Raw genomic sequence first — 144,179 nt, forward strand, 5'->3', positions numbered from 1 at the left:
ATTTTAACTAGTGGATTTCATTAATACAATTTGTGGTGAGAATTTGGTTGGTAACGATTCAATTGCATATCAAAACATAGGAAAAAACACGTTATGACACTATATTTAAAAATTACGAAAAAGTTATGTCTTAATTAAAAAGAACGTAAATTAAAATCATGACATGTCTAAATTTATTATCAACATTTAAAACTTAAAACTTAGTTAAATGATAACATATAAGAATATATATATATATATATATATATATATATATATATATATATATATATATATAGGGGAAGGTTCATTTGAGAAGAAATTTAATGTGAGAAGAAAAAGAAGAAAGGGCATATTAGTAAAATACTATTTCATTTATAACTCATATCATTAATTTTTAACTCTTTAATTAATTAGTCAACTAATCATTAATTATCCTACATATAATTTACAAAACCTACACATATCAAAATTATCCTACATATACCCTACACAGTCGAAATTTATCCTACACACCTCGAAATATATCATACACAACTCGTAATTTATTCTACACTTTAAATTGAGTTGTTTTTTAATTTGGAAAAATTATATATTTTGAAAAGGAGTTACAAATTTAATTTAGTTAGTTATTAAAGGGGAAGAATACAAATTAATGATTTTTGTAAGTTTACCAATATACCATTATATTAAAATTAAATGCAAATATTAAATAAAGTAAAATAAAACATTCTAATTGGTTGAAGCTTCTTTTTTCTTCTTACAAAAAATTTATTCTTATTTGAACCCTCCACTATATATATATATATATATATATATAGGGAGAGGATCATGAGAAAACTAGATATAAATAAGAAAACTAGAAAACTAACTAAAATCCACTAAAAAGGAGAGGGAGGGAGACTTTTAATGAAGGAGGGGGGACTTTTAATGAAGGAGGGGTAAAATTGGAACAAAAAATATATAAATTTTCAAACATTTCCCATTTCTCCATACGTTATCATTTTAAAACAAAAATGGCACCATAAGATCACAAATTTTCTTATCTTTCATTCAAGTATATTCGAGCATATTTTTTATGACATAAAAAAAGATTTATGGTGTCGTCTTGTTTTCTCCACTATTATTATAGTAGTGCACATGTGCAATGTAACACGTACTACAATTGCATTACATGCTTAAAATTAGCTTTTTGAGTCTAGTTTAGCTTTTAGGGTTAGTTTTTTTGGAGGTTTAGGATTAGGATTAGGTTTTTGGGTGTGGGGGGAGGGGGGGTTTAGGTTTTTTTTTTGGGGGTGGGGGGGGGGTTTAGGTTTTTTTTTTTCGGGTTTATGTTTAGGGTTTAGTTTTAGGTTTTTGGGGGGTGGGGGGTGGGGGGGTTTAGGTTTTTGGGGGGTGGGGGTGGGGGGTTTAGGTTTTTGGGGGGTGGGGGAGGGGGGTTTAGGTTTTTTTTTGGGGGGGGGGTGGGGGGTTTAGGTTTTTTTTCGGGTTTATGTTTAGGGTTTAGTTTTAGGTTTTTGGGGGGTGGGGGGGGTTTAGGTTTTTAGGGGGTGAGGGTGGGGGGTGGGGGGTTAGGCTTTTGGTGGGAGGGTGAATTTAGGTTTTGGGGGGGTGGGGGTGGGGGGGGGGTTTAGGTTTTTGGGGGGTGTCGGTGGGTGGTGGGTTAAGTGGTTTAGGCTTTCCGTATTAGTGCACATGTGCAGTACAACAAAAAAAATTTTTTTTTTTTTTTTTTTTTTAAAATTTTTTTCCATACATATAAAGTAGCGATTTTTTATTAAAAAATTGTAAAAAAAAAAAAAAAATTTTTGGTATTTTTTTTGGTTTTTTTTAGGTTTTTTTAGTTAGTTTTTTGGTTTTCTCATTTAAACTAGTTTTCTCATGATCCATCCCCATATATATATATATGTAAAATGGTATAGATCTAAGAAGAATAATACAAAATACATCAGAAATAGTGACAAAACAGATGACAAAATCTTTATTACTTTAACCAACATAGAAAGATCCCTACCAAACCCTAGATCCCAAGATTATGAGATCTTAAACAAATCAAAGTACAGGTTCAACAAATTATAGAAATCTGTTGAATCTCAACAAAGTACAAACAAAAAATAAAGGATACAGAAACTGAGATCAACACGATCTCTAATACAGACACGATCTCAACACAGAGATCTAACAACAAACAAGATGAATTGGTACAGAGAGAAAATACAGAGAAACCCTAAGAAATATCTCAACAACTGAGATGAACTTTCTCTCTCACCCAATATAGCTGGGAACAACATAACTTCCAACAAACCCCTTGATATTCATGATCCATACGCATTAGCCCCTGAATGTTACACTTTAGCCCTTGGGCCCATAACAACTTAGTAACAGCCTGAAACAGCCCAACAAACTTAGCCCAAAAATATCAACATAAAGATAAAACCGGACCATAAAGATACTGGGCCACACCAATATGACAACATGTTTAAAGTATGAATTATGAACTGTAATATTTCAACATCCCCCCTTAATTCATACGGCAAACATATCAAACATCCCCAACTTTTCACACAACACATTGTGTTTAGCAATACTTAAGACTTTAGTAAAAATGTCTGCTAACTGAACATCAGTAGCAATTTTTTGTGGGTCAATAATGCCACTTGCAATTTTTTCTCTTAAAAAATGCAAGTCTAACTCGAAGTGTTTAGTTCTTTCATGGAAAACAGGATTTAATGAAATGAAAATAGCATATTTACTATCACAAAACATTTTAATAGGCAAAGTACACTCAACTTTCAATTCCAACAAAACATTCTTAATCCACATTACCTCGCATGTGGCTGAGCACATTGCCCTGTACTCAGCCTCAGTTGTAGATCTCGAAACAACTCCTTGTTTCTTGCTTTTCCATGACACTATCTCCAAGAAACACTCCAAACCCAGTAACGGATTTTCTAGTCATAGTACATTTTGCCCAATCTGAATCAACAAAACCTATCAAATCAAAATTACCCGTTTTCCTAAACATAACACCTCTACCAGGACATTGCTTCAAGTATCTCAATAACCTTAAAGCAATATCTAGATGTGACTGACATGGTTTGTGCATATATTGACTCAAAAACTGAACAACATAACTTATATCTGTGCGAGTTAAAGACAAATATATTAACTTCCCAATTAACTTTTGAAATCCATTCACATTTTCCAAAGAATTTTTATCTTTTTCAGTTTTACTTGTACAACAACATGAGACTGCTCAATTGGTGTCCCAACAGGTTTGCATCCAAGATACCCAAACTCATTTAAAAGTTCAAGACAATATTTCCTTAAAACCTCTATACCAAGAAAATATTTAAGCAAACCTAAATCTTTTATCAGAAAACTTTCACTTAAACACTTTTTAACTATTGTGATTTCAGTGGAACTATTTCCAGTAATCACAATATCATCAACATACACCAATAAAATAACCAATACATCATTTTTACTTAAAACAAATAAAGAATGATCACATAAACTTTGAACAAAGCCCATACCAAGTAACACAGAAGTCAGTTTCTCATTCCATTTTCTGGGAGCTTGTTTAAGTCCATAAAGGGACTTAACAAGCTTACACACTTTATATTTATCATTATTAAAATACCCTAAAGGTAAGGACATATATACATCTTCAGATAATGACCCATACAAGAAAGCATTGTTTATATCAAGTTGATATAAAGGCCAACCATTATTCACAGCAAGTTTCAAAACTATTCTTACAGTAACCATCTTTACAACAGGAGAAAATGTTTCTCCAAAATCAATTCCCTCTCTTTGGTTAAAGCCCTTTGCTACTAACCTAGCCTTATATCTCTCAACTTTCCCATTAGCTTTGTATTTTATTTTATAGATCCACTTACAACCTATGGGTTTTCTACCTTTAGGTAGATCAACAACAACCCATGTGTTATTCCTATAAAGAGCCTCCATTTCATTGTTCATGGCTTCTATCCGGCTAGGATCTTTAATAGCTTCATTATAAGAACTAGGTTCAACAGACTTATTTAGAGATGAAATTAAACACAGATTATCCACAGACAAATTAGCATAGTTAACAACTTTTTCAATTCCATACTTCACTTTTCCTTCTACAACATATTCATTGAATCTCTGTGGAAAAGACACTTTTCTAGAAGATCTCCTAACATATTGTCCCTCAGGTGGGTTGGTCTCATCATATGATCCTACAGTGTCCTCTGCCTCGCCATTGTTACCCAAACTACTACCTAACTGTTCACTCTCATGTTGAATATTATCAACACTTGGTGCAGTGGCAGATGTAGAGGGTGACACTGGTTGCTGATCATCACTGCAGTGATCTTGAGCACCAGTTGTACCCTCTTCATCATTGGGAACTGTAGGAACTTCAGATGTTATTGTTTCAGTAAAATCAAAAAAGTTTATCTGATTTAACTCAGTTTTATTAGATAATTCCTATTTTTTATCTAAGTTAGATTTAAAAGGATACACACTTTCATAAAATTTTACATCTCTAGAAAAGAACACTTTTCTATTATCCAAACATAGCAATTTGTATCCTTTTTTAACATTTGAGTAACCAATGAGAACACACTTATCAGCATGATAAGCTAACTTATCAGATTCAGACAAGACTGTACTAAAACAAAGACATCCAAAGTTCCTTAGATGAACTAATGAGGGTTTGAAACCATAAACAACTTCATAAGGACTCCTACCATTTAATACAGAAGAGGGTAACCTGTTGATTAAGTAAACAGCAGTTAAAACACAATCAGACCAATACTTAAGAGGCAAGTTGCTCTGAGACATTAAAGCTCTAGCTGTGTTTAAAAGATGTCTATGTTTTCTTTCCACAACACCATTCTGTTGTGGTGTATAAGAACATGATGTTTGATGTAAAATCCCTTTGTTTTTACAAAATAAGCTCATTTGATTGTTCACAAACTCAGTTCCATTATCACTTCTTATAACTTTTATTTTTTCTCAAATTGAGTTAACATCAGTTCATAAAAGTTACACAAGTTATAAAATACTTCAGTCTTACTTGTTAACAAGTAACACCAAACAGTTCTAGAAAAATCATCCACTATAGTTAGAAAATATTTGAACCCCTCATAACTAGTAACTTTATATGGCCCCCATAAATCAAGATGAATTAAATCACCAACAAACTTTGTTTTATGTTCACTAAGAGGAAAAGGTACTCTTACTTGTTTGGCCCTATGACAAACATCACAAGGCCCATGTTCGACACTTTTAACATCAAAGTTATCTTTTAACACAGCTAGTACTTGATCAGATGGATGACCTAACCTACTATGCCATAAACTTGCCTTAACAAAACTATTAAAACAAACATTCACAGAATTACCATTTTTACCAACAAAATACAGACCACTATCCTGACTACCAGTCACCAGGATTTTCCTTGACTTGAAATCCTGTAACACACAACTATCCTCATTAAAAACAACTTCAATATTATTATCTTTAGATAACATATGAATATGTAATAGATTGACATGATACACTGGGACATGAAACACATCTTTTAGGACAATATTATTCATTAATTTGATATTACCAATTTTTAAGACTTTAACATTAGTACCATTTGGATGACCAACTTTAATATCAAATTCAGAAACATCAACTGTATTAAACATGTCTTTATCATCATTTACCATGTGTTGACTTGCCCCAGAGTCAACAATCCAACTAAATACACCTCCAAAGAATAAATGTCACACCCCCAAAATCCACCTGCGGAGTATCACCGCTTGGGAGCGTGACTGACCAGGACCAAGCCACCAATCATATAGAACAATATATATAGTAAAAGTAATTGCCATTAAACCAAACCAAATCCATATGAAAGGTGTTCCAAAACAATAGTAAGTTATCGTTGTTTAGGGGAAGCGTATAATTAAAACCCATCACAATAAAGTATCAAATGTCGTAAGTGTTTAACAAGACAATCACGATCCAAGCCCACAACGACCAGCTCCTCCCTGTGCAAGCTCCATGTATCTAACGACCTGCAAGGCATGTAACAGAGGATCAACAACTAGTTGAGCGAGTTCACAGGAAGTAAATGCGTAATAGTAAGTTCGTTTGTAACATGTGGCTCTACTGGGCCGATAGTGCGTTCTATTGGTGGGGGCTTCCCATGTTGTATAACCACTAGACTATTCGTAACCATAAGTGTTCTTCACAACCGAGAACAGTAGTACGTACAAGTTTTACGTAGGTATTACGTAAGTATCCTTCACAACCGAGGATAGTAGTAAGTATAAGTATACGTAGATTGTAAGTATGTGTCCTGCACAACCGAGGACAGTGAGTAGCATGAGTATGTGTCCTGCACAACCGAGGACAGTGAGTAGCATAAGTATGTGTCCTGCACAACCGAGGACAGTGAATAGCATAAGTATGTGACCTGCACAACCGAGGACAGTGAATAGCATAAGTATGTGTCCTGCACAACCGAGGACAGTGAATAGCATAAGCATGTGTCCTGCACAACCGAGGACAATGGTATGGTAGTCTAGTATTAGTGTCAGTACGAATCTATTCAACCTTATTCCTTCAATCCCATTCCCAAGCCCTGGGAATCCCATGCCTTAGTAAGAGTGTGAACTCACCTTGGTTTGCTCGGTATGCTATGTTGTGTGTTCACAAGTAATCAGTCGAGTCCTATTGTACGCACGTGTAATCAATCAGTTCATGTTCGTAATGATACGCAGGTAATCTATGTCACAGGGCGTTTGACAGTTAACATCTTGTATCACATAAACAGCTACTCACTTTTATGAAGCTTAATCTTTACATTCAGGGTTTTTCTCAGTTGTTTTAACTCAGTTATTCATCAACAGTCTTAGTAATTGAAATCGTGTTACAACATTGCTCAGCATTACCGAACTAGCATGCATAGGAGGGTTTACATACGTAACAGTGTTATCACATCAACAGTGCTAACATACTAACAGACAACGAAACTCGGCTAGGTTAACAAGCATGTGAGTTATCATTTTAGGTATCACTTAATCTATAAAAGTCGGATTATGCACATTATGTATAAAAGTCGAACATTAAATATCATCTCTATAAAACAGATTGGGCTATGCATATAACAACATTCACCAAGTCGGACCTTGAATCATATCACCCAAAAGAACTCGGACCAATGTAGGCTTTAAAAGTCGGATAGGCTTCAAGCCTTATGAAACTCGGACAAGAAGTGGGGGTTTCCCTTCATAAGAAGTCGGACAAGGTGGGGGGGGCTGCCCTAGTTAAAAGCTCGGACTAGAGGGGCAAGGGTAACAAAGTCGGACTAGTATATGCATGTTTTAAAAGTCGGACACCCCCTTACATACAAAGAAACTCGGACCATGCAATGCTCACAAAAGAATTCGGACTCCAAGTCATAAGTTTGAAAGCTCGGACCCTCTATCTTTTACAAAAGTCGGACCACAAATCTTGTTTAAGAAACTCGGATCCTTTTGTTTAAATGAAAGTCGGATCCTTTTTCATATCAAAACTCGGATGGAATATGATAACAAAGCTCTGATCCTTATATACACATAAAGTTCGGACTAACACATTCCCAAAGCTCAGACTACAAGCAATCACGATTGTATCAGTTACGTTCTCTATAATCAGTTACGTTCTTGGGTTCTAACCCTAATTTCATACGTATTACGGCAGAAACATAACAAATCATCAAATGCTTATCAACAACAATCGTCACAAGGATAATCTATCAAGTATGCAACTAATCATCATCATAATCACAATTATCCAGAATCAAATCAAAATCACAGAATATAATATGAGGAACTATGGTTTTTGTGAACACATAATCAAGAATCAAGAATTTATAATAATCAAGCAATCAATTAGGGTTTTCCTGAACACATAATCAATAAACAATTACCTTGAATGATTCTAGAGAAATGAATCAAAGTGATGAATGTCTTGTGCTAATGATTTGGTGATGATTGCCAGAGAATGTGAACTACGTGCTTTGGTTTCTTGTGAAAATGATTAGTGTACAAGAGATTAGGGTTAAGAATCTCTAGGATTTCACTAATTACCCTCTAACTCCCTAAGTATCATATTTTACACATGCACCCCATCTCATAACAATTTCATAGTTTCACCACCAAGTTCATATATTTACCAAGTCTTTCACAATTAACAACCAATCATGCACAATCTCACAATACGATTCATTGCATCAAAACGTATACAATTCCAAGCAATCAATTGTGCAAGTAAACAACTAAATAATAAATGAACGTGCAATAAATGCGAAATAGAAATCTTGGAAATTCGAGTTGTCACAATAAAGAACTAGAACAACTAACACAATTATTAACAATACAAGACTCACCTCCTACACTTGTTGACTCCACACCAGATTTTTCACCAACTAAACTTAATAACTTTGCTATCTGCTCAGGTGTAAAAGGTAACCCAGAAGTAGAATTACTAGCAGAAGATCCAACAACAACATTTGATTTATTAGTTTTACCAGATATAGTGTTAGGGCTTTTCTTAAAACCTGGGGGGATAACTAATTATCTCAAAGCATCTATCAACAGTATGACCAATCATATTACAGTGGGTGCATTTCAAATTTGGATTAGGTCCTCTTTGGTTAGATACCTTTTTCTTTGACTCAAAAGACGGGTTAGGCTTTGACACAAAAGATGTCACACCCCCAAATTCCACCTGCGGAGTATCATCCGCTTGAGGGCGTGACTGACCAGGATCCAGCCACCAATTATACTGAATAATGGAATTAGTAACCAAAGTAATACTTACTAACCATACGATTAGCAATTAACATGTTCAAAGCTTAAAGTTTTAAGTTCAAATAGTAGTAAGTAGCGGAAGCATAAGTAAAACAGTTTTAAACAAGGTTCATAGTTCATGTTTATTTAACACCCAACACAGGGGTAGACGAACACTACACGTCCCCAAGCAGCAAGCTCCTCCGTCACTGGTTACCTGCAAAGCATGCAGTAAGGTGTCAACAATAATGTTGAGCGAGTTCACTAGTTGTCCAGTCTTAATTACCAAAAACTTGTTTCACCAGTTAATTTATCCGTTTATACATGCCATGGGGAGCTACCCCAAAAGTTAGCGACTAAACTGTTTTTCCAATACCGAACACTAGGTAACCGTTGCGTTTCCGCAGGATGCCCCGATGTCAATGTTCTATCATCATTGACGGATGCCTGAGTACATTAGTTCACGCCTGATCCCATACGCGGGCACGGTGTGAGGCTGGTAAAACCTAAATAGCGCTATCAACTAATAACCCGTTCGCCTGGCCCCGGCGACTAATCGGTATTATGTAGTAGGGACTTGAGTGATAGAGTTTCGTTTAGTGCCGTTTGTTGCAATCCGTATAAACAGTGATTAACTAAAGGTTCCCAATAACAAGGGAAGAAAAGTAAGTTGTATCCCCCATAAGGGGATAGTGTTGTTTTTAGTTCCGTTTCCCAAACCACCGGGAACGCATGCTTTAGGTTGTGAACTCACCTTAGGTTGCTCGGTAGATTAATTATCCGGTAAATCACGTTGGTCACCACGTCCTAGCATGGTTACCAAATATAGGTCAAGTTGGGGTACAAGTAATCACGTATATCATACACGTATTAAACACATAGCATGCATACAAACATACATTGGGTTATTGGGCCGGCCCTAATATTTGCATAGTCAGTAACACATAGTCCAGTCAAACAGGTAACCCAATTAAACACATTGTGGCCCAATAACCAAAATAGGCAGCCCATTCGAGACAAGGCGGTCTCGACTTGATAACAATAATCATAATAAACTGCCTAGTCGAGACAAAGCGGTCTCGACTCGAGAACGCACAGTCTCGAGTCGCAACCAGGAGGTTTCGTGTTATCATGTTTTGGTCTCGAGTGGTGCTGGTCAGGAGTCGCAACCTCAGAGGTCCCGAGTCCAGTCTCGAGTCGAGATCATGAAGTCTCAACTCGAGACCTTGCCAGTCTCGAGTCCCTGAAGTCCGTCTCGAGTCGTCAAGGGATGGTCTTGAGTCGCAACCAAGGGTCTCGACTCGAGACCACAGTTACGTGCACATAAACCTTCTAGAACCTGTCACATGTACTAACCAATAGAATTTTGTTTTCATGAAATTTGGTACTAACCAATAGCATTACCAAAAACATGTTTTGTTGTCTGATTTTCCAAATATTCAGATCAAACATAGCATATTCAAATATTTTTCATGATCTTCAAGTAGTTCATCATGCATATTCAAACAAATCAACTAACATTTAATCCTTGGTTCATAACACAACTTCATAACATGAGATTTATGAGCAGAATCATGTGACATATAAGACAATCATTAAACACCATATTTGCCCTATTTTATCATTATAAATCGGATGGTAATAATCATCAAACGTTGATTCATACACACACATGTTCATCCTTCACAACCAAGCATTTATGAGCAAAATAGCTAAGATAGAAGGATCACTATAACACTTAACATAATCCGAATGGTTCTAATCCTCTTTTTACCAAACCGTTCATATATAAATCATGAAGAAACATGGTTAATCAAGTAAAACATGCTACTCATATCATCAAGAAGGGACCTTATCTAATCATCATACATAAACAACAACTTTTAAATATCCAACCAAAGGAGATACTAACCGGCTAGGCTCAAGGTGTGATAATATGATGAATAAGCTTCCAAGTAAGATCCGAAGCTTGAACCGGAAGTCCTTGCTATTACCGGTTTTGATCCGAGAGAGAAAGGAGAGTGGAGGTGATGCTTTAGGGTTTAAGGTTTTCTAGAGAGAGAGAGAGAGGGAGGATGAAGAGAGAGAGAGAGAGTGAAAGAATGATTGTTGATCAAGAGGGATAAGTTGGTTTAGAGCAAGGGTTTTATAACCCGTTTGAGGGCCATGCACCCTATGGGTTTTTCAAGTGGGTTGCGGCCCCAACCGGCCCACTTGTTCACTGTTCACTCGAGACCGGGCGGTCTCGAGTCGGGTCCTTGGGGTCTCGGCTCACTAGCAATATTCACACATTTAAAGAGTTTTGCTTGAGGACAAGCAAAAGTTCAAGTGTAGGGGTATTTGATGTGTGTAAAATGCAACATATAAATCACATCAATTAAGGCATAAAACTAACCCTTTTTAAGTACTAATGTTGGAAAAAGAGTGTTTTTGTCTTCCTTTTGTATTTTCAGGATGAAATGAGCTCAAAATCACAAAAGAAGCAAAAAGACAACTAATTCTACCATAAATACAAGAAAAGGAACAAAAGTAGACTGCCCGGACCCTCAACGGCACCTCCCAAAGCAAAGGAGAAGAAACAGAGTCTGAACACGCCCCGTGTCCAACGAACACGGGGGCGTGCCCAGGAAGCAGCAGAAAAGACAAACCAGTAGAAGCTTCCATTGCCCACCACGGGGCCGTGTCCAGCGGGCACGGGGGCGTGGTGAAAGTACAGCAGGCGCATTAATTGTAATTCGCAATTACAATTAATGAAGTGAGAGAATGTCAGACGGACACGGGGCCGTGTCCAGCGGACACGGGGCCGTGTCCAGCCTTCTGTTCAGCCTATAAATAGAGGAGCTTGGCTTCATTTTCTCTCATCCCTTGGCACACCACCTCTCTCACACCTCATCCACCACCCACCACCACCATAACACCATCATCCACCACCATCATCCATTGTCCATCGTAGAGTGTGTGAGTCGTCTCGGGATCCAAGATTGATCGTAAGAGTTCTTGACAATCAAGGCCATGTTTGCCTAAGTCTCTTACATCACTTGGTGAAGACAAGTGTTTAGTATAATACTTTTTATTTTTAATCTTTTGCACTTTTTATTTGGTTTTGTATTAATGACTTTAATAACTAGTTACTTATGTTGAAGGTGATCTTTCCTTATCGTTTGTCCGTGGTGTCTTGGCATTATTTTACTGTCTATATAAAATAAAAGATTTTCACCATTCATATCTCCACGGTCTATATGGAGGTATGTTGGCTACCTGGTCGGGGGTTAAGGGAATGGTTTGGTAAGGGTCTTGCCCTTGTTCAGCGTTTAGAGGTCCTGCTTGGGACCTGGGTCAAATTTAGTAGGATCTCCTTCAATGCCCATAGGTATTGGATGGCGGGGATCCAAACTCTTTGACCCCCTCATAAGTTAACTACTATTAATACTATAACCCGGCTATTTAGGACTGTATCCCTGCTGACTCAGACTACTTAGCCGAGGGTAACGTCACCGCCAAAAGCGGGGCCTACCACAATTTGCATTAATAACTTAATTCATTATCTTTCAATAATCCGACCCTTTAGGATTGTATCCTTGCTGACTCAAACTACTGGGTTGAGGGTAACGTCGCCTTCAAAAGAGGGGCCTACTACAATAACTAAGATAATCTCTTAAACAAGTGCAAAAGTGCAAAAATAATCAAAGGTTATACTAATACACATGTCGGATCCAAGTGATTCATCTTGTCTATCTGTTTTTATTTTATTTTTATTTTTCAGCATTTAGTTAGTTTTTATTTTCTTAGTTTAAAAACATTTCTCTAACCTTTTTGATTTGATTAGACGTTGAGGATAAACCGGTATTAAAAGCTCTTGTGTCCTTGGACGACCTCGGTATCTTACCAACACTATACTACGTCCACGATGGGTGCACTTGCCCATATGTGTGTTTAGTGTTAGTGAATATCGTGTTTTATAAATTTAAAACTTGGCTAAAAGTGTAAAAAGGGGCTTAAATACTCATCAAAATAATATTACACTACACACGCATCAGCCTTTGTTACCTTGAACGATGAGGGGTTTGCCAGAACGACGAGGAATACGAACTGCTTTCTCTTGACAGAGGATCTCAGCGCGATGTTTGGATAACCAATCCATACCGATGACGACGTCGAAGCTTCCAAGCTTGACAGGGAAAAGGTCGATACTAAACGTCTGACCAGACAATTCTAGTTTGCAGTCGTGGATCATGTGAGAGGCCTCGATGTTTCTACCATTAGCTAACTCGACGATATGCTTAGAACTTAATAACGCAGGTGGGTGCTTAAGCTTCTTACTAATACGTAGGGATACATAACTAGCATCGGCTCCGGAATCAAATAACACAGAAACATAATGATCATCAAGTAGGAACTTACCCGCCACGACGTTGGGGTCGTTCCGTGCTTCTCCAGCTCCAATCACAAAAGCTCTTCCTCTTGCACCATTCCCCGCATTGTTGTTTTGTTCATGGTTCCCAGCTCCCTGGTTGTTGTTGCGATTCTGATTCAGTTCAGGGCAATCCTTTCGCATGTGCCCTGTTGCCCCACATTTAAAACATCCGCGGTTGTTTCCCTGCTGCTGTTGGGGTTGTTGCTGATTATGCCTTGCTGGGAACTGACTTCTACAATCCTTGGCTTCATGCCCCATCTTGTTGCATCGCTGGCACTGACCTTTGTTACATGCCCCATTGTGGTGCCTGTTACACTTGTTGCACTTAGGGTAGCTTCCCCGGTAGCCACCCTGTTGCTGAGGGCCTTTGTTGTTTTCAGTTTTCCTTTGCTAGGCTGGGGCCTGAGTAGAGTTAGCATCCTTGCCCTGATTTCCATCCCACTTTCGTTTGCCATCACTAGAAGTTCCTTCCGCAACACCGATCCTTTTGGGCAACTTGCCCTCTTCCACAGCCTGGTTGGTGAGTTTGTGGGCAAGACGAACCACGGGCTGTATGGTAGTGAGGTTGGCCGAGGTCACATGGCTCCGGATTTCTGGGACTAAGCCTTTGATGTACAATTCGATCCTTCGATACATGGGTCGGGACATGTTTGGGCAAAGTGCAGCATAGTCGTTGGACAGCTTGGTGTAGGTCTCAATCTCTGACCCAACCATCTTGAGACCATAGTACTCGTCCTCGAGTTTGTGGATGTCATCCCTGTGACAATACTCTTCCTTGATCATATCCTTGAAATCTTCCCATGCAGTAGCATTAGCAGTCTCCAAACCAAGCATTTGAATTTGCGCCTTCCACCACGAAAGCGTGCTTCCCTCAAGGGTACCAGTAGCAAACTTCACCCAATTAGCAGGGGGACATTCGCAGACAGCAAAGACAGCTTCCACCTTCTCGATCCAGTGAAGAAGCCCTATGGCACCCTCAGTGCCATTGAAAGGAAGAGGCTTGCAATCCATGAAGGTCTTGAAAGTACAAGCACGTGGTTGCACAGGTGCATGCTGACCTATTTAGATCCTACCGCCACATCGTCTTTTCACCTCTGAACCCATTTCGCTTCACTCTTCACAACAGGTCAGCATGCACCTGTGCAACCACGTGTTTGTACTTTCAAGACCTTCATGGTTTCTTGTGAAAATGATTAGTGTACAAGAGATTAGGGTTAAGAATCTCTAGGATTTCACTAATTACCCTCTAACTCCCTAAGTATCATATTTTACACATGCACCCCATCTCATAACAATTTCATAGTTTCACCACCAAGTTCATATATTTACCAAGTCTTTCACAATTAACAACCAATCATGCACAATCTCACAATACGATTCATTGCATCAAAACGTATACAATTCCAAGCAATCAATTGTGCAAGTAAACAACTAAATAATAAATGAACGTGCAATAAATGCGAAATAGAAATCTTGGAAATTCGAGTTGTCACAATAAAGAACTAGAACAACTAACACATTTATTAACAATACAAGACTCACCTCCTACACTTGTTGACTCCACACCAGATTTTTCACCAACTAAACTTAATAACTTTGCTATCTGCTCAGGTGTAAAAGGTAACCCAGAAGTAGAATTACTAGCAGAAGATCCAACAACAACATTTGATTTATTAGTTTTACCAGATATAGTGTTAGGGCTTTTCTTAAAACCTGGGGGATAACTAATTATCTCAAAGCATCTATCAACAGTATGACCAATCATATTACAGTGGGTGCATTTCAAATTTGGATTAGGTCCTCTTTGGTTAGATACCTTTTTCTTTGACTCAAAAGACGGGTTAGGCTTTGACACAAAAGATGTCACACCCCCAAATTCCACCTGCGGAGTATCATCCGCTTGAGGGCGTGACTGACCAGGATCCAGCCACCAATTATACTGAATAATGGAATTAGTAACCAAAGTAATACTTACTAACCATACGATTAGCAATTAACATGTTCAAAGCTTAAAGTTTTAAGTTCAAATAGTAGTAAGTAGCGGAAGCATAAGTAAAACAGTTTTAAACAAGGTTCATAGTTCATGTTTATTTAACACCCAACACAGGGGTAGACGAACACTACACGTCCCCAAGCAGCAAGCTCCTCCGTCACTGGTTACCTGCAAAGCATGCAGTAAGGTGTCAACAATAATGTTGAGCGAGTTCACTAGTTGTCCAGTCTTAATTACCAAAAACTTGTTTCGCCAGTTAATTTATCCGTTTATACATGCCATGGGGAGCTACCCCAAAAGTTAGCGACTAAACTGTTTTTCCAATACCGAACACTAGGTAACCGTTGCGTTTCCGCAGGATGCCCCGATGTCAATGTTCTATCATCATTGACGGATGCCTGAGTACATTAGTTCACGCCCGATCCCATACGCGGGCACGGTGTGAGGCTGGTAAAACCTAAATAGCGCTATCAACTAATAACCCGTTCGCCTGGCCCCGGCGACTAATCGGTATTATGTAGTAGGGACTTGAGTGATAGAGTTTCGTTTAGTGCCGTTTGTTGCAATCCGTATAAACAGTGATTAACTAAAGGTTCCCAATAACAAGGGAAGAAAAGTAAGTTGTATCCCCCATAAGGGGATAGTGTTGTTTTTAGTTCCGTTTCCCAAACCACCGGGAACGCATGCTTTAGGTTGTGAACTCACCTTAGGTTGCTCGGTAGATTAATTATCCGGTAAATCACGTTGGTCACCACGTCCTAGCATGGTTACCAAATATAGGTCAAGTTGGGGTACAAGTAATCACGTATATCATACACGTATTAAACACATAGCATGCATACAAACATACATTGGGTTATTGGGCCGGCCCTAATATTTGCATAGTCAGTAACACATAGTCCAGTCAAACAGGTAACCCAATTAAACACATTGTGGCCCAATAACCAAAATAGGCAGCCCATTCGAGACAAGGCGGTCTCGACTTGAGAACAATAATCATAATAAACTGCCTAGTCGAGACAAAGCGGTCTCGACTCGAGAACGCACAGTCTCGAGTCGCAACCAGGAGGTTTCGTGTTATCATGTTTTGGTCTCAAGTGGTGCTGGTCAGGAGTCGCAACCTCAGAGGTCCCGAGTCCAGTCTCGAGTCGAGATCATGAAGTCTCAACTCGAGACCTTGCCAGTCTCGAGTCCCTGAAGTCCGTCTCGAGTCGTCAAGGGATGGTCTTGAGTCGCAACCAAGGGTCTCGACTCGAGACCACAGTTACGTGCACATAAACCTTCTAGAACCTGTCACATGTACTAACCAATAGAATTCTGTTTTCATGAAATTTGGTACTAACCAATAGCATTTCCAAAAACATGTTTTGTTGTCTGATTTTCCAAATATTCAGATCAAACATAGCATATTCAAATATTTTTCATGATCTTCAAGTAGTTCATCATGCATATTCAAACAAATCAACTAACATTTAATCCTTGGTTCATAACACAACTTCATAACATGAGATTTATGAGCAGAATCATGTGACATATAAGACAATCATTAAACACCATATTTGCCCTATTTTATCATTATAAATCGGATGGTAATAATCATCAAACGTTGATTCATACACACACATGTTCATCCTTCACAACCAAGCATTTATGAGCAAAATAGCTAAGATAGAAGGATCACTATAACACTTAACATAATCCGAATGGTTCTAATCCTCTTTTTACCAAACCGTTCATATATAAATCATGAAGAAACATGGTTAATCAAGTAAAACATGCTACTCATATCATCAAGAAGGGACCTTATCTAATCATCATACATAAACAACAACTTTTAAATATCCAACCAAAGGAGATACTAACCGGCTAGGCTCAAGGTGTGATAATATGATGAATAAGCTTCCAAGTAAGATCCGAAGCTTGAACCGGAAGTCCTTGCTATTACCGGTTTTGATCCGAGAGAGAAAGGAGAGTGGAGGTGATGCTTTAGGGTTTAAGGTTTTCTAGAGAGAGAGAGAGGGAGGATGAAGAGAGAGAGAGAGAGAGAGAGTGAAAGAATGATTGTTGATCAAGAGGGATAAGTTGGTTTAGAGCAAGGGTTTTATAACCCGTTTGAGGGCCATGCACCCTATGGGTTTTTCAAGTGGGTTGCGGCCCCAACCGGCCCACTTGTTCACTGTTCACTCGAGACCGGGCGGTCTCGAGTCGGGTCCTTGGGGTCTCGGCTCATTAGCAATATTCACACATATATATAATATACATACATACAACACATAATAACCAATAACCCGTAGTTTCATTTAATAATGTATATACACGAAATGATATATATATATATATGATAGTGCTCGGGGAAATTCCAGAGTGTCACATTATCCCCAAGTTTTAAGAACTTTCGTCCCGAAAGTTAAGGCAGTCACTGTCAAGCTAGTATACATGAGAATGTTTCAACGGGGTGTCACATCATCCCCCCGTTAGTTTGGAATTTCGTCCCGAAATTCGGTCATAGCTTCAGTGCTGGGGTTTTCATTTGGGAACAACTGGGGATACTTGTGCTTCATCTGGTCTTCCCGCTCCCAGGTAAACTCTGGGCCACGTCGCGTGTTCCAACGGACTCGTACAAGAGGTATCTGGCTACGTTTGAGGGTTTTGATCTCTCGACCCGTGATCTCAATCGGTTCCTCAGTAAAGTGTAGCTGTTCGTCAATAGTGAGTTCCTTGAAAGGAATTACGAGTGTTTCATCTGACAGACACTTCTTCAGATTAGATATGTGAAAGACGTTGTGCACCGCACTCAGTTCTTCAGGCAGATTCAATCTATAAGCCACCTTACCGATTTTCTCGGCAATTTCGAATGGTCCGATATATCGCGGATTAAGCTTGCCCCGTTTACCAAAGCGTACCACACCCTTCCAGGGTGAGACTTTAAGTAGAACCCGGTCACCGACCTGGAATTCTAGTGGTTTCCTGCGCTTATCAGCGTAGTCTTTCTGACGGTCACGAGCTGCCGCCATGCGTTGTCTGATCTGGGCAATCTTTTCCGTTGTATCTACCACCATCTCTGGGCCCGTGATTTGACTATCACCAATTTCCGCCCAGCAGAGAGGTGATCGGCATTTACGACCGTACAATGCCTCAAAAGGTGCTGCCTGAATGCTAGTGTGGTAGCTGTTATTGTAGGAGAATTCCACTAGCGGTAGATGCTTCTCCCAATTCTTGCCAAAATCGATCACACATGCTCTAAGCATGTCTTCTAGGGTTTGGATGGTGCGTTCGGACTGTCCATCCGTTTGCGGGTGATAAGCGGTGCTCATGTCCAAACGTGAGCCAAAGGATTTGTGCATAGCTTGCCACAATTCCGAAGTAAAACGAGCGTCTCGGTCGGAAATAATTGAGGTTGGCACCCCGTGCCTCGAAACTACTTCCTTTAAGTAAACTTCCGCCAAGGTAGAAAACTTGTCTGTCTCCTTAATAGCCAAAAAGTGTGCGGACTTGGTCAATCGATCTACTATTACCCAAATAGTGTCATTTCCGCGTTGAGACCTAGGTAGCCCTGTAACAAAATCCATGGAAATTTGCTCCCATTTCCAGTTTGGGATTTCTGGTTGTTGGAGTAGGCCTGCTGGTTTCTGGTACTCTGTCTTGACTCTTGCGCAAGTCAAACATTTGCTGACATATGTTGCTATGTGGGCTTTCATACCAGGCCACCAATATGTAGTCCTTAAGTCATGGTACATCTTGTCCGAGCCAGGATGTACTGAGTAACGGGACTTATGGGCTTCGTCCATCACGAGTTCACGTAAATCTCCATAGAGTGGAACCCAAATGCGCCCTGTTACATAGTAAGCGCCATCTTCCTTCTGTTCTAATCGCTGTCTCGATCCTCGCAGGGACTCAGCCCTGATGTTTTCCGGTTTCAATGCTTCGACTTGAGCGTTTCGGATCTGAGTAGGGAGGTTAGACTGGATGGTAAGTTGCAATGCTCGCACGCGCTTTGGTATAGTGTCCTTTCGGCTGAGGGCGTCTGCCACGACATTGGCCTTGCCCGGATGGTACTTTATGGCGCATTCGTAGTCATTCAAGAGTTCGACCCATCGACGTTGTCGCATGTTTAATTCCTTTTGCCTAAAGATATGCTCGAGACTCCTGTGATCGGTGTAAATAGTGCACTTGGTACCGTACAGGTAGTGTCTCCATATCTTGAGAGCAAAAATCACTGCTCCCAGTTCCAAGTCATGCGTAGTGTAGTTTCTTTCATGCGTCTTAAGTTGTCGAGAAGCGTAGGCAATAACTTTCTCGCGTTGCATCAACACGCAACCGAGCCCATTGATAGACGCATCGCAGTAAACCACAAAGTCGTCAGTGCCTTCAGGCAACGAGAGAATAGGAGCACTACAGAGGTTATCCTTTAGCCTTTGAAAGGCCGACTCCTGAGCTTCATTCCACTTGTAAGCAATGCCTTTCTGAGTGAGAGTCGTGAGGGGTTGAGCAATCTTTGAGAATCCTTTGATGAATCTGCGGTAGTATCCTGCTAATCCCAAGAACTGGCGAACTTCGGTTGGCGTCTTGGGCGTAGGCCAATTCTTTATCGAGTCGATCTTAGCGGGGTCGACATGAATCCCGTCCTTATTGACCACATGCCCAAGGAAATGGACCTCTCGAAGCCAAAAGTCACACTTCGAGAATTTGGCGTACAATTGCTCATTGCGTAAGAGTTCGAGGATAAGGCGTAGGTGTCGTTCATGCTCTTCTTGACTTTTCGAGTAGATCAGGATGTCGTCGATAAACACAATCACGAATTTGTCGAGGTAAGGCTTACACACTCGGTTCATGAGATCCATAAAAACCGCAGGCGCGTTAGTCATTCCGAAAGGCATGACGAAGAACTCGTAATCACCGTAACGAGTTCTGAACGCAGTCTTGGAGATGTCTTCATTACGAACTCTCAGCTGATGATAGCCTGATCGCAGGTCAATCTTAGAATAGTAGCTCGATCCTTGCAACTGATCGAACAGGTCGTCGATGCGCGGGAGAGGGTAACGATTCTTGATGGTAACCTTGTTCAGCTCACGATAGTCGATGCACATTCGGAATGTGCCATCCTTCTTCTTAACAAAGAGTACTGGTGCTCCCCAGGGTGATGAACTAGGACGGATAAATCCTTTATCCAATAGTTCCTGTAATTGCGTAGAGAGTTCCTTCAGTTCTGCAGGGGCTAGTCGATAAGGCGCACGAGCTATAGGTGCTGCTCCGAGAGCTAGCTCGATTTGGAATTCGACCTGACGGTGGGGAGGGAGTCCAGGTAGTTCCTCAGGAAATACCTCGGGGTAGTCACGTACTACAGGAAAATCTTCAATCCTCTTTTCCTTTTCGTGGGTGTCGGTGACAAGTGCTAGGATAGCGGTGTGCCCTTTTTGTAAACACTTCTGGGCTTTTAGAAGCGAGATAATGCCTGTGACTTCTCCGCCTTTGATGTGTGTAAAATGCAACATATAAATCACATCAATTAAGGCATAAAACTAACCCTTTTTAAGTACTAATGTTGGAAAAAAGAGTGTTTTTGTCTTCCTTTTGTATTTTCAGGATGAAATGAGCTCAAAATCACAAAAGAAGCAAAAAGACAACTAATTCTACCATAAATACAAGAAAAGGAACAAAAGTAGACTGTCCGGACCCTCAACGGCACTTCCCAAAGCAAAGGAGAAGAAACAGAGTCTGAACACGCCCCGTGTCCAGCGAACACGGGGGCGTGCCCAGGAAGCAGCAGAAAAGACAAACCAGTAGAAGCTTCCATTGCCCACCACGGGGCCGTGTCCAGCGGGCACGGGGGCGTGGTGAAAGTACAGCAGGCGCATTAATTGTATTTCGCAATTACAATTAATGAAGTGAGAGAATGTCATACGGACACGGGGCCGTGTCCAGCGGACACGGGGCCGTGTCCAGCCTTCTGTTCAGCCTATAAATAGAGGAGCTTGGCTTCATTTTCTCTCATCCCTTGGCACACCACCTCTCTCACACCTCATCCACCACCCACCACCACCATAACACCATCATCCACCACCATCATCCATTGTCCATCGTAGAGTGTGTGAGTCGTCTCGGGATCCAAGATTGATCGTAAGAGTTCTTGACAATCAAGGCCATGTTTGCCTAAGTCTCTTACATCACTTGGTGAAGACAAGTGTTTAGTATAATACTTTTTATTTTTAATCTTTTGCACTTTTTATTTGGTTTTGTATTAATGACTTTAATAACTAGTTACTTATGTTGAAGGTGATCTTTCCTTATCGTTTGTCCGTGGTGTCTTGGCATTATTTTACTGTCTATATAAAATAAAAGATTTTCACCATTCATATCTCCACGGTCTATATGGAGGTATGTTGGCTACCTGGTCGGGGGTTAAGGGAACGGTTTGGTAAGGGTCTTGCCCTTGTTCAGCGTTTAGAGGTCCTGCTTGGGACCTGGGTCAAATTTAGTAGGATCTCCTTCAATGCCCATAGGTATTGGATGGCGGGGATCCAAACTCTTTGACCCCCTCATAAGTTAACTACTATTAATACTATAACCCGGCTATTTAGGACTGTATCCCTGCTGACTCAGACTACTTAGCCGAGGGTAACGTCACCGCCAAAAGCGGGGCCTACCACAATTTGCATTAATAACTTAATTCATTATCTTTCAATAATCCGACCCTTTAGGATTGTATCCTTGCTGACTCAAACTACTGGGTTGAGGGTAACGTCGCCTTCAAAAGAGGGGCCTACTACAATAACTAAGATAATCTCTTAAACAAGTGCAAAAGTGCAAAAATAATCAAAGGTTATACTAATACACATGTCAGATCCAAGTGATTCATCTTGTCTATCTGTTTTTATTTTATTTTTATTTTTCAGCATTTAGTTAGTTTTTATTTTCTTAGTTTAAAAACATTTCTCTAACCTTTTTGATTTGATTAGACGTTGAGGATAAACCGGTATTAAAAGCTCTTGTGTCCTTGGACGACCTCGGTATCTTACCAACACTATACTACGTCCACGATGGGTGCACTTGCCCATATGTGTGTTTAGTGTTAGTGAATATCGTGTTTTATAAATTTAAAACTTGGCTAAAAGTGTAAAAAGGGGCTTAAATACTCATCAAAATAATATTACACTACACACGCATCAAGTTTTTGGCGCCGCTGCCGGGGATACAAGGATTTTAAGAAAGCTTAAAATCGACGGCCTAATCAGTTTTTCAAAACCTTTTTAAAACGCGCGCATTTTTCTGCATTTTAGTTTAGTTTTGCATTTACAGTAGCCTGAACACGGGACCGTGCTCACTGAACACGCCCCCGTGCTGCATATTTTTAAAGTAGATACCCAGATACAGAGTCTGAACACGGGGCCGTGCTCACTGAACACGCCCCCGTGCTCAACGTGACCAGTAAATTTAATTAAAACGCCCAGATACAGACCCTGAACACGGGGCCGTGTTCACCCAACACGGGGCCGTGTCCAGCTTCTGTTTCCGTCTTATTTTTGTTTTCTGGTCCCGAGACTCAGTTGTGGTCTGTTAAGTGATTCTTATGGATCAATACTCAAGAGGTTACAACTACACCTATGATGAGGATGATTATAGGGGTAATTATTGCACTAATTGTCGTAACGCACGCTCGGTTCAATATAATAACTCATATCAACCATCAAATTCATACAACCATTATGAGGAGCCCAGGTACGAGCCATCAACTTCATACACATCCTATGAAGACCAAAGGTATGAACCTACTCCCTCATACTCATATTTTGATGAACCAAGGTATGAGCCTTCATACTCATACTTTGAAGATTCAACATATGAGCCACCACCTTCATACTCTTATTATAAGGAACCATGGCGTGAACAACCCACCTCATATGAGTACTATGAAGAACAAAGTTTCGACCCTTATCCATCATATACTTATAATGAAGAACAATGGTGTGAACCATCTACTTCATATGAGAATCATGAGGAACCAAGGATCGAACAACCGGATTCAAGCTTTGAGGATCCAAATTCTTTTTCTCTCACCGAAGTAACTAATAGGATATTGGAAAAACTTAAAACTATCGAACGTTATATAAAAGAATCTCGCGCAAGGGAAGAGGAATCCCGCGCAAGAGAAGAGCTAAAAAATGATAATAACGTAGAGATAGTTGAAAGTATAAAAATGGAAGAACAAGAAAGTGAAAAACCGACACATGAGTTAAACAACGAAAAAGGTGAGTCCAATAATGTTAAAATTCAAGAAGAGTCTAATTTTGAAGAAATTAATCTCTTGTCACCTACTTTCGAAAATCATTGTTTAATAACCCCTCATGCCAAGTTTTTAAAAGAGTTAAACACTAGTGCTAAAATCAAAGACTTAGTAAGTGTTAAGTTAACTAATGATCAAACCTCGCTAATAAAAGAAGATCCTTTTGAAATTAACATCACACCGGTTCCATGTTTCTTTAAAAATTCATTTATTAGCAATATCACCATCGATAAAGATCTTTGTGTTAACATAATGCCTAACTACATTTTTGAAAAATTAAGTGTTAGTGATTTTACTCCACTTCAAATACCCATTTTTCTATCCAATCGGAAAGTAATGAAATCAATCGGTGTAGTTGAAGATGTTTTGGTTCAAACAAATCAAATGGTAATCCCAACCGACTTCGTCATCCTAGATGACGCCCCCTTAGTCTTGGGAAAACCTTTAGTACAAACTCATAGAGCTTTGAAAAACCGGAAATTCAACAATCTACCTCTTCAATTAGGGGCATTCAAAAGGAGCATAGATCTTGAGCGTTCAATGAAATATCCTTTTGGCAACAATGACCCCCTAATTGAAGATGAAGCTGAACCACCCGATACAACCAACGAAGAGGACCACTTTGTCGAAGAAGAGATAGCCATAGAACAAACCTTTAAGGTTCTTAATCTAGATGAGCCACAAAATAAGGTGTCTTCTAAAGACCCACCCACTGAGCTCAAAGAACTTCCTAAAGGTTTGGAATATGCTTTTCTAGGCAAAGAAGGTAGTTTACCCGTAATTATTTCATCTAAATTAAGTAATATAGAAAAAGAGAAATTAGTTAACCTACTTAAAAAACACAAAAACGCGATCGCTTGGAAGCTTGTAGATATTAAAGGAATAAGCCCTTCCATGTGCACGCACAAAATTTTAATGAATGATGACTACAAAACGGTAATTCAACCACAACGAAGAGTGAACCCCAATGTTCAAGAAGTGGTTAAGAATGAAGTCATCAAACTACTCGACGCCGGACTAATCTACCCTATCTCCGATAGCCCGTGGGTAAGTCCCGTTCAAGTAGTCCCAAAGAAAGGAGGTATGACGGTAATAACTAACGAGAAAAATGAATTAATACCAACGAGAACCGTCACAGGATGGAGAGTCTGTATAGATTATAGGCGATTAAATGAAGCGACAAGGAAAGACCACTTTCCTTTGCCCTTCATTGATCAAATGTTAGAAAGATTATCCGGTCATAAATTTTATTGTTTCTTAGATGGTTTTTCAGGTTACTTTCAAATACCGATAGCACCAGAAGACCAAGAGAAAACAACTTTCACATGTCCCTACGGAACTTTCGCATATCGACGCATGCCATTCGGTCTATGTAATGCGCCTGCAACATTCCAACGTTGTATGGTCGCCATTTTCCATGATATGATCGAAAAGACAATGGAAGTCTTCATGGATGACTTTTCCATCTTTGGAGACTCATATGACCAATGCCTCGATAATCTTGAACGAATGCTATCCCGATGTGAGGAAACTAACCTCGCCCTTAATTGGGAAAAATGCCATTTCATGGTAACAGAGGGAATAGTACTCGGTCACAAAATCTCAAGCGAAGGAATGGAAGTTGATCGAGCAAAAATAGAGACTATTTCTCGATTACCTCCTCCATCCTCCGTGCGAGCAATCAGAAGTTTCCTAGGACATGCCGGATTTTATAGAAGGTTTATCAAAGACTTTTCAAAAATTTCAAAACCTCTAACAAAATTACTTGAAAAAGATGCACCCTTCATCTTTGACAAAGAATGCAATCAAGCATTTCTAACCCTCAAGGAAATGCTAGTCAATGCACCCATCATGATAGCGCCAGATTGGAAATTTCCTTTCGAAATCATGTGTGATGCAAGTGACTTTGCTGTTGGAGCAGTCTTGGGACAAAGAAAAGAAAAGCATTTCCACCCAATTTATTATGCTAGTAAAACTCTTAATGACGCACAAGAAAATTATACAACTACAGAAAAAGAATTACTAGCGGTGGTATTTGCTTTTGATAAATTTCGTTCTTATCTTGTTCTTTCTAAAACAGTAGTCTATACAGACCATGCAGCCATCAGGTACCTCTTCAAGAAGCAAGACGCAAAACCCCGTTTGATCAGATGGATTCTACTCCTCCAAGAATTCGACATCGAAATCAAGGACAAAAGAGGAGCAGAAAACACTGCTGCAGATCATCTCTCGCGCTTAGAAGACCCAGCTTTGGAGACAACCAGAGACGAGCAAATCAACGAGAAATTTCCCACGGAATCCTTGGAAATGATGGAAAGTAGACAAGAACCATGGTATGCCGACTACGCTAATTTCTTAGCTAGCGGTATAGTCACCAAAGGATGGCCACATCATCAAAGAAAGAAATTCTTTGCTGATGTAAAGCATTACTTTTGGGAAGACCCCTATCTTTTCAAAATGTGTGCCGACCAGCTCATCCGAAGGTGTGTCCATGGTAATGAAGCACGAAGAATTCTCCGTCATTGTCATGAAGGTCCATACGGAGGACATCATGGTGCCACAAGTACCGCACGAAAGGTATTTGATTCGGGATTTTACTGGCCGACCATTTACAAGGATGCACAAAACCTTGTGAAGACATGTGATGCCTGCCAGAGATCAGGTAATATTTCTTCCAAAAACGAAATGCCTCAAAATGGCATTCTCGTCTGTGAAATCTTTGATGTGTGGGGACTCGATTTCATGGGACCTTTCCCACCTTCAAAGGGAAACAAATATATACTTGTGGCAGTCGATTACTTGTCTAAATGGGCGGAGGCCGAGGCTCTTCCAACAAATGATGGAAGAGTAGTGGTAAAATTTCTGAAAAAACTGTTTTCTCGCTTCGGGACACCAAAGGCTTTAATAAGTGATAGAGGTACCCATTTTTGCAATCATCAACTCGAAAAAATATTAACAAGGTATGGGGTCTATCACCGGGTCTCAACAGCATATCACCCTCAAACAAATGGGCAAGCCGAAGTGACTAATCGAGGTTTAAAACGAATACTTGAAAAAACCGTAGGAATAAATAAAAAAGAATGGGCCGACAAATTAGACGACGCTTTATGGGCTTTTCGAACTGCTTATAAAACTACTATAGGCACAACCCCATATAAACTCGTCTATGGAAAAAGTTGTCACTTGCCAGTAGAAATAGCTCACAAGGCCTACTGGGCAATAAAAAACGTAAACTTAGATTTAGAAATTGCCGGTAAAAATCGATTTTGTCAAATAAATGAATTAGACGAGCTAAGGAATTATGCATATTCTAACTCCGAAATTTATAAAGAAAGAATGAAAAATTTACATGATAAATATATTAAATCTAATGAATTTCGGGTTGGAGATCAAGTTCTATTGTTTAATTCACGACTTCGATTATTTCCTGGTAAGCTAAAATCTAGGTGGTCAGGACCTTTTTCTGTCACCCATGTTTTTCCACACGGTGCAGTAGAGATTAAAACTCGAAATGGGACACCATTTAAAGTCAATGGCCAACGGCTGAAACTCTACCGAGGATCCATTGAGGATGAGGAAGAGGAGATCTCACTTCAAACGGTTAACGAATAAACTCATACCCGACATGTTTCAGGTAAGTGTACGTTTAAAAACCGGTAAATCTTCTAGCCATTTTTCGGAAATAAGGGGCATGCACACGAGCACATATAAAAAAAAATTTCAAAAACTTTGCCCGGCACGGGGCCGTGTCCGCTGGACACGGGGCCGTGTCGAGGCGACTGTCGGGATAAAACCCTCTTTTCCTATCAGTTACACCATTCCACACGCCCCGTTTAGCCGAAAACTCTCTGGTTTGAGGCGATTTTCTGCAGTTTTTCAACGTCACCACCGAATCTAACAACGTCAAGGTATGATTCTATCCTCCTTAGTAGTTAGATTAGTTACTTGCATGTAGTTAAAACATCAAAAATTGGGGAAAAATCTAGGGTTCTTCATGTTCATCCGGATCGAAACTCAAAATTTTTGATGAAATTTGTTAGTAGTAGTTTAGAGTAGAGTAATAGAAAGTAAATAGACAAGTATTGTTGACAGATTCGTTCGATTTCCAACTAAAACCCCAAACCCTTGTTCTTGAACCGAAAAACACGAAATTGAAAGGGTAAACGGTTTGTTTTGGGAAAAATGACACTTAGGGTTTCATTTTCGGGGGAAACCGCTACTATTGGGCTAAAAATTTTCAGGTTTTCGAAACCGGGACGAAAAATGGAATTTTTGGGTTACAGACGCCTGGACACGGGGCCGTGTCCGCTGAACACGGGGCCGTGTCCAGCCCACTGTTTGCAGTTTCACTCTGATTTTCCTTGTTTCGTACTAACTTTTTATGTATTCTTTTCAGATGTCGAAATTCACAAGGTTTAACGCAAATGAACTGGACGCTAGGGCACGGTACGAGGTTCTACAAACAAGACCGGAAGAGTACCCAAGGCGGGCGTGTACTGATTTGCTAACCATGGTGAATCAACTTGACCGCTTCAACAACATTGTGAGGGGTCCACTGCATGTCGCATTGACCACCCGACTACGGTCGGTACATCAATGCACGATGGAGTTCTACAGCACCTTCATTTTCAACTCGAGGCGCGAACCGTTTGACCATGAGGCGGTCGAATTTCGATGTGGAGGGACCACGTTTAGAACCTCCATGGCACAGTTTGGAGCCATCATTGGGCTATATAGTGAAGAGGAAGCGGGGAATGAAGAGAATACTGGGGGATTACGAGACTTGGATGCAACTGAACGCCAAGCCGCATGGGCTCAAATAGGTGAAGGAATCTACAACCCGAGCAGCACCAAAAGCACCAAACTGAGGGACCCGCTATACCGATACATTCACAGGCTCCTCTCCTACTCGCTGAACCAACGCCACGACAGTAGTGGCGTTGTTGGGTTGAAAGATTTGGTTGTCCTTCACTGCATCCACAACCAGAAGCCTCTCGATGTTCCGTACCTCCTACTGCGAAACATGCACCTAAACCGCCTTGCTCATGCTCCTACACCGATCTTCTTCGGAGGATGGGTGTACCGTCTTTTCAAGCACTTCACGAATATCCCAAGGTCCTTCGAAAGGAGTCCATGGTCGGGACGGGTCGATTATCACATTTGCCGATCCATGAACTTGCTTTATGAAGCGGAGGACGGGACGGTGAGCTTTCAGAGGACGCAAGGCTATGCATGGAACCCGCAAGAGGCTCTAGTTCTTCATGCACCACATCCCCATTTTCAGTACCCACCCCAAGGCGATCCGGGCCAATCCTCCTCTCAAGGAGGTGGTTTTCCTAACTTTCAAAGTTTACATGATCTTTTGCAGGAAAACCTCATGTGCACAAGGAACACCTACAATCTCGCCAACAACACACACCACCGGGTTGGAGCTATCGAACGCAACATTAACGATATACAAGATGATATCGGTAGCATCCGGGAGTACATGGCGAGGCACGGGGGTGGAGATGATGGTAGTGATGAAGACATGGAGTAGGAGGCTTGAAGGAACAAGGGGCTAGTTGGTGATGAGCCCACAGGTTTAAGTGCCCTTCTATCTATCAAACAATTCATGGCCTGCGTGCCATTTGTCGAACAATTTACTTTCTCTAACTACTTTTTATCTTTGTTTTATTTTTACTTTATGTTTGGATGATGCTTGACGATGGTAATTTAGGATGGTTTGTGCTTGTTTGGTTGGTATTTAGTGTTTAAACAGGTGCAATGCGAGGGTTAGAGTGCTAAACATTAGCACTTGCAGCCCTATGATGGAGAAACCGGGAGACAAAACCTATTTTTCAGGCTAACAGACTGTCCACACGGGGACGTGTCCAGCCGACACGCCCCCGTGTTCATCTCCCAGATCTGCTGTTTGGCTACTGACCTGCAATTTTTTGCCAGACACGAGGCCGTGTCCAGCCGACACGCCCCCGTGTTCACCTTCTGTAAGTTTTCGTTACTGGCAGTTCACCACGGGGCCGTGTCCAATGGACACGGGGCCGTGTCCAGACTGCCAGTGACATAAATCTTTGCTTTTTAACCCACTTTTACACATTCTAATCAACCAAAAACTTTATTTTTGGACACATTGAGGACAATGTGTAATTTAAGTGTGGGGGGGATGCTAAAACCTTGAAATTTTGCAAAATCCTAAACACAAGCCTTACACAAAACTCTATTGGAACCGCTAAACACCCCAAATTTTTTCAAAAACTTTTTCATTTTTTTATTTACTTGTCTTAGTTTAAGTTGGGAATAACAAGTTCTAAAAAGGTTATATTTTTACAAGTTTACAACCGATAGCGTCATGATAAAAAGAACCAACACAAGAAAATTATGAAACGGCATGACAAGCTTAGTTAAAAATTCGATTATATATACTTGGTCACATTAAAAACCCATTCCCACAAAAGTGAGTTTTGAGCCTTTATTGAGCATAAAAATACACATATTTAGATTAAATGCTCATTTTTCGTTTCTTGTGTGAATAGCCGCTCGGTTCTTACAAATCTAGAACTTGCCACGACGATACATTCCCGGTCCTTACCAACTTAAACCCAAGTAAGTAAATGATGGAGGCATTAGGACTAACCATTTTTCTTTCAAAACCATTATTTTTCATTTTTTTTACCTACCCAAAATCCCCCTAGATAGCCCCTTTGAGCCTAAACCTTTCATTTCATTACCCCAAAACCCTTTTTACCCACCAAAAACCTTTTTATTTTTTTTTCACCCTTTATTTTAGTAACAAGCTCGCTTTTTCGTAAACTCACCTTTTTATGTGACGATGAAAAAAAAAATAAAAAATAAAAAATAATAAATGATGATGAAGTCAAAAACAAACAAAAGCTATAAAAGCTTGTTTGGAGAAATACTTCAAAATAAAAAAGTCACTAAAAACAAGGTACTTCACGAAAACCGACGCTTGTTACGATTTTCGCCCTTTTTACTAACCACTAACCAACCACCCACCTTTAACCCAAGCCTAACCCTTCACCCCAAAAGTCCTCTTGATATTTACAAAGGTAAAAAGTTAAAAAGGAGGAGGATTGATTGCTTGGCAAGCCTATGGAAGGCGTAAGTTCCATGCCGCTCTCGAGTGATTCACTAAAAATATACACCTTCGGCCGAGTGTTGAGTGATCTCCCGTGAGGTATGTGAACTTGTATATAAATGGAATTTTAATAAGGCATGCTATGCCCAAATAAGTAATTCATCTTATGAAAAGTTCAAAATAAATCATAACGAATAGGATTGTAAATAAATAAAAATAAAACCTATAAAAACCTTGGATTCCCGACACTCTAGGACAAGCTAAAAAACTTCTCTTCTACCTATTCCATTTGGGAGTGTAAGCCACATTTAAAGAGTTTTGCTTGAGGACAAGCAAAAGTTCAAGTGTGGGGTATTTGATGTGTGTAAAATGCAACATATAAATCACATCAATTAAGGCATAAAACTAACCCTTTTTAAGTACTAATGTTGGAAAAAGAGTGTTTTTGTCTTCCTTTTGTATTTTCAGGATGAAATGAGCTCAAAATCACAAAAGAAGCAAAAAGACAACTAATTCTACCATAAATACAAGAAAAGGAACAAAAGTAGACTGCCCGGACCCTCAACGGCACCTCCCAAAGCAAAGGAGAAGAAACAGAGTCTGAACACGCCCCGTGTCCAACGAACACGGGGGCGTGCCCAGGAAGCAGTAGAAAAGACAAACCAGTAGAAGCTTCCATTGCCCACCACGGGGCCGTGTCCAGCGGGCACGGGGGCGTGGTGAAAGTACAGCAGGCGCATTAATTGTAATTCGCAATTACAATTAATGAAGTGAGAGAATGTCAGACGGACACGGGGCCGTGTCCAGCCTTCTGTTCAGCCTATAAATAGAGGAGCTTAGCTTCATTTTCTCTCATCCCTTGGCACACCACCTCTCTCACACCTCATCCACCACCCACCACCACCATAACACCATCATCCACCACCATCATCCATTGTCCATCGTAGAGTGTGTGAGTCATCTCGGGATCCAAGATTGATCGTAAGAGTTCTTGACAATCAAGGCCATGTTTGCCTAAGTCTCTTACATCACTTGGTGAAGACAAGTGTTTAGTATAATACTTTTTATTTTTAATCTTTTGCACTTTTTATTTGGTTTTGTATTAATGACTTTAATAACTAGTTACTTATGTTGAAGGTGATCTTTCCTTATCGTTTGTCCGTGGTGTCTTGGCATTATTTTACTGTCTATATAAAATAAAAGATTTTCACCATTCATATCTCCACGGTCTATATGGAGGTATGTTGGCTACCTGGTCGGGGGTTAAGGGAACGGTTTGGTAAGGGTCTTGCCCTTGTTCAGCGTTTAGAGGTCCTGCTTGGGACCTGGGTCAAATTTAGTAGGATCTCCTTCAATGCCCATAGGTTTTGGATGGCGGGGATCCAAACTCTTTGACCCCCTCATAAGTTAACTACTATTAATACTATAACCCGGCTATTTAGGACTGTATCCCTGCTGACTCAGACTACTTAGCCGAGGGTAACGTCACCGCCAAAAGCGGGGCCTACCACAATTTGCATTAATAACTTAATTCATTATCTTTCAATAATCCGACCCTTTAGGATTGTATCCTTGCTGACTCAAACTACTGGGTTGAGGGTAACGTCGCCTTCAAAAGAGGGGCCTACTACAATAACTAAGATAATCTCTTAAACAAGTGCAAAAGTGCAAAAATAATCAAAGGTTATACTAATACACATGTCGGATCCAAGTGATTCATCTTGTCTATCTGTTTTTATTTTATTTTTATTTTTCAGCATTTAGTTAGTTTTTATTTTCTTAGTTTAAAAACATTTCTCTAACCTTTTTGATTTGATTAGACGTTGAGGATAAACCGGTATTAAAAGCTCTTGTGTCCTTGGACGACCTCGGTATCTTACCAACACTATACTACGTCCACGATGGGTGCACTTGCCCATATGTGTGTTTAGTGTTAGTGAATATCGTGTTTTATAAATTTAAAACTTGGCTAAAAGTGTAAAAAGGGGCTTAAATACTCATCAAAATAATATTACACTACACACGCATCAGCCTTTGTTACCTTGAACGATGAGGGGTTTGCCAGAACGACGAGGAATACGAACTGCTTTCTCTTGACAGAGGATCTCAGCGCGATGTTTGGATAACCAATCCATACCGATGACGACGTCGAAGCTTCCAAGCTTGACAGGGAAAAGGTCGATACTAAACGTCTGACCAGACAATTCTAGTTTGCAGTCGTGGATCACGTGAGAGGCCTCGATGTTTCTACCATTAGCTAATTCGACGATATGCTTAGAACTTAATAACGCAGGTGGGTGCTTAAGCTTCTTACTAATACGTAGGGATACATAACTAGCATCGACTCCGGAATCAAATAACACAGAAACATAATGATCATCAAGTAGGAACTTACCCGCCACGACGTTGGGGTCGTTCCGTGCTTCTCCAGCTCCAATCACAAAAGCTCTTCCTCTTGCACCATTCCCCGCATTGTTGTTTTGTTCATGGTTCCCAGCTCCCTGGTTGTTGTTGCGATTCTGATTCAGTTCAGGGCAATCCTTTCGCATGTGCCCTGTTGCCCCACATTTAAAACATCCGCGGTTGTTTCCCTGCTGCTGTTGGGGTTGTTGCTGATTATGCCTTGCTGGGAACTGACTTCTACAATCCTTGGCTTCATGCCCCATCTTGTTGCATCGCTGGCACTGACCTTTGTTACATGCCCCATTGTGGTGCCTGTTACACTTGTTGCACTTAGGGTAGCTTCCCCGGTAGCCACCCTGTTGCTGAGGGCCTTTGTTGTTTTCAGTTTTCCTTTGCTGGGCTGGGGCCTGAGTAGAGTTAGCATCCTTGCCCTGATTTCCATCCCACTTTCGTTTGCCATCACTAGAAGTTCCTTCCGCAACACCGATCCTTTTGGGCAACTTGCCCTCTTCCACAGCCTGGTTGGTGAGTTTGTGGGCAAGACGAACCACGGGCTGTATGGTAGTGAGGTTGGCCGAGGTCACATGGCTCCGGATTTCTGGGACTAAGCCTTTGATGTACAATTCGATCCTTCGATACATGGGTCGGGACATGTTTGGGCAAAGTGCAGTATAGTCGTTGGACAGCTTGGTGTAGGTCTCAATCTCTGACCCAACCATCTTGAGACCATAGTACTCGTCCTCGAGTTTGTGGATGTCATCCCTGTGACAATACTCTTCCTTGATCATATCCTTGAAATCTTCCCATGCAGTAGCATTAGCAGTCTCCAAACCAAGCATTTGAATTTGCGCCTTCCACCACGAAAGCGCGCTTCCCTCAAGGGTACCAGTAGCAAACTTCACCCAATTAGCAGGGGGACATTCGCAGACAGCAAAGACAGCTTCCACCTTCTCGATCCAGTGAAGAAGCCCTATGGCACCCTCAGTGCCATTGAAAGGAAGAGGCTTGCAATCCATGAAGGTCTTGAAAGTACAAACACGTGGTTGCACAGGTGCATGCTGACCTGTTTAGATCCTACCGCCACATCGTCTTTTCACCTCTGAACCCATTTCGCTTCACTCTTCACAACAGGTCAGCATGCACCTGTGCAACCACGTGTTTGTACTTTCAAGACCTTCATGGTTTCTTGTGAAAATGATTAGTGTACAAGAGATTAGGGTTAAGAATCTCTAGGATTTCACTAATTACCCTCTAACTCCCTAAGTATCATATTTTACACATGCACCCCATCTCATAACAATTTCATAGTTTCACCACCAAGTTCATATATTTACCAAGTCTTTCACAATTAACAACCAATCATGCACAATCTCACAATACGATTCATTGCATCAAAACGTATACAATTCCAAGCAATCAATTGTGCAAGTAAACAACTAAATAATAAATGAACGTGCAATAAATGCGAAATAGAAATCTTGGAAATTCGAGTTGTCACAATAAAGAACTAGAACAACTAACACATTTATTAACAATACAAGACTCACCTCCTACACTTGTTGACTCCACACTAGATTTTTCACCAACTAAACTTAATAACTTTGCTATCTGCTCAGGTGTAAAAGGTAACCCAGAAGTAGAATTACTAGCAGAAGATCCAACAACAACATTTGATTTATTAGTTTTACCAGATATAGTGTTAGGGCTTTTCTTAAAACCTGGGGGATAACTAATTATCTCAAAGCATCTATCAACAGTATGACCAATCATATTACAGTGGGTGCATTTCAAATTTGGATTAGGTCCTCTTTGGTTAGATACCTTTTTCTTTGACTCAAAAGACGGGTTAGGCTTTGACACAAAAGATGTCACACCCCCAAATTCCACCTGCGGAGTATCATCCGCTTGAGGGCGTGACTGACCAGGATCCAGCCACCAATTATACTGAATAATGGAATTAGTAACCAAAGTAATACTTACTAACCATACGATTAGCAATTAACATGTTCAAAGCTTAAAGTTTTAAGTTCAAATAGTAGTAAGTAGCGGAAGCATAAGTAAAACAGTTTTAAACAAGGTTCATAGTTCATGTTTATTTAACACCCAACACAGGGGTAGACGAACACTACACGTCCCCAAGCAGCAAGCTCCTCCGTCACTGGTTACCTGCAAAGCATGCAGTAAGGTGTCAACAATAATGTTGAGCGAGTTCACTAGTTGTCCAGTCTTAATTACCAAAAACTTGTTTCACCAGTTAATTTATCCGTTTATACATGCCATGGGGAGCTACCCCAAAAGTTAGCGACTAAACTGTTTTTCCAATACCGAACATTAGGTAACCGTTGCGTTTCCGCAGGATGCCCCGATGTCAATGTTCTATCATCATTGACGGATGCCTGAGTACATTAGTTCACGCCCGATCCCATACGCGGGCACGGTGTGAGGCTGGTAAAACCTAAATAGCGCTATCAACTAATAACCCGTTCGCCTGGCCCCGGTGACTAATCGGTATTATGTAGTAGGGACTTGAGTGATAGAGTTTCGTTTAGTGCCGTTTGTTGCAATCCGTATAAACAGTGATTAACTAAAGGTTCCCAATAACAAGGGAAGAAAAGTAAGTTGTATCCCCCATAAGGGGATAGTGTTGTTTTTAGTTCCGTTTCCCAAACCACCGGGAACGCATGCTTTAGGTTGTGAACTCACCTTGGGTTGCTCGGTAGATTAATTATCCGGTAAATCACGTTGGTCACCACGTCCTAGCATGGTTACCAAATATAGGTCAAGTTGGGGTACAAGTAATCACGTATATCATACACGTATTAAACACATAGCATGCATACAAACATACATTGGGTTATTGGGCCGGCCCTAATATTTGCATAGTCAGTAACACATAGTCCAGTCAAACAGGTAACCCAATTAAACACATTGTGGCCCAATAACCAAAACAGGCAGCCCATTCGAGACAAGGCGGTCTCGACTTGAGAACAATAATCATAATAAACTGCCTAGTCGAGACAAAGCGGTCTCGACTCGAGAACGCACAGTCTCGAGTCACAACCAGGAGGTTTCGTGTTATCATGTTTTGGTCTCGAGTGGTGCTGGTCAGGAGTCGCAACCTCAGAGGTCCCGAGTCCAGTCTCGAGTCGAGATCATGAAGTCTCAACTCGAGACCTTGCCAGTCTCGAGTCCCTGAAGTCCGTCTCGAGTCGTCAAGGGATGGTCTTGAGTCGCAACCAAGGGTCTCGACTCGAGACCACAGTTACGTGCACATAAACCTTCTAGAACCTGTCACATGTACTAACCAATAGAATTCTGTTTTCATGAAATTTGGTACTAACCAATAGCATTTCCAAAAACATGTTTTGTTGTCTGATTTTCCAAATATTCAGATCAAACATAGCATATTCAAATATTTTTCATGATCTTCAAGTAGTTCATCATGCATATTCAAACAAATCAACTAACATTTAATCCTTGGTTCATAACACAACTTCATAACATGAGATTTATGAGCAGAATCATGTGACATATAAGACAATCATTAAACACCATATTTGCCCTATTTTATCATTATAAATCGGATGGTAATAATCATCAAACATTAATTCATACACACACATGTTCATCCTTCACAACCAAGCATTTATGAGCAAAATAGCTAAGATAGAAGGATCACTATAACACTTAACATAATCCGAATGGTTCTAATCCTCTTTTTACCAAACCGTTCATATATAAATCATGAAGAAACATGGTTAATCAAGTAAAACATGCTACTCATATCATCAAGAAGGGACCTTATCTAATCATCATACATAAACAACAACTTTTAAATATCCAACCAAAGGAGATACTAACCGGCTAGGCTCAAGGTGTGATAATATGATGAATAAGCTTCCAAGTAAGATCCGAAGCTTGAACCGGAAGTCCTTGCTATTACCGGTTTTGATCCGAGAGAGAAAGGAGAGTGGAGGTGATGCTTTAGGGTTTAAGGTTTTCTAGAGAGAGAGAGAGGGAGGATGAAGAGAGAGAGAGAGAGAGAGAGAGAGAGTGAAAGAATGATTGTTGATCAAGAGGGATAAGTTGGTTTAGAGCAAGGGTTTTATAACCCGTTTGAGGGCCATGCACCCTATGGGTTTTTCAAGTGGGTTGCGGCCCCAACCGGCCCACTTGTTCACTGTTCACTCGAGACCGGGCGGTCTCGAGTCGGGTCCTTGGGGTCTCGGCTCACTAGCAATATTCACACATATATATAATATACATACATACAACACATAATAACCAATAACCCATAGTTTCATTTAATAATGTATATACACGAAATGATATATATAGATATATATATATATGATAGTGCTCGGGGAAATTCCAGAGTGTCACAAAAGATACATTCTGACCTTTTGACCCACTACTAGACAGCCTATGTGATTCCTCCCTAGAAACCACAGCAAAGGCAACCTTGACAGATGGAAACACTTCTCTGGTTAAGAGATTAGTTCTTACAGGTTGATAAACATCATCTAACCCCATAAGAAATTGCATTAATTTGATTAACATTGAAAAATCATTATAATCTTTAGCTGCTTTACAAGAACAAGTGAGCAGTTTAAGCATAGCATCAAACTGTTTCCACATAGTGGTCAGCCTATTATAATAGTCAGCCACAGAAGAACCATTTTGTGAAATACAGTTTATTTTTTATACAAATCATAAACCACAGAGCCATCCACCTTGTCATAGGTTTCCTTTAAGTCATCCCAAACCTCAGAAGCATATGTAGAAAATACTTGACCCAAGAAAAGTTCCTCAGATACAGAATTCAAAAGCCATGTTAACACAACAGAGTTACATCTATCCCACTGACTAGCAAGAACATGATCCTCAGTGGATCTTTCACATTTACCATTAATAAAACCAAATTTATTCTTGGCTTCTAAAGCCAATTTCATAGAGCTAGATCAGACAGAATAGTTTTCAGTACCCTTCAATTTAACACTAACAATAGTCAAAGCACTAGAATCACTAGGATGAAGATACAACGGGTCCCCAACATCTAACTTACTTATCAAGGTCTGAGATGTACTAGCATTCGGATCAGTTTCACCCATGATTACAAGCAAAACAAACAAGATCCACAGAGAGAATCACAATACAACAAACAGACAATACAGATTCACAAATAGAGAATCAATCAAGCAAACAAAAAATAGCCAATCAGACACTATATAGACAACAGCAAGACTGTATCAGAGGCCAGATTCCAGGTTCATCACTCAAAAGGTGCCTGAACAAGCATAATACAGTTGCAAACTACCAACAGATGCAAGACACAACAAAACAACACAGAGACAGACTCGATCAAGTGTCGGTCCTTATAGCCCGGTAATCAAGATGCCTAGACACAACTGATATGATGCTGAAAAATAAAGTAAGAGTCAAGAACGATCTTACAAATTTGCAATCCAAGCTATATGACAACTGTAACCTTCTAGGGTTACAGATCATACAAAGAAGACAAGAAAATAGAACTGCTTAGTTTGCTCTGAATCCTTCTAGGGTTTCAGAGACCAACACAGCCTTCGCAACCAAGATCGAGATGAGCTCACAAGATCTACACCAAGAAACTCCCAAGATCAAAACAAGGAACAACAGATCTACAAAACATAGACCACAATCAGTAAACAAAAATTACTATCTACAACAGCGGAAGACTTAGATCTAAGAACAGAGCCTGGTATGCTCTGATACCATGTAAAATGGTATAGATTTAAGAAGAATAATACAAAATACACCAGAAATAGTGACAAAACAGATGACAAAATCTTTATTACTTTAACCAACCCAGAAAGATCCCTACCAAACCCTAGATCTCAAGATTATGAGATCTTAAACAAAGCAAAGTACAAGTTCAACAGATTATAGAAATCTGTCGAATCTCAACAAAGTACAAACAAAAAATAAAGGATACAGAAACTGAGATCAACACGATCTCTAATACAGACACGATCTCAACACAGAGATCTAACAACGAACAAGATGAACTGGTACAAAGAGAAAATACAGAGAAACCCTAAGAAATATCTCAACAACTGAGATGAACTTTCTCTCTCATCCAATATATAGCTGGGAACAACATAACTTCCAATAAACCCCTTGATATTCATGATCCATACGCATTAGCCCCAGAATGTTACACTTTAGCCCTTGGGCCCATAACAACTTAGTAACAGCCTGAAACAGCCCAACAAACTTAGCCCAAAAATATCAACATAAAGATAAAACCGGACCATAAAGATATTGGGCCACACCAATATGACAACATGTTTAAAGTATGAATTATGAACTTTAATATTTCAACAATATATATAAGAAATCAAGTTACACAATAGAAAAAAGTTTAGTTATATAATATCAGGAAAAAAAATTAAAAACTTCTACCTCTTATTTAGTTAAATTTGGTTTAAATAATAAATAAAAAACAAAGTAAAGCAAAGCCATCGAACCAGCCAACTAGGGGAAGTGGCGATGTCGACCTCGAACCCCTGTCACTATTAGGTCCAGAATACGATTCACACAAACACTAGAACAATATGCAGCAAGCTCACATACTCTAATCTTAAGAACAAGAACACAATATTTATAGTGGTTCGGTCTAATCTGACCTACATCCGCTCCACAACTAGTTCTTTCTTCTGTATTATGTGCTCAAAATGTACATGTACAAGAATAAGAAGTATTTATAGGGTACAAAATTAGGTTACGGAATATAATAATTAGATATACTTCAGGAGTAGTAATATCCTGGATATTAGTCTAGAGGATGACTAATTCCTCTTCCTGAGTCAAATCCTCCATAACCCAACAGTCACTAGGGTGGAGAATTCACCCAACGATTCGGTTCGGTTATTAGCATTAACCGTAAATGGAGCCATCAGTTAATCGATTCGGTTAATTCGGTTAATTTGTCAGTTCTCGGTTTGGTTCGGTTAATATCCAAATCTAACAAGGGCAAAAAAATTGCTTAGATATACATGTAGTGAAGGTATAAATACATGAAATAGAGGTATACATACATGATTTATGAAATGGAGGTATAAATAAATGAAATGAAGATATAAATAAATGAAATAAAAGTATAAAACACGAAATGGAGGTATGAAAGCTAGAAATGTATGAAAATATAAATGGTTCAGTTCGGTTATTAGCATTAACCGTAAATGGAGCCATCAGTTAATCGATTCGGTTAATTCGGTTAATTTGTCAGTTCTCGGTTTGGTTCGGTTAATATCCAAATCTAACAAGGGCAAAAAAATTGCTTAGATATACATGTAGTGAAGGTATAAATACATGAAATAGAGGTATACATACATGATTTATGAAATGGAGGTATAAATAAATGAAATGAAGATATAAATAAATGAAATAAAAGTATAAAACACGAAATGGAGGTATGAAAGCTAGAAATGTATGAAAATATAAATGGTTCAGTTAATTACGGTTAACTGATGGTAAAAGATAACCGATAACCAACTTTTGGTTAATTCAATTTCGATTGATTTCAGTTCAGTTTACATTGACTATTCAATCATTACACCCCCCCTAACAACCACCACACCCAAATAGTAACATTTAACAGGTGACAGTATTCATACCAACTTAAAAAAAAATATTAATATATATATATATATATATATATATATATATATATATATATATATATATATATATATATATAGAGTGGGGATCCTACGGAAAGTGTGTTTTTTACTAAAAAGTGTAAAAAGTCATAAAACACAATAATTTTAGGCATAAAACACACCTAAAACTCCTATCCTATATATATATATATATATATATATATATATATATATATATATATATATATATATATATATATATATATATATATATATATATTACATATGTACAGTAATATGATACCACCGAGAGAAGAATATTCCTCCAAACAAAATGATTTTAAAAATGTAACACCTCTTACTTGTTAAACAAAACTATATATAGAAAAGATGTACATTCCCTTTTATTTCGATGCGACTTGTTCATCACGAAAACCGGAGGGTATTATAAATACCTCCACCACCTACAAATACATCTATTCACTCGCTCCATTTTCTCATCAAACAAACCACAATGGCAACCATCAAGTCTGTAACTGCTCGTCAAATCTTCGATAGCAGAGGCAATCCAACCGTCGAGGTTTGTTTAATCGTTTCCCTCGATATCTCAATCATATTTTGTTGTTAATCTTTTGATTTAGATCCATTGTTATTACATTGGTGATTTTAAATAGGTCGTGTTCGCAGCTTGTTGGGTCCAACCTATTGTGTCACACATGTTAACGTGAACATGACATGAATGTCCATGGGTTGACAAGAACATGACGTGTTTAACATGATTTTTATTTTATTTTGATACTTATATTTTACATTTACTCTCTATTTTTTATCAATTCACTATTCATTTTTTAGTCCTTCTATTTTATTTATTTTATTTTTTTATCTATCTATCTATCTACAAACTATGTGTACATGCCTATATTGCATATAAATATTTATGTTTTCTTCCTTAGACTATTTTTCTAAAGTAAAAATCTTCCCTTAGAGTATTTGTAAACTACCATATAACCCTTATGGTTTACTTTTAGTTTTAATAAACCCTATACTTTATAAATTTATTTAACTATTATAATTAGTAGTGTTATTTTATAAATTCAAATCCGACTGACTTGCGAGTTAACATGCCGCAACACGCGTGCGTTATACAACGTTTTTACATCTAATTTTTGTTCAGTTTAACTGTACCGGCGCTTCACTTTTTTACATAAGATTTCAAGTATTGTCATCGTCTTTGCCATATCGCATGGAAATTCTTTTTCATTTCGCCACAACATGCGTCCGAACTACTAGTTTAAAAAAACACAAAATGTATACAAAACAAATGTATATTGATTTGCAGTATGATCACTGATAAGTTTCTTTTCCCACAATTTAAATGCTAGTTTCATGTGTTGTAGGTGGATATTACTCTATCAAATGGTACATGGGCTCGCGCAGCCGTTCCTAGCGGAGCATCAACAGGTAAGATCCGTTATTTATGTTGTCGCTGACTCGCTGTAGCATTCTTTAGTCTATCATTGTTAATATTGTATATTGGTTGTAGGCATAAGCAAGTATACTATACGACTAGAATTTTCGACACTATAATAAGATGTGCGTGTGATTATCGTCTTGTAGGTGTCTATGAAGCTCTTGAATTAAGAGACGGCGGCTCGGATTACTTAGGAAAAGGTGTCTCCAAGGTGAGTTAATAGTCTAGCTTAATGAGTTTTGTCTATATATATATATATAGAAAAAGTATATCGTACATTACGGCTTAACGTACTTCAGGTACAACAACGTGCGTGATTAGTTCTATAACATGCGTGATTAATGTTTTCAATATGTGTGATTATTGTGTTTCAACATGCGTGATTTTGGATTTTTGAGTTATAACGTGCGTGATTTTAAAATGAACGTGCATAATTACCTGTCGTACGTGATGTACGTTAAGCTGTAATGTATGTTAACCTTCCTCTATATATATATATACACATATATATTATACAGTCTACAACCCATGATTCTTATATAAATTTACTTTTTATATTCGATGACTAGGCTGTCGCCAATGTGAACACTGTTATCGGCCCTGCAATTGTTGGCAAGGTTTGTTTCATCAGCCTTACCTCTTAATATCACTTTCGGTATTATTAAATTTGGTGTATGCTCGTTTTACAGGACCCGACTGATCAAACTGGCCTTGACAATTACATGGTTCAACAACTAGACGGGACTAAAAACGAGTGGGGTTGGTGCAAGCAAAAGGTATAGTTTCTTCAAATACAAATCCTTGATTTCTTCGTTTTCGTGCGCAAACTTTGCCATTAATCATACTTGTGATTGAACGAATGAACGCGCCATAATGTTTAGCTTGGAGCAAATGCTATTCTGGCGGTTTCTCTCGCACTTTGCAAAGCAGGCGCTAGCGTCAAAAATATTCCCCTTTACAAGGTAATTTTTTTTATTATTTAATATTTCTTTTTGCTCGTATTGATGTGAAGTCGATTGATATGTTTTGACTGATAAACGTTTTCCAGCATATAGCGAACTTAGCAGGCAACTCAAAGTTAGTTTTACCGGTACCAGCATTCAATGTCATCAACGGTGGATCACATGCCGGAAACAAGCTTGCTATGCAGGTATAACTCTTGATTACACACTCTTCATTGGCGGACCCTAGCGTTGGCTTGGGTGGGCGGGCGCCCCCCTTGAAAAAAAAATTTAGTGTATTTTCGAAGTAAAAGTCCCGACTGCACCCCTTGAAAATTTGCTTGAACCCTTCGTTCCCCCCCCCCCCCCCCCCAGAAAATAATTCCTGGGTCCACCACTGACACTCTTTGTAGAAAAATGATAATTCGGATGTTCGCTGACAAAGAGCTATTTTTTATTTTATTTTTTTTGGTAGGAATTCATGATTCTTCCTGTTGGTGCTTCGAGTTTTAAAGAAGCAATGAAAATGGGCGTCGAAGTATACCATAATCTAAAGGTATATCAACATGTTACAAAATACGAAGTATATCAACATGAATACGTGTGATTAATAATTTTTTTCCGTGCGTTTGTAGGCCGTTATCAAGAAGAAATACGGTCAGGATGCAACGAATGTTGGTGACGAAGGTGGCTTTGCTCCTAATATTCAGGTAAATTGTTTTAACCGTTATCATATATCATTTCGATATTCATTTTTAAGTTCTTGGTCGCTTTTAAACGTGAATACGTCTTCTTGATCTTTAGGAAAACAAGGAGGGCCTCGAGTTGCTCAAGACCGCTATCGCTCAAGCTGGTTACACAGGAAAGGTGTTTACATTAAAACCGCTAGTCTGCAGTAATATATTCTCCAACCCGACCCGCCTGTGTACACGTTTATAACATTTCATTCGTGTAGGTTGTCATCGGAATGGACGTTGCAGCCTCTGAATTCTACGGAAAAGACAAGACATATGATTTAAACTTCAAGGAAGAGGTGTTTTCTCATTCTGTCATATTCATATTCACTATTGTTTTTATTTAGAGTAAATTACGTTTTTGGCCCTTGTGGTTATATCACTTTTACTATATTAGCCCAAAATAAGAATTTTTAACATATCTGCCCCCATGGTCTCTATAACTAACCATTTTGACCCCTAAGTCTAGAGATCATGGGGGCCAAAATGGTTAGTTATAGAGACCATGGGGGCCAAAATGGTTAGACTTAGGGGCCAAAATGGTTAGTTATAGAGACCATGGGGACAGATATGTTAAAAATTCTTATTTTGGGCTAATATAGTAAAAGTGATATAACCACAAGGGCCAAAAACGTAATTTACTCTTTTATTTAAAAGATTTTTTACCACCATAATATTACTCTAATTACATGTTTATTTAATTAATTCTTTTACGTAGAACAACAACGGGTCTCAAAAGATTTCAGGAGTACAACTCAAAGATCTTTACAAATCATTTGTGAGCGAGTACCCTATCGTGTCGATTGAAGACCCGTTTGACCAAGATGACTGGGAACACTACGGAAAAATGACAGCAGAATGCGGTGATAAAGTGCAGATTGTAGGAGATGATCTGTTGGTCACTAATCCAACGGTTAGATTCGTCGTTTTCAAATTATAAGAACCTCGATTTATTTTTTTTTATTTTTTTTTTTTTTCAACCGGTTGACAAAAGTTGATATTAATTCGGGCTATTTAAATTTGTTTACAGAGAGTTCAGAAGGCGATTAGTGAGAAGACATGTAACGCGCTTCTCCTCAAGGTATATGATTAATTATTTAGCTGTTAATGGGTTGATTCGGGTTATGTTTGATAAAGTACTCTCAAAAGAAAACATGTCAAATTTATCAAAATAACCCGAAGCGAAAGAAAGGATTCTTGTCATAACCCATTTTGTTTTCCGTTTCGGGTCTGAGTTGACCTGGTCAACGCATTTTTCTAATGTTAGGTTAACCAAATTGGGTCGGTAACCGAGAGCATTGAAGCTGTGAAAATGTCGAAACATGCCGGTTGGGGCGTGATGGCCAGTCATCGCAGGTACGTAAAATCATTTACAATTTACAAAAAATATTCATTTTCAGTTTTTTTTTTTTTTTTTTTTTTGCTTTTTTTTAGTTAAGATTTTATATTTTTTGTTTGCAGTGGAGAAACAGAAGACACCTTCATTGCTGATCTATCTGTTGGTTTAGCAACGGTAATGTTACAAAAGTATATATAAAAAAATAATATTAAACAAATAAACTGATTATGATTATATATTTATATGATGTAATCCAGGGCCAAATCAAGACCGGAGCACCGTGTAGATCCGAACGTCTTGCGAAGTACAATCAGGTTGATCTTTCTCACCTTCTTGTCTCGTCAATTATAATACTAGTACCAACAATCGGCCAAATCAATACAATACTGACATTCAATATAACAACCAAAAGGAAAAACTCATAAACTACAACTCCGACAATCGGTATAATTAACGAACCCAAGTTATTTAAAGTATACAGGTGCGATTGAAAGTAAAAAAAAAAAACCACACAAAAGGACAAAACTACAAAAAGCGACTCATTTTAGCTTAGATAGTGTGGCTTATGTTAGCAAAGGGAGATGGTGCATTTTAGCACCACCTCACTATTCACAAGCATGAACTTTGTTATATATATATATATAAATATAAATATAAATATAATATAATAATATAATATAATATAATACTATGACCCATTATGTAACTTTAACCAAATCAACCCGTTTGAATGTATGCAGCTGTTGCGAATTGAAGAAGAGCTCGGGTCAGAAGCAGTTTATGCTGGAGCCAACTTCCGAAAGCCTGTTGAACCGTATTAGATCTGTGTGGAAGACGGCTTGGAGTGTCCATCTAAATAAAAACCAACAGAAGTGCGGAATAGACTCTTCTTCATATAATAATGGGCAGTCGAAATTTTGTTTTGTTTTTCTATTTGAGATTTAAGTATTTTGTCGGGACAATGAAGCTTTGTGAGGCCGAGGTAGTAGTTTTTTTTTTTTACCACGGATTTTGTTTTCTGGTAATTGATCTTTTTTGTTTATTATGTTATCTTTTGAACATGTGAGCATGTTTCTTGATGTTATTAAGTTTATGCCGAATTTATCAAATGATAAATCATTAAATCCTATTTGTTGAATCTCGTTCTCGTCCTATAGCCATCCGATGTCATCTAACTCGCCTTTTCTTTCCCATTACAACCAGAAGGGTCGAGTACTCTTGAAATGCATGTTAAAATGGGTCAGCTTTTGCTGGTGGTTTCAAACGGTTATCATTCAAAACACCTACCTTGCAAAAAACTTGTCAATTCAAAGCTAACACGTTTGAGATTGCTCGAAGGTTCCCTAAGATATAGAAGGTTGCCGCAAAGGTCTTTGTCAAATACAGGTTGTCCGAAGATCCTCTTAACACATACGTGGCTGCCAAAACATCCTCTACAATAATCAAGTACTTCAAAACACATACATGTAACGAATATCATAGGCGTTAAATTTGAAAACTTTAACTGGCGGTGTATGCTTGTTTATTGCCATGAACTGTTGTTTGCCGCGATTGGTTATGTCGTCGATCGACTACCACCACTGGATTATAAATATATGAATGTTTAATTACATATTTAGGAAAGCTTTAGACAACATGAAGCCAGTTTATATAGAAAACCTAGACAAAGCTTATTAAGATTTCCAAATTGCACTAATATAAAAATCACAAAGCTAATTAAGACTCATTAATACCAAGCATATAAAATTACTCATGAATATAAATACCTTACTAGCCAATGATCTCTTGAGAGATGCAAGTTCAACTCCCATTTGGTGCAGAGTGAGACACTGGTGGACAATGATAGAAGACCCAAGGAAACCTGGGTTGGATCCTTGAGCCAAACATGTTTCATCAGTAATTTCATCATGGTGCCTATGGGCGGGTGGGTTACCAGGCTTTCCCCGGAAGGGAAATTGGCCTGTAATAATCCCACCTCAGAATATTCCCCCCACTAGTCCCACTTTTCACATATTTTTCCTACAATGGTCCCCCGTTAAAAAAACTTAACGGAGTTAAGCTTTTTTTTCCAAATTACAAACAGATTTTTAAGGGCTTTTGATTAGAACGACGATACGAATCCATTGATGTAAAACTTGCCTCGAAACGGTGCTTCAAATGATGAAAACGACACTTCAATTCGGGTGTTTAAATTTCCAATTAACCAAAATCAAGTCACTTGGAACACCATTTCGAAGTAAGTTTTACATCAATGGACTCGTATCATCGTTCTGATCAAAAGCCCTAAAAACCTGTTTGCAATTTGGAAAAAAACTTAACTCCGTTAAGTTTTTAACGGCAAACCACTGTAGGAAAAATAGGTGAAAAGTGAGACTAGTGGGGGAAATATTCTGAGGTGGGATTATTAATGGCCAATAAGGTATAGGTGGGATTATTAAAAGCCAATTCCACTCCACGTAATTGGCGGTGGACTTGGGCTACTCTCGGAGTACTCCATTTGTGATACCCCGAGAGTGCTCAGGATTAATTCTATTCGCCGTTCAAAAAAAATATAATACCTTGCTACATCTCATCATGTTGCAACCAGACATTGAACATTGCTTCTTTTTGCTGGATGATTCATGCTTAGTTATACTCTCAATTGCACACTCAAAAATAAGAGTCAAGAGAATCAAGACCCAAAATCAAGCAACAGATGTTGCGGATAAAAACAAAATTAGCACAGAAATCCAACTTGTGATGGTAGCACAATTGCCTTTCAAAATCCACAACAATTCCAAAACAAAATATGAAGGAAAAAAAAAACTACTTAATTAAAACTACTAGCCAATAGCCACACTCATTCTTGAAGAAACATCAACTATTTCATCCATCATCCAGCCAACAACCAGTTTCACACTTCTACTTGTGTTTCGCCTGGTTGTGAGATTGAAGAGCCATATCTGTTTTAAAGTTCCTACAAACAAATCAACAACAAAATATAAATCATGCTTTTCCGTACAATTTTTCGATAAAAAAACGTTCAAAAATTGAGAAATAATATAAAAAAGTTTTACCTGTTGCAAGGCTTGCAAGAAAACGCACCACCAGAAGCAGAAGCCGGGCTTTCATTCGATTTGTTTGCTGGAGTCTTACCCTGCTTTGAAGGATGAGGTGTTGCTACATGCACTCCCCCTTTCTTACCATCTGTCACAAATATTTATAATAACATGTAATTAAAATAAAAAAAATAAAATAACAGTTTTCAGCATTTAGGGCTGTAAACAAACCAAACGTTCAGCGAACAATTCATGAACCACTAGACGGGAAGCTCGTTTGTGTTCGTTCGGACAGAAAATTTCGTTCGTTTCGTTAAATGAACGAACATGAACAAAGATCACATTCGTTCATTATGTTCGTGAACGTTCGGTAACGTGTTCGTCAACAATTTGCACACACACATTTCTTAACTAAAAGATTAGGTTCGTTTGCAACCCTATCAGCATTCTTTGATTATTTCAGATTTATACCTGTTTTCTGAGGGGTGACCAATTTTGCCTTTTTCTCGTTTGCAGGGGTTTTGATAGCAGACTCATTCGATCTCTTCTTTCCAGATTGTGGCTATAATTATTATTAATAAAGATAATAAGTCAAACGAATAATAATTATAAAAAAAATTAGAGTTAAATATCATTTTAGTCCCTGTGGTTTGGGCTGTTTTGCCAGTTTAGTCCAAAGGTTCCATTTTTTGCATGTGGGTCCAAGAAGGTTTCACCATAGTTATCAAAGGCGCGAAGCGCACTCTAGGCGCATAGGCACTGATTAGGGCCTAGGCGATAGGCACAAATAAAGCGTGCGCCCGAGAAAAAAAAAAGTGATAAGGTAGTAGATAATTCAAAAAATAAAAAACAGCTATTTATAATTTATATATGTATTTATAATGTTAATTTTATACTTTTTATGTATAAATTAAAAAGTTTAAGGACCAAATGTAAACTACTGAAGGTACAGGGGGTTAAATGTTTAAATACACAAACAAGTTTTACACTTTTTAAGTAAAAAAATACAAGTTTTAGGGACTGAATATAAACTAGGGAAAGATAAGAGGGGTTAAATGTTTAAATACCTAAACTTATTTAAAACCCTAAAAGCCTAGCACACTCATGAACGCAGCCGCTCTCTTCTTCTTCTTCCTGGTTTCCGGCTGAAAGCAGCACCGTCGCCGGAATTAAATACGCATGGGATGAAATAAGCTGCGCTATTATTACCTAGGGACTATAAGCGCAGTAAATGCGAGTCGCCCGGAAAAAGCGCCTAGGCGCCAAAAGCGCTCGCTTTTGATAACTATGGGTTTCACCATTGCCATTTTAGTCCGCTGGGTTAACTTCATCCATAATTTCTGTTAACGGGAAAGGCAATTCGGTCATTTTATATGGCCGAATTGCCTTTCTAGTTCACATAATTACATATAAAATGATCGAATTACCCTTCTCGTTAACAGAAAAAATGGATGAAGTTAACCCAGTGGACTAAAATGGCAACGATGAAACCTTTTTGGACCCATAGACGAAAAATGAAACCTTTGGACTAAACTGGCAAAATGACCCAAACCACAGGGACTAAAATGACATTTAACTCAAAAAATTATAAGAAATAACCTCACTAACCTTCTGTGGAGTCTCTTCCGCCTCATCACTATCGTCTTCGCTGTCAGAGTCCTCATCATCCTAAAAGAGAAACAAGTATGAACACACTTAAAACTCCACATCAGATAGATTTCATAACCGGATAGTTAAAAGTTGCGTAACTAAAATAATGTGCGCGTTAATGTAAGAAATACATACCTCATCTGAATCTCCAGACATCGAATCATCTTCATCGGAGTCGGAATCGTCTTTTTCGGGTTCCACGATCTTTACCTTTTGTTTATTATCTTTCTTGTTAGCCGCCACTGTGTTCTCTTCTTTCTTAGCATCCTGCTTGCCTGCAAGCCAACATAAACGTTATTACTACAGTCCAACCGAATAGTTATAATCTTTTATAAGGCTGCGAACGAACACATGTTCGTTTGTTAAGAAATATATATATGTGTTCACGAACTGTTCATGAGCACTTACCGAACTAGATTTTATGTTCAGGTTTGTTTGTCAAGGAAATGAATGTGTCCGTGTTCGTTTGTTAGTTATTGGGAACGAACGTTGATGAACACAAACAATACACGACACTCATTAAATATTTTATTTGTCGGAGTTTTGAAATATTTAATTTAAATAAAATATAAAAACTAAATTCACCAATGAACTATCGAACACAATCGAACATAAACAAACGCGTTACCAAACGTTCGCAAACATAAATTAACTAACGTGGCCTTCGTTCATGTTCGTTCATTTAACTAAATGAACAAAATTTCTTGTTCGTGTTCGTTTTCACGAACTGATCGCTGAACGATTGGTTTGTTTGCAACCCTAATCTTTTAGATCTTTTGTAAACCAAAACATAACCAAATTTATACCATTAGGAACTGGAAGTTCAAGAGCATCTTCTTCCTCGTCAGAATCTAAACAAAACAACAAATATATAACAATTAACAAAAAAATTAAAAATTAAATAAAAAATACATACTGCAAAACTGCTAATGTATACAGTATACTTACCAATATCTTCATCATCAGTGATCACACGACACAACGGCAAGTGAGTCAAGAAGTCAAACAACACCCAACTTCTATATTAACATAATTACAAACAAAAACAGATAGAAAATTAAAGAGTTAAATGCCATTTTAGTCCCTGTGGTTTGGGTCATTTTGCCAGTTTAGTCCAAAGGTTTCATTTTTAACCTGTGGGTCCAAAAAGGTTTCACAGTTGCCATTTTAGTCCACTGGGTTAATTTCATCCGTTTTTTCTGTTAACGAGAAGGCCAATTCGGTCATTTTATATGGTTGAATTGCCCTTTTAGTTAACAGAATTACATACAAAATGACCAAATTGGCCTTCTCGTTAACAGAAAAAATGGATGAAGTTAACCCAGTGAACTAAAATGGCAACTGTAAAACCTTTTTGGACCCACAGGTTAAAAATGAAACCTTTGGACTAAACTGGCAAAATGGCCCAAACCATAGGGACTAAAATGGCATTTAACTCAAAATTAAAATAAAGATTTAAATGCGTGAAGGATATGATGGCCCATCAATAGGTTGGTCAGCTTTGTATCCGTAAAAGAACACACTGCCGTTTTTCCAGTTGTGAGAAATCTGAAAGTCTTTGTCGAACACCAAATCGAACAGTTGTTGCGGCAACTTCTCGGAATTAAGTGTTCCAAGAACAAGTTTTTTGCCGTCAACGTTGACGTATAAGCAAACAGAGTCACTTGATTTAGTATTCTTGATTTCTCCAAGACAAGCCTATGCATCAAAATCGTTTATATGATTATATATTCAATGCAACCGAAGGAACATTTCACATTGTATGAAACTATTTTATACCTGTGAAAGATGCAGAACTTTTCCTTCGCCAAGGTTTACCTTGAGTGGCTGACCACTTTTAACCTCCACACCTGCAAATTACGCTCTCGATTTCATATGCTGACCACTAATCAATTTCTACAAAACTTTATAAATCTAAAAACGCCAATGTTCATAGGGAAGTAAACAAGCCAAGCTGCTCGTGAGCTACTCAAAATTCGTTTGCTAAAAGATTGAATCTAGCCGAGTCTAAACAAACCAAGCTGCTCGTGAGCTACTCAAAATTTGTTTGCTAAAAGATTGAATCTAGCCGAGTCCTTGGCTTAAAAGAGCGTGAAGCGCACAAAAACTACAAGGTCTAAAATCAAAGCGCGAAGCGCAAATCGCAAAAGCAGTGGGCTTTTCGTACGTGAGGCGCAAGGTGCTTATATATTTTTTTATATATATCCTATAGGCTTTTAGCATCCCTTACCCAAAATATAGCGATAAATAAGGTTTGTATATGATTCAATGTATAAATCATAAAATGTACAACCATTTTAGCTGCATGCATAACACTTTAATGCACAAAAACACCTGTACAAAAAGTGCGCGGCGCCTCAGTGTGATTTTTTTCCAAAAAAGCTCGCTTTTTGTGTGCTTTTTGTATGCTTTTTGTACAAAGCTCACTTTATATCACACAAGGCGCAGCTCTTTGCGCCTAGGGTCGCTTTGCGCTTAAGCGCACTTTTTTAAACCAAGGCCGAGTCTAAACGAGCTCAAGCCTAAAAATAAGCTTGCTGTGTAAACAAGCCAGAGACCGAGCTGGCTTGCGAGCCTACATATACAATTATTACTAATATGTTGAATACTATAATAATTAACTAATATATATTATGTTTTACATATAAAAAACGATAAACAACGTATATATAATATAATATAATATAATAATGAATAAGCCAAGCAAGCTTGAAAAACTTATTTTAGGTCTCACAAATTAAACAAGACGATCTTGAGGCTCGGTTCGGCTAGTTTACACCCCTAATTGCTGACCACAGATTATGCATTTACAAAACTTATTATGCAAATGTTAATAAGATGCTAACATAACATTCCTTGTTATATTCTTCTACACAATCGTTCCGATATTATTCTAACCTAATTAATTATTATATCCGCTAATTTCTAAAACAAACAACAACGAAGCACATAAGATAAAACCAGAATAAGAAACACAATACACACGGAAATCATGTACGCAATATCAGGAAAAAGAAGATGAAGATTTTACCCCAAAACTCCATTGTTGCAGAAGGAAGATTCGAGAGAGAATGTTAGCGGCAGAGGGGTGTGTTTGTTTGAGTGGAAAAAAAACGTTAGGGTTTTGGAAGAAAAGAGTGTTATTATAAAGAGAGAGCGGGATGGAGGTGTGATATGCTACATCGCAGACCACCCTTACATTTAAATAAAAAACCATTTGAGAAAAATGCAATTTGCGTCCCTGTGGTATGTCCCATACATCAACTTGCGTCCCTAAATTAAATTTTTGGATGTTTGAGCCCCTGACCTTATAAATTCATAACACTTTGAGTCCCTGCCGTCAGTTTGACTGTTAGAGGCAGGGGTAAGACCGTCTTTTGACATATATTAATAACACTTTGCGTCCCTATGGTATGAGTGAAATATCAAGCTGAGCCCCTATATTTATTTTTTGCTTTTTTCTTAAGAAATCTAATATCTATTAAATTAACTCTTTTATATAATAATTAAATGTATCATATATATATATATATATATATATCAAAGATCCACAAGCAATTAGGTTATATTCATTCGATAACAAAAGACCGTAACGTACAGACTCGATAACAAAAGACCGTAACGTACAGACTCGATGACAAAAGACCGTAACGTACAGACTCGATAACAAAAGATCGAAACATACAAATAGAGACAAAACGTCAAAGATCCACAAGCAATTGTGGATCTTTGCTGACGGGTGCACTTCGGAATGAAGCCGATATGAATGAATATAACCCGAGTGGCCGATATGAAATTCCAGAGCTCGCTGATTACATATCTGCCGCTGGGGTTATGAATATAACCCCAGCGGCAGATACGTAATCAGCGAGCTCTGGAATTTCATATCTGCCACTGGGGTTATATTCATTCATATGAATGAGTGTTACCCAACGGTAGATATAAAATTCCAGAGCTCACTAATTACGTATCTGCCACTGGGGTTGTGTTCATTCATTCATTGATATGAATGAATATAACCCGAGTGGCCGATATGAAATTCCAGAGCTCGCTGATTACATATCTGCCACTGGAGTTATATTCATTCATATCAATGACTTCCTTGTGTGCACCGCGCCATCCAGAGCTCGATGATTACATATCTCGCCTTCGTAGTTGGTGTTTTGAGTATCTTTACATCCGCAGCCATTCTGTACAATTAGAAACACATTCAAACCAAAACACATTCTGTACATTCAAACCAACTAATCACATTCAAACCAACTCTCTGTTCATTCAAACCAACTAAACACATTCAAACACTAATCACATTCAAACCAACTAAACACACTCTGTTCATTCAAACCAACTAAACACATTCTGTACATTCAAACCAACTAAACACATTCAAACACTAATCACATTCAAACCAACTAAACACATTCTGTACATTCAAACCAACTAAACACATTCAAACCCTAAACACATTCAAACACATTCAAAATGAGGAACCCTAATAACACATTCAAACACATTCAAAATGAGGAACCCAAAATCAACCCTCTGTTTTTCAAAATCAACCCAAAATCATCAAATGTTACCCAAAATCAAACCCAAAAACATCGAATGGAACCCAAAATCAAACCCAACATCAACGCTCTGTTTTTTCACAATATAAACACATAAACACATCGAATATAACCCCCCTCTGTTTTTTCAAAATCAACCAAAATCATCAAATGTTACCCAAAATCAAACCCAGAATCATCGAATGGAACCCAAAATCAAACCCAGAATCAACGCTATGTTTTTTTCACAATATAAACACATTAACACATAGAATGACAGCATGAAGATGAACCTGATCGATGATGAAGATGAACCTGATCGATGAAGAACCTGATCGAAGATGATGAAGATGAACCTGATCGGCTGTTGTTGATGATGAATTTATTGGGAAAATGCGAGCTGCTGTTGATGATGATGATGATGCGAGCTGCTGTTGTTTTATAATGATGATCTTTGGGAGTTGAGATGGAGATAATGAATCATCAGTGTTTATAATAAAGAGTGGGGGTATTATGGACTTTTCACAATAGGTAAACGGTCAAACTGACGGAATATAAACGGCAGGGACTCATCCTGTTATGAATTTATAAGGTCAGGGGCTCAAACATCCAAAAATTTAATTTAGGGACGCAAGTTGATGTATGGGACATACCACAGGGACGCAAATTGCATTTTTCTCAAACCATTTTTAAATTGTGTTTTTAGCAAGGTTAGAGTTAGTCGTTAGTCGTCCGATGTCCGGTGAGGACGTGAGGTGCAGACTAGTGACTACTTGGGATTAATCAAATCGGGGACTTTATATGTAATTTTCAGTAGCTAGGTTTTAACTCTAACTCAACTTAATTTTTTAAGTATATAAGATTAATTGTTGGAATTCATATGGTTTGGTTAGAAAATTGGCGGAATTTAGATGTTTTGGCTGGAATATACAGTTTTTTGCCGGAATCTGGCCGGAATCGTTGATTTTTGGCTGGCCGACTAGGCCCGACTAGCGATTAATGGACTGATTAACGAAAAATTACTCAGTTACTGGTCGACTAGCGATTAATTGCCGACTAGTCAGTTTTAGATGAGGGTATTATGTGTTCTATGAGTTGCACTTAAAAAATATATTAATGGCTAAACTTGCATATCATGAGAATTGAATGAAACCTCCTACTACCCTAAAGTATATCTAACTCATTAACACTATAGGGCTATTCTAACCTTCTAGAGTAGCCCAGTTGGCCAGCCTCACCCAGCCTCTTCTTGAGGTCACCGGTTCGATTCCCGGCAATGCCCTAATGGGGTGTTGGGGCTCTTCACCGTGGGTAATCACCGCCAGGCAGCTATGGGGCTAAGCTAGCTTGCGGAGTTGCAATACTCCGGCGGATGGGAGGTCCGTGCAACTACCCCCCCCCCACCCCCACCCACACACTATAGGGCTATTCCCAAATGGATATTTGCACTTAATAAATGTATGATCATTTAGTTTGTTAACTCATATTAAATAAATACAAAACGTTGTTTCTCTTTTTCGTCCCTTTATTTTTTTCGAGTTAATTACATAGTTAGTCCCTGTGATTTACACAAAATAACAATCTAAGGTACTAATAGTTTAAAATCACATCATGTGGTACTAACTTTCCATTTTTTAACATGTGAGGGTATTAACGTTAATCCCCTGTTAACTATTAGTACCTCAGATTGTTAGTTTGTGTAAACCACAATGACTAACTATGTAACTAACTATGTAATTAATACCCTCACATGTTAAAAAATAAAAGATTAGTACCTCAAGATGTGATTTTAAACTATTAGTAGCTTAGATTGTTATTTTGTATAAACCATAGATAATAACTATGTAATTAACTTTTTTTTTTCTCTCCAATTTTTTATAGACTACAGGAATAATGGACCTATAATTCAATATACACATACACATGTGCATAACTGCATATATTGTAGAGACATGTGCCTGTTTACAAAATATTATAAATAAACCTGTTTTTATATTTCAAGTTTTTTACCTGTTTAAGAACATAATGAATCTTTAGTCCAAGGCTTTGCCACACAAGCATTCCATAATCATTTTGTTTGTTCCAATCATTATGTAAACGAACATGAACGATCACTATGCTTTGCGCTTTCTTGGAACAACTCTTGGCAGCCCAAAATAATCCCGGATCCACCCAGAACAGATTAACCCAAAATCGTTTAACCTGAATTTTAATTGGATATGTCTTTGGTTTATAAGAGTTAATTACATAGTTAGTCCTTGTGGTTTGCACAAAATAACATACTTAGGTACTAATAGTTTAAAATCACCTTCTAAGGTATTAACTTTTCATTTTGTAACGTTTGGAGGTATTAACTTCTAGGGTATTAACATAGTTAGTCCTTGTGGTTTGCACAAAATAACATACTTAGGTGTTAAAAGAATGTGATTTTAAGCCTACAAATAACATTAATACCTCCAAACGTTACAAAATGAAAAGTTAATAACCTAGAATGTGATTTTAAACTATTAGTACCTAAGTATGTTACTTTGGGTAAACCACAGGGACTAACTATGTAATTAACTCGGTTTATAATATAGCATCCACAAACCAAAGAAACCCGAAACCTGACAGATTAACATTCATTTATTCACAACAAAGGTGTAAACAAACCAAACCACTAGTGGGCTAAATTGGAGATTCTTCAAAAAATAGCTAGAGCTCAAGCTTTATATATCATTTTTTATTCGAATCGCCAGTCTAAATGAGACTATTACGTATGTGAATAAAATAGTATTTATAGATTATTTAATTATATGATAACATGTAAAACCAGCTAAATAACAGAACTTATGTTGCATGCATAATTATAGTATAAATATCTACAAAGTACAATTATATATACATAAAAATAATTAAATAGTAAACATGTCGAACTTGAGCTTTGGAAATAAGCTTAAAACAAGTCAAGTTCATGTTCTCTTAGGTCAACGAACCGATAGACCATCTTGTTTACTTGCAAATACAAGGGTTTAGCATAGCGGGTGTAATTTACAAAACGGTCTTTGTGGTTTACCAAAAATTACGAACATCATTTACACAGTTCATTTATTACAATGTTTTCTGTTACTAATTTTATAAATAACTAACGCTTTATACATACTTAAGAAAATTATATTATCAAACTAACACTCTAAAGCTTGAAATAAAATTAGTAAGAAGAATCTATATATCTGCACAATTGACACCAAAGCATTCTGCATACCATCATTGGCATTCAAATGGTTCCAAAGATTTCATGATATTGAAAAACGAAGGCCGCTTCGACGGGTCACTGCAACATCAACATTTTATCAATATGTCAAATAGACGGGTCGACCCAAAACACTTTGTCGAAAATAAATAATTCTTTTACCAAATAGTTAGTGTCAAATATGTGTTGGAATTTATACTATTTCAATGGTAATCTAACTTTTTGAATAAAATGATTTTGACCCATTCTTTTTAGTCAAGTTGTTTCAACCCATTTGACCATTCACGGGAATTGACTGAAATCGCCACCTCTACTTAAAATATATAGAAAAATCACAAAAAATGAAAATATATTCGAACTCACGGTGCCCAACAGGCTTGGATCAAGGCTGCCACTTGGCGATTTACATAGTGAGGGATGTCTAGCCTTTTGTGGTGACAGACTACTGCGGTCACAACCTACAATAAGAAATAAAAACAAAATGCATAAAAATTGTTTTATTTCCTGTTTTCTTCCCCTAATCTATAAGACTAGGGGTGTTAAATGACGCGAGCCACTCGATAACAGCTTGCTTAGCTTGAATCAAGTTGAGCTTAGGTTCACTAGACTCACGGAATTAAATGAGCCTACTATTTATATAATTTTTATTTCGCAATTAAATATGTATTTATTTATATCATATATAATAAAGTACACGGATAGTCCCTATGGTTTTCTAAAATTTTGGATTTGGTCCCTACCTTTCCAAAAGTACACGGATGGTACTGCTGGTTTGCACTTTGTAACGCATTTAGTCCCAACCAATAATAAATGCGTTACAAAGTGCAAACCACAGGGACCATCCATGTACTTTTGGAAAGCTAGGGACCAAATCCAAAATTTTGAAAACCCACTGGGACTCTCCGTGTACTTTAATCTATATAATATTATTATATATAGTTATGATTAAAATAGTTAAAAAAATATATATGTTATGTTATATACAAAAATTGTAACTATAAATATGGATAAACAAAATAATTACGAGCCAGCTTCGAGCTCGGGCTCGGCTCGGCTTATTTACACGCTTATCTAAGACTAATTATCAATGGCAGACCTGACCAGCACTTAGATTACTCCAAGGCATTTGTAAAGTAGCAAGCTCCCACAAAATAACACCGAAGCTATAAACGTCTGATTTCTCATTTGATGGCTCATTTGATAGGACTTCGGGTGCCATCCACTGGGGCTGTTATTATTATGATAAATAAACATAACTATATGAACATAAATTATAATTAGAGTTAATTACTGTTTTCGTCCATGTGGTTTGTCAAAAATCACTATTTCAGTCCATTAGTTTAAAAACTGTGATTTCAGTCCCTGTGGTTTCACTTTCGTAACCATTTCAGTTCGCCTTGTAACCATTTCAGTCTATGTACTAACAGAATAAATGGATTGAAATGGTTACGAAAGTGAAACCACATGGACTGAAATGGTTACGAAAGTGAAACCACAGGGACTGAAATCGCAATTTTTAAACTAATGGACTGAAATAGTGATTTTTGACAAACCACAGGGATAAAAACAGTAATTAACTCTTATAATTAATTAGTAATTGTGTAAAAAAGAACTCACAGTTCCTGCTCCTGATTTGGATGACAGATATGTATTTGCTTTTAAACGCGATAGGCCAAAATCAGCTACCTGAACAATAAATAAAAAACAACACGAGTATATATTATGTGACCAGTATTATAAAGTCAATACAAGACAGTTTTTATACAGCATCATTAATATTCCAAAATTGCATGAATACAAAACCAAGAAAAATAAATAATAGCGAAAAGAAAAGATTCTTTTTTACCTTCACGGTATAGTTTTTGTCGACTAAAAGATTGGGAGATTTCAAATCGCGGTGAACGATCGGAGGATTGCGTTTATGAAGATAGTTCATTCCTTTTGCCTATATAAAAAAGCAGGTCATTATGTTATGAGTTAATTACTGTTTTCGTCCTTGTGGTTTGTCAAAAATCACTATTTCAGTCCATTAGTTTAGAAATTGCGATTTCAGTCCCTGTGGTTTCACTTTCGTAACCATTTCAATCCATTTATTCTGTTAAGTACAGGGACTGAAATGGTTACGAAAGTGAAACCACGGGGACTGAAATCGCAATTTTTAAGCTAATGGACTGAAATAGTGATTTTTGACAAACCACAGGGACGGAAACAATAATTAACTCTTATATTATATACTTATATAGAATGCTGATATATGATCATAATTATTCATTTATTATGCACCCAAAGGATCATAATTATTCATTTATTATATCCTTATTTAACAATTATTACCACATCGAAAGCCATCCTCAGCCGAAGCCGCTCGTCCAATATCCTTTTTGGACCAGCTTTGTGCAAAAGGCTAAACAAACTACCTCTAAAATACAAAACATATATCATAACGTTAGGCCATTATACAATAATAGAGTAAAGTACACGGATGGTCACTGTGGTTTATCAAAATTTTGGATTTGATCCCTAGCTTTCCAAAAGTACATGGATGGTCCTTGTGGTTTGCACTTTGTAACGCATTTAGTCCCTAACTTGGAACTGCTAAAACCGTTAGATTTGTTGGCTGGGGACTAAATGCGTTACAAAGTGCAAACCACAGGGACCGTCCATGTACTTATGAAAGACCAAATCCAATATTTTGGTAAACCACAGGGACCATCCGTGTACTTTACTATACAAATTAAAAGAGTCAAGTAAGAAAATTAAGCTAAAAGAGGAATGGCTTAATGCCTTAATGGGTCTAACGGGTCGATAAGTCACCCAAAGTCCTGTCTTTAGTGCATTGAGTCTCCTAAATTGTTTTTACTGTTATTACTGTAACAATATTGTTTTTGTAATCATAATTAGTGCGCTAATTGCTGGTCTAATAAAAATGTGGCATTAGCCCGCAATTGTTTATATTATTAGAAAATGAACAAAAAGGTGTTTGCAAATCAACCCGTCCATCTTGCCACCTGTACATAATGGTGAAGCCAACCTTGGTAAATATTCGGTGACTATCGAAAGATTTGGGGGCTGGGTTACGATCCCCATAAAAAGAACGATATTTGGATGCTGCAAGCGTCTCATTATTGCAACCTAAAATAATTGGCAGAATAAAGCGACAATGACTAAATAGTATATACGTAATTTCAACAAAAAAGTAATCATTTATAACGGGAAATTTCTTGCCTCACGCCAGAACTCGTTAAATCTCCCAGGATGAAAATCTTGCTCCAAGGAAAGTGTCTTTACAGCAACATCCTGCAAGTAATTAACCATGATTCGAATTTAGTAGGCCTATAAAGATCTTATATACAATAATAAACAAAAAAAAATCCCCGAAAAAAATAAACATTCATTCACATAGTACTCATTTGCAACTTTTCAACGCATAATGGTGTTGTACCTCATGCTTAGGGTGTTTTTCAAAAAAAAAAAAGATATTTTTTACTTTTAACCAAGAAGTTTTCATCTTTTGCAATTTAACCTCACAACTTTTTTTACTTTCAACTTGGGTCCCTTACACTTTTCATCTTACGCAAATTTCCGTTTTACGTTCCTTTCTATATTTTGCGAGTTAACACATCGCAGCATGCGTGTGTGGTTCAACGTTTTTACGTTTCGCTTTACATTTTGTTATAAATTTTGCGAGTTACAATTTGTTATAAATTTTGCGAGTTAACACAATGCAACGTGCATGTGTGTTTCAGCGTTTTTACGTCTATTTTTCCCGTTTGATAGGTTCGTCGCAACGCGCGGATCTTAGATCGACTTAGTTATTTTTTTTTCTATGTTTTGCGTTTCGGTCTAATTTTTCGCATTAACACGCCGCAACTTCAGTGTTGGTGGTCGACGGCGATGGTGTGACATTGGTGCTATTTGGCACGCTTTTACGCTTAACATAATAAAGTAAAAAAAACATAGAAAAAAAGAGTGTGCAACTACTTACTTCTCCATTCCAATCAGCACGACGAACAATACCGAAAGAACCTGAAAATCCACACAGTGAGTCAGTGAATGTGAATAATTGGTTGATTTGACCCATTTACTTCTAAATAATTGGTCAATTTGGGTTATGTTTTATCTCTAACAGGTCAAGTGGGTATAATTTGAAAAAAAAAAAAAAAAAAAAACCTCAAAAGAAAATGGGTCAAATGGGTGAAACAGTTTGAAAGTCACCCAATGCAATAACCTCCAAAATCATTTTATTCATTAAAAACTAGATACTTATTAAAATAAGAGTAAATTACACGAATGGTCCCTGTGGTTTACCAAAAATTTGGATTTGGTCCCTATCTTTCCAAAAGTACACGGATAGTCCCTGCGATTTGCACTTTGTAACGCATTTAGTCCTCAACTTTTCCAAAAGTACATGAATGGTCCCTGTGGTTTTCATTTTGTAACGCATTTAGCCCCTAAGTTGGACCTGCTGAAACCTTTAGATTAGTTGGCTGGGGACTAATTGCGTTACAAAGTGCAAACCATAGGGACCATCTGTGTACTTTTGAAAAGCTAGGGACCAAATCCAAAAATATGGTAAACCACATGGACCATCCGTGTACTTTACTCTTAAAATAATGTGGACTTTGTAATCGTATTAGACACGCTAATTATTTCTATAAAAATTGGACAAACATTGTTAACAAACAAATTTTATCCGTACTAACAAATTTACCCATTTTGACAACCGGCCCACCCATCCAAATCAGAAACAAGCTCACCTTCTCCGATTTTCTCTTTCAAAACCATATCGGTCCATGGAATGTCGAAAACATCAACATCGGGGGGAATTCTATCTGGCACGATCTCCACCCTTAGATTAGATAAGCCGACATGTGATTGGTCATCTGTATGTCTAATTTCTGGCATATGTTGTAAAGCAGAATCTTCAAATGATGCTATGATTATAAGCAACAATACAACATTAAAAAAAACAAAATTAAATATATAAAATGGGAATGTTTCTTAGAAACTTGCCAGTGGATGGATCTTCAAACACCAGATTTAACGAGTCACGAAAGTACCGTTTGGCAAGTGACTCAAAACTAACAGTCGAGTTGATATTTTTAAAATGTGGAAAATGCAATGGGGAAAATATCGAGATTGAACATGGACCGTTGATTAATGAGTCGGGCTCATAGAGACAACCGGGGTTTCCGATCAAATCAACAAGGAACTCCCTGCAATGAAAATTGGAATTCAATCTAGCCATAAAAACACAAAATCTGTACATACACAAAGTTTGTAGTGACATTTAAAGATTAAATTGAAGAGTAAAATGCCAATTTCGTCCCTGAGGTTTGGCCAATTTTGCGACTTTCGTCCAAAGGTTTAAAATCTTGCCCTTTTCATTCAGTTCGTTAACTCCATCCATTTTTCTTCGTTAAGTTAGGGGTATTTCCGTCTTTTTATTAGCTTAAAGGGCAATTAGGTCTAATGGATTCGGTCAGGGGTATTTTAAATGCTTGTACATAAAGTGCAAAAGTCTGAATTGCCCTTTAAGTTAACAAAAAAAGACGAAAAATACCCCTGACTTAATGGAGAAAAATGGATGGAGTTCACGAGCCGGATGAAAATGCCAAGATTTCAAACCTTTTGGATCCATATGCGTAAAAACAAACCTTTGGACGAAAGTTGCAAAACTGGCCAAACCTCAGGGACGAAATTGACATTTTACTCTTAAATGAACAAACAATAAAGCTTACTTATTGATGTCAACACGAACTAGACAAGATGATGCATCATCGCTTTTACAGTATTTGCAACCTTTGGCTATTCGACATGGTAAGTTAATGGTATCAGCTAAGACCTATATGTGGCATAATATAAGACATGAAAAAAAACAATAAAAATTTTAATATAAATATTTAACGATAATGGCAACAAAAGAAAATATATAACATACTTTAAATAATAAAGCGCGGTGCCTGCAAAGGCCTATAGATAGGCTACCAATGGGAAGTGTGACTGATTCTAGACGCTTCTTGAGTTCATGACTGCACGTTTTCCACAACGGAACCAATTCACTTTCTCCATTTAAAGCTGCACCTCTTGTGAACATAACAAAGTTAATTTGTAAGATAGTACATAAGATGCTAACATTTGTGGACTATGAAAACATGTTCAAAAGTTGTTATGGTAGTTTCAATATTTAGTAATTGAGTAAAGTACACGGATGGTCCCGGTGGTTTACCAAAATTTTGGATTTGGTCCATAGCTTTCCAAAGGTACAAGGATGGTCCCTGTGGTTTGCACTTTGTAGCGCATTTTAGCATGTCCAAGTTAGGGACTAAATGCGTTACAAAGTGCAAACCACAAGGACCATTTGTGTCCTTTTGGAAAACTAGGGACTTAATCCAGAATTTTGGTAAGCCACAGGGACCATCCGTCTACTTTACTTAAAACTCACTATTTGGTAGTTTACCCAAGTCAAATGTTTTGAGTTGTTATACCATGAGCTACATTCTCACCCCATTTGATGGCAAACGAGTCGTGCAAGTTGGTTGACAACCTCAGTTGTAGTGAGTCTGGTGACCCTATTACTGAAGATGCTATGAATCTGGTTCTGAAGTTGCCTGAGGTTGGGATCAGTATGTCGGTCAATCACGGTAACTTCTAATGAAGATTCGGTCCCGGAATTAAGTGATTTTAATGATTCGAGTGATGGAATTTGTCCACTTTCTTGTGGATTAGTGCATACATTCCATATGTATGGGTACATTCCATGAATAAAGTAGAATCCATCCGGTACCTTGTCAAAGTAAGATAAGCAGCCATTTGCCTGATACATGATAACCATAAAGAGTATTGAGTTTGTTGAGTTAGATGATTCAAAAGTGTGCATTTGACCTTGGATTAAAAAAGCGTGAGGCACTCTGTAGCGTTTTGGTACCAAAACCCAAGGTGCGCGCATCATGTACGTGAGGCGCGCATCTTACAGCCTAAACTGCATATCTCTCGTTCGTATGTTTTACACATAAACCTAATTATCAAGTAAACCTTTCATAATTCCTGTACCCCTTAGTTTTTTTTACATATAAACCTCCTACGATACGTTGATACCTAACTTTGATCAATTTTGACCTAGAACTACTAGAGGCATGATGTGTTGGCGTGCCTTTTTAAACTAAGCATTTGACAACCTTATTACTCTATGTTAGCATTGAATAGCTCATTCACAAGATTAGGGACGTAAACGAGCCAAGCCCAAGATTGACTATGCTCAGGCTTAGCTCGATTTAATAATGATAGCTCGAGCTCGGTTTGTGGTTGTTTTTCAAGCTGGAGCTCGGCTCGTTTATTAAACAGGCTTATTTATAGGCCTAAGCTCAAACTCGTTTAAGCTCGGCTTGATTTGAGCTTTTAACAAGCCGATCTCATTCACAATAATCTAGGGATGTAAACGAGTTGGCTCATTTAATCTATGAGAGCTCTACCTTCGCTTAGCTCATGAGTAGTTTTCCAAGCTTGAGTTCGGCTCGTTTAGTAAACAAACTTATTTTTAGGCCCGAACTCGTTTAAGCTCAGCTCGATTGAGCTTTTAACGAGCTGATCTCAAGCAGCTCACAAACAACTTACACTCGCTGACTCGCAACACTCATGGTGCTTATCATCTAACAAATTAGTACAAATCACCAAATATAATCATAAAACCTAACAATTACAGCATAAAACACACACATATCTCATTATCTCAATCACATACCCAAAATCTATGCGCCAAAGCTTCCGGAGAACACACAGATGACCTAGCTCTTACACTTTCATCCACCACAGGCTCCAGCAAATTAGGATCATCACCACAACTAGCTTCCGACGAAAGCCGTAACGCCAAAGCTAACTGCAACTGATAACCTTCCTCCGTCTGTTGCGCCCAGCTTTTCAACGATTTATACACTCCACCACTAAAACCGTCATCTCCGCCGCTAAAACCGTCATCTCCGCCTCTAAAACCGTCATCTCCGCCGCTAAAACCGTCACCTCCGCCGTCAGTCAACTGAACATAACCACCGCAATCGCCACCGGTCATCGCACCTGAAAACGAACTCTCAGCGTAACTGCTACCGCTAGATTGTCTCGGAAACTCAACAACCGACGCCGTAACCGCCGTCGTAACCGCCGTATGACGATTCTGCTGCATCAGATTGTGATCGATTATGAAGTTCGATGATTCGTATCCACTAATTGGAGACAATAAGGTGTAATTTGACCGTTTTGCAAGCATTTTGATGAGTGAAAATGGTGATTTTGTTCAATTAATCAACCATTGGACTGGAGATTCGGTGGTTGTTTTCAGTTGTGAAAGAGGGAAGGGGGGATGTTTCTGAAGGGTATAAATGTAAATATTTGGACTTTTGTGGGTTGTTTGAAGCAGAGAATGTCCCGCTTCCGTTGTTTACGGGATACGATTTACGAGTGGAGTGGACCAAGTAGGCAAGTAGTGTCAAAATATGAATTTGATATTTTGATGGGAAAGAGTAAATTACTTTTTTTTAGCATGTGTGTTTTAGTGGTCGGAAAGCGTTACACTTTGTATCGTTGTGTTACTTCGATAATAGGTGTACTGTTTGACTTGTGGGTGTTATCGTAATCTCATCCTTAGGGGGTGGGGGTGGTCACTAGTGATAGAATTCTATCACTCACAAACACCCAATCAAGTTCCGCCATGTCATGAACCATTTTTTCATCACTCACAACCTTTTTTGGTGACAATTGTCATCACTCACCACCACACCCAAAAATTTCCCCCCAACCAACAATTACCCTCACAAAATTAACACCATCACGCGTTGAAGAATTCACGTGTTGAAGTTGTATGGTGGCGGTGGGGAGTTTGAGTTCGTCACGCGTTATAATGTGTATCACGGTGCTATAACACACCACCCCTCCTCCTCTTATACACTATGTATATTATGAATCCGTAATCCTTGAATTTGTATGATCGTTTTGGTTAACGTTCTTGTGCAAAACCTAAAATCCCAAATTACAAGTTGTCGAACCGAAATGAACCCAATTGCTTGATCAATTGAAATCACTGAATTCGAAACCTCACGTTCGTGTTATGGCTGGTGGATTAACGTTTTTGTTTGTTTACAGCGGGTCATCCAACATTTTTCTCACTGAAAGTTAACCATGGGGCTAGTCATCCAAAAATGGTAAGACAAACTTCATTGGATAGTGTTAATATTGATGAAAAATGATCATTTATGGTACAGGGTTATTTGTTTGGGTACAAATTCTTTAGGTTCGATTCCAAGTTTAGCTAGTGGTGAAGGGTTTGAGGGGTAAATTTGTAACTTGACGAGGTTCGCTCAAAAACAGAATAAAAGGCACATTAAGCCCACTTGTCTTTGAGTAGTTTGAATCTCAAGGAAAACGACCAAAGACTCTTTGTCTATTTGGTTTGATTTTTTCAACATACCACTAGGACCCAAGTTGATTTTTCGTCCACGTGATTTGGTTTGCTGAGATTAACTATTTAAAAATTGCCAAAACAGTACTAATTGTTTCATTTTTGTTTCAATTAGCCCCACCTTCGTTAACCTCATCAAGATCATCTTAAATTTTTGGTATAGACTAAAACACCCCTCGGTTAAAAAAACAGTATATATTAAAGTAAAAACAAGAAAAATACATAAATTAAAGAAAAACGTTTTAACCCCAACACAAGATCACACAGCCACCACTTATCGGCTACCCACTATCACGAAACAACCGTCACCGTCTCTGGTGACCCAAACACTCTCTCGTTGATTTTGAAAAGGTTTTGTACTAGCTAAAGAATCGGAGAACGGGGATTGGGGGTGACAAAGATGATAAGTGTTCGCCTGCACCCTTTGGTTACTCACAGCATATGGATACCTTATATTTGGCTACAAATTCGGTCGTATTTGAAGCAAATTGATTGTTTGAGGTCTATACGGTTGCAAACATTTTACATTTTGAAAAATCAGATTTAATAATTTGGTTCCAATGTTTCAAATACCCGTATGTATCGTCAGTAATACCGGTGAAACCAGATACCAGACATGGGCTTGGTAGCAAAAAGGCTGGTAAAACTAGAATACGGTATTTGTTATGTGCCGCATGTTGAGTTTGTTATACTGGTTCAAACCGTTGAATCGGTTTGCAAAATCTTCAAATTTGATTTTTATATGAGTAAACTGCCATTTTGGTCCCTGAGGTTTGGTCACTTTTGACACTTTAGTCCAAAACTCAAACATTTTGCATCTAGGTCCCTGTGGTTTCAGTTTTATTGCCATTTTGGTTCAAAAATGAAATCAGGTCATATTTATCTTATAAAATACTGCAATTCTGTCATCCTCCTTGGGGCAAATCAGATCATATTTGTCTTATAAAATCTGGTATTTATTTATAAAAAAGAAATGACCATTTTGCTTCTGCGGAAAATGACAAAATAGCAGGATTTTATAAGACAAATATGAACTGATTTCATTTTTGGACCAAAATAGCAATAAAACTGAAACCACAGGGACCCAGATGCAAAAGGTTTCAGTTTTGGACTAAAGTGGCAAAAATGAACAAACCACAGGGACTAAAATGGCAGTTTACTCTTTTTATATTTTATTAAATTTTTAAATTAAGATAATAACCGACCTTCCGTATTTTCAATAATTAACCTAGTGTTCCCAGTTTCAACGTACGCTACCCACCACCTTCCAATCTTCTATATTCCATCATGAATTTAATGTTTTTAACACTCCAAAATATTGTACACTTTTTGTTTAAAAAGCTTTGTTGGAAAATTAAGTACTTTCGGGTTACTATTGATTTTATTATGGATAAACTTTTGGATTATTTTTTATTATGAAATGAAATATTGGATTTTAATAATCCTAACTATTCGCACTTTACCACTAACAGTCACAACTTAAAAAAAAAAACACTGCCAATCCCAGCTATTAACATATTGGCCTCTAATGGACCCTGACTGACAGAATCCTAACGCCGTTAGTCTCCAGTCGCAGGGAAAACATTTTTTTGCCAGAAAAGGTTCCTAAAGGTTCGATGTAAGGTTACAAAGAGGTTTTGGACGAAAATGTTGAGTTTTCCGGCCAAAAATAAGTTTTCCGACAAAAAAAAAAAAAGTTTTCCGACGACCTCAATAATTGAGGCTTTTGCTAGAAAAAAGGTCCATAAAAGTCCGTAATAAGGTTACAAAGAGGTTTGGGATGAAAAATGTTGTTTTCCGGCTAAAAAGGATTTTTCCAGCCAAAAACGTCTTTTCCCGCGATTGGAGACTAATGTCATTAGGGTTCTGTTAGTTAGGGTCCATTGGAGACCAACGTCGTTAGGGTTCTGTTAGTTAAGGTCCATTGGAGACCAATATGTTAATAGTTGAGATTACTAATGATTATTTTTTAAGTTGGGACTGTTAGCGGCCAACGACAAATAGTTGGATTATTAAAATCTAATATTCCCATCATGTACTTTTAGAGTATTTTTATAAGTTGAACTTGCATTTTTATGAAATTATCGAGTTAACTCGTCAACCTACTTGAATCGTCTGGTATAATCAGTTAAACCATTTTAGCTCAACCCGGTATGATTTAAAAACTGATTTTTTAAAACATTGTTTGGTTCACATAACAAAACTTGAAACTAATGCAAACTAAGCCAGTCATTTATCTTTATTATTTTTTTGCTTGTTGGTACGTTTACTCATCTACATCCACATGTATAATCTTCACAAATCTTCTTTATCTCTAAAAAATAATGATTAAAAAAATGTTAGGTTAACTGAAACACTCTTTGTTATCTCAAAAAAAAACAATGATTAAAAAAACGTTACGTCAATTGGTAATTATAAGATCATTTCGAATTCCTTTACAAATGAACTCTCAATCAATATTTTAACACCTTATACATATTTAGACGAAAATATCAAACTTCTTATTTTTACTAACACGATATAGCGTTCATGGTTTTGAAAATCGACCCGATGTACAAGCTAGGAAACTCGTGAATCCCTCTATACACTATACGAGTTAAGTTCACGTACAAACAGCCTTATCGTACAAAACGTACAAAAGGTATGAAAAAGCCAAAAAAAAAAAACGCGGTGACATTTTCGTAATTATTTGCTCGTATGGTAATTATAAAAATTACTCTACAAATGATCTTGTAGGATAATTTTGTAAAATGTTTTTGTAGTGTAATTTTGAAACTTGCAGAGTAATTTTAATACACTTGTAGAGTAATTATGATACTCTACCAAATTACCCTACAATATCAGATCAAAATTATCATACAAGATCATTTGTAAAGTAATTATGATACTCTACAAAATTACTCTACAAAAACATTTTACAAAATTACCCTACAAGAACATTTTTACAAAATTACCCTACAAAATCATTTATAGGATAATTTTGATAATTACTCTACGAGTAAATAATTACGAAAAATATTATCACTTTTTTTTTTTTATTTTTTTACCGTATTCATACGTTTTATATGATAAAGGGTATTTGTATTTGATTTTTTTTATGGAATACAGTCGTACACAGCATCAACATTCTTGCAAATAGTCAAACCAACTATTTTGGTCAAAATATTCAGGGTCAAATCAAAATAATACAAACAACAAAAAATATTACCATTCATTCAATATACCAAAAATAAAAATTCAAATAATCAAATCCCCTAAGGATCCATTTTCTTACTACTATCTTGATCACCCCTTTCAATATCATCAAAACGAATACCACAATCCTCCCAATTCTCACCACTAGAAGTTCCCAAATTCCACAAATCCGTCAACTCACCACCTCCGGCACCGATTTCCGGCAACTCGGGTGGCAACTCCGGCAACTCATAGTTTCCAATATCACTCCAAATACCCTCTTCTTTCACAACAATGTCATCAATCCCACCCGAAATCGGGTCCAAGAAGTACTCGGGTGCCCCCTCGGGTTCAACCTCCACCGCGTTTTTCCCTTTCGGATCAAAATCTTCCGGTTGTGAACCGAATTCGATATTTCTTGATGACCCACCAATGTGTTGATGCTTAACAAACTTTCGAGCGGTTCTTGGAGCCGATATTTGACGTGGTTCATCGGTGTTTCCTCGTATGGAAGACACGAATGTCGGGTTTTGAAACACTTTAGCTAAAAATGAGACCATTTGTTTCTGTTTATGCTCGGCTGCTTCGAGTTTTTCGTTTACTAGTTCCATATGTTGATGTGTTTCGCGGTTTCCAGTTTTTAACTCGATGATTTGTTGCATCATTTCGGCTTTCTCTTTGTGTAATCTTTCTATCTCGGCTTCGACTAACATGTTAGATTCTTCGTTAGTTGAAGAGCCGCTTGTAGACGTTGTGGGATTCGATTTACGCCTTTGAATGTTCCTCAAAAGGGATCTTTGTCCTCTTAAAAAGCTTCTATTCGCGAACTCCCATTTGTCTGGATCGATCTTGTGAAATCCCTGAATCGAATCGAAAGAACATGTAAAAACCGAATGTGAAAGAAATTAAACAACACCAAGAACATATATTTATTAAAAAATTAAAGAGTTAATTACTGTTTTCGTCTCTGTGGCTTGTCAAAAATAACTATTTCAGTCCATTAGTTTAAAAATTACGATTTCAGTCCATGTGGTTTGACTTTTGTAACCATTTCAGTCCCTGTGGTTTCACTTTGGTAATTACGAGGTGGACTGAAATGGTTACGAAAGTGAAACCACAGGGACTGAAATCACAATTTTTAAACTAATGGACTGAAATAGTGATTTTTGACAAACCACATGGACGAAAACAGTAATTAACTCAAAATTAAAACTATTAAAAACCACCTTCAATCAGGACAAAATTATGATCGAAATTGAGATGAAAGCCGTGTTAATCTGCATCGATATAACCCGAAAAACACAGATACTCTTTGATACAGATGTCGAAAACCGATACAATTATGTGAAATCCAGTAATTACATACAAATTTTCTTTGAAATTACATTGAAATATGTTACATAAGTCAATTACAAAGTAGAAAAACAGAGGAAAACAGAGATATACAAAAAGTAAAATAAAAAAGTTACAAAAAATAAAATAAAAAAGTTTACATACACACGAACACAAACACAAACACGAACAGAGACTAATATTTACCCACATAGGTGTTAAGTTGTCGAACAAAGCTCGAGAAGTTGTTGTGTTTGAAGTGTCTGGGCAAGATTATCCTGGCGAACTCGATTGGGTCCCACACGACGAAGCTGTTCCCACTCCTGCCCCATGAGATAACCAGGTCTAGTGTCGGGTCGTCCACTAGATCGAATGTTTTTGATAAAAATGGTGGAATTGGTGTTTCTTGTAAACATTCCAGCGGTTGGGGGATCGGATCCCTTTCTGAAATCGTCACAATCGCTTCTCCTGCTGCCAATTTTTGACCGTAAAACTTCCATCAGGATATGAAAACAGAGCAAAACAGAGTACGGGTGTGCATGAAACCGAAAAAACTGATCCGTAACCGAAGAAATCAAACCGAAATAACTGCTGGTTTAGTTTTATGTTTTATGAAAGAAAAAACAATTTTTTTTGTTTGATTTCGGTTTTTATGTAATTAAAAGAAAAAAAAAAACCGAACCCGAACCAAATTTTTAAGTTATTTTGTTGAACGACAACTTTTATTAGAAACAAAACCGCTAGCAAGCAACAAGTGAGAAAATTTTTAATGTTAAATAATTGATAAAAATTTAATAAATGGTGTAACTTGGTGTTTCTTCGTAACCCCGAATATTAGAGCAATAATCTACATTAATCAATTAATATTTTTAACTAAGAAAAAGATTTAGTAATTGTGTTTCAGACCCCAAAAATCCAAAATCATCATTTTGCTACAATTCTTTTTCCGGAAAATTTTTTTAAGCAAAAATGGTAAAACCAAAACCAAACCTAAACTGAGAAAACCATAACGGACCCAAGCACACCTCTAAAGCAGAGTAATATAAAGTAGAGATGAGCGTGATACCGGTACCGGCATCGAAAAGCACACCTCTAAAGCAGAGTAATATAAAGTAGAGATGAGCGTGATACCGGTACCGGCATCGAAAATCGTCAAAACCGGATAACGGTACCGGTATCGAAAATGTTCGGTACTGTACGGTACGGCAGGGCTGGCCCAGAGCAAGTGTCAGGTGGGCGACCGCTCTGAGCCCAAATCGAAATAGGGCCCGAAAAAAATTATAAATTTTTTTTATATATTTTTTAGAAAAAAAAATATGTATTTAGAAAAAACTTAAAATGGCCTGGATTTATGAACCAAAATCGTTGGCATGTTTAAAAAAGAAAACTTAAAGGGCATGGATTTATGAACCAATATCGTTAAATGCCAACTGTTTTTGTCAATCAAATTAGAAGCACAACTATTTTAGTGTGTAATGAATTAATAAACAGGGCTATTTTTTTGGTGTGATTCCGGAGACAACCTTGCGATACGATTCCGGTATTTAAAGGTAAAAATCTGTATTTTATCAGTATCGTACCAAACCAAATGCTCATCCCTAATATAATCCCTAATACAGAGGAAATGAAAATACTGGAATGTATAAAAACTGCTAAACACTTACCAGTAGCTGTCGAAACCGGAAGCGGGTGGTGGCTCGAAACCAGAATCGGAGACCACCCAAATGAAACCGGGTCGGATCCTGTGGGAGAAGAAGAAGAAGATGGAGGATTCATTGAAGTTGAATAGAGAGTGAAAATGTAAATGGTCGGTGAGAGTGATGAAAATCGGGTATATATAGGTATCGTGTAGAAATATCTGGTTAGAATGGCGGTTAAGTCCACCAATGGTAGTTGACAGCATGTCAGTGTCGGAAGCATCTACGTTGGTGATTCTCTGACAGATATTTTTTGAGGAAGTGGTTTTAGCCAATCAGGGTTTAGGAAGAAGGGTTGAGGATTTTGTGGCGGTTACGTGTGGACCCATGCAAGTGGACTTGTAAACCTTACGTATTAAGCAAAACGTGATGTTAATTTATTTTAAATATATTTAAGTTAATGTTTAAAGTAAGTAAAACCTATAAATATATTTAATTAGGGTCGTTGTGATATGCGCGTTACGACAGAAAGCGGGTTGGAATTCAGTACGTATCGTATACAGTTACAATTGATGAATAATTTCATAATGTTAAACAAAATGATATCTAAATGTATTATGTTATTTACGTCGTAACTCAGCTTTAGACATTAAATAATAAGAAAAGGTAAAACAATAAGGTAAATAAAAAAGGTAAGGATAAGAACTCGGTCGGTTTCAGTGCAATCTCTATAGTAAACGAAAAAAGAAAAGTTCAAAATACGTCCAAAAAGGTATCGCGCGTGTTCAGTTTGTTAAAATCATTTCAAAAGCTTAAAATGATTTTCCGTACCTGTATCAGTTCTGTTCGTTATAAAAAAAGAAAAACGCTAAAAACCTAAACTAAAAAGGCAAAAAAAAAAACATAAGTTAGCAAAAATTAACTGGTGCAAAAGTTTCACATTAGCCAATGATCTCTAGATCAAGTGGTGGAAGGCTTGCATTTCTTTTGAGAGATGCAAGTTCAACTCTCACTTGGTGCAGAGTGAGGCATTAATGGGCAATGATAGAAGACCCGGGGAAACTTGAGTTCGATCCTTGAGCCAAACTGGTTTTACCGGTAATTTCACCGTCGTGCCTACGGGCGGGTGGGTTACCGGGTTTTCCCCAGAATTGGTGGTGGACTCGGGTTACTATCGGAGTATTCCATTTGGTCTAGTGGGTGCCCCGAGAGTGCTCGGGATTGATTCTATTGGTCGTTAAAAAAAGGTTCACATTAGCATTTAAACACTATTAAACTTCTTATGTTCTATAGAGATAATTAATTTATAAAATCTTAAAGAGAAATGTCGGTAGGTAGACCAAATGACTACATCTGCCCTCACCCAACAACCAAATTACAAAACTACCTCTTTTAATCATACCAAACCCTAATCCTGGCCATGATCTGAAGGTTTCTTTCTCTATACAATCATCGCCTCTCTTTGGTCTCCCTCTTTAATCACCGCCACAACACAACAACTGGTCGGGTCATCGTCCTCTCCTTAACCAAGCCGTAGAGAGAAGACGGTGGTTTTGCGGTGGTGCAGCGACGACAACGGTTGTTGTTTTATTAAAAGCAACGACGACGACGATGCTAGCGGCTAAAGTTCAGATCCAAGGTTCAGATCCGATTCCGGCTTTTCTTAATTTCTTGGATTTTGCTTCATGGGTTTTTCATTTCTTGCTTGATAATTTTTGGGTTTTTCATTTCTTGCTTAATTTCTTGGATTTTGCTTCAGAATCAATTTGCTTACATGGTGATGTTGGAAAAAAAACCCAGCGGTCGCTTCTCCATCTCCGATTACCCCTTCAGCCGACCACCGTCATCGCCGGACACTAACCTTTCCGACCACCAACTACACACCACTGGCCGAGACTCATTAACGACACCACCGACCACTGTCGAACTCCGATTAACCAGCAAAGTGCTATAATTTATCTATTACTCAGTTAAGGGAATCCAGGTATGAAGCTTGAACTTTTATTTGTCAATAAAGTTGTTCCCTTATTATTGTTGCACAAATTGAATGTTATTTGGTGATGTAAAAGGGGGTTATTGAAGGTAACTGATAGTAATTCGTATTTGAGTATAGAGAAAGTGCAGTAGATACATCAACATGGTTCGAATTATGATGAAATTGGATAGTGAAGGTATATTGTGCGGAAATTGGTTTGGAATTGAGACAGATTGCAAAACAGGGAGTTAGGTGCGATTAGAGTGATTCGCTCAGTAGTTTAAGTTAAGAAGTAGTGATTTGGGTAAAATTAACATGGATAGTATGATGCTGGCGTTGGTTAATATGGGTAGTGTTTGATGAGCTGAATATAGAAAGTAAAATGATAAGTCAAGTTGTTGGTATTTGTTGCGATATATATATATGCTTATATATGTGTTGGACGTAAGAATTCGGATAGATGATGCAAACCATTTTGACCGCTTCTTGATTTGCCAACAAACCTTTTCCCAGTTTTAACACTTATGGCATGAGGCTATCTCTAATTATATTCTCTCCTTCATAGAAGCTTATTAGGCCGATTAGTTAGCTTAGTTAGTTGGTTCAAACCGAATTTTCTGGTATAACATAAAAAGCATGGTCGGTGACTCCATGCTTTTTTCACGTGACCATTGAAGTAGAACATAGAAGTTGTACACCTGGCAAACAAGAATTGGTATTCGTCTTTTTCAACATTTCAATTCTTTTGTTTAGATTACTTTTACGAATTTACACTTCAACGAGCAAGACAACCACGTTAATATCATAAACATAACGTAACAAATTAAAAAACGCATCACGTCACAAACAGACGCCACACGTCAATGTTATCATCGTAACGTGTGTAGCAAAGTCGCAAAAGCGAAGTTGCCGCCGCAACGCGCGGCACGGGTAAAAACCTAGTATAACTAAAAGAGAATTGTTGACTTAATTTCTAAGTATATTTATCATCCGAATAATCTATGTGATATGCGAGTTAATCAATGTCTTAAAAATTTATATTAGGGTTGTGTATTTGTTCATGAGTTGAAGTGAACTGAGTTGGGTTACCTTGTGCATAGATGAATTGAATATGTGATTTAGGGCATACAAGGGGTTGCGAGTTCAAGCCTAGAAACAATCTATACTATTATAAAAAGGAGAAGTGATGTACACATATGTAATTTTACCATAAGTATAAATTTTATAGCATTATGTACAACATAATAGAAGCCATTATATTAGAAAATAGCACATAATTTTAAGACACCGTGGTGGCAATTTAGGGATTTCACCCCTGCTTTAACTCATTGTCGTTCTTGAACATCAATCGCCATGGTTCAATGCGACCTTTCGATACTTGTCACTCGTCAGTTCCCATCTCCCCTATAACCTAATGTTCGATTCTTAAAGCTTCCATCAATGGCGATGAATCCCATCTCCCCTCTGGCTTGTTTTTCGTTTCTTACCTCAATCAACCAGATCTTGTGAGATGGATAGAATGTTCAAAAATCTAGGGTTCAATGTCAGAACTGCAAGGTGAAAATGAAGATTACAGTTGATTTGAGATCCTCCCACGAAGATTCACAAATAGGTAACCCCTAACCCTAGGTGCTTCGATTTGTTTTTTTTTTCTATTAATTTGATTTTGATTGTTTGGAGTGTTTATTGGATTTTGTAGATTTGATTACAAGACCCTAAAATCGTTCAAGGTATGTGAATTCTGATTCTTTTGTGTCTCTTGTGTTTCCCTTTTTTTCATATAATTATATGTCTAGGGTTTGTTATTTGTTAATTTGTTCCCCTGGTATAACGGTTGTTGACAATTTTGTTTGTTGCATCCAAGTGAAGCTGGATGAGATTGTGTTTAAAGTTAGTTAAATTTATGAATTGTTATCGATCTTGATGTTGAAAGTTGGGGCCATTTGGTATATATCATTTTTTATAAAGATTTGGAATCGCATTGATTTGACTTGCTGTAGTCAGAGTAGACTTTGATCCATTCAAGTGATAAAACTGCTACTCGATTTGCCATGTAGACCAGACACCAGTGAGTGCTAAAATGTTTTTTTTCTATATTATTCTATGACTTGCCATGAGGCGTGACTGATTCGGTGGCTCCTGATTTCAGAACTACCAGGGTTGGTGACGATGGGCTTTAAGGTAAAACTGATGGCGCACTACTCTTGGAGAGAATAATGATGAAAAACGTTGAGGTAATCACATGATAACCATTGATTTGTTTTTGGTAGGATGAAAAATGTTGAGGTAATCACATGGTAAAACCGATGGCGCACTACTCTTGGAGTGTACATATTTCAGTACTAAAATCACAAGTTTACACATTCTTAGAGTGGTTTAATCCATGTCTTTGACCCGTATTATTATCGTTTGAAGCAAAGTTGGGTAATCGGAGATGATACCATAAATGAAACTGCAGCTCCGTAAGCCAATACAACTTTTAGCAACACAACTGACAGATCCGTTGCTACTGTTTTCAAGCAGGGTTTGGCTCTTATCATTGGTCTATCGGAAACTTCGTCCGAGTCGGAAGATTCAGAAGTAGAAGAGGTTTACAAGCCTTGAAGGATGTTTCAAAGGCAGAGAAACTGTTTATTTCTGGTGTTTTAGATGAGCTAAAATTGTGCTTTAATTATAGCACTCAGGTAAATGCTAAACTTGTTTTATAATTAGTTGATCTTTTAAATAACTTGCTGAATAGTAATAATCATGGTCGCAAAAGTCGCTAGGCGCTCCCTAGTCAGAGTCGGGAGTACGCGGGAAGTACTTGGCATAGGCGGAGAGTACTCGGGGAGTAATTTGCCTAAACGAAGAGTACTCGTGCCTCAGCAGCCTACCTTGTAGTGAGTACTCGGGGAGTACTCGGCCTTCGAGGCCTTGTTTTACAACCATGGTAATAATTGTGTTTTACGCTTGCTTCTGCTGACATTCCGTGCATATGTTTTCCAGATTGCAGACAAACATAATTTCCTTATTTTTGAAGACCGTAAATTTGCCGACATTGGCAACACAGTAACAATGCAGTATGAAGGGTGAGTATTCAGTATTCATCATGGACCTGTTAAATGACCAAAAAGCCCAAAACTAATCGTCTCGTATAACTTAACTTGCAGAGGTATTTTCTGTATATTGGAAGGGGCAGATATAGTGAACTTTCACATTATTTCAGGTCCTGGAATCATTGACGGGTTGAAATTAAAGGTTTGTTAACCTTTTGTCTTTTCTTCGTTTAGGTTCTAAATGAAAAGGGGGTTGACGAATTTGTGGACTTTTAAGGTTTACCCGTGCATCTGCTGCAAGTTGTGAAGGCCCTGGTTTGGGGTATTTTGCTGCTGTTGAAGGACCTGCTGCATATGTTCCGTATAAAAAATGGTAGAATTAGCTGCAGGCCTGATGATGTTAAGGAGCCCTTGTGTTCTGTTAGGGTTTGGATCATCATTTTAGGATCGGTTGTAGTGACATTTGTTATGATTATTTGATTAGTTAGGGGTAATTTTACATGATAATGGGAACTTTTTAAACACTTAAAAGACACGCAGTTGACGAGTCATTATCTACCCTCAGTGGCAGCGAACAAAGATTGTTGATACTATTCATTAAGTTTGTTTTTAAAGTATAGTATAGTATAACATAACATAATTTATATAATATGAAAGATGAAGGTCGGTGACAAGACAAACAAAGTTTCTAATTTACAAAACCAAAGCTTATACTTTTGAAAACCTTCAAACAACTTTATAAATTGTCATTTCAACCCTTAAGTTTTAACTTTTCAAATTTACCTTATGTATTTTTAATTTGTAGCTTAAAAATGTATACCCTTAAATTACAAGTCAGTGACAATAAGACAAAAAAACGAACTTTCTAAATTTACAAAACCAGCCCTTATACTTTTGAAAACCTTCTAACAACTTTATAAATTGTCATTTTCAACCCTTATGTTTTAACTTTTCAAATTTACCACATGTATTTTCATTTTTAGCTTAAACTACCAAAAAAAATCTATTTCTCACGTGGTTATTTTTGTGTACGTATCGATATAATTTAACGTTTCAACGTAAATGATATACATATTCAACCCAAGTCTTTTAGTAAACGACACATTAACCCCTAACTAGGGGTGCTAAACGGGTCGTGTTCGCGGGTTGGCGGGTTCAACCCGACCCGAACCCGAAAATTTTACACAAACCCGAACCCGACCCGAACCCGAAAATCGTATCCTACATAAGAACCCGAACACGACCCGAAGTTTCATGGGTTGACCCGAACACGACCCGTTTAACCTGATTTTTTTTTTTTTTTTGAAATTAATATATTAAAATTAAAATTTAGACTAAAAAATACAAATGTATATAATAATATCATATTTAAATTATAAAATCTATGTTAATTTCTCTTTCTAAGTTATAATCATTGCATAAAATACACACCCTATTTAATTTATGATATAAAATATATTGTAAAAAAAATATAATATAGTATCAATGTGTTAAACGGGTCAACCCGCCAACCCGACCAGGTTGACCCGAAACCGACCCGTTAACCTAAACGGGTTCGCGGGTTCAACCTGAAACTGACCCGAACCCGTTTAGACTAAACCTAAACCCGCGAATTTCGTGTTAGGTTCGTGTCGGGTTTTCGGGTCGTGTCAGAAATTCACGCCCCTACCCCTAACTTTTGGTATTTAGAAACTTTGACCTCTCATACGAAATAACTTCACACCTCATCTTCACTAATACTTCAATTCCTTTGTTTAAATTACTTTTACGTCTTTACACCGCAATGTGCGAAATATTATACTATTTTTGTCAATGCCTAACCACGTTAATGTTACTAACGTGTCACATCACGCATGGGCCCTATACGTTTCAAAAACGCCTGTAACAAAGTCACAAATGTGACGTTGCCGCCGCAATACGCGGCACGGGTTAATAAATCTTAAATTGAAAGCTCGGTGCCAACCACCTTTCAGATTTGACAAAAATTACCCTTTAACTTTTCCAAATATACAAAATTCACTGCTCAAATTTCTAACTTGATAAAAATGACTCTCCACTTTTCAACTTGACAAAAAGGCCCCCATACATTCTAACTTCTCTTTAACTCTTAAACTTTTAATATATAACCCATTCTACCCCAAACGTTGCTATAATGTCAGAGGTAACCCTCTTAACTTTGAAAATGTCATTTTGAACCCCTCAAGTTTCTAAAGTTTCAAGCTTACCCTAAAACTAATTTCTTAAATTTTTATTTTCATGGACATGTTGGTATAAAATTCAAGTTCGTCTACGCTTTAGCATAATTTTGTCTGAAAATGAGCCAGGTCAATTATAAAATGTTTTTTTAATGTATGTTTTGAATTGGACTACGATTTGACGTAAATTCTATTTGGAAACAAATCGGGTCAAATGTAATACGTTTTGATTCGAAGGTATAAATCTGAGTTATCATACGATTTGACATAAATTTAGTTCGGAAACGAGTCTGATTGATTGTAGTCTATATGTTATCATTTCGCGTTTGACGCCGCCGCAACGCGCGACGGGTAAAAAAACTAGTATAATATAATATTTAAAGGATAATATAATATAATTTGTGTCATATATTTTTAGAAAATAAAAGAGGTGATTCAAAAGTTGGAAGGACATGTCCCTATTCATGAGAATTCAGAAGGTTGGCATATGACTCGCGGTTAACTATCCTGTTTATTTGTCATTAAAAAAAAAAAAAACATTTGTGAGTTGTGACAAGTCAACACTTTGTTGTTTTTTTCTGGGAGAACTCCCACACTTGATTGTAGTAGTTTATTATTATGCTGCACGGTACGGTGATGGTTCTCCATTGAAGGATGGTCCGCCACGTATATCGGGTGTAAAGATGTGGCAAAGAGGATGGAGGTATGAAAATGGGGGATGGACCTAAAATATATGTATATGTTGTATGTATATACGTGTGTGTGAGGAGGTTTTGTCCTCTAGTGGGACGCCTTGAACGTCTTCCACCCGACGATTTGGACGCCGGCAAGGGGGGGGGGGGCGAAATGGATGCAGGTGCGGCGCCGATGGGGGACGCTCCAAGGCTGCTCCCCACACCGTGCAGGCGTGCAGCCTTATCTTCATCCAAACAATGTGCAAAAGCCTCATCCATGTGTCATAGTGTCATTTGACCAAATCAGAGACTTTTTTTTTTCTTTTTTAAGTGAAAAATATGTTTTCCCAAAGTTTTAAACCATTCCTTTTATCCAGATTTTGACTTTGAAAAACTTTATCATATCTTATCACTGATGTTTTGTACTTCAAAAGAGATACATTTTAATATATAAGCATGTATGATGCACCAACACCATGTTTCACTTTGAAACGCTAGGTTCATAAATAATAGTTAGATCCAATAACCACATGCAACAAATTTTGGTGCGTTGGCTATTATTGGATAAGGAGAAAACTTTGTAGGTAACCCAAATTAAGTGTGAGAAATTTAGAATGGGTGTTTTCTTAAAAAAATTAAACTCGAAGTATTTTGTGTTAAAAAATAAAGCCATGTACTCCTAGTTATGAAGCTACATGGACAAAGAAGACAATGTGTAGGAATGACACGTTGAATGTTACAAATGATGTGTAATAGTTTGTTTCTACACTGTGAAAATTGGTACTCAGAGACTTTAAACAACATGAAAAAACAACTCAGATTGTATTAACTTTGAACAACAAAGCCTTATACAAATCTTAGATGCAACACACTCTTCAATCTCTAAAACTCAGATCATCAACACGATAAACTGACCTCAAGCTTTGCACGATCTACACGGGTTAAACACTAGAAGCCCTAGATCGACAAGAACTCTAGAGACTTAGAGAGAGAAAAAGAAAATATCTAAAATTGTGAAAGCATTCCCAGTAACACATATTTGTGCGTTTTTTGGTATGTTTGGTACAACAAATATGCCATTTGTTTTTTGAGCTCGTTTTTAGAGCCATGTTATCCACGAGATATGGGTAAAAATGAAATGGCTCCCACCTCTCTAAATTTTATTCTCACATCCGTTTTCACTCTCTCTCTCTCTCTCTCTCTATATATATATATATATAGAATGAGATAGAGAGAAGAGATGTGTGAATATTAACTCTCAAATGAAATATGTGGTAGGGACTAGGGAGTGGCAGATAGGGGTGTAAACAAGCCCAGAGGCTCGAGAGCTACTTGTGATCGGCTCGGTTAAAAGCTCGAACGAGTCGAGCCTTAACGAGCTCGAGCCTGAAATAGAGTTCGTTTAGTTATCGAGCCTGAGCTCGAGCCTGAAATACAAAGCACATTTAGGCTCGCGAGCCCAAAAGAGCCTAAACAAAATTTTAGTTTTTTATATATATAATATAATAATGATGCTGATAACATTGGTGAGCCGAGCTCGAGCCGAGCTTTGGCTCGCTTAATCGCTGTTGAAACGAGCTCGAGCCAAACTTCTAGCTCATTTGAGGTTGTTCTCGAAATAGCTCGAGCCGAGTCGAGCTCGAGCTTTGGGTTTTACTCGCGAGCCGAGCTCGAGCTCAGAGAAGTAGGCTCGAAACGAGCCGAGCTCGAGCTCGAGCTTCATAAAAACATAACGAGCCGAGTTCGAGCCTAGTCGGGCTCGGCTCGGCTCGTTTACACCCCTAGTGGCAGGGGTGAGGCCAGGAGGGTTGGTTTATTATTAAAAAGCAATTTTATATAAAAAGGGTAGGTTTAGATAATGACGTGGCAATGTTTTTTTTAGTGTTTTTAGATTTTCTTATTGGGTTGTTTTTGTCTTTTTAAAGGCTAGTGTTTTCATGACGTGGTAGGCATGTTTTTATGTGTTTTTGAGGTTCCTTATTGTGGATAGTGTGAGTGAATGAATACTGAGTTTGTTAATAAGTAATAACAAGCTCTTTTATACTAACCTGGACGAAAACAACCTGATCCGAACCATCTCCTTATGAACATTCTTTTGTCTTCCAAACCAGCCCATTAAGCCCATGTTCAGCAGCAGCCAGCCCATGTTGTAGAAATCCACACATCATGTGTAGTCATAACATGTCACAAATCATCATCATCATACTCATTACTCAATACTCAGTAAATCTCACTAATAGCAACGCTAAGATACAGTGGCGGAATTAGAAGAAAAATTTAGGGGTATCCCAATTTTTTTATCATACATTCACAAAACGGAGCAACTTTTTTACCGTAAATTCAGTGGTGGATCCAATATTTTATTTTTCTGAAGTCACTACTTTTAGATGCTTCAAATTCATACAAGTTTTTTACCATACATTTAGTGGAGGATCCAACATAAAAAATTCTGGCTCGGTTTAGGTCGGGTCCTAAGCTAAGTGTTTGTTTCTTCGGATATGTATTAGTAATTTATTACAAACTTTAATTTAGTATATTTGTTAAAGTGTTTGATGTTTCTTATAATTAAATAATCTTGACAATAAAGTATTTTTATATGTCAAAAAGTGTTATTCGTTATTTATAAGTAGTAAGAAAAAATAATAAACTATAATAAGTTGATTATTAAATCCTATACAATAAAATACAAGTAGTAGAATAAAATATTATGTAATTTGGTCAAAGTTATATTATATTATATTATATTATACTATACTATACTATACTATACTATACTATACTATACTATACTATACTATACTATACTATACTATACTATACTATACTATACTATACTATACTATACTATACTATACTATACTATACTATACTATACTATACTATACTATACTATACTATACTATACTATACTATACTATACTATACTATACTATACTATACTATACTATACTATACTATACTATACTATACTATACTATACTATACTATAATTATAATTATAACAATATATAAAATATGAAACAATAAATATTTGGCTGTCATCCGCGCACGTGGGTTGTAGCAGCCCACTTTCCAAATATAATAATAAGAACTAGAATTGAGACCCGCCGCAATGCGGCGGGGATTCTTTAGTTATAAATAAGTAAATCTAGGACCCGTACGTTATGTTAAACCTGTCAAACGGGAAAAAAATAGACGATGTCCATCCACAACCGCACGTTGCGTCGTGTTAACTCGTAAAATTTAGAATGAAACGTAAAAACGTTAAATCAAAGACGCACGTTGCGATGTGTTAAGTCACAAAATTTAGAACCAAACATAAAGCGAAAAAATTTGGGAAAAAAGAAAACTATAAAGGACCAAAGTTGAAAGTAAAAAAAGTTGTTAGGATAGATTGTCAAAGATAAAATGTTTTGGGTTAAAAGTAAAAAAAAAAATAGTTTTGGGTTAAAAGTAATTTATGAAATACTTTTGGGTGAAAAGTAAAAAAACAATTTTTTTTTTGGAAAACCCCCAAAGCCAAGCTTGCGACATCCATATGCATAACCATTTTTTCTTTGAAAAACCCCCCCAAAGCACACCACGCGTTGCGGCGGGGCGTAAAACGATGTCAAATAGTACTAACGTCACACAACCGTTATCGACCACCAACACTGACTCGACCCAGGATTTGCGTGTTGCGACGAACCTGTCAAACATGAAAAAATAGAGGTAAAAACGTTGAACCACACATGTACGTTGCGTCGTGTTAACTTGCAAAATTTGAAACAAAACATAAAAAAAAAGTTGAACCACACTCGTATGTTGCGTCGTATTAACTTGGAAAATTTAGAACTATACATAAAACGAAAATCTGCCAAAGATGAAAAGTATAAGTGAGAAAAATTGTGAAGTTAAATTGCAAATAATAAAAAGTTTTGGGTTAAAGTTAAAAAAACATATCATGTAGAGTTAAAAGTGAAAAAGGTAGAAACCTTTGGATTAAAAATAAAAAATCAAGTTTTTTTTGAAAGACACCAAAAGCCAAAAATACAAGTCATCCAAGCGCAAAGTAGTTGCTAATTTATATAGGTTTTAGTTATCTTTGAGGTTTAAGTTCCTTCTTCTTCATAAATGTCTCTGCAACATTCGCCGGAAAACTCCCAACTTTTATCAAAATATTTCATTTTTCTTCTCCTCTATCTTTAAAATTATATTAGAGGTATCCCAATGTTTGTTCAGGGGTATTCAAATACATAAAACGAAAAAAGAAAGAAAAAAAGTTGTATTTCGCCAAGAAAGTTGAGGGGTATCCCGGGCAACCCCTGGTCTCTACGTAGATCCGCCCCTGCTAAGATAGGATCTGAAGAGGGTAAGATGTAGACAACCTTACCTCTACCCCGTAGGAATAGAGAAGTTGCTTCTAGTGAGACCCCCGGCTCGATATAACATGTCACAAAAATGAAACAAATTATATAGCAACCAAAAAACAAACACAGGCCATTACAAAATTTTAACATGAATTATAAGTTTGACATGAATGGTTTCAAGTGATTTTCTATCTTTCAACATGCTAAATGAATAAGCAATTAAATCCTCATAAACTTAACTATTATTAAAAAAGAGCAAATTATTTAATTAATTTTAAAAATAAGTTTTAGCATATCAACCCAGATAAACCCATTTATACACATATAAAATGTTACAGGTTTTTCTGACTCAAATAAAATTCATACTAGTTGCAATGCTTTATTACATTCATCAGATTTATATTAAAATTACTTATTTGCCAAATTGTCACTGTTTCATATATAATAAACTTTTAACATGGAATATTAAGTACTATGATAATAATATAAATATATATTTAAAAATAATCAATGGCTATGATAATGAGAATCTCTATTGTAGTTAATCATAGATGATTCAAGGGGCAGGTAATATGGAATCCCACTGATTGCTGATTCCTTCTTCTATAATAGTATTATCTATACATACATATCTATATGTTCTTCATATAAAAGCTCTTAGATGTGTTTTGATGATTGATCATATCTAGGGTCTATCTTTTGTGGCTTTACAAGACAAAAGATGTCAAATCTAGCAACTTGCTATAGCAAACACGCGGTTACAATATTGGACTCATATCGTTGTCACAGTTTAAACAAGGTTAGTGTTACTTCATCCTTCATTCCTTCTATCCAAGATGAAGTTTCAAGCCTATACAAAGTCAAACTCTCCACACAAGACCACCTCTTGATCAAACTCACATGGTCAACTCATAACATTGACTTTTATTTCACCATTACCATCATTCAAGATTCTTGCATGTTTTCTAAATCTATCCATATTGGAAAGATTAAAGGGTCCAAAAAGATCCAATCTTTTGTCTCAAAACTTCACCTCATTTGGGACCTTTCAAATGCCACATATGAAATGGGCCCTCAACCAATCAACGGGTGGTACGTGGCGCTCTTGATCAACTCTGAGCTCGTTCTAATTGGTGAGATAGAGAAAAATCAAGGGTTAAAGAAGCTCCTTTTCGGATACCCTTTTGCCAAATGTTCTTTGATTTCTCAAAATGAAAGAATCTTTTGTAAAGATCATTTTTCAACAAAGGCCAAGTTTTTCGACAAGGGGACATATCATGACATAAAGGTCACATTAATGACAGATGATTCGAGCGCGTTGAGCTTGTGTGTTTGTATCGACAAAAAGAATGTGATTCAAGTGAAGAGACTAAGATGGAATTTTCGAGGGAACCAAATCATTTTCTTGGATGGAATGTTGGTAGATATGATGTGGGATGTGCATGATTGGTTCTTCGAAACGAATTTGGATCATAATACCAAATCAAAGGTTGGGATTTTCTTGTTTAGACCGAGAAGTGGTTTGGACAGTAGATTGTGGTTAGAAGAGAAGAATTTGGGTGAGAAGGAACAAGAATATGTGAGTTCTCCCTTGTTGATTTATGCATGCAAGAACCCTAATCAGTAATTTTATTTTCCATTCATTGAAATTTTTCGTCTTTGTTATTCTAAGATTGTGTGACAAGATATCAAGTATTTGATTATACATTTTTTTGGAACTTGTAAGCTGATGTGTTTAATAAAGTCAGTCTTTTAACATCTTATATGTATACACACACAAGGGAGTATCAAATGAGAAGAAAATTATTGAAAGAAGAAAAGGAAAAAACGACATATTAGTAAAATACTAATTCATGTATAACTCATTTTATTGCCAATGAGGTAGTGGTAGAGTGGTTGGGGAAAAACTTGGTGTTCTTTGTGACCCAGATTCGACTCACACCCTCCCCATTATTTTCTGTGGCATCCAGGTGAAAGGCGAATACGGGTGGCGCCGGTTCGTCTTGGATAGGAGGCGAGGTTTTACCGATTATTCCACTGTCGTGCCTTCGGACGGGTGGAGGTAGGGTTTCCGCGCATCTGGGAAAGCCAAGGGACTGACGGCGGTCGAGTAGTCGACCTTGGGCACAGCGTTCGGTGTCACGGTGGTTGGCATGTCGTTCTTTGCCATTCAAAAAAAAAAAAAAAAACTCATCTTATTAATTTTTCTCTCTTTAATTAATTAGTCAACTATTTATTAATTATCCTACATATAATCTACAAAACCTACACATATCAAAATTTTCTTACATATAGAATTTTATCCAACACACATCGAAATTTATCCTACACACCTCGTAATTCATGTTACACAAATTGTAATTAATTCTACACTTTAAATTAAGTTGTTTTTTAATTTAAAAAAATATATCTTTTGAAAAGGAGTTACACACACATTGTAATTAATTCTACACTTTAAATTAAGTTGTTTTTTAATTTAAAAAAAAGTATATCTTTTGAAAAAAGAGTTACAAATTTAATTATTTAGTTACCAATATACCCTTCAATAAAATTAAATACAAATATTAAATGGTGTGTAAATCAATGGCCAGGATTTGATGATGAAATACACTAGTGTATTTTACGATTTGATGATGAAATCCTAGCCATACATGTGTGTAAATCAATGGTCAGGATTTGTTCACTCAGTTCGCAAATAAACTAGTGTTCACTCTAGAACCCCACCCTATATATATACACACACACAGGATCAAGATTAAGTGAAAACCCCTTGCGAGGTGTGAGAACTTAGAGAACTCGGTCTTCCCATGCGAGTTTCAACCCCATTTTTTACACCCCTAAGATGTTCCAAAGTCGGCTGTAAAAAATTCGAAGTGGTGTTTTCGGCTCCTAACAACAGTTGTAAAAAACTGATGACATAAGCATGACATCACCTTTTTACAACATTTATTGTTGTTGTACATTAAAGAGTTCTCTAAGTTCTCACAACTCGTATGAGTTTTTATTTTTCCCTAACCCAAATATATATATGGTAGGGATAGTGTACATTAATTTAAAAGTGTGAGAAGTGTTTTAAACCATTAGATATTTGATCTAACGGTTGAGGTCAATAGGGACCAAATTATAAATTGTGTTTTAATTATTTGGACTGATTTGAAAATTGTAGGGGTAATAGTGTCTTTGTATATGTTTCAAATTAGGTAACCTCTCCTAAATTCTAACGATTCACTCCTAAATTCTAGCGATTCAATTTTAAACTTATTTTAAAATTCGGACATTCTAAAAAAATCCAGAAATATGTAATTGCTACAAGAAATATATAACACTATACATCCATCATATAAGACTATATAACACCATATAACACCGTATAACATTATGTAACACCATATAACACTATTAGACAAATATAACACCATATAACACTATATAACACCATACATCCATCATATAACACTATATAACACCAAAAAACACTATATAACACTGTGTAATACTATATAACACTATATAAAAATATATAACACTATACAATTCTGAACGAGATGACACATATTCGTAGATTAATTCTTAATTCGTATTCCTATAATTAAGGGTGACGGTTATGGAAGGTTATTAATTAATTAAATCAATAAGAAAATTACTTGTTTAGCCTTTTGAATTAATTTAGATTGAGGACACATGTCATCACCACAATATTTCTCACCATTCTCACACTTTTAGATTAATGTACAGGATCCCATCTCTCTCTCTCTCTCTATATATATATATATATAGAGAGAGAGAGAGAGAGAAAGAGAATGTAAAATACAATAGTGTTTACTGTGTGACACGTACGCGAGCACGTTGGCTCATGTGGATAACACCTTGAGAACATATGATACAAAGCCAAAACAGTTCTGCAATCAATTGACCTAGAGTAACAGTGCTTGGATTCCTTCTTCCCCCAATGAAAAAGGCATTCAAACAACTGCTGATTCTAAATTATGTTCAAAGCTAAATCTACTACAAGTCAAAGGTCTGATGATTTACAAGTACTACTAAAGTTAAACCACTGAAGAAGTCAAAGGTCTGCAAGAAGCAAAGGTCTGATCACCTTTTGAAGAAAGTCTGCTAAAGCTTCATCAGAGGTTAGAGTTCATCAGAGGATAGAATCAAAAGAGTCTTGTAATCAGTGTTTATATTGTAAATAGTGTTTAGCTAGCAAAGGTTAGCGTTTGTTAATGTTGTTACATGTCATTGTCTCGATGACGTCAACAAAGATGGCACATTGGTTAAGTTTGTACTATATATAGACAGTGTATGTACTGTTCTATTAGATCACTTCACACACTTGCATTTTGTACGAACAAACACTGTGGTCTCAGCCTGAGGGGGAGTTGTAATTCATGCATACGTGAATCGTTTGTGTATTCAATCATTCAACAAAAAGTATTCATGATGAAAGCATATCTTCTATTGTTTGTGTTATAAAGTTTTCTTCATTCTGCTGCATATTATTCATATTTTTATCATCTTCCGTTTGTTCATCTTTAAAACGAACACAAACAATTCAAACTCATATCCTAACAAAGCAGGAGATTGAGACGCGTGTCTTCCTTTTTTTATGCGACCACTAAACAATGTGCATGATTGAGTTTGGCATGTGTGATTTAGGGTTTTGATTAGGGGCGGTAGATTGTGGTTAGAAGAGAACATGTGAAAATATAGGGTTCGTCATTAGGTAATTCCCCCTGAAAGCACTTTACCCTCCTTTGCGTTCATGCAATGCCTCCATCGCAATTACAAATAGAAAATGGAACAAGGAAACCCCTTTCATACTGAAATTCCCTCATAATAGAATTCCCATAATCCATTTTCCACTTTAGCATGTGTGTTAAGATTGATATTAAAATTTTCCAATTTAAAGTAGGGAAAAGATCAAATAGGAAGTTAATTTTCGCTAGGAAGGATAGGAAGCCATAGGATTATGACATGTGGCAAATTTTAAAATAAAGAGAAAGGGTATTTTAGTCAATCCAACTCCTTCTTCTTCCTTTTTCAAAACCCAGTAAATTCAAAAACCCACCATTTTCAAAACCCACCATCTTCAACTATTTCTTCACTTTCTATCTCAATAATCACTACATTATAGTGCGATTTTCATCACCAATCAATGATTCAGAACCCGATCAACGTGTTCTTTAGCTTTTTTTGAAGAAAACCCAGTTTAATTTCATAAAAAAATCTCGTTTTTTCCGGTGATTTTGGAGATAATCACTCGATTCGTTCGATTAGAGCGTTGATAAGTGTTTCTATCATTCAAAATTTGTCAATTGATGAAGAAATCGGCTTCGATCCATGTAAGAAATTCTTTAATTTCATTTTCATGATCTGGGTTTTTGATTTAGTCATTGCGTTTTACAATCTTTGCGGGGGTCCGGGGGCGGCAGCCCCCGGTAGCGGGGTCCCAGGGGCGGCAGCCCCTGGCGGGGTCCAAGGGGCAGAGCCCCTGGCTGGGGTTGAGCTGACCTGGCTCATTTCGAAGACAGTAATTCGTAGACAATTCAGACAGTTCACAGTGACACATTTTTTAGGTGTTTTCAGTCCATTGCGTTTTAGAATGAGTCATTTTTAAGTGTTTTCTGGCCATTGCGTTTTACATATAAGACATTTCTTTGTGTTTTTGGTGCATTGCGTTTTAGGTAAAACACATTTTTATGTGTTTTCTGGCCATTGCGTTTTACAAATAAGACATTTCTGTGTGTTTTCTGGCCATTGCGTTTTACAAATAAGTCATTTCTTTGTGTTTTTGGTGCATTGCGTTTTAGGTAGAACACATTTTTATGTGTTTTCTGGCCATTGCGTTTTACAAATAAGACATTTCTGTGTGTTTTCTGGCCATTGCGTTTTACAAATAAGTCATTTCTTTGTGTTTTTGGTGCATTGCGTTTTAGGTAGAACACATTTTTATGTGTTTTCTGGCCATTGCGTTTTACAAATAAGACATTTCTGTGTGTTTTCTGGCCATTGCGTTTTACAAATAAGTCATTTCTTTGTGTTTTTGGTGCATTGCGTTTTAGAAAAATGTCATTTTTTAGGTTTTTTTTTTTCATTGCGTTTTACGTAACTGGTGGTTTTTCTATTGCGTTTTACGCAACTGGGTTTTAATTTTTTTTTAAAATATAGCAATAGTATACTCGTTTTAAAGAAAAAAAAACGCTCGTTTTTTTGGTGCAATTTTTATAAAAAAATAATGTCGTATGAAAGAGTTATTAACGTTTAAAAAATGGGGGGGAATTGGAGGAGAGAGAAACTATTGGCTTGGATTGACTAGAATGCCCTTGAACAAACTCACGCGCCTCTTTTATTCTTTTCAATTTCCCTGATTTAATCTTAGCCCTTGATTAACTTAATGAATGGTCAAAATCACTTCCTATCCTTCCTAGCCAAATAAACTTCCTATTGTATCTCCACCCATTTAAAGTATCGTATACTTTTTCTTTATCTTCTTTAAATAAAAATATTGATTTTTTCCTCTTTTCCCAATCCACCACCTTATTTAAAATATAAGTGGACCATACACTATTATTTCTTCCCGACACAAAAGCAGATTGTTCCTTGACACTACCCTTAAAAACAATACAATATATAAAAGGTAGATATATTCACCATTTCTATACACTTCTACACAACTCTACTCTTTTATCCGGTCACCAGAAACTACGCTTAAAAACAATATATAAAAGAAATTTAGATATATTCACATTTCTCTGCACTTCTACACAACTCTACTCTCTTCTCCGGTCACCAGAAAAAAATGTCCGGCACCGATCTCTCACTCCTCTTACTTCTCTCACTCATCCTCCTCTTAATATTCCTAAAACTCATAACCCGCCCACACCCCACAAAAATCCCAATAAAATCCCGCCACGTGTTCATCACGGGCGGGTCCAGCGGCATCGGCTTGGCGCTAGCACGCCAAGCCGTTGCCGAGGGTGCGCGCGTGACAATCCTAGCACGTGACATCACTAAACTAGAACAAGCCAAAGCCTCTATCCGGGCTTCTACTGGAACAGAAATTGATATTGTGTGTGCGGATGTACTTGACTTTAACGCGGTTAAGACCGCGGTTGAGAGTGCGGGTGTGATAGATGTTTTGGTATGTAATCATGGTGTGTTTTTTGCGTACGAGGTTGAGAACATGGAGATGAATATGATTGAAAATATTATTGGTGTGAATTTGATTGGGAGTTTTAATATTGTTAAAGCCGCGTTGGCCGGAATGAAGAAGAGGACGGATCGGAGGCCGGTTTCGATCGCGTTTATGTCGTCGCAGTTGGGTCAGGTAAAACCGTTTGACGGGAAGTTTTTTTGTTTTTTTTTGTTAATAAAAGAAGTAACAAACGAATATGAAGCAAAAAAAAATGTTTGTTTACAATGGCGAAGCTTGAGATTTCCGACCGGAGGGGGCGTAAGTCACCGGACCTAAAAAAATTCTATAAAACTGGGGGGTCGAAAACGTATATACCCAAAAATTTCTATACAAAAACTATATACTCTCCACTACTGAGCGAAAAGTTCGGGAAGGAGGGGTCAGCCGCCCCCTCCCGCCCCTTAAAAGCTTCGCCAATGTTTGTTTAGTTAAGTGAGCAAACATGAAGTTGTGTTTGTTTATTTACGCCGGTGGACGTTCATTTATGTTTGTTTATTTACGTTCCTTTATGTTTGTTTGTTTATGATTGTTTACGTCTTTATTTAAACTTATTTATTATTTATTAGTAATAGTAATTTGGTGGTGATGTATCAACCCATCACCAAATCGAATAGGCCTTTGGTAATCGGGTAATGATTTGTACAAACGAACTTGAACATGGTTTTTTTTTTCTTTGTTCATTTACGTTCGTTATGTTCGTTAAGAATTTAACTGAACGAGCGTAACCGAACACGAACATGTTCATTTTCTTAATGAACAAATACAAACTAGAAAATCCGTTTGTTTAAATGTTCACGTTCATGTTCGGTTGTTTGTTCGTTTAAAGTTAAACGAATGAACATAAACAAGCCAACTTTGTGGGGTTTTTTTTGTGCATTTTCTTTTGTTCAAAGTTCTATATCTCTTAGTTTTATTTTATGCTAATTGGAGGATTTTTATGTTTCTTGATCCACATTTTCAATAATAGGTGGGCATTTATGGTTACACTGCTTATTCAGCTAGTAAGTTTGGCCTAAGGGGTTTTGCAGAAGCATTGCAACAAGAAGTTATTGCTGATGACATTCATGTTTCACTTATATTTCCACCCGAAACCGATACACCTGCCCTTGCCGAAGGTTCAATCCCCCCCCCCCCCCCAAAAAAAAAAAAAAAAATCTCATACTTTTTACAATCTAAGATTTGTTTGTATGGCGGCCAGCAGGCCGGGGTGCAAATGGGCCGAGCTACTCGAGCTTAGCTCGAAAAAAAAAAACTCGAAACGAGCCAAGCTTAAACAAGTTCGAGCCTGAGCTGGCTCGCAAGCCTAAACAAGCCAACTATTTATATGATTTTTAATTGATTTATTAAATATATATTTAAAAAAATAATTTTTGTTATTTATAAAATTATGGAAAAATAACTATATTGTACCAAAATAATAATTATAATTAATATAAATTAATTAATAAAAAGATACATGAGCTGAGCCCGAGCCGAGCTCAAGCTTTAGAAACAAAGCTCGAGCGTAGTCGAGCTCGGGATCAGCTCGGCTTGGCTCATTTGCGCCCCTAGCGGTCAGCCATGAAAGTGAAGATATTCTGATAAATGTTTCGGTGGTTGCAGAGAACAAAAGAAGGCCACCATTGACAAACATCATATTGGGATCTTCGGGTTCAATGAAAGCTGATGAGGTGGCGAAGAAAGCCTTGAACGGCATCAAATCAGGATCCTTTTTCGTCCACTGCAACTTTGAAGGATACTTGATGTCGATAATGACTGCGGGTCTGTCTCCACAGAGATCATATCTCATGGCGTTTGTTGAGGTGGTTTCTGTTGGCGTGTTACGTATTGTTGCATTGTGTTTTCAGTGGACTTGGTATAGAAGCGTCGAAAAGTATTATGCGAAGAGCAAGCGCGCCTAATGTTTGAAAAGAATTGGAGTTTGTTGAAGAAATTGTCACGGTCTAATAAATAAAGGGGTTATTATGTAATTGTTTTATGTTTAAGGGTTTGTTTGTGAATGGTTAACTAACTAATTAACAGACAGTTAGTTAGTTAATTAGTTAAACCAATGTACTTGAGTCTAATCTGTATGGACCATCAATGATTTGAGTGATAATCTGGAAATTGAAGTTAATTTTGCTTATATTTTATGGTTTTCACTAAAATTATGGTCATAGACAAATCTCCATTCAAAAAGAAAAAAAAAACAAGGGGACACATATAGCACACATGTGGATAAAGTTGCACAAAATAAATCAGTTGAGGCTATTATTGGTTAACATATCAAATTAGGGGCTCTTTGTTTAGGTCTTAATGAGACTCTTAATGGTGTTTAGTATTTAATGGTTCAGATTGTCTGTTTTGCGAGTAGAGTCTTGTTTGTTTTGCGAGCAGAGTCTGAATAGTTCAGACATTTGCCTTTGAATGGTTAAGCATTATACTGAGTCTGAATGGTTAAGACCTTTAATCTGAATTGGCTAGACATTTGTCTCTGAATGGTTAAGCATTATACTGGCTCTTAATGGTTCAGACCTCTTACTGGTTTAAGAGACTACCTCTTAATGGAACCATTAAGAATTTTACCAATGAGAAGGTAGAAGAATGTGACATGTGATGATTTAGCATTCAGAGGTTACCTCTTAACCATTCAGACTTGAGGTTACCTCTTATTCATTCAGAGGTTTTAAGAGGTTTTAAACCATTAAGAGGTAGCATCTGAATGGTCATTAAGAGACCACCAAACAGCCCCTTAGCATTAATGGTTCAGACCTCTTACTGGTTCAGCAACACGAGGGGTGCTTAATAGTTAGGGGTTAACCAGGGATGAGCATTTAGAACACGAACAAGGCCTTGGTAGCCTCTTAATGACCATTCACTAACATTTACACATATCCGTCCAATGGTGTTAACCAGGGATGAGCATTTAGTACAGAGTACCAATATCGAACTGGTATCGTATTGGGTTTTCTCGGTATCGATTCGGTACCCACTTTTTTGCATTTTCGGCACCGGTACCGATAAAATACTACTTTTTACCTTTAAATACTAGTACTGAACCGGTACCGTACTCTACCAAACATTGTCGATATATATTACATGTTCCACTTCCATTTCTTTTTTTTGAACGGCCAACAAACTCAATCCCGAGCACTCTCGGTTCCACTTCCATTTCTATATTACATTTCTACCCTCCTCATGGCATACACAAATCTCTCACTTCTTGCTCTCTGCATGCTCCCAACATTCATCCTCATAATCTTCCTTAAACTCATACTCCGTCCACACCCCACCAAAATCCCAATCAAATCCCGCCACGTGTTCATCACGGGCAGCTCTAGTGGTATCGGCTTGGCTCTAGCGCGTCAAGCCGCAGCTGAGGGCGCTCTGGTCACTATCTTAGCTCTGGATTATAACCTTGAAGAAGCCAAAACCTCTATCAAACTCTCCACTGGTGCTGATGTCATTATGTTAAAAGCAGAAGTATGCGATTTCGGAGCGGTTAAGGAGGCGGATCAAGGTGTGTTTGTGGCATAAAAGGTTGAGAAACAGGACGTTATGGAGATTGAAAGAATGATTGATGTAAGCTTAGTTGGGATGTTTAGGTTAGTTCTCGCTCCTTTAGAGAACAAACTTATATATGAGGATCAAGCTCGGGCTCGAGCTCGTTTAAGTTTAGCTCGATTCAAACTTTTAGCGAGCCAATTTTGAGTATCTTACGAGCGGTTTGGCTTGTTTACATCAACTGCCGATTAGCTTTTATTACTGTAACACCTCGAAATTTTGTGTCCAATAATGTATTGACACGTGTCTTGAGTTACACGTGGCATTTAATATTAAATAAAGGACTAAAGTTGACAAACCTTGAAAGTATGTAAATTCGAGGGTTATAAATGTCAAACAAGGGTAAGTATACTGTATAGTAAACCTAAACGATGCTCGTACCTTCAAACGAATAAATCATGGATCGTACGGAAGCGAAACGCGGAAGAAAGTGAGAGATTACAAGCTGCAGGGGTTAACTGTGTCAACATGTTTAATTATACCTCTGAGTGACCCTTTGACGTACCCGAGGCTTTGTAACAGTAAAATACGCTCACTAGAATGTACTATATAAATTCCGCGAAGTTCCGTTTTAAAACGAGAAAGTTATGATCAAATTCGTACGAGAAGGGTTAAAAGCGTCAACAATGAAAGTTAAAGCTTTCCGAATAATTAACAAACTAACCGGGGACTTAACAATGCGGGTAAATAACACGAGGCCCTTAGTTGTAAATAATCGAGGGCCAAATCGCAAAGTTACCCCTTCAAACCCGAAAGGTCAGGTTATTAATTACCGAAGATTTCGTTATTAATTACCAAGATTTTGGCAATGATTATAAAAGATTCAAAAATCTTGAAAAATAAACCTAACGCGGGCCGCGTAAAGGTTACACATAAGTTAACGCGGGCCGCGAGCCTTCTGCAATTACGCGTTATGTTATGAGAACTCAGGCGACCCGCGTACAAGTCTGCCTAATCTTCCATGCGGGCCGCGTGAACCATACATATGCAGAAAGTATGGGCAGATTCAATGATTTGGCTTGTAGACGAACTTGTGAGCAATCAATGAGGCATGGGTGCCCTCTACCTGACCCCTAGCACCTTAGGACACCTGCTGAACATCCATACTCACTTGTAGCCTGAGTTATAATGATCTAGAGGTCATTTTTTCACTATAAATAGGCCTACATTGTGCATAAGTTCATCACACCTCAAAACACATCTTCTGCTCATTCCTGAAGCTCCCAAGTGTTCTTCTATAATTCTAAGTCGTGCTCTAAGTCTCTGTAAGTATGCCAAACCTTCTATGGCCTTGTTTTTGCTTAGTTTAGCTTAAAAGTCAATCCGTCGTAACTAACGATTGACTTTGCGATAAATCACGAATGGTCCAGTGAATTGTCGAATCAAAAGTAGTTATGTGTTGGTATTTATGTGGGTAATAAACCTCTAAAAAGGTTCCCCCTTATCACCACTCTAACTAGTTCAAATGTCGAGTCAAACGTATACTTAAAAAGTCAACAGAAAGCCATTTTTGCGATTCTTGCATAATCTGTAATATAGATGATATGAAACCTGTTTGAACACTTATAAAACATGATATTAAGTATATAAACTTGTCTAAGCTCGTTTGATTCGGCCATTTGCTATATTGACCCGGTTCGGAGCCGAATGTCGCAAAAGTTTGACTTTTGCTTTGACTTCAGTTCTGACCCGTTTTAGTGCAATGTAGATATGCCTTAGGACTCTCTTAAGACCAGGTCACGTGATGGTATCACCCTCTGTGACCGGTTCGTTGTTTGTCCGAGCCTTTTACGCATTTCCGTTAATTGCTTAAAAGTTGACCGTAACGCCCTTTTCAAAATAAAACGAGTATTTCGGACACGTGAAGGGATCATAACCTTGCTTATTAAATTCTAAGCATGTCCCTAAAGTTTCACGCCAATCCGAGGTCTAGAATAGGAGTTATGCTAAATAGCGCAATTAAAAGAAACTTTTGTAATAAACGGCTCGATTAGCATAACGCCTACCTAAACCAAGATTTCGTCACCAAACCTTTTACTCACTGTTGTAAATTAATATTTCGGGATTTTTAAAGATTTTTAATCATTTTTAATCTGCTCATAACCTACGGTTATGGCTACGGTTCGGTAAATACCGAATATGCCCTTTTCGGCCAAAACTTGAGTTCTATAAAGTCTTTTGACCCGATTCCAGTTGCTACTGATTTTAAATAATAAATAAAGTATTTTAGACTTTATAAACTGATCGGGAAACTCAGATTTCCTGTAGAACTCTAAAACCCTTTTAAAAGTCTTTAAAATGACCGGAAAACCCCTACGGGGCGTATAATAAACTTAAACTCGTTACGGGCATCGCGGAAGGTATCCTACTGATACCACAACCTCTTTAAGGCATATTGACTTGGGAAACAAGTGTAGGACTCTTACGGTTACCCGTTGCGCCTTTCGCGCGCACGGTTCAGCTTATGTAACTAGTTTACATAAATTAGCCGATACGGGTCAAACCATATTATTTTGACCCCAAAGTCCAGAGTGTGAAAATTAAACCCATATAAAACAAGTCTTCGAACTTGTTGGGTCAGAATCACATTCCATTCTCGGTTCTCGCCTTTCACGCGATTAAACCGTATCTATCCCTTGAAACTGACCGGTCTAGGCTACGGCTAATATAAAGACCCGTTAGGATTCTAATAGGTTATTTTAAAACCTTCGTTCCAGAATAGGAGCCCCAGTAAAAGATATCTGTGATTTAATCAATTAAGGACAATACTTGCAAAGGTAAATACTTTTAACTTATTTTCCGTATTACGGGTTTGGGTTACGGTATATATAAAATACCGCTTGATCGAGCATCAAATCTTCCATCATTTGGTGGTTAATTGAATAATTTGATCGGCTCGTTTAAACAGTCTTGTTACTTAAAAGCCTTTTGGGGAGGTTAATGACCATGTCCCGGATATCCTAGGCATCATTTTACGAAATGGCCACGACCTCGACATCCGGGTGTAGGCGTACACCCGGCATTATGTCTATATTATTAAAAGACGTAACCGTTGGTTTACCCACCTCGGTTTTACGCAATGTGGTGTGTATATTGATCTTTAACCCGGACTAGATCCGGGCTACTGAACGCAAAGAAGGAACATGTAATTCGTTCACAAGATTATAATATTAAATAATTCTCCCAAGTTATAAAAGAGTTTGTGCCTTGTGCATTAAAATCAATTTTAATAAACATTTTCAAAAGTGTCGGTTGAATGTATTTACCAGTGTAAACTGACGTATTTTCCCAAAAAGATTAAGTGCATGTACTACACGTAATCGGCTGGCTATAGCTCCTTAGCATCTTAAGAAGTCTCGCAAGCTTTGATGCCTTGTCTGTTGAACAATATTTTTATCATTTTGATCCCCCTGTGGATACCATTCGACTATTGTGATACATTCGATATTACAATCAATGGTTGAATTATATTTATCTTTATGCTTCCGTTGTGCATTCATATAATTGTGTGGTTTGACTATATTGTTGCCAACTACGTCACGGTAATCCCCCACCGGACCCACCGGTGATACACGTGGAAACCGGGGTGTGACAATTACTTATATTTTTTTTTTGTTTTCAGAATATTTAGTTATCTATATGAATTACACTAGGGGTGCTAAACGGGTCGTGTTCGCGGGTTGGCAGGTTCAACCCGACCCGAACCCGAAAACTTTATACGAACCCGAACCCGAAAATTGTGTCATACCAATGAACCCGAACCCGACCCGAATATTCGTAGGTTGACCCGAACACGACCCGTTCAACCCGAAAACTTTTATTTTTTAATTTTTTTTACACAAATTAATGTATTAAATTTAAAGTTTACTTAAAAAACACAAATATATATAATACAATTACATTTAAATTATAAAATCTTATATGAATTTCTTTTTCTTTGTTATACTTATAGTATAAAATACATACCAAATTTAATTTATAACATAAAACATATTGTAAAAAATATTATATAAGATAAAGGGGTTAAACGGGTCAACCAGCCAACCTGACCAGGTTGACCCGAACCCGACCCGTTTAGCTAAACGGGTTCGCGGGTTCAACCTGAAACTGACCCGAACACGTTTAGACTAAACCTAAACCCACAAATTTCGTGTTAGGTTCGTGTCGTGTTTTCAGGTCGTGTCAAAAATTCACACCCCTAAATTATACATATGAACCATTTTTAATATTTTAAAGTTTAAAATATTAAAAATGGTTCATATGTATAATCTCTAACATAAACTAATGAGTTTGAAAAAAAAAATCAGTTAAAACCGCCAAACTATCAACCGATAAAATCCGGCTACCCACCCAATCTGACCGGTTTGATTTATCGTTCATCTAAACTGTGTTTAGCAAGGATTATTGTCATAATTAACCGAATTAGACCATGAACACCCTAGAGTACGAATATACACTTGTTGACACAATTTTCTTATTTTTAGGTGGGCATTTAAGGCATGTTTGGCTAAGCTTTTTGAAAAAAACTTATTAACTTATTAGCTTTTTGAAAAATCATAAGCTCCAAAATAATGTTATACAGCTTATTCAACTACTAAGTTTGGCCTAAGAGGTTTGGCTGAAGCCCTCCAACAAGAAGACAAGAAGTTATTGCGGACGGTATTCATGTTTCCCTTATATTTCCCCCAGAAAGGAACATGCCTCGCTCTCTATATGTCTCTATTCTCGAGTCCTCTAAACGAATCAAACGAGCCGTTTAACTTTAAACGAACGAACTTTAACATTTAAATAAACAGATTTTTTACTGATTTTCTTCTGTTAAGAAAATGGTTATGTTCGTGTCAATTTTGTATTAATTTATGTTTGCTCCTTAATATTTTGAAAAAACACCAACTAAAATTTCCAAAATAAAGTCTAAATACCATCAATTCAATTATGAAGACGTTAATCTTGAATTGATTTTCGGTACGAACATTTAATGTTTTCAGTACCGATCTGATACGATACTAATATTTATCTGTTTTTACCTCCAAATACAAATACGAAACTGTACCATATCAGGTTTTTTTTAGTATCGATACCGGTTTTTTGATATTTCAACACCTATACTTTGAGTACCTGTATAATATAAGAAAGTTAAAAAAATAAAAAATAGTAGAAACCGCCTCCAATTGGATGCACCATATAAGGACCTTTTAACTCAACGGTCTCCGGTAACACGATCATCTTCCGGCCAGTCTACTCGACGGAACCACCACAACCGCACCTTTGGTAATACCTTCTCCGGTAAAGCTTCTTTCTCCTTTTTTTCTTCTTCTTCTTCTTCGTCCAGCTATTTTTGAATCTAGAAACGCTAATTTTTTTTACTCGTTACACTTAAAATCGCTAATTCCTCCAACTTTTCTTAATTAATTTGTTATTCCTGACGTATAATTTAGATTTCCGCTGATATTTTTCAGTGATTTGTTACTTGCTACGTTTAATTTGAAGTTGAGCGCTCAAAACCCTAATTTCGAATCTAAAAACCCTAATTTTTTTAACGCTTAAATCGCTGATTCTTTCAACATTTCTTGACCAATTTGTAATTCCTGAATTATAAATTTGATACATACTATTTTTTTTTTAAATAAATTTTACTTGTTACGCTTAATTTGAAGTTGATTGCTCAAAACCCTAATTTTTTTTGCTTCTTACGCTTAAATCGCTGATTCTTTTGAACATTTGGTAATTAATTTGTTACTCCTGACATATAATTTTGATCCTCCTTGTTTTCTTCATTTGATTTTTTACTTGTTAGCCCTAATTTTGAATTTGGGAGCCCTAGTATTGAATTCGGGAACCCTAATTTTACGTGTTACGGTCAATTGCTTATTTGTTGTTGGTAACTTACAGGAGAGATGAATTGTTATGATTTGTTGTTTTAAGGAATTAGGATTACATTATTATTGACATTATTGTTTATGGTGTTGGATTGATTATGGTAGTCGGACTCATGCCTAAGGTGAAGACGAATCGGGTCAAGTACCCGGAGGGTTGGGAACTCGTGGAGCCGACTCTTAATGAATTGCAGGCTAAGATGAGAGAAGGTTTGGTTTCTTTATCCTTAAAAACTCATTTTTTATTTGATGTCGGGTATGTTTGGCAAAAGTAGCTGGTGGCTGGAAGCTGATAGCTGTAGCTTTTTAGATATATTTGGTGTTTGGCAGAGGAGCTGGAGCTTTTAATAAAATTTATAAAATGACCAAAATGGACATAACTAAAAATTTAAAAAGTTTGTGCATTAAAGAGTTTATTATCTTTAGACGTTAAAATAGTCATTTTTTCCCTAAAAGCTTGTAGCTCCTTCTAAACGCTACTAGTAGGAGCGTTCAACCGAAAGCTTCAAGCTCCTAACCTAAAAGCTTCAAGCTCCTAACCTAAAAGCTTCAAGCTCCTTCAACCAAATTTATTGAGTATGAGCTTTTTCTTAAAAGCTTAAAGCTAGAAGCTTCTAAAAGCCCCTAAAAGCTCCATGCCAAACATACCTGTCATGTTGAGATGCAGCTATTTCTTTGATTTGCAAAAGTTTGATGGTTTGTGTAGTATGACAACAGTTGAATAACTATCAGATTTTGAATAATTCCCCACAATTCTAGAGGTGTTCTTGGTCTGATTTAAACTGGATTGAACGGTATGGTCTCAAAATAATGTTGCGTAAGAGACCGAACCAAATCGGATCGTTCTAAGCATGTTAATTAATTGTGTATAATAATTTTAGTTTACCTTTACTTAAAGTTTCTGCTTACCTTAAAATCAAGACTTACAAATTAATATTATTGCAAGGTTACGTAGTAATAGAAGTTTTTGGTCGACCCAACTTGAGTCAGAAGTTAATGTTTGGAGCTGTTCGCAGTTTTGATTCTTATCATCTTGTTAGTTACACTCTTACAGAATGTTACACCTTTTTAATAATCTTTTCCCATCCAGTAGGTTCAAACCATGAAACCAAACTTTCAATAATCAACGGATTTTTTCTGGTTTACGTTCATTAAAAACTGTACTAACGGTTTGGCTCATGGTTTGATGTAAAAACCGTTCAAACTGGACCATTAACACCTCTACACACTATTTTAGAACAACTTTTAGCCCCATAAAATGGAAGTTTCTGGTTGCAATGTGAGTTGTCATGTCATGTACACAGTACACGCTGACATAGTATTCGATTGTCCTATAATGGTGTGTTTTTGAACTGGAATGGTCTTTAGACTTTGATCAATTTGGATGTTTGATTAAATTATGTTGCTATTATCAGTGGCGAAGCTTGAAAATTTCCACCGGGGGGTCGGAGGTCACCGAACCTAAAACTTCTATATAAGTAAAAAAAATTATAAAACCGGGGGGACGAAAACGTATATACCTAAAAAATTCTACACGAGACGTACATACATAACACTACTGAGCGAAAAGTTCGGGGGGTCGGGCGCCCCTCCCGGCCCCTTGAAAGCTACGCCCTTGGCTATTATATGCTGTTAACCTTGTTCACTGTATATACGATTTATATATACGGTGGATTGAGTACTTATATTTGTTACTTTTTTTTAAATGTATAGCTGAGAATGATCCACATGACGGAAAGAGAAAATGTGAGGCTTTGTGGCCAATCTTTAAAATTGCACACCAGAAGAGCCGCTACATCTTTGATCTTTATCATCGTAGGAAAGAAATTTCGGCTGAGCTGTATGAATTTTGCTTGGATCAGGGGTATGCTGATCGTAATATCATTGCCAAATGGAAAAAGGCAAGTTACTGTCTTTCTTTCATATATTTTTTTTCATTGACGTTTACCGAGTTTATGCGATGCCCTGATAAAATCCATCTGTCGCTCTTATCTGTTATTTCGTAAATACCATGGCCCATGGGATACATAGAGGCAGTACTTTTAAGTTTAGGAAAAATTACAAGTTTTGTCCTTTATCTTTATACCACTTTTCAGGCGGTGTCCTTTTTAACGAATATTGAAAGGCGGTGTCCTTTACTAGGTATTTTGTTGCAAGTTTAGTCCTTTACACCCAACCCAGTTAAAAAACTCTGTTAATTGTTGACAGGCGGTGTCCTTTACTAGGTATTTTGTTGCAAGTTTAGTCCTTTACCTAGGTATTTTGTTGCAAGTTTAGTCCTTTACACCCAACAATTAACAGGACTGGGTTGGGTGTAAAGGACTAAACTTGCAACAAAATACCTAGTAAAGGACATCGCCTGTCAACATTTGTTAAAAAGGACACCGCCTGAAAAGTGGTATAAAGATAAAGGACAAAACTTGTAATTTTTTCTAAGTTTTAACCCATTTAATTGTATATGGGTCAATTCGGGCTATGTTTCATCACTAACCGGTCAAATGGGTAAAATAGGTTAAATAGCTTTAGTCTTAGTGGTTACTAGAAACTTGTCAAATGGGTCAAAAGTCTTCATAAAGCATTTTTCTAAAATAAAAAATTTAAATAATCTCTTTTAAGCATGTTTCGTTAGTGTAACGACATTTGTTGCACACTTGCACCCATTCGTGACGCATTGAGTATTTATTTAAAATATTCTTTTTTGACAAAAGGTGTTTGGCATCGACCCACCGTATTTTTTAATTTCCACTTTTGACAAATAGATTGACCGGTGCCATCTTTCATGTTAAACATTCCAACATTTGTCTCCTTTTGTATTTTCAAAACACAAAACCTCCTAAATCATTGTATTATTATTATTATTGAAATGAAATATATGTTTCTTGTGATTGTATTTGTACACTTAACTGTTTATAACTAACTGAGTTAATTACTGTTTTCGTCCCTATGGTTTGTCAAAAATCACTATTTCAGTCCATTAGTTTAAAAATTGTGAGTTCAGTCCCTGTGGTTTCACTTTCGTAACCACTTCAGTCCACCTCGTAACCATTTAAGTCCTTGTACTTAACAGAATAATGGATTGAAATGGTTATGAAAGTGAAACCACAAGGACTGAAATGGTTACGAAAGTGAAACCACAGGGACTGAAATCACAATTTTTAAACTAATGGACTGAAATAGTGATTTTTAACAAACCATAGGGACGAAAACAGTAATTAACTCTAACTAGAAAGTATAACTTTCATGGATAAAAGTTGTTATTTAGGTTAAACCGACCCAACTCATACAAAAGTCTCTTTATAACTATACTCATTGTGCCCATTTTGCTGCATTTACTCATCATGAACGGTGAATACTATGTCCGTTAATTAACATACGTTTTATGTTACAACGCATTCTCATGTTTTGATTTCTAAATTTCAGCCCGGGTATGAACGACTTTGTTGTTTAAGATGCATTCAACCACGCGATCACAACTTCAACACGACGTGTGTTTGTCGAGTACCCAAACATCTGAGAGAAGAAAAGGTGATCGAGTGTGTGCATTGCGGTTGCAAGGGATGTGCAAGTGGAGATTGATCATCATTTCAATTTCTAGTGCTCTTGCTTTTGTTATATGCAAACCATCACTTGTTAAACATGTATTTGAATTGAAAGTCTAGTTCTCTTGTTTTTGTTATTCTAGTTCTCTAGCCAATGTTATGTACTCTTGATGTTTTCTCTTAGTTGGACCTTCAAAGACTTAGGGGTTGTTTGGTAGCCTCTTAATGATTCCACTAAAAGGTAGATTAAGATGAATCAGTCAACATTAAGTGTGTTTGGTCAACCAGAAGGTCGTCTTCGAATCAGACAGCAAGCCTCTTACCCATTAAGTTTTAAATGTTGCTCAATGAAAATTTTACCCCTTTGTCCCTCCACATGTGTTCATAACTAGTGGTGCACAAATCGGTTTTTTTTAAAAACCGGGTTTCGGGTAGGATCGGGTTCGGGTAGGATCGGGTTTTACAAAATCGGGTTTTTTTAAAAACCGGGTCGGGTCCGGGTCCGGGTTCTCTACCAAAAATGTATACCCTATATACCCGGGTTCGGGTAGGGTTCAGGTCGGGTTTTATAAAACCGGGTATTATAATACCCTATTTCCGGGTTCGGGTCCGGTTCGGGTATTCATCGGGTAGGGTTCGGGTATGCATCGGGTTGGGAAAAAACCCGCACCGGGTATTAAAAAAACCTGACCGGAACTATGCTTATAAAATGTATCAAACATAACTCTCACACATAGACATCAAATCTATTGATAAACAGAGGCACAATTTATAAACAGAGGCACAATTTATAGTTCTTCATGTGGTTATTCTTGAACTTTATAAACAGAGGCACAATTTATTAAATACAAAAACTAATAATGATATTAAACAAACAAAGAAAATAGAAGGGCCAACATATATTGGCATATTTGTTTCCACTTGTAATGAAATATACTAAATAATTAAGTAGCAGTGGCAAATATCATTAGAAACCTAATAATTAAACAAGATTACATCAAAGTGCATACATAATTTTGTTAAATCATAAGAACTAGAAGTCTTAATGCATACATAATTAAACAAGATTACATCAAAATCGGGTTTTTTTAAAAACCGGTTCCGGGTATTTATAAAACCCGGTTCCGGGTTCGGGTTCGGGTATTTATAAAACCGGGTTTCGGGTATAAACCGGGTATAAAAAAACCCGGTTCCGGGTTCGGGTTTTAGATCAAATATGCATACCCGGTCCCTACCCTACGGGTCGGGTCGGGTTCGGGTTCGGGTATAAAAAACCCGGGTTTTATAATACCCGGTTCCGGGTTTTTTTTTCGGGTCCGGGTCCGGGTTCGGGTTTTTTGTGCACCACTATTCATAACCCTCACCTGACCACTCACGCACCACGTTCTCCACCCACTACACTTGCTCCACCATCAACCACCACCGCATCGTCGTACTCTTGATGGTTGGTTTAGAGTCTCTTACTAGTTCAACACTTAGCACTTGCTGACATAAAGATTGCCAAACAACCCCTTATTGTTGAACGGAGTATAAAACAAGTGTTTTTAGATGCAGTTATGATCTTTAATCATGACTAGTTGATGAAAGTAAAGTGTGGAGGCGGTTGATTCTTGATTTTCTTCAAAAGAATTGAAATGGAATTTAAAAGACCTATATATTGAATCGAAAGTCTCCATTTGGTTAATAAAGGAGTCATGATTTGTTACTTTGTTAAAGAAGTTGGAATGTGGTGTCGTGGTGGTAGCAATGTTGGTGGTGTCGATGGTGAAGGTAGTGGGTGGCGATGAGGGTGGCTGCGGTAATGATGGTGGCGGTGGTGATGGTTACGTCAATGAATGATGGCGGCGGTTTCAAATTCCAGTTTAAACGATTTCTACAAAGCGAGTTAGAAAGATATCGATGTCCTCTAGTCCAATTAGATAATATTGAATTTTAACGAACTCACGAACCAACGCCTCTTTAAGGTGCAACTTGTGAATAAAATGAGTCGTGTCATAAGAAATCAAGTTCATGTAACAAGTTTACCACTCCAAATATAAACAATAGTTATAAAGAAATTGTTAAAAGTTGCTTCAAAACATGGTGTTGGTCTTGGCCATATTCAGTTTGAACCCAGAATAATCAAAGCCCAAAGTAGTTGGGCCTGGTCCAATAATACAAAGGTTAAAGGCGCAAATAAATATTACTAATTAAATTTTTGTTGTGGATGCTATGGCCAAATATTTGAAGGTATGAATGCTATGGGCTGTGTTTGAACGTTTGGGTTGCTGGCTAGTATAGGACTTTATCCGGGATGGCCTCAATGGATAAGAAGGTGTACATGCTTAGCCGTGTCTATGCGACAAACGCACCACTGATTGAGATCTAGCGCCATTCTTCTGATGAGTCCAAGACAGCTCTCAACCAGTGGTGTGTTCGTTGCACGTATACCTTTTTATCTGTTGGGGTTGTCCCGAATAAAATCCCGGATTAACCAGCAATTCAAGCGTTCAAACACATCCCATAACATTCCGACCTTCAATTATTTAGCCCGTCACATTATGATATCATATGTTTATCATACCAAATTTCTGTTGGCTTGTCCCAAAAAATGGATAACATTTTAGGGGGATGTGCGTTTGCAGCTAAATAAAAAATAGTTATTGCAGTTTTTTAATAAAAACAAAAGAAAAGGAAAAAAATGTTTTTCTTGTGGGTGAAGGCATGGATCGAGGACCAGCTTTAATCCCATAAAGACAATAAAAATATTTGGTCATAACTTTAGGAGAAAGAAGAAGACCCCCACTATACCACCGGCACTTTGGTGGTTCATGTGTTCCATTCACTATATATTCTACACAATTTAATAACAATTTTCACCTATAATTAAAATATATATAAATGAGGGAGGGCTATCTTGAGAACGCTAAATATTGCGAGAACCGTGAGAACAAATGAAAAAACCAATCAAAACCAATTTTTTATACAAATCTCATTGTAATTAAGATACAACATCAAAAAAGAATTTACAACATCAAATAATTCATTTCTCCTTTCAAAATCACTCTCTTTAGAGTTTTTAAACATGTGTAAATATAACAGATTTACACATGTGTAAATGGCAAACTTACACATGTATAAATTTTCTTTATTTACGAATTCATGTAAACTTAAACGTGTAAATTAAATTTCTAACATTATATTCGAATAATAATGATAAGTGTAGAAAAAAATTTGAATTTGAATTGTTTTTGACCAAGTTCTCGCGATTTTTTTTATTTATTCTCTCGGTTCTCACAATATTTAGCGTTCTCATTTAAACCTTCCCCTATACAAATATTACATTTTACTTTATATTCCTAAAAATATGATAATTATAATTGCCTTAAACTATAATTCGACATGTTTATAAGTAACTAAAAATGTTATCAAGTCGGATAAGTGATCGTCTGCCCTGTAACGCACCTTTCTTCTTTTGACGAGTCTTGGTACTTCCGACATAAGTATACATGTATACATACATTTGTAAGCCAAATGGATTAGAGAATTCACGTATTTATGTACAAATTTGTATAGCAATGAAGTGTAATTTGACAAAAATGGAAAATATATTGAGATCTTAGGTGTTGTTTGTTTTTCCAGAGGTAAAACGTCTGCAGTCTGCGGACCACATCTGTAGCTGAGAGGTGGACCAAAATCTGCAGTGTGCAAGAAAAAAACTGTATGTTTTTTAACTTCTGCAACCTGTTAAAACAACATAATATGCATGAATATTAATCAAAAATTCAGCAAACTACCAACAAATTTATAAAATTTAACATCAAAATTAAGCAACAAACCATCAAATTTCTGAAATTTAATACCAAAAAACTCAAAAGTAACACCAAAATTCAGCAACAAACCACAAAATTTCTTAAATTTAACACCAAAAAACTCAAAAGTAACACCAAATGAATTATCCGGTTCTAACAAGATTAACTCAACTTGTCTCTTCCCTTTCTTCAATCGTCATCACCTCCACATCTCACTCTCTGACTTCATCACAGATATGATATATACATATATATATATATATATATATATATATATATATATATATATATATATTATATACACTTGCATCTTGAATTTTAACTTGTCCTCTTCCCTTTCTTCCTCCACATGTATACAACACTCAAACAAACCCTAGTTGACCCATCACCCTTTACCTTCATATTCCCCAAGAAAAATCTCAAACTTTATTCAAGATTCATGTTCTTTATAGCTTCTTAACACTCAAATCCATTATGGGTCATCCCCAATTTTAACACCCACCGTTCTTGATCGGTTCTTAATCAATTTCTTTCATGGGTTCCAATTGTTTTCACCAATTGGTTACAGGGGTGACTCCGATGACTTATATTCGAACTGGGTTCTCTGATTCAACCGATATTATAAGCGAAAGTAGTGGCATTGAACCCTCTATTCTTCCATCGGATGTTTCTACACTCAGTAAACTATCTGAAACCCTAGAATCAATCTTGTTAGAACCGGATAATTCATTTGGAGGTGACGGCGGCGCTGTGGAGGTGGCAGAGATGTGGAGGTGGCGGTTGGGAGGAGGAAGGGTGGAGAAGAAGGTGCTAGGTTTGTGTGGGAGGAGGAGTCTGTGTTTTGAAAATAGGGGAGGAAAAGAGGTTAGAAAGGGAGAGTCCACATCTGCACCAAAAAGAGGACGCACATATCTTTTTTAATGAAAGGTCTTCGAGAAAACAAACAGTCTTCAGACCCAAAGGTCTACACGTGATCTGTGCGACACAAACATAAGAGGCCATGAAGCTCTTCTTGAAAAAAGACAAATAACCCCTTAGTGTCCTGACCAAATTAGATTCTTCTATATCGTTTCTCGATATCCCATGGCTGACCCATGCTTTGGGTACGTATACGTACCATGATCATGTAACCCTATATTTTTTTTTTGATGTGTTATCTACTAATTGGTGACATATTTATGTGTATTATACTAAGAGTTTACAATTTAGGGGTGTGCATAAAACCGAATTAACCAAAACTGAAACCGAATAACCGAATTAACCAAACCAAAACAATAACCGATGGTTCGGTTTTTGTTTTTTGAATAACCAATTTTAGGTTTCGGTTAATCATATATCTAAAACAAAAAATAACTTAATCGAACCGATTACCAAACGTATATATATAATCAATTTACCAAACTCCGTGTAATGTAATAATAGATTTTTTTTAGCTTTTTAATCAATTTACCAATTGAAGGCCCAATACGCATGTGGTATCTATATAATTTGGCAAGTTTTATATTCATAAGTTTATATTTTACAGGTTTTATATACATTGGATAATTAACCGAAACCAATCCATAACCAATGGTTAACGGAACAACGGTTAACCGATTATCGGTTATGGTTATGGTTAATATTTTTCACACTACTAGAAAATTGGTTTTTTGCCACCACGTTTTCGGTCGCAAAACGGTGGCAATTGCCCTTTTGCCACCTTTTTGCTACCAAAAACTCGGTAAGAAATACACACATAGCAATTCAACTATTGTCATCGGTTTGCTACCATTTTATTTTTTGCTACCGTTTTTGGTACTGTAGTTTTGTTACAGTTTTGCTATCGCTTTTTGTTACAGTTTTGCTATCGCTTTTTTTTTGTCATGGTTTAGCTACCGTTTTTTGTTACAGTTTTGTTACCGGTTTTTTTCTCACCATTTTGCTACCGCTTTCCCATTGTTTTGCCTTTTGTAACTAGTTATATGCTACCATTTCTTACCAATTTATATTCTTTACAAAGCTTTAAAATGTATCAATTTATGAAAATTCAAAATCAAAACAAACATACACATACATCCAAATCAAAACATCAAATAACCCATAATAGACATTATTTATCATTTATCTATATTATATTGTTTTAAAAGGCCAAGATACTGTGATAGTTAGTTAGCCAACATATATAAGATCCCAGTGATCTTATGATGTTGAGTGCTTATTATTAAACATTTATTTCAATATGGTCACAACTACGTGTGCAATAGGACTAATAATGCCAAAAAGAATTCAATACAAAATCTTTCTTTTAATTTAACGGTAGATAATGTTGTTAAACTAATAGACAGAGAAAATCATAAACATTTCTAATTTCGGTATATACAGAGAGAGACCGATTAACGTACAATATTCCTTAACGTACGAGCGTACGTTGTCAAATTACGCACGTTGTAAAACTCAAAACCCTAATCACGCATGTTGAAAAACCATAATCACACATCTTGAAAAGACATAATCACGCATGTTGAAAACCATGCTTCATTACATAATTATAACATGCTTCATTACATAAGGATAACATGTTTGATTATGGTTTTTCAACATGCGTGACTAGGGTTTTGCATTTTACAACGTGTGTAATTTTACAGCGTACGCTTGTACGTTAAACAATATTGTATTTTACACTTTCAATATATATATATATATATATATATATATATATATATGTATGTATGTAGAGGCCGGTTATTGTACAAATTGTCATAACGTACGATGCATACGAGATGCAGTATCAACATGCGAATAATGGTTCATAACATGCGAGTTAAGTTTCTTTGAACAACATGCGATTTTTTTTTTCTTATAACATGCTATTTTTTATATTTCAACATGTGACTTTTTCAGTTTCAACATGCTATTTTTTATATTTTACAATATGCGAGTTTTTAGTTATAAAGTTTATAACGTGCGAACTTCAAATCTCGTACGCTCATACGATAAGGCATATTGTACATTACAATTTCATTATGTATGTATATATACAAGTGTTAATGTCAAATGTAAAATTTGTTCGTTATGTAATATTTTTTCTTATTACGAGAATTTTTTTATAATCATGAATTTTTAGAAGTACCAAACGGATTAGGATTCTACATTTCAATGTATTTTTTACAGTTAGACATGAAATTAGATAAAACCTAAAGTTACATGCAACTAGTAATTTTTTAGGATGTGATACACTCATATACCCCGATAGCCATGTTGGTATAAAATATATAATAATGAATGTACTACTTTTTGGGATGTGACATACCTCTATAACCATGTCGGTAATTAGTTACGTATATAGCTAGGGTTGAGTATGTACTTTGGCTCAATTATCCATCTTATGTCCTAAGAATAACATTCAAAGAAGTTATACACGGAATCACATTCACGTATCGGCTTTGGCTCGTGTATTCTCGTGTAATATAATGTTTTGGTGATAAAATACAGAAGATTCCATTTAATTCGTGTTAGAAAACTAAAGCTAAATGAAGATAATACAATGTTCAATGTATGAGAAATGTAACATACACAGGGGCGGATTCACATAGAGCAGGTCGGGGTACCCGTACCGCAATGTTTTTAAAAAAATTGATAGATTCGATATTTTAAATTTTATAAGGAACTTATAGATTAATGTATTGTATGGTTTACTAAAAGAAAGAGACGTCAAAAGGAATTTGACCGCAAGTACGCACTTTACTACGTTGTTTGTACCAACCTATATTGACAATTTTACACACCCCTAGTATAATGATTTACCTTCTGTCTCCTTCCCCAATAACGTTCTTTATTGATAAAAACATACATTACATAGTGTTAGGGCCGTGCCTAAACATGTGTTAGAGCCGGCTTCTTAGACTTGGCAATTTAGGCACGGTCCTAGGATCATCAAAAATAAAGACCTTTAAGTTTTTGGGAAGTTTTTATATATAGTATACGTATTAGGCCCAAATAAATACATTTATTTCAAAACTAAACTGGTTTTTCATTGGAGTATTCTAAAATAAATATTGTTTAGCAAAACAGGTCAAGTTTCAAAACCAATTTCGCCTTGATTTCCAACTATTACAACACAACAACCATCAACCTAATCATCAATATTTAGCGGCATAAAGCCCCTAAATACAGCCGGCAATCATCGTTCTCATTTCCAATCACAAAATGGAGGAGAGATTATCGACGAAATTGGAGGAGAGTTTAGTAAGGGTAATCACCCATGACGTCGGAATTTGAAGGAGAGTTTATCGACGAAATTAAGGCCCCCCCCACTTTATAGTTTGGTTAGGGTCTACAAAAACTTAGGAATAGCCCTGCATTGTGTTGTTAACATAATCACTAGTTTAGGCCGTGGGGTATGGGGCTTGGGTTGGGGCGTGGCCCCTTGGGGCTTGGCTTTCAAGCCGGGCGTGGGGCGGGGGAGCAAGGTGAGTTGGCGGATTGTGATTGGCCCATTAAAAGTAGCCGTTGGGGGCTACTTTAAAAAAAATTCCTTTATAAATACTTACCACATTTAACATTTTTCTCACACAATATCAAACACATAAAACACAATATTGCCATGAGTTCTTCAAGTTATAGTGAATCGTCATCATCATCTGACGATAGTGCGGAAATATTTCTACAAACGATCGTGGCGGTGGTGAAAGCTATCGTGGAAGACGAAGACGATGAGGAAGAGACTCAACAACCTAAACGGAGGAGAAGGTACATCGCTCGTGAACGACACACCGCTAACGATTTGTTGGTAAGCGATTACTTCTCAGCGGAACCTAAGTATGATGAAAAAATGTTTTGGCGTCGTTTTCGTATGAGTAGAAACTTATTTTTAAGAATATCTAGAGATCTTGAGGAGAAATATGTTTGTTTCCAACAAAAACCCAATGTCACCGGGCAATTAGGATTTAGTACGTGGCAAAAGGTCACGGCCGCACTTAGGCAGTTAGCGCACGACAATAGTTCGGACATTATGGATGACTATTTAAAAATGTCTGCACGTGTAGCTAGAGAAACTCTCACAACTTTTGTTCGTGTATTCTAGAACTTTATAGGAAAAAATATTTGAGAAAGCCCTCCTTCAGTGACATGCAACAAATATTGGAACATCACGCAGATTATCATGGGCTACCCGGGATGCTAGGTAGTTTAGATTGTATGAAATGGCCTTGGGAACTTTGTCCTACCCAATGGCAAGGCGCTCACACTAGTGGATTTCACGGGGTGCCAGCCATCATGCTTGAAGCGGTTGCGTCCCAAGATCTTTGGATATGGCATGCGTTCTTCGGTATGCCAGGTTCACATAATGATATTACCATCATAAACCACTCGCCTCTTTTCAATGATCGGGTAAATGGTATAGGACCCAAAGGAAGTTTCTTTGTAAACGGGGTTGAGTACGTGTACGGGTACTACCTAGTTGATGGGATTTACCTAGAGTGGGGGGTTTTCGTAAAATCGTTCACAAGACACGGTATCTCAGATCCAAAGAGATTAAGTTTAACAGGGTCCAGATGGCTGCTCATAAAGACGTTGAGCGAGCATTCGGTGTTTTGAAGAAAAGGTGGCGAATATTGGCAATGCCTTGTCGACTATGGGACAAGGATCAAATTGGAAACGTGATGTACACATGTATCATTCTTCACAACATGATTTTGGAGGATGAAGGTAGAGCGGCCGTAACCTACTATGATGATGATGACCCCCAACCAGGTAACGTAACAGACGAAGATAAAGCGACAAATGAATTTTTAATAAAGTCAAGGGATATACATCAGAACCTTCGAGCTGATTTGGTGGAACATGTTTCAACGATTTCTGGGTTCGAAACCGACAAAGACGACGAAGAATGACTGTTTTTTATTTTGATAATTATTATGTATGTTTATGTATTTTAAAAAAGGAGTAACTTTACAAAATAGTAACCAAGTTTTCATTTTGTTCTACTAAACTCACTCAAACTTTTTTTGTCATTCTAAAGTCACTCAAGTATTATATGTTGTTCCAATGTCGCGTAATTTGTGGGTTAGCAGGTAAGCTTGATGACGTGTCAGGTCATTATTTTTTATACTTACATAGATTAACTAACAATGACGTTTTTTATTTTATATTTAGAAATATATATATATATATATATATATATATATATATATATATATATATATATTTACTTAGTCGTTAAAAGTAGTAATTTTTATATTATTAAAACCCATTATATATTAATGAAATTACCAAACCTATTTTTTATTTTATTCATCAAATCCAGTTATCGATTTTATTCATCAAACCCCCCCAAACCTTTTTTTGTTAATTGTGAAAAATTATTCCAAACAACCATGGCTGGAAGACAACAAACCTGAAGGCTAATAGTTCATCACCATCTTTGTTTACTAAACATAAATCAAACTGTAAAAGATATTAAAACATTGTTTGATTCGTTTGAAACCCTAAATATTTTCAAACAACTTACCCACCAAATCCAACAGAAATACTATGTGAACCTTGTATCCAAATGTCATTCTTAGAAAAAAAAATATATATCAGTTTGCAAGAATCAATTTGCAACAAGAAAAAAATATCATTTTGCAACAAGCCAACAATCGATTTTTATTTGCAAGAATCGGTGTGCTAACAATGGATTTGATTTGGGAAGCGATCCATGAATAGATATGTGATAGATGAATCAGCAAACGCTTTTGAAAGGATTTTAATTATGGATTTGAATTTAAGATGAACTGATAGGATTTGCTTTGAGAAACTATTTGATTTTTTAGGGACATGTAAATTTGATTTTTCTTTAAGATGAACTGATAGAATTTAAGTTAATCCATAAATTTAGATCTATGAATGATTAAAATTTGATTTTTCTTTCTAATATAAATAATACATTCAGATAAACATTAAAATATAAGAAAAAAAATGGTGACCTGATGACCTGGTAATTACACACTATTTGAATATTAAACGTAAGTTTAGTTATTTTAGAAAGACAAATAAAGTTTGGATGATTTAATTAGAACAATAAGCAAACTTGGTTACATTTCTGTGGCATTTCCCCTTTAAAAAAAATATGTATGTTTATTTTTTATGTAGTTATAAATAAAAATATATATAAAAAAATGTTGATGTGGCTAGGCCACGCCGCCCAGCCACGCCCAACCCAAGCCCCACCATACCCCTAAAAAATTTGGCTTTGGGTTTGTAATATTCAAGATTTACGTGTCACCAAATGCTCAATCCAAGCCCCGCCATACCACATGGTCTTAGCAAGATGAAAAACATATCACAAAAGGTGAGAAGGTTAGACATCACCGACAACATAACAAAAGAGTTGAGAATGTATAAATTATGGTGAATGATGGTTGAGATGAATTGTTAACCAATTCAAGTATACGTTTGGTTACCATTCCCAATTAATTTGCTATCTTTGTTCAATGGAGTGGTAATATGCATTAAGTGGCATGTAAACATTGGAGATTCAACTTTAAATTCTTTAAAAAGCTTGAACATCTAACCACTTTTATAAACCGCTGACAACAGATATGTGTATAAAACATGATTAGACCAGTTTACTAAAATGGTATATAACATGATTTTTACTTTTTTAAAAATAAGAGTAAACTGTCATTTTGGTCCCTGTGGTTTGGGCAGTTTTGCCATTTTAATCCAAATCTCAAACTTTTTAAATCTGGATCCATGTGGTTTCATTTTTATTGCTATTTTAGTCCAAAAGTGAAATTAGGTCAGATTTCTTAAATTAAATAGTGATGTTTTGTCATTTTCTGCAGGGGTAAATTAGTCATTATGAATTTATTATAACTTATTTTAATTAAAATAATAAAACTTAATAAAGTTTGACCACCCAATATCTTCACATTCCACCAAATACCCTAATCCATATTTGTGACTGAGATGGAGAGGTAATGATGAAGGTTCTGGATTTAGAAGAAGCTGCTGCCACATAACCCCCCCCCCCCTTTTTAGTTCTGTCTCTATCTCCCTCACACACACAACCACCATCAACCAGTTACATAACTGAATCACAAGTGCAAAACAACAGTAAACAAATTAGTCACATAACCTGAATCCACTCAATAATAACATGAGGGTTTCGATTTGGGGGTGGTCGGGTTTGGAGGAGGTGATGTGTGTTGGTGTGTATATATTTTAATGTATATTTTAGGCCTTTTTACACTTTAGTCAACTTTTAAATTTATAAAACACGATATTGTACTAACACTAAACACACATATGGGCAAGTGCACCCATCGTGAGCGTAGTATAACGTTGGTAAGATACCGAGGTCGTCCAAGGACACAAGAGCTTTTAATACCGGTTTATCCTCAACGTCTAATCAAATCAAAATTTTAGAAAAAGGTTTAAACATGAAAATAAAAACTAAAAATGCTGAAAATAAAAACATATAGACAAGATGAATCACTTGGATCCGACTCCCCTTTAGTGTAACCTTTGATTATTTCCGCATTTTTGCACTTTTTAAAAGATTGTCTTAGTTATAGTAGTAGGTCCCTCTTTTGAAGGTGAAGTTACCCTCAAGCCAGTAGTTTGTGTCAGCAAGGATACAATCCTAAAGGGTTGTCACACCCCAACCGATGGTGGAATCATCGGGGCATGGCACTGAGCGAAACAGATTGTCCAGAAGTTTCCATAACATTTATCTTTACTATTCAATTTAAATAATACGTCCCATACCGTATCTCAAACAGTAAAATAAATTATTACAGACAAAATCCAGGCAAATATTCTGTTCCGACAACTCAGATTTAATTAAACAGCAATTGTTTATCTGCTTCTAGAGACCCTTAATTTGACCACTACAGACAACTATTTGTTGGGCTCGAGAGCTTTATTCTAGCTTCGCTTTCCTAGCAGATAAGCATCTTAAACACCTGTCACATACGTTAAAATAAATTCAATACATAAAATGTAAAGGGTGAGCATACAAGTTTGATAATAGCATAATAGAGTTCGAAATAGTTTACGCATAACCAGCACGTACACAGAGGAAAACGAAGCATGTTAATTATCGACATGGATCTATCGATACCAATGACTGCGGGTTGACTGCCCGAGGCAATTCGCAATACATGATTACCACCGTAATCCATGCAAGTAATTGTCCTTAACAACCCCCGTGTGAACGGGTGCTGAGTCCAAACTATAGTACTATCGTCGTTAAGGCAGGTAGACAGCATTCCACGTGTAAACATAACAACAAGCATTCATTTAGTCACGTAATACATGCGGTAACGATTAGCGTTTAAAATGTTGCGTAGTGTGTTCGATGTGATTTTGTATAGGTAACGTATGTAACACCCAAAAGTGTTGAAAGCAAAAAGGGATCGAGTATACTCACAGCGATTGATGGATTGAAGGGAGCGCTTGAGAGTAGGGTTAGCCTGAATGGTTTAATAGCATAACGTTAAGCAACTCGTAAGACGGAAAACAAGTGTTGGAGGGTCGGACAGCTGGTCGATCGGACGGCTGACCGTTCGGTTGACAGTCCGTTCGGACAGTTGTCCAGTCGGACGGAAGTCCGATTGGATGGCTGTTCGAGTGGATTGTTTCTTCCTTTGAATAGGATGTGTTTGTGTATGATGGTTTGACTTTTGAAGTTTTCGTTGTAGCATTTGAAAACATTGAAGTATCTTTACCTTTCAGGTCGGTCGATCGGACGGTCGTTCGATCGGCAGGCAACCCGATCGGTTAGGTACTTTTAGCAAGACAAGTTCTCAGCAGGGTATCACCTGATCGGACGGCAGTACGATCGGGTGGCACTCCTAGTGCATCGAACATGTTGAAAAATCGATTAAGTGTTGAAGCATAGTATCTCATGATCCGAAGAGTAATCCGATCGGACGGTAGTCCGATCGAACAACAATTCGTTCAATACTCAACTTCAATGAATAAACTAATCAAGTGTGGGACCATGTATTAGCCAATCGGCTGGCCAGTCGATCGGCTGGCTGTCCGTTCGGAAAGCAGTCCGATCGGTCAGCATCCTGACCTGATCAGCCTGTTCGTCTAACACTTGGCTCTTCTGATTGTTTGTCGTTATATCGAGGTGTTTTAACGAGTCGAACCATAGAACCCTCGTTCTTACTTGTTTCTCCTGATCGGACAGGAATCACCCAAATCCGGCTGGTGAACTGTTCGGAACAGAGCTTAACGTTTTACCCGAAATCGGCGAACCTCGTGGATAGAATCCGGATCTTGAGTCACACAACCACCGGAATGATTAGCAAGTCGGCACAAGCTCCGTTTCTATCGGTTTTGAAGGCATTGAGTGTAAAAGAGTTGAAAGAAAGTTGGAAACCATCTTTCAATCCTTTTCACCGTGTAAATGTTTAGATCTATGAAAGATCTTTGTTTGTTTATGTGGAAATCGGCTAGATCCAAGTTATTCTTGATGGATTGAGACCAACACATGGAGTTCTTCAAGAACACCATGATGACATCATCCTAGAACACTTGAATCTTGATGATTTCACGGTTAAAAGTTAAGATTTGAAAGATAGAAAGGTGTAGGAGTGCGTGTAGATCAAGAAAGTACAAGATTTAGGACGAAATCTTACCGGAATCGAGAGAAATCTGAGAAAAGGATGAGCTAAGCGTGCTGGTCGGACAGAGGTTTCCAAAAGTAGAAAGTTTGACAATGACAGGGGTATTTATTGGATGCCAAAATAGGTAAAGGCTGGCCAATCGGTCGGTCCAGAAAATAGAAGATCCCATTCGATTTGCTGACAAGCTGAGCTCCATCGTGATAGATTCTCTATTTCTTCAAGGTGCATTCATTAAAGCAAGCATGCTGGGCTTCGCGGATGAGGGTTTCGAGATCGTGTGGGGCTTGGGTATTACGAATGCTGAGCAAATAACTCCGTCTGCTGAGCGCGTCGGCAACAACATTAGCTTTGCCTGGGTGATAACGAATCTCACAGTCGTAATCGTTAAGAAGTTCTACCCATCGGCGTTGACGCATATTAAGTTCTTTCTAATCAAAGATATGTTGCAGGCTCCTATAATCGGTGAAGATCGTACACTTGGTACCATATAGGTAGTGTCGCCAAATCTTTAAAGCAAAAACAACCGCGCCTAGCTCGAGATCATGGGTTGTATAGTTCTTCTCGTGGATTTTGAGCTGTCGAGAAGCGTAAGCTATAACCTTGTCTCATTGCATGAGAACACAACCGAGACCGAGGTTGGAAGCATCACAGTAGAAAATGAAGTCGTTGTTTCTGTCGGGCAATGTGAGAATAGGAGCATTGCAAAGCTTATGCTTGAGGGTTTGGAAAGCAGACTCTTGTTCAGTTCCCCAAACAAAAGACTTGTCCTTATGAGTAAGGGCGGTAAGAGGCACAGCGACTTTTGAGAATCCTTCGATAAATCGTCGATAATAGCCCGCTAATCCGAGAAAGGAACGGACTTCAGACGGGTTCTTAGGTGTAATCCAACTCTTAACTGCTTCAATCTTCGCAGGATCGACATGAATACCTTGACTATTAACGATGTGACCCAGAAACTAAACCTCTTCCAGCCAGAATTCACACTTGGAGAACTTGGCATAGAGTTGATTCCCCTGGAGTAGCTCGAGTACCAAACGTAGATGTTGCGCGTGTTCGGCCTTCGACTTGGAATAAATCAAGACATCGTCGATGAACACGATGACGAAACGGTCAAGATATGGCTTACACACGCGATTCATCAGATCCATGAAAACCGCGGGTGCATCGAAATAAGGTCGATTGGAAAGATGTGATTGTTGAGCTCGAGGATACAATCACGAAGAACAGAATTAACGGCGACAGTTCTTCCAGTAGCGACTTCAACTTCGAATGACGAGGGCAAATAAGAGCGTTTACGACTAAGGAGCTTCTCGAATTCAAACGACACAAAGCAGTTATCGGCTCCAGTATCAAACAAACACGATGCATAAATACCATTCACAAGGAACGTACCATTAACCACGTTGTTGTCAGCCTGGGCTTGACGAGCATTGATGTTGAAGGTTCTGGCGTGTGCTGCTTGTTGCTGCTGCTGAGGCTGTTGCTGCTGCTGCTGGGGCTCTTGCTTCACAACCCTGTTCGGGCACATGTTTGCAAAATGGTTGGGATCATCACATGCAAAGCAGACTCGAGCATTGATCACGGGTGCCTGAGTTGCTTGTTGGCCTTGCGGGGCTGGGAGTAGAGCTTGATGAGCAGTGGCAAGAGCTGTGATGTTACGGGGACCATAGCGACAGTTGGCAGTGAAATGACCATACAAATTGCAATGAGCGCAGAAACGACAGGCGAGACCCACCGGATGATGATATGAGCATGTCGGGCAGAGCGGTGGGGACCTGTGTATGCACGCTTTGCTGGCGGCGCTTGAGTAACTGGTGCTGGTCGATGATGAGACTGCTGCTGGGCCGGTACGGCTTGCAGATGAGGAGCAGCAGTGGTAGTGTCAGCACAGTTTTTGTTGTTGGAGCTGTTGTTGTTGTGCTTCTTCTTGCGGCGTGATGACTTGGACGGTTGAGCAGTGGCAGTGTCGGCGGTCGGTGCGGTGGTGGCTTGATGCAGAGACTTCGAGGGCTTATTCCAGAAACCAGCTTTTACCCGCTTGTCGTTGATTTCGACAGCAAGCAAGCAAGTCTCTTCAATTGACGAGGTCTTCGCGGCGTGAACAAAATTGGCAACACAGTCGGGTAGAGCTCGAATGTACTTCTTGATTGCTATCTCTGGCGTCTTGACTTGGTCGGGACAGATAATGCTAAGCTGCTTAAAGCGAGCAGTCAGGGCAGCATTGTCTCCATTCTTCTGCTTAATGTTCCAAAACTCATCCTCCAGCTTTTGGCATTCATGGGGAGGGCAGAATTCGTCCATCATAATGGCTTTCAGCTCTTCCCAAGTCAGCTCATAAGCTGCATCATTCCCGCGTTTGTTTCGTTCGGCCGTCCACCAGTCTAGAGCTCGGGACTGGAAGACGCCGGTTGCGTTTAGGGTACGGAGATTTTCTAGACAGCCACTTTGGCGCAGAGTGACTTCGACGGAATCAAACCATTGAAACATAGCTGTTGGGCCATCTTCTCCAGTGAATTCCTTTGGTCCGCATGCCTTGAACTGTTTGAAGCTGAAAACAGTTTTGGCAGGATCTTTGGGAGCTTCAGTCCTCGACTCCTCAGATGACTTGTTGACATTCTCATACACTTCGCTCACAGCCTTTGCTACTTGCTTGGCGATGATAGCAGCAAGACGTTTGTCTCTCTTTTCTTGGCGAGTAAGTGGGGTTCGGTATCCAGATGACGACATGGTCTGCAACAGACATCGTCGTAGGTCTCAGACACATCAAAATCGAATCTCACCTCACACGTCTACTACTTACTAAAGCTCAGGAACACGTTGAAGCACGTATCACATAAACACATAGGCACAAAACCACAGATTCACGTAGTCACAGAAGCACATAAGCACGTAAACACATAGGGCATTCAATTACAGAGGCCGTCAGAATACAGAAACCTATCATTCAAAGCTCGCAGGTCGTTCGAATATAGCATTCCACGTGTAAACATAACAACAAGCATTCATTTAGTCACGTAATACATGCACTAACGGTTAGCGTTTAAAATGTTGCGTAGTGTGTTCGATGTGATTTCGTATAGGTAACGTATGTAACACCCAAAAGTGCTGAAAGCAAAAAGGGATCGAGTATACTCACAGCGATTGATGGATTGAAGGGAGCGCTTGAGAGTAGGGTTAGCCTGAATGGTTTGATAGCATAACGTTAAGCAACTCGTAAAACGAAAAACAAGTGTTGGAGGGTCGGAAAGCTGGTTGATCGGACGGTAGTCCGATCGGACGGCTGACCGTTCGGTTGACAGTCCGTTCGGACAGTTGTCCGGTCGGACGGAAGTCCGATCGGATGGCTGTTCGAGTGGATTATTTCTTCCTTTGAGTAGGATGTGTTTGTGTATGATGGTTTGACTTTTGAAGTTTTCATTGTAGCATTTGAAAACATTGAAGTATCTTTACCTTTCAGGTCGGTCGATCGGACGGTCGTTCGATCGGTCGGCAACCCGATCGGTTAGGTACTTTTAGCAAGACAAGTTCTCAGCAGGGTGTCACCTGATCGGACGGCTGTTCGATCAGGTGGCACTCCTAGTGCATCGAACATGTTGAAAAATCGATTAAGTGTTGAAGCATAGTATCTCATGATCCGAAGAGTAATCCGATCGGACGGTAGTCCGATCGAACAACAGTTCGTTCAATACTCAACTTCAATGGATAAACTAATCAAGCGTGGGACCATGTACTAGCCGATCGTCTGGCCAGTCGATCGGCTGACTGTCCGATCGGCTGGCTGTCCGTTCGGACAGCATCCTGACCTGATCAGCCTGTTTGTCTAACACTTGGCTGTTCTGATTGTTTTTCGTTATATCGAGGTGTTTTGACAACGAGTCGAACCATAGAACCCTCGTTCTTACTTGTTTCTCCTGATCGGACAGGAACCACCCAAATACGGCCGGTGAACTATTCGGAACGGAGCTTAAGTTTAACCCGAAATTGGTGAACCTCGTGATAGAATCCGGATCTTGAGTCACGCAACCACCGTAATGATTAGCAAGTCGGCACAAGCTCCGTTTCTATCGGTTTTGAAGGCATTGAGTGTAAAAGAGTTGAAAGAAAGTTGGAAAACCGTCTTTCAATCCTTTTCACCGTGAAAATGTTTAGATCTATGAAAGATCTTTGTTTGTTTATGTGGAAATCGGCTAGATCCAAGTTATTCTTGATGGATTGAGGCCAAAACATGGAGTTCTTCAAGAACACCATGATGACATCATCCTAGAACACTTGAATCTTGATGTTTCACGGTTAAAAGTTAAGATTTGAAAGATAGAAAGGTGTAGGAGTGCGTGTAGATCAAGAAAGTACAAGATTTAGGACGAAATCTTACCGGAATCGAGAGAAATCTGAGAAAAGGATGAGCTAAGCGTGCTGGTCGGACAGAGGTTTCTAAAAGTAGAAAGTTTGACAATGACAAGGGTATTCATAGGATGCCAAAAGAGGTAAAGGCTGGCCGATCGGTCGGTCAGCACGATCGGACAGCCTGTCCGATCGGACAGCCTGTCCGATCGGACAGCAGTCCGATCGGCTGGCTGTTCGATCGGCTGGTAGCCTGATCGATCAGCTGCCTGATTCGGGTGTTCGGTGCGACGATTTTTGATATTTCAATCTCGATTGCGATTGATGAGAATACGATAGAGTTTCCTATTCAAATTACTTTTAATCCCAACTACTATATCAAGATACAAACATCTATATCTCGCACTATCTCTTCTCCACCAGTTATCATAATTCGATTTCGATTGAGTTCGATTGGGTTTCGATTTCGATTCGAGTTTCGATTGATTACCACACATAACATAAAGTAAACATGCACAAGTAACACATAAGGCACACACACACGTATAATAACACCAAAGTTGCACAATTCGAGTTCGATGATGATTAGATTAGTTCGATTACTGATTGATTGACTTTATCGCATTGTTACTTCCTACTATTCACAGTCGTAAAGCGGTTCACATCGAGAAATATACTTCGATTACTTCGATTGTAATTAATTACTCCACATAATAGAACTAACGTAAACATAAAATAGATTAACTACCCTCAAAGAAGTCAAACAAGGATTGAGCAAGGAGAGACAGATCGCAATTAGCGATCTTTTCTTCCTTTGACTTCAATCTTGACTTTGACTTTGACTTTTGGAAACACGGGGTGTTATAGTTGGATTATTGAAAGATAATTAATTAAGTTATTAATGCGTAATGTGGTAGGCCCCTATTTTGAAGGTGACGTTACCCTCTGCTAAGTAGTTTGAGTCAGCAGGGATACAATCCTAAGTAGTCGGGTTAATGTTTTAATAGTAGTTTACATACGAGGGGATCAAGAAATTCGAACCCCCGCCATCCAATACCAGTGGGTATTGAAGGAGGTCCTACTAAGCTTGACCCAGGTCCTTGCAGGATCTATACACTGAACAAGGCAAAACGCTTACCAAACCATTCCCTTAACCCCCGACCAGGTAGCCAACATATCTCCATATAGACCGTGGAGATATGAATGGTGTAAATCTTTTATTTTATGTAGACAGTAAAATAACGCCAAGACACCACGGACAAATGATAAGGAAGTTTCACCTTCAACATAAGAAACTAGTTTTTAAAGTCATTAATACATAACCAAATAAAAAGTGCGAAAAGGTTAAAAATAAAAAGTACTACACTAAATGTTTGTCTTCACCAAGTGATGTAAGAGACTTAGGCAAACATGGTCTTTGATTGTCAAGAACTCTTACTATCAATCTTGGATCCCGAGACTACTACACGCACTCTATGATGGATAATGGATGATGGTGGTGGATGTGGGTTGTGATGGTGGTCGTGGGTGGGTGAAGTGTGAGAGAGGTGGTTTGCCAAGCGATGCCTTTGAAATAAACCAAGCACCTCTATTTATAGCCTGCACAGAAGCCCGGACACGGCCCCGTGTCCATCCCTCTTCTCTTTCTTCATTAAATGCAGTTTGTCTGCATTAGTTGACCACACCCCCGTGTCTGCTGGGCACGGCCCCGTGTGCAGAAGCGTATCTGTAATATCAAAATTTGCTTGGATTCTGCGAATCTTAGCGTTGACCACGGCCCCGTGTCCGCTGGGCACGCCCCCGTGTTGGGTGATACAAGCTTCTACAACTTTGTCTTTTCTGCAGACACTTGGGCACGCCCCCGTGCTCATTGAGCACGGGGCATGTTCAGCCTTCTGTTCTCTTGTTTTTGCTTGGGAAGATGCTGTCGAGGGGTCGGGCATGCCACGTTTATTCCTTTTCTTGTATTATTGTTAGGTTTAGCTGCATTTTTGTTTCTTTTGTTCATTTAAGCTCATTTATCCCTGAAAATACAAAAGGAAGACAAAAGCACACTTTTTTCCAACATTAGTACTTAAAAAGGGTTAGTTTTATGCCATATTTGATGTAATTTATATGTTGCATTTTACACACACCAGGAGGCGATGAAGGCTAGTGTTGGCGACTGAATCAGAACCGTCGCCGGCCGTGGTCTTCTCAGAGACACCGCCAATGGCAGCCTCCTATACCCGCACCTGTGCAAAACAAGAAAACAATCGCCGGTCGTGGTCTTCTCAGAGATTTGTTTTCAGACACCATCTAGATCCCGCTCCGTACACAAACCTGGGTCCCGTTTTCGGTTGTTAGCTATTTGTATTCGAGAGAGAGGAGATGAAGGTGGGGTCGGATTTGGTGGTTATTCGGCGGCGATGGTGGTCACAGATGGCGGTGGTTGCCATGGTTGTGATGGTGTTTGTTACAGAGAAAGAGAGAGAGAGAAAGAGAGAGAAAGGGGGAAGAGGGAGTACTGAAGAGTGGTGTGGGGTGGATGTTGATAGTGGCGGTGTTGAGAAGGGGGAGGAGGTGGCGGTGGTTCTTGTGGCGACAGGGAGGAGAGAGGGAAAGAGAGACAGGGGGGGGTGGTGTAGTGGGGATTATAGAGAGAGAGCAGAGTTTATAAAGAATGTGACAAATGACCATTTTGCCCATGAGAAAAAGGACCAAATAGCAGGCTTTTTTTGAGAAATCTGAGTTGATTTTGTTTTTGGACTAAAATGGCAATAAAAGTGAAACCACAGGGACCCAGATTTAAAAAGTTTGAGATTTGGACTAAATGGCAAAAGTGCCCAAACCACAGGGACCAAAATGGCAGTTTACTCTAAAAATAAATATAATTATGAGGTAGGATCTATCATTTCTTTTTCTTGGCACATAAAACTGTGTTATAGACATGAAATATAAAGTAGTTAAACGAGTTGTATTCATGTTTAATACTTGTTTATACGCGTCGTCAGAGATCTGCTAATCTCGATAAGACACGATCTGTCGGCCCTACTTTTATACAAGCAGCAGACTAAACATATGGCCTACCATTTGACGTCAAGTGTCATGAAAACATGTGGCTATGAAATGTTATCTATCGTGTCCTGATCTTTTGATAAGTTAATAGCATTGCACAACATCGGTCACATGATTGATCTTACAAACCAATCAAAAACAACAAATGATCTTGTGTAAAGAACTTTGATGGATAGAATGTGAATGCTCTTAGTCAATAAAAAATCGTTGGACCTAGTAATTTAGACATCTAGTGTCAATGCTATAGTGTTTGACCCCCATAAAAATCATGTGGGTTTATATTGTTGCAAATGCAATGTTAGGTGGTATATAAAGGTACAGTAATATTGATAAAAAAAAATATATGAATACTAAGAGGCTAAGAGCCAATCAATAAACCGTATGTTTTATACTTTTATTGATGATAAACCACTAAAAGGTGACCCATATACAACTTCTAACTAACTAATTAATGATAAGAATAAATCAAATCTTTAAATAATACCAATTTCTTGATTTTCTCTATATTTAATTGCATGCATGACACACAAATGATTTGAGTTTTGAAAGTAAAAAAACAGAATGAAGGCGTATTTTGCTTTCTGCTCTTCATTTTTTTTTTATAAAAGTTGCCAACTGACGGTGATGCTTTCTTTATTTATTCTATTACTTTTATTATTAAATATAAAGTCGCAAATACGATTTATTTGTCTTCTTTTTATTGTGCCACATTTTTTTAGCTAAAACTTAACTTACACTCATCTATCTATTCGTTATATATAACTTGTTGAAAGTACCTTTTATGGTGATAAAAACGTTTCATTATAATAAAAGATTTTTTTTATTGTTGATTATCTTTAAAGTACAACATTAATACTTGTAAGAATACATTTGCATTCATTTGTTTCTGTAAGCAATGAATATACTTATTTTAGAATCTCTTTTCTTTTTTCAAAACTTCATGAATAATTCCTATTTTTACCCTGTTATAAAACAATTTAGTTCACCCGGTTAATATATACTGGTCAACTCCCATGGGTCTTAGAGAGAGGGGAAAATATAAATATATATATATTTGAGTACTGGATTGTTAAAAAAAAATTCCAGGTTAAGAGAAGTTTGGTATTAGATAATATTTGCTCGAACATCCAAACGCATTTACATGTTAAATTATTAGAAACTCGAAGTTATTAAAATTATAATATTATAAAAAGTATGGATGTATGATTGGGTATACAATATTATAAAATTATAATATTATTAGAAACTCGAAATTATTAAAATTATAACATTATAACATTTAAGTTTATTTTCTATGTTCGTTAAGGATCGGATTTCAGGGTGTGGGCGTCAAGTTTTAACTACATAATAAAGAGATATACTCTATATTCGCAAACTCGACAGGTAAAAATTAACAGGTAATCCAACAACTATAAACTAACTACTTTGTAACATTTTCAGATTTTTGTCAACCATTTTTTTTATATATTTTGACATGAAGACGAATCTTCTCTTAATAGTAAGCGTATTTTACAATTTTTCAGTTAGGTATAAGCTAAATTAATTAACCACTCTTTCTATAACAACTAGCCCTTTGTCATTCTTAGGTTGTCGTGCACACAAGTATAATTATCATTTCATCTTCTTTCATCTTCAACCTTTCTTCACCTTCGTCTTGTTCTTCAACGTTATATCTATATTTTGAAAGCACAAACTAAAAAATCTGTTCTTAGGATAAAAAACAAAACACATCCATCTCTCTAGTAATTTAACCCAAGTCGATTAACCCGAAATCTAAATTCCTCTAAAAATTGTTATAAACAAATCCCTTAGCCAAAACTAAGATTCCATGTTCATCATATGCTATCTATACATAAGTATTTTCCAGGTGTAATCTATGATCCATTATTGGGAGGAAGTTGAGATTGAAGGAACTTTACAGAAAGAATCATAACAACTAAAGCAAACACCTTTACCAACTCATACCTACATTCAACAAACCAAACTTATAAACAAGTGTTACATAATTTTTATGTATACAACTAACTTGTATCTATTATAAACAAGTGTTACATATTTTTTATGTATACAACTAACTTGTATCTATATATGTACAAGGTGTTTTACGTGTGTTACAATCAACAAAGCAGATTCTTTATTAGAATTTGAAAGTTGGCCTCATTTGTCAAAGGTGGTTAGCTTAGCTGCTGCTTATCTTTATACTCATATCTCTTTTATTTTATTGAAGTATAATTAGTTTACTAATTATATGTACACCCAATCATCTTTAAAATAATTGGATTCACTTTTTTTTAATGTTAGCGACTTAGCGTGTTCATCTTGTGAAACAACGTCGTTTTGGGATTTTTTTTTCTTTTCTAAATCATGGTTATGGATCTACATAATCCAGAGTTTGAGTGTGGTATGGTTCGGTCATGGGCTAATACTAAACCTATAATCGATGTTTTGGTTTTAAGGTTATCATAATAGACCAATTTTGGTTATAAACAATTTAAGGGTTGTTTGTTGTTTGTTTCAGTTATTAGTGGACTCTTAATGGTTCAGATCTTTTACTGGTTTAGCACTTAATGGTTTAGACTGTTTATTTTGTGAGCAGATGTTTAAATGGTTCAGAAATTTGCTTCTGAATGGTTAAACATTATACTGAGTCTGAATGGTTAAGGCCTCTTATCTGAATTGGTTAGACATTTGCCTCTGAATTGGTTAAGCATTATACCGGCTCTTAATGATTTAGACCTCTTACTGGTTCAACACTTAATGATTCAGGCCTCTTACTAGTGCAGCACTTACTCATTCAGAAGTTGTCAAACAGCCCCTTAATAGTTCAGACCTCTTACTGATTTTGACATATTTTATTCCTAATAAATAACTACACTGGTTGCACTACGTGTAACAATATATACCCAAGATTTCTTCTTTTATTTCACTCGTTCATACTTATTATTTAATTTAGAAAAAAAAAAGTTAATCGGTTTCAGTCATATCATCATATGTTATCTTAATGTATCGATTAATTATTCCTTAAATTTGTGTATTTAACAATTTAATATCTTTTTATTTAACCTATGTAATCATAATACATGTATAGATATTAAATCATAGTAATTGGCTACTTAAAAATTATAACCAAACTTCAGTTTCCTCACTGATTAAGGTATTTTGATTAGTTTTATTTATTTATTTATTATTATATTATTATTATGGCTTGGTTTCGACTTTTTTCCCGATCCTAATTACCCTAATAGAATATAAACTAGAGATCGAAAAGTGGAAAAGCTCAAGTATCAAAGTGGGGTCGATTCATCACGAGGAACAGCTTCTAGATATTTGTCAATGTATTGTAGTTTTCCTTTAAATATATAAATATAGGGGAAATATCTATTTTCTTTTTTATTCACATGAAACAATTTGTATGGAAAAAAAGTTATAATAAAATACGTAAAATAATATAACTATTAACTAACTTACATAAAACTAATATATGGCATGCAAGTATCAAACAGAAAGAATAATTAGATTTTGCTAAATGTTGGAAATTAAGAAAGTTATATATGTAAAAATAAATTTTACAGTTACTCACATATGTTTCATAAAGTATTAACAACCAGAGCAATATGGGCACCACTAAATATGAGAATGACACCAAAGATTTTTTTATGTCAAGTTTTTTATGGAACTGAATAGATGTGTGATATATAGATATTTGTTTGATAGTAAGTTTCAAGTATGTAAAAAAATACAGAAATAGCTCAAGCACTTGTTTTGTGAAATAAATCAATGTACCAAGAGTTTTCCTTTTCCATTTTTGTCTCAAAACTAACTATTTTTGTAACTTAGAAATTAAGCAAAATGCATAGACGAACCAAACTAACACGATTTAAGGAATGAACATGTTCATGAACACCTCAGAACCTAATAAACAATTCTAGTTGTATTAAATCAAATTTCTTGTTATTTAAAAATAAACGCTTTAATTTTTTAAAGCATAACCAATCCAGTTTAATGATTTGCTTTGTAGAAAATGGGTTGAAAACAGAAGTGCAACAAAGCTCAAGAATCATATGAAGTGCAAACTTCATTATTTGATGTAACTGTAACTATAAAAAATTGCTGTTAAAAATAAAGTTAATATCAATGTCTTATTAGTGTGAGAAATATTATTTTTATTGAGGTTATCCTATATGTTCTAACGGTTTCTTTTTTCTTTTTTTTAAACGTTTCCACTGGGAAAACAAGCTACAGTTTATTGTGTTTCCAAAACTTGTAACTAATGGCCGTTGACCTGTTCAAGTAGTTCGCTCGGTCAAAAAAAAAAAAAAAGAGTCAGTCAACAAGGATAGAAAACAAGCACTTACGATTTTCATTGGTTTTATCCTAGTATATTACTCTGGTTTTGTCCGGTTGACACAAGCAACGTACCTGTTTATTGATTTATGTTATGTTAAGGTGGACTGAGGGATGAGCCCAGGACACATTCGGTACCGAACTGGTACCGGTATCAAAAAACAGGGAAAGTGGGTACCAGTACCGAATATAACCGATACAATTCGGTACCGGTCCTCAGTACCAAATGCTCATCCCTACTGGGCGCTTCCTAGATGGAGGTTTGGATTCAACTGTTCAAGTGATGGTACTAGAACACCGCTGCAAATTCCATTATCACGTGTGCGGGGCAGTGGCGGACCCATTAATTATTTTCTGGGGGTGCGAACGAGAGGTTCCATCAAACTTTTAAGGGTGCTATACACTAATTTTTTTGTTCAAACGGTGCGCCCGCCCACCAACTACAATACATAAGTCCGCCCCTGGTGATGGGATGGAAAGCTGGTTGGTTAACCAGGATCGTGATGGTGGAAGGAAGGAGAAAGAGAAACTGAATTTCTTGGGAAGTGTTAGGGTTCAGGTGGTGCACTTGTGTTGAATTAAGTGGTATAGTATAATCGGTTGATGGTGTTGGTTCACATGGGTTGGGACATTTACGCCACCCTTAGCTTGTAAGCACACCGACAAAACACCAATGGTTGGCGGTTTAACTAGTCGGGTCGATTGATCCGATTTAATTTTCAAAATACTAATAACTTACCATATATATCTTATGATTATTAAGTATAGCAATTTACTATTTTACTTTCAAGTTTCAAACATCAAATACTTACATTCGGTTCTCCTAAGGAGGCACGGGGCGGTCATGTTATACTTTCGTATAACGCGTGATACTTTCAAAGTTCCCACCGCCGCCATATAATTAACGCGTGATGGCATGTTCCAAAGTATAACGCGTGGAAAAATTAACGCCGTGATGGCCAGATTTTGTGAGTGGAATTGTTGGTTGGGGGGAAATTGTTGAGTGTGGTGGTGAGTGATGACCATTGCCACCAAAAAAAGTTGTGAGTGATGGAAAAATGGTTAATGACATGGCGGAACTTGATTGGTGCTTGTAAGTGATAGAAACTATTACTAGTGAACCACCTCTCCTCCCCTAATACATAAGCAATAGCATATGGCTTTTTCCATATATGCCCTCTTAAAAAGTCATCCTTCAAAAAATATGTTCTCCCTTAGAAAAAGAATCTATACTAATAAAAAAAACCCAAGAATTAGTTATGTTTTAACGAGTTGTCATCATGCAACATTAGTTTATAAGGTACAAGTATATGACACGTAAATTATATATTTTATGGGTATAAACAAAAGTTGTTATGTTTGTTAGTTATGTATTTCTTCATTAACTTTAATGAACGTTTTGAAAATCGAACTCGACAATGAACTGACCCACGTCCCGTTCGGTGGTTCAATCGACTTAATAATATTTAGAAAATAATATCATAACTAGTCTCGATGGAAGACGTATGTACCTTAAGATGAGATGTCTTGGGTCGGATACTTTTAGGTGTTTATTCCTTACTTTTTTACACGTTTAAAAAAAGGCGTGTGTAGCGAGTTTGGAAATTCCAATTGTGCTCTTAAAATTTTGTTTTAATCTTTAGAATGCCTTTAAGTATTTCTAGTCATTGATATAACTAATCTATGATTCAAATTTGTTCTAACTACTTTTATAGAGCGTGTCGTTAAAAGTAAACCTTTTAAAGCTCAATACACGGTTCGATATATTTTAATACAATCAATCCCTTTATATATTCTTTTGAAATGCCGGATGTATTTCATTAAAAAAATTTCATTTTATATGTTGCTTATCTGGCCCTTAAATAGTTATATGCAAATGTTGTCAATTTGATATATCAAACTCTACTACTCAAGATTATAAAAATAAGGCAAAGGGGAACTGGCCTCTAATATTTCAACTAAAGGTCATTGGCCATACCATCTTTAAATATTCTTCCCATCAGTCACACATTTCACCTATTTTTCCTACACCGGTCTCCTGTTAAAAAAAAAAAACTTAACGAAGTTAAGTTTTTTTCCAAATTACAAACATATTTTTTAGGGTTTTTTATCAGAACGACGATACAAGTACATTGATGTAAAACTTACCTCGAAATGGTACTCCAAATGACTTGATTTTTGTTAATTGGAAATTTAAACACCCGAATTGAAACGTCGTTTTCATCATTTGGAGCACCGTTTCGAGATAAGTTTTACATCAATTGACTCCTATCGTCGTTCTGATCAAAAGCCGTAAAAAACTGTTTGTAATTTGGAAAAAACATAACCCCGTTAAGTTTTCTTAACGGGGGGCCGATGTTGGAAAAATAGGTGAAAGGTGGGACTAGTGAGGCGAATATTTAAAGGTGGGACTTTCAATGGCCAAAGACCTCTAGTTGAAATTATTACAGACCAATTCCCCATTTATGTAAGAATTTCAGGTGTTGTTTTATTCGATTTTCACATTGTTAAAATTACTTCTTGAATATAAAAGACAAACAAACAGATTCTGGTATAATTTTTAAAAGAAACATCGTTTTATTAAAAGTATAGTATTTTTATATCGTAAGCATATGAGTGTCGATACCGTGATGAATCAATCCGATTTCGACAGAACAACATAGGTACCGGAATTGGTACTATCGAAACCGATTTTGACCGAACATCGGTATTGGTATCGGTAATATCAGAACCAATAAGATATCCTTTATATTTGTTGTTAACCCATTTAATTTTTCTCTAATAACTTGCATCTGTTCACTTTATAAATAGATGAATACGCAGATGTGTTTACTTTTCCCCCTCGACAATCTGATGTATATATTTTTATTCACAATGGTGTCTTTTTGGTATAGTAAGCCATACGATTGCCACTATGGTGAACTGAATCGATTCCCACCAAACATCTGTACCGGTTTCGATATCGTAATTGCCATTGTATTCATTATTATAGTTTTTTTTTCGATGTAAAGCATGTATGGATATGGTTCTCGGAATATCACGAAATTATTTTTTGGGTTTTCCATTTCAGTTGCTATAGCGAGTGTCGATATCACAATGAACTGAACTGATACCGGTCGAACCCCGCCGTGTAGCGCGGGAGAATCCCACTAGTTATATATTATTTTAAAATTTAATATCTAAGCGACCGTTTAGAAGTTGTTATAGCCGTTTGTTATAGAAACCGGAAAGAATACAAGAAGAAAGGGTCAGAAAGGTAATTTGAAAGGGTCAAATGTATGTAATGAAAGTCAATGGTGTTACCAAGTCCTCCCACAACACTAGAAGTTAAATAAGATTCTCCCGAAATATTAAAAATAAAAATACGCGTTTGCAGAACCAATTCTACAAGTAATCTTCGAAAGCAACATCCACATGTTACAATATTTTGATGTTGCCACTCTACTAAACACAACAATGATGTTAAAAATATATATAGTTTTGAGTTAATTGCCATTTTAGTCCCTGTGGTTTGGGCCATTTTCCCAGTTTAGTCCAAAGGTTTCATTTTTAACATCTAGATCCAAAAAGGTTTCATCGTTGCCATTTTGGTCCAACTGACTTAACTCCATCCATATCTGTTAAGTCTGCCAAGGGCATTTTTGTCATTTCATTTAAAAGAAAAAGCAATAAAGAAAAAAGGGTTAATAAAAAGAAAAATGAAATGACAAAAATACCCTTGGCAGACTTAACAGATATGGATGGAGTTAAGTCAGTTGGACCAAAATGGCAACGATGAAACTTTTTTGGATCCAGATGTTAAAAATGAAACCTTTGGACTAAACTGGCAAAATGGCCCAAACCACAAGGACTAAAATGGCAATTAACTCTATAGTTTTTTAATTCACATATGATGAATTATAAGATATTAAAAAAAAAGCCTCATAATGATATGCTATACTTAAAGAAGCGTTAGTGGGGCAACAGAGCTCTCTAATTTGAAAAGTATCGTGACCTATAGGGGTGTTCAAAATTCGTTTCGAATTCGAAAAATTCGAAATTCGTTTAAATTCGAAATTCGTTTAAATTCGATTCGATTATCAAGAATTCGTTTCGATTAAAAGAATTCGAATTCGAATTCGATTCAATTCGAGTCAAGTAAATCGAATACGAATCGAATACGAATTTATAATTTCAAATTCGATTCGATTCGAAATTCGAATAAAAATTATACATTTTTATTTATTATTTTTATATATAATGCATATATAACTTTTATTAAGCTATACTATAAATTATTTTCAATTTTTTTTCCAAGTATTAAACTTACTCGTTACCAAACCCACTACATGGCCCATAACTAAAACCTAAGTAACAAATCTATCAATAGATTTATAACCCTATAAATATTTACTTTTAATGTGGTGTGGTTATTCCCGACTTCTCGTTTTGAATTTTAGACTTATGGTATTTTATTCACTCTACTAAACACAACAATGATGTTAAAAATATATATAGTTTTGAGTTAATTGCCATTTTAGTCCCTGTGGTTTGGGCCATTTTCCCAGTTTAGTCCAAAGGTTTCATTTTTAACATCTAGATCCAAAAAGGTTTCATCGTTGCCATTTTGGTCCAACTGACTTAACTCCATCCATATCTGTTAAGTCTGCCAAGGGCATTTTTGTCATTTCATTTAAAAGAAAAAGCAATAAAGAAAAAAGGGTTAATAAAAAGAAAAATGAAATGACAAAAATACCCTTGGCAGACTTAACAGATATGGATGGAGTTAAGTCAGTTGGACCAAAATGGCAACGATGAAACTTTTTTGGATCCAGATGTTAAAAATGAAACCTTTGGACTAAACTGGCAAAATGGCCCAAACCACAAGGACTAAAATGGCAATTAACTCTATAGTTTTTTAATTCACATATGATGAATTATAAGATATTAAAAAAAAAGCCTCATAATGATATGCTATACTTAAAGAAGCGTTAGTGGGGCAACAGAGCTCTCTAATTTGAAAAGTATCGTGACCTATAGGGGTGTTCAAAATTCGTTTCGAATTCGAAAAATTCGAAATTCGTTTAAATTCGAAATTCGTTTAAATTCGATTCGATTATCAAGAATTCGTTTCGATTAAAAGAATTCGAATTCGAATTCGATTCAATTCGAGTCAAGTAAATCGAATACGAATCGAATACGAATTTATAATTTCAAATTCGATTCGATTCGAAATTCGAATAAAAATTATACATTTTTATTTATTATTTTTATATATAATGCATATATAACTTTTATTAAGCTATACTATAAATTATTTTCAATTTTTTTTCCAAGTATTAAACTTACTCGTTACCAAACCCACTACATGGCCCATAACTAAAACCTAAGTAACAAATCTATCAATAGATTTATAACCCTATAAATATTTACTTTTAATGTGGTGTGGTTATTCCCGACTTCTCGTTTTGAATTTTAGACTTATGGTATTTTATTCACTCTACTAAACACAACAATGATGTTAAAAATATATATAGTTTTGAGTTAATTGCCATTTTAGTCCCTGTGGTTTGGGCCATTTTCCCAGTTTAGTCCAAAGGTTTCATTTTTAACATCTAGATCCAAAAAGGTTTCATCGTTGCCATTTTGGTCCAACTGACTTAACTCCATCCATATCTGTTAAGTCTGCCAAGGGCATTTTTGTCATTTCATTTAAAAGAAAAAGCAATAAAGAAAAAAGGGTTAATAAAAAGAAAAATGAAATGACAAAAATACCCTTGGCAGACTTAACAGATATGGATGGAGTTAAGTCAGTTGGACCAAAATGGCAACGATGAAACTTTTTTGGATCCAGATGTTAAAAATGAAACCTTTGGACTAAACTGGCAAAATGGCCCAAACCACAAGGACTAAAATGGCAATTAACTCTATAGTTTTTTAATTCATATATGATGAATTATAAGATATTAAAAAAAAAGCCTCATAATGATATGCTATACTTAAAGAAGCGTTAGTGGGGCAACAGAGCTCTCTAATTTGAAAAGTATCGTGACCTATAGGGGGGTTCAAAATTCGTTTCGAATTCGAAAAATTCGAAATTCGTTTAAATTCGAAATTCGTTTAAATTCGATTCGATTATCAAGAATTCGTTTCGATTAAAAGAATTCGAATTCGAATTCGATTCAATTCGAGTCAAGTAAATCGAATACGAATCGAATACGAATTTATAATTTCAAATTCGATTCGATTCGAAATTCGAATAAAAATTATACATTTTTATTTATTATTTTTATATATAATGCATATATAACTTTTATTAAGCTGTACTATAAATTATTTTCAATTTTTTTTCCAAGTATTAAACTTACTCGTTACCAAACCCACTACATGGCCCATAACTAAAACCTAAGTAACAAATCTATCAATAGATTTATAACCCTATAAATATTTACTTTTAATGTGGTGTGGTTATTCCCGACTTCTCGTTTTGAATTTTAGACTTATGGTATTTTATTTGGAACTTTTTAATATGATACCATGCTTTATGGCTGCTTTAAAATTTATGCTTGATTTTGATAGTTTTTACATGTTTTTAAAGAATCCGAATTAAATCGAATTTGTTCGAATTTGTTCGAATTCGATTCGAATTCGAATTTTTAATCGAATACGAATCGAATACGAATTGGGTTTTTTTATTCGAATACGAATTCGAATCGAATTCGGTAAGTTTTAATCGAATTCGAATCGAATACGAATTCAAGGGAAAATAAAAATTATTCGAATAATTCGATTCGAATAATTCGAAAATTCGATATTCGATTCGATGAACACCCCTAGTGACCTAACACAAGAAACTTACCGTTCCAAAAAAATGAGAAGCGTTAAGAGTAACATACTTTTAACTTATATGGGAAACTTTTAGGAAATTACGAATAGGGTTCTAATTGTTAGTTAACCATAACACATTTGATCATTGGAATGAACGAGAACTAAAGATATTCTGAGATGATCACTAAAGCCTCATATTTAAAAAAATAAATAAATAAATTAGCCAAACAAATATTTCATCGGTCTTTTTTGTTCTATGTATCTCGACATGTTTGCATATGCATTGCCTCTTCTGATTTCGAATGTATAGTTGAATCTTGAACCACCCCTCATCATGCAACAACTTTGCTTAAACATTGAGGCCTTTTCTTCCTTAATCACACAAACTCTCGTTCCCTGTCACTCCTTGATTGCACATCTCTCTCTATTTTGTCATTTTAATAGGCACTACCTTTCCGAATTCCAGTCTACACCTTATTGAAACCATTCAAATTGGAAATACGTCTTCAACGATTTTTAACAATAATCTCTTCGACGCCCGAAATCTTGATCGAAACTGATGAAACAATGGTTAACCGGGCAGGGTTAACTCACTGGTCTCGTCAAGAAGGGTTAATCCCTTCCTCTCGAGGATCGCTGGCTGGATCACCGGTGGGTTGATCTCCTGCACAAGGAAACAAACCGTGACTCGTAACAAGGAGGATGGGGTGGGGGGTGCTCCTTGTTACCACTCTCCGGCGTGAGAATCAGTAGTTTGCTTGGGAAGCAAAGTAAGATAGTAGTAGTAGTGAGAGAGTTGTGAAGAGATACCTCAAACCTGGTTTGGGGTTGGTATTTATAGCCGAGGAGTGAAGGAGGAGGTGGAAGGATAGACTGACGGCATGCTGCACCTTTGCAGGTGTGTCAGACATGTCGGCCGGGGAGACGACGCCACGTCAGTCTGTCGCTTACGTAGACCTGACAGGTGACTGCCATTGGTTCCACTTGCACTGTGGTGTCAGTCCCACTTGTTGAGCGTATAGGATGCGGTGCTAGCCGTATCGCTGCCTGCGGTAACATCTGATGTTATCGCGTCTCTTGCTTGTGATCAAGAAATACGCGAGATGCGGTGTTGGCCGCATCATCGCCCGTGGTGACTGTTGCTGTTATCCAGCTTCCTTGTATTGATAGAAGTGTTCACTGCACGCGGTGCGAGGCCGCATCGCTGTGAATACTTCCGTTTTCATACATCAGATGTGATGCTGTGTCGCATCACTCTACCGTTCTCATGTTCCATGTAAGTCCTCCTTTATCACTAGATAGATTGGATTCAACCCTTGTGTCGACGCGTTCTCGCATGGGCACAAGTAGGTTGTTAGCTGGTGGGGGTTTTGATAAGGGTAATGGTCACTCGCGGTCGATGCTGACGCGAGATCTGGGACCATACCCCTTCAAGTCCCCCCAGTCTAGTGTTGCTGCCACATACAAGTTGTATGTGGGAGGAGTACTGGACTATGGTGTTTAGAAGGTAGTTTTGGAGTCTGGAGAAGATCCTAGACCATGTGGATGGTCTTTTCTGTTTGTAAATCAAGCTGGAGGTCTGGAAGGGTCATTTGACGCCTCTTCCGTACCGGTGAAAATGTTTCGTCTGATGCGAAATTCTCAGCCTCTGGCTGGTTGCCACCTGTTGGTGTGCCGAACCAACTGTAGGAATTAGTTGGAGGAAGTGTACAAACTTCGAACCAATCTTTGAGATGATGGTTGAAGGTGTGCACAAACTTCGAACCAACCTTTGAAGTGGTGAATGAAGAAGAGAGCATGCTGTTCCCATGATTGGATATCTAATGATGATTCTTTTCGTGGGGTGTTCATGTTCTTCCCATTAGCTCTCAAGTAACCGCACGTCCTTTGCGGTTACCTCGTTTCTTGACATTGTTGGCCACGGTTGTGGGAACAACGTTGGGCACTTGCGTCATTGTTGGCCATGTTTGGTCGAACAATGTGATTCTGGATAACGGTCAAATAAACATGATCATAGGCATGGTAATGCCTATCATTGTTTATTCTATCCAACGTACAAGTAGGGTAACAAAGTCATAAGCAGACTTGTTACCGCTTGTTCGATCGCTTGTTGTTCGACAAGGGCTCGTATGATCATTGGGGATCTTGTCCGCATCTCTTCCTTAGGCACCTTCCTTCACGCTCCAATACCGAGGAGTTTTTCCTTGAAGTAGTTTCGTTCCTCGATGTAGAGTTAGTTGTGGCTCTTCCGTAACAACCATTTGCGGAAGCTATGGTTATGTCCGCAGCGACTCATGAGTGTCTGCGGTTTTGCATTCCCATATTCGCTCGAAACGGGTGTGTTATTCGGACGTGGCTCTTGAAGGTTCAGGAGTCAGGGTTGCTGATGTGCGCGCGCGTACATTCCCTTCCTTCTTCTTGTTAAAGAAGGGGTTCATGCACCCTCTGTGGTTGTGAACCGGACAGGAGGGATTTGAAGCTTGAAGAGAATGACGGCAATGCGGTTTACCTGTATCTGAGATACAGTTCAGTCCAAAGAACAACGCTGGTTCTGAGTATCTGACACACCTGAACGGGCTCGTGTGTGTCATTTGCGCATATTCCACGTGTGCTCGTGGGTAGTGCGGAAAGGTCTTATACCCCCTTATAGTGTGGAGATATATATTTTTGTCTATTTTTAGGGGTATGTAAAAAAAACGACATGCGGTATGGGTTATGGTGCGGTATACCAGAGAAACCGCATGCCGCTTGTAATTGGATAAGGTTGTCGCTTTTTGTTGCATACGTGGCTGATCTCACGTGTGAGTTGTTGGAAGTTGGTGAGATCTTTCTGGCATGTGCTGAAATGAAAGGACGTTTGCACTGCCCGAGGCATTAAATGCACTGTAGCAAAGAGTGTAAACGTCTCCTATGTCAGGCGCGTGAGCGGCCACGCGCGCGTGATAACCGTCAGCGAAAACGGCGCTTGACACGTGGTGTCGCGCAATTCGTTCTTTTTGAACGTGATGATTCGTTTTCTCCCTCCGCATTAATTGAGATGGGTATATAAGGGGAAACCGTTCGTGGTTTCCCCTCACTTGTTCGAAATTTCAAAAATTTGCCGGTGAGAGAATATTTCTTTGTCTTCTCCGACGATACTTCTTGAACTTCCGGTGAGGTTGAGTTTAGTGTTTCTACTCACGTTCTTTCGTTTCTTCGACATTTCTGATGGCTGAACCATCAAGTCCACATAATGTGGAAGGTGACAACCCGGAGCCTTCATCGCCGGTGGTGGCGGAGGAAGAAGAGGGGGGAGCCGCCGGTGGTGGTTTACCGGTGTTAAAGTGGACCAAGAAGACCTTTGATCGTCTGATTCTTGATATCCAAATGTCGCCTGAATATGGGGCCGTTTACCCATCGGAGGGTGACACTGGTGCCGATGCTCCGGCCGGTTATGTGACCATGTGGGCAGACTTTTTTAGTGACTGTAATCTCCGGTTACCTTTGACTGTTTTTTTTGTTGAGGTTTTAGAGTGGTACAAGGTCCACATTTCTCAACTAAGTCCGTTTGGTATGATCCGGATTCGAAATTTTGAATCAACCTTTCGTGCTCTTAGCATAGAGCCTACCGTTGGAGATTTCCGACGGTTTTATCAAATGACGGTGTCCTTGGGGTTCTTTTCTTCCCGTCAACGAGATGGTAGTCCCAAACTGATGACTCCTCCCAAGGGGATGACGAAGTAGAAAATGAAGTTCTTTTACATCAAGGCTGCTGCGATTGTTGCAAATATGACGTTTCGGAATGTGACCGAGACGATCATATCAGAGACCATTGCAGTCCCTAGCATGAAGTCGGTGGAGTGGTTTCCGCAGTTGCAGACCATTGAGTCGGTGAAGCTAAGCAACACACAGTTGTGGGTGTTGCGCATGATGCTGACAAGGAGGAACAAGAATTCAAAGCCCGTGGTGCGGGAGAAAAGTGGTGGTATGTACTTTTCATTTGTTTAACTTTCTTATCCCCGTATGCGTTACTGACTTGTGCGTTTGCTATCAGAGGATGCTCCCTTATGGAGGATGTTTGCCCCGGATTTCCAGGGTCAGGTTGAAACAGTTGTTTGTGCGGATGGCGAGGAGGAGTTTAATGTTATCATTCGAGATAACTTCCGGGTGCCTACTGAGGCCGCATTGGCAGCTGAGTTGCCGCGGGGCAAAGGTATATTTAGGAATCCTTTTATCTTGTGATAACAATAATGGTTGCCCTGACTCACCTCTTGGATGGTTTTCATGCAGGTGATCTTGGGGCCTTAGGGGACCCTGACGCGAAGGGTGTGCCTAAGAGGCAAACGGTGAAAGGCGTGCGCTTTCGCCAGAAGAAAATACCGGAGGTCACTGTTGTGCCTCATCTGGTGCCGCAGGCGGCAGGTATCTCTCACTCTTCTTTCCGTAGATACTTGGATTATGTGATAGTATCTGATACCCTTGAGGGTTTGGGTACAGCTGCGGGCTCGCAGTCTGGTGCTGGGAAGAGGCAAGTAGAAAAGACGGCCGCTGGTGCCGGTGGGCCGAAACGTCGGAGGTTGCAGTCTAAGAGGACTGGTCCGACACCAAAGAAACCTGCGGGTACTGTTGGTAAGTGTTGTATAGCTCGTCTCAAGTGTTATGTACAACTTGTGTTTTGATAGCTATTTTACTTTGTTTTGCAGAGCTTCAAGATAAAGATTTTTCTATCTTTGATGCTCTGGCGTCACCCCCGCATGCCACGGGTGCGGGTGTAACTGAGGAACCTTCGACACCTCCTGTCGAGGTGGTGCCTGAGTCAACCGTGCGAACGGAGGGTACCGCGGAGAAAACCGCGACCCAGATTTTCGATACTGTTGATTCCTCCAACAATCTGATCTCTCCCAATGAGGGTGATAATATGGATCTACGGTTTTCGGATTCTGGGAAACAAAAGGCTGATGCGGAGCCGCGGAAAACTGATGCTGAGCCGCAGAAGTCTTCTGTTGGTGAGAAGGTTACCGGTTCGTCTGCCGGCGGTGCGGGTTATGATGGGCCTACAATTCAGCCTGAATTGGAGTATTATTATCGCACCTATACACAGGGTCGAAGTACTGTTTATCACCGACCCCCTGGACTGTTATGCAGGGGGATGATATTTCCAATGACCCTTCTGCGTGTAAGGAGATTTTGGGTGGTCTGGGCACCCACTTTGAAGTTGAACGTGCCCGTTCTGCACCCCGTGAGTTGCGGATCAACCAACTTTCTACCATGCTAGTAGGAAGTTCCATAGTAGCGAACGCCATTTTGGAAGACTACAAGGTGTTAGGCCGCAGGGAGGAGGAAGCTGCTCGCCTGCGGGCCGAAGCGGAAGAGTTGGTCAAGTCTGCTCGTGCGGGTACGGAGCAGCTTAAGAAGGATAGAGCTGCTTTTGAGAAGCAGAAACAGAACTCGGAGTGGGCTGCCACTGCTCAGCTGAAACAGGTTCGTACTCTTGCCAAACTCCTTTCTGATGAACGCAAGGGTTGGAATGAAAAGTTGTCCAATGAGCGCAAGAAGTGGAATGAATCTTGGGCTAAGCAGAATGACAATCTGTTTCGTGCTCGGCAGGAGTTGACGAACGCCAAGGCAGCGAACGTTGCCTTGGGCAAAGAGAAAGCTGCAGCTGAGGCGATTGCGGTTAAAGCGCAGCAGGCGGAGGCCGGGG

The 144,179-nt window shown here is 37.5% G+C and overlaps 8 protein-coding genes and 1 long non-coding RNA gene across 11 annotated transcripts; 6 read left to right on the forward strand and 3 right to left on the reverse strand.

Annotated features, from left to right (window-relative positions):
• The first annotated feature begins 41,070 nt into the window (after positions 1 to 41,070).
• LOC110891344 (enolase) lies at positions 41,071 to 46,240 on the forward strand. Its single transcript, XM_022139032.2, has 17 exons — positions 41,071 to 41,208; positions 42,026 to 42,089; positions 42,246 to 42,310; positions 42,669 to 42,716; positions 42,789 to 42,875; positions 42,981 to 43,061; positions 43,148 to 43,249; positions 43,516 to 43,596; positions 43,676 to 43,750; positions 43,845 to 43,907; positions 43,996 to 44,073; positions 44,493 to 44,687; positions 44,805 to 44,855; positions 45,042 to 45,130; positions 45,236 to 45,287; positions 45,371 to 45,427; positions 45,854 to 46,240. The coding sequence occupies exons 1-17, from the start codon at positions 41,143 to 41,145 to the stop codon at positions 45,932 to 45,934; spliced, it is 1,335 nt and encodes a 444-aa protein (XP_021994724.1). The 5' UTR covers positions 41,071 to 41,142; the 3' UTR covers positions 45,935 to 46,240.
• Positions 46,241 to 47,784: 1,544 nt separating this feature from the next.
• On the reverse strand, positions 47,785 to 52,972 carry LOC110891345 (histone deacetylase HDT1). The gene is made up of 10 exons (XM_022139033.2): positions 52,833 to 52,972; positions 51,581 to 51,651; positions 51,276 to 51,499; positions 50,750 to 50,766; positions 50,608 to 50,652; positions 49,937 to 50,076; positions 49,760 to 49,819; positions 48,623 to 48,713; positions 48,170 to 48,299; positions 47,785 to 48,069 (listed from the first exon to the last, which is right to left on the reverse strand). Exons 1-10 carry the CDS (start codon positions 52,843 to 52,845, stop codon positions 48,015 to 48,017), a joined length of 846 nt encoding a protein of 281 aa, XP_021994725.1. The 5' UTR covers positions 52,846 to 52,972; the 3' UTR covers positions 47,785 to 48,014.
• A 4,402-nt stretch (positions 52,973 to 57,374) lies between these two features.
• Positions 57,375 to 66,029, reverse strand: LOC110891346 (serine/threonine-protein kinase CTR1). Of its 2 annotated transcripts, none has more exons than XM_022139036.2 (15): positions 65,322 to 66,029; positions 64,087 to 64,397; positions 63,522 to 63,666; positions 63,322 to 63,425; positions 62,594 to 62,796; positions 62,338 to 62,478; positions 61,566 to 61,606; positions 60,806 to 60,877; positions 60,612 to 60,712; positions 59,915 to 59,999; positions 59,427 to 59,525; positions 59,198 to 59,266; positions 58,677 to 58,808; positions 57,944 to 58,038; positions 57,375 to 57,661 (listed from the first exon to the last, which is right to left on the reverse strand). In XM_022139036.2, exons 1-15 carry the CDS (start codon positions 65,838 to 65,840, stop codon positions 57,595 to 57,597), a joined length of 2,184 nt encoding a protein of 727 aa, XP_021994728.1. In that variant the 5' UTR covers positions 65,841 to 66,029; the 3' UTR covers positions 57,375 to 57,594. The 2 variants fall into 2 exon arrangements, with proteins under 2 accessions (XP_021994728.1, XP_021994726.1); XM_022139034.2 differs by having other exon boundaries at positions 62,338 to 62,514.
• A 4,185-nt stretch (positions 66,030 to 70,214) lies between these two features.
• On the reverse strand, positions 70,215 to 73,463 carry LOC110891348 (heat stress transcription factor A-3). The gene is made up of 3 exons (XM_022139040.2): positions 73,199 to 73,463; positions 71,746 to 72,005; positions 70,215 to 71,062 (listed from the first exon to the last, which is right to left on the reverse strand). The coding sequence occupies exons 1-3, from the start codon at positions 73,452 to 73,454 to the stop codon at positions 70,283 to 70,285; spliced, it is 1,296 nt and encodes a 431-aa protein (XP_021994732.2). The 5' UTR covers positions 73,455 to 73,463; the 3' UTR covers positions 70,215 to 70,282.
• Positions 72,003 to 78,731, forward strand: LOC110891349. The gene is made up of 8 exons (XR_004873288.1): positions 72,003 to 73,084; positions 73,154 to 74,810; positions 74,931 to 76,758; positions 76,846 to 76,876; positions 77,147 to 77,214; positions 77,296 to 78,217; positions 78,299 to 78,386; positions 78,462 to 78,731. It is a non-coding gene; the product is annotated as an uncharacterized LOC110891349 (long non-coding RNA).
• Positions 78,732 to 86,123: 7,392 nt separating this feature from the next.
• LOC110888931 lies at positions 86,124 to 87,029 on the forward strand. The gene has a single exon (XM_022136427.1). The coding sequence runs from the start codon at positions 86,124 to 86,126 to the stop codon at positions 87,027 to 87,029; it is 906 nt and encodes a 301-aa protein (XP_021992119.1).
• A 5,047-nt stretch (positions 87,030 to 92,076) lies between these two features.
• LOC110891350 (3-dehydrosphinganine reductase TSC10A) lies at positions 92,077 to 94,724 on the forward strand. Its single transcript, XM_022139041.2, has 3 exons — positions 92,077 to 92,729; positions 93,565 to 93,712; positions 94,200 to 94,724. The coding sequence occupies exons 1-3, from the start codon at positions 92,202 to 92,204 to the stop codon at positions 94,496 to 94,498; spliced, it is 975 nt and encodes a 324-aa protein (XP_021994733.1). The 5' UTR covers positions 92,077 to 92,201; the 3' UTR covers positions 94,499 to 94,724.
• Positions 94,725 to 95,774: 1,050 nt separating this feature from the next.
• LOC110888933 (3-dehydrosphinganine reductase TSC10A) lies at positions 95,775 to 96,113 on the forward strand. The gene has a single exon (XM_022136428.1). It carries the CDS (start codon positions 95,775 to 95,777, stop codon positions 96,111 to 96,113), a length of 339 nt encoding a protein of 112 aa, XP_021992120.1.
• Positions 96,114 to 101,269: 5,156 nt separating this feature from the next.
• LOC110891351 (protein BUD31 homolog 2) lies at positions 101,270 to 105,772 on the forward strand. 2 transcript variants are annotated; one of them, XM_022139042.2, is made up of 4 exons: positions 101,270 to 101,426; positions 102,125 to 102,226; positions 103,730 to 103,917; positions 105,437 to 105,772. In XM_022139042.2, exons 2-4 carry the CDS (start codon positions 102,133 to 102,135, stop codon positions 105,590 to 105,592), a joined length of 438 nt encoding a protein of 145 aa, XP_021994734.1. In that variant the 5' UTR covers positions 101,270 to 101,426; positions 102,125 to 102,132; the 3' UTR covers positions 105,593 to 105,772. The 2 variants fall into 2 exon arrangements, with proteins under 2 accessions (XP_021994734.1, XP_021994735.1); XM_022139043.2 differs by having other exon boundaries at positions 101,270 to 101,411.
• The last annotated feature ends 38,407 nt before the right edge of the window (positions 105,773 to 144,179 follow it).

This window comes from Helianthus annuus, chromosome 11 (assembly GCF_002127325.2).
Source record: "Helianthus annuus cultivar XRQ/B chromosome 11, HanXRQr2.0-SUNRISE, whole genome shotgun sequence".
Classification (NCBI taxonomy): Eukaryota; Viridiplantae; Streptophyta; class Magnoliopsida; order Asterales; family Asteraceae; genus Helianthus; species Helianthus annuus.

Bases quoted from the DNA above. Each gene is read 5' to 3' on its own strand.
- LOC110891345 (XM_022139033.2), bottom strand. The intron at 51,500-51,580 runs GTATAAAATAGT...TTTGATGCATAG, and splicing joins AAGTTCTGCATCTTTCACAG to GCTTGTCTTGGAGAAATCAA. The intron at 50,077-50,607 runs GTATAAATTTGG...GTTGGCTTGCAG, and splicing joins TGAACTTCCAGTTCCTAATG to GCAAGCAGGATGCTAAGAAA.
- LOC110891350 (XM_022139041.2), top strand. From the start codon at position 92,202: ATGTCCGGCACCGATCTCTCACTCCTCTTACTTCTCTCACTCATCCTC. The intron at 92,730-93,564 runs GTAAAACCGTTT...TTTCAATAATAG, and splicing joins TGTCGTCGCAGTTGGGTCAG to GTGGGCATTTATGGTTACAC. The intron at 93,713-94,199 runs GTTCAATCCCCC...CGGTGGTTGCAG, and splicing joins TACACCTGCCCTTGCCGAAG to AGAACAAAAGAAGGCCACCA.
- LOC110888933 (XM_022136428.1), top strand. From the start codon at position 95,775: ATGGCATACACAAATCTCTCACTTCTTGCTCTCTGCATGCTCCCAACA.
- LOC110891346 (XM_022139034.2), bottom strand. From the start codon at position 65,840: ATGCTTGCAAAACGGTCAAATTACACCTTATTGTCTCCAATTAGTGGA. The intron at 60,878-61,565 runs GTAAGTAGTTGC...AATTACTTGCAG, and splicing joins GTGCTGATTGGAATGGAGAA to GATGTTGCTGTAAAGACACT. The intron at 59,526-59,914 runs GTAATAATTGTT...TTTTTTATATAG, and splicing joins TGAGGATGGCTTTCGATGTG to GCAAAAGGAATGAACTATCT.
- LOC110891344 (XM_022139032.2), top strand. From the start codon at position 41,143: ATGGCAACCATCAAGTCTGTAACTGCTCGTCAAATCTTCGATAGCAGA. The intron at 45,131-45,235 runs GTACGTAAAATC...TTTTGTTTGCAG, and splicing joins GTGATGGCCAGTCATCGCAG to TGGAGAAACAGAAGACACCT. The intron at 45,288-45,370 runs GTAATGTTACAA...GATGTAATCCAG, and splicing joins TATCTGTTGGTTTAGCAACG to GGCCAAATCAAGACCGGAGC.
- LOC110888931 (XM_022136427.1), top strand. From the start codon at position 86,124: ATGTCAAATCTAGCAACTTGCTATAGCAAACACGCGGTTACAATATTG.
- LOC110891348 (XM_022139040.2), bottom strand. From the start codon at position 73,454: ATGCTTCCGACACTGACATGCTGTCAACTACCATTGGTGGACTTAACC. The intron at 72,006-73,198 runs GTAAGTGTTTAG...AAAAATTGGCAG, and splicing joins TCCGGTTTCGACAGCTACTG to CAGGAGAAGCGATTGTGACG. The intron at 71,063-71,745 runs GTGGGTAAATAT...GATTCGATTCAG, and splicing joins TTCGACAACTTAACACCTAT to GGATTTCACAAGATCGATCC.
- LOC110891351 (XM_022139042.2), top strand. From the start codon at position 102,133: ATGCCTAAGGTGAAGACGAATCGGGTCAAGTACCCGGAGGGTTGGGAA. The intron at 102,227-103,729 runs GTTTGGTTTCTT...TTAAATGTATAG, and splicing joins GCAGGCTAAGATGAGAGAAG to CTGAGAATGATCCACATGAC. The intron at 103,918-105,436 runs GCAAGTTACTGT...TCTAAATTTCAG, and splicing joins TCATTGCCAAATGGAAAAAG to CCCGGGTATGAACGACTTTG.